General features: G+C 38.0%; 9 protein-coding genes and 2 non-coding genes across 25 annotated transcripts; 8 read left to right on the forward strand and 3 right to left on the reverse strand.

Annotated features, from left to right (window-relative positions):
• Positions 1-3,918: 3,918 nt before the first annotated feature.
• LOC144004547 (cytohesin-1-like) lies at positions 3,919-20,541 on the forward strand. 4 transcript variants are annotated; one of them, XM_077501789.1, is made up of 15 exons: positions 3,919-4,233; positions 11,064-11,146; positions 11,921-11,985; positions 12,575-12,641; positions 13,258-13,376; positions 13,612-13,805; positions 13,882-14,030; positions 14,908-15,020; positions 15,423-15,501; positions 15,573-15,644; positions 15,725-15,879; positions 16,218-17,526; positions 19,162-19,485; positions 19,722-19,984; positions 20,396-20,541. In XM_077501789.1, exons 1-12 carry the CDS (start codon positions 4,137-4,139, stop codon positions 16,294-16,296), a joined length of 1,272 nt encoding a protein of 423 aa, XP_077357915.1. In that variant the 5' UTR covers positions 3,919-4,136; the 3' UTR covers positions 16,297-17,526; positions 19,162-19,485; positions 19,722-19,984; positions 20,396-20,541. The 4 variants fall into 4 exon arrangements, with proteins under 4 accessions (XP_077357915.1, XP_077357916.1, XP_077357917.1 ...); XM_077501791.1 differs by lacking the exon at positions 3,919-4,233 and adding an exon at positions 7,486-7,648 and having other exon boundaries at positions 11,923-11,985; XM_077501790.1 differs by lacking the exons at positions 3,919-4,233; positions 19,162-19,485; positions 19,722-19,984; positions 20,396-20,541 and adding an exon at positions 7,475-7,648.
• On the reverse strand, positions 16,673-29,196 carry LOC144004546 (CDP-diacylglycerol--glycerol-3-phosphate 3-phosphatidyltransferase, mitochondrial-like). Of its 4 annotated transcripts, none has more exons than XM_077501785.1 (11): positions 29,042-29,196; positions 27,057-27,258; positions 26,232-26,309; positions 22,820-22,919; positions 22,542-22,731; positions 21,176-21,354; positions 19,749-19,942; positions 19,179-19,482; positions 18,399-18,547; positions 18,186-18,306; positions 16,673-17,099 (listed from the first exon to the last, which is right to left on the reverse strand). In XM_077501785.1, the coding sequence occupies exons 1-10, from the start codon at positions 29,173-29,175 to the stop codon at positions 18,187-18,189; spliced, it is 1,650 nt and encodes a 549-aa protein (XP_077357911.1). In that variant the 5' UTR covers positions 29,176-29,196; the 3' UTR covers positions 16,673-17,099; position 18,186. The 4 variants fall into 4 exon arrangements, with proteins under 4 accessions (XP_077357911.1, XP_077357914.1, XP_077357912.1 ...); XM_077501788.1 differs by having other exon boundaries at positions 16,676-17,099; positions 19,179-19,470; XM_077501786.1 differs by lacking the exon at positions 16,673-17,099 and adding an exon at positions 17,149-17,971.
• Positions 26,235-37,241, forward strand: LOC144004548 (suppressor of cytokine signaling 3-like). Of its 6 annotated transcripts, none has more exons than XM_077501797.1 (4): positions 26,235-26,332; positions 27,073-29,351; positions 31,530-31,827; positions 33,810-37,241. In XM_077501797.1, the coding sequence occupies exons 3-4, from the start codon at positions 31,699-31,701 to the stop codon at positions 34,311-34,313; spliced, it is 633 nt and encodes a 210-aa protein (XP_077357923.1). In that variant the 5' UTR covers positions 26,235-26,332; positions 27,073-29,351; positions 31,530-31,698; the 3' UTR covers positions 34,314-37,241. The 6 variants fall into 6 exon arrangements, with proteins under 6 accessions (XP_077357923.1, XP_077357922.1, XP_077357925.1 ...); XM_077501796.1 differs by having other exon boundaries at positions 27,073-29,262; XM_077501799.1 differs by lacking the exon at positions 27,073-29,351 and having other exon boundaries at positions 26,299-26,332.
• A 9,523-nt stretch (positions 37,242-46,764) lies between these two features.
• On the forward strand, positions 46,765-51,135 carry LOC144005429 (uncharacterized). Its single transcript, XM_077503589.1, has 7 exons — positions 46,765-47,147; positions 48,205-48,288; positions 48,377-48,465; positions 48,559-48,744; positions 48,820-48,957; positions 50,348-50,540; positions 50,617-51,135. The coding sequence occupies exons 1-7, from the start codon at positions 46,850-46,852 to the stop codon at positions 50,925-50,927; spliced, it is 1,299 nt and encodes a 432-aa protein (XP_077359715.1). The 5' UTR covers positions 46,765-46,849; the 3' UTR covers positions 50,928-51,135.
• Positions 51,136-51,751: 616 nt separating this feature from the next.
• Positions 51,752-51,833, reverse strand: trnal-uag (transfer RNA leucine (anticodon UAG)). The gene has a single exon. It is a non-coding gene; the product is annotated as a tRNA-Leu (tRNA).
• Positions 51,834-51,943: 110 nt separating this feature from the next.
• Positions 51,944-66,985, forward strand: LOC144005125 (eukaryotic elongation factor 2 kinase-like). 2 transcript variants are annotated; one of them, XM_077503071.1, is made up of 20 exons: positions 51,958-52,248; positions 52,390-52,707; positions 53,408-53,666; positions 54,394-54,450; positions 55,372-55,472; positions 59,394-59,454; positions 59,543-59,580; positions 59,676-59,847; positions 59,917-60,066; positions 61,035-61,167; positions 61,237-61,364; positions 61,438-61,636; positions 62,905-62,963; positions 63,039-63,116; positions 63,238-63,294; positions 65,049-65,180; positions 65,240-65,428; positions 65,503-65,627; positions 65,742-65,920; positions 66,519-66,985. In XM_077503071.1, exons 3-20 carry the CDS (start codon positions 53,424-53,426, stop codon positions 66,626-66,628), a joined length of 2,211 nt encoding a protein of 736 aa, XP_077359197.1. In that variant the 5' UTR covers positions 51,958-52,248; positions 52,390-52,707; positions 53,408-53,423; the 3' UTR covers positions 66,629-66,985. The 2 variants fall into 2 exon arrangements, with proteins under 2 accessions (XP_077359198.1, XP_077359197.1); XM_077503072.1 differs by lacking the exon at positions 63,238-63,294 and having other exon boundaries at positions 51,944-52,248.
• An 810-nt stretch (positions 66,986-67,795) lies between these two features.
• trnal-aag (transfer RNA leucine (anticodon AAG)) lies at positions 67,796-67,877 on the forward strand. The gene has a single exon. It is a non-coding gene; the product is annotated as a tRNA-Leu (tRNA).
• On the forward strand, positions 67,867-77,408 carry LOC144004563 (DNA-directed RNA polymerase III subunit RPC5-like). The gene is made up of 21 exons (XM_077501838.1): positions 67,867-68,174; positions 69,155-69,246; positions 69,335-69,385; positions 69,508-69,585; positions 69,677-69,792; positions 70,718-70,800; positions 70,917-71,024; positions 71,125-71,174; positions 71,322-71,441; positions 71,523-71,608; positions 71,704-71,748; positions 71,838-71,929; positions 72,533-72,653; positions 72,723-72,804; positions 72,981-73,040; positions 73,160-73,317; positions 73,401-73,462; positions 74,502-74,965; positions 76,508-76,585; positions 76,709-76,831; positions 76,900-77,408. The coding sequence occupies exons 2-21, from the start codon at positions 69,208-69,210 to the stop codon at positions 76,954-76,956; spliced, it is 2,073 nt and encodes a 690-aa protein (XP_077357964.1). The 5' UTR covers positions 67,867-68,174; positions 69,155-69,207; the 3' UTR covers positions 76,957-77,408.
• Positions 77,409-77,557: 149 nt separating this feature from the next.
• Positions 77,558-84,454, reverse strand: LOC144004564 (cerebellar degeneration-related protein 2-like). Its single transcript, XM_077501839.1, has 6 exons — positions 84,209-84,454; positions 83,639-83,751; positions 81,981-82,129; positions 81,717-81,866; positions 80,225-80,453; positions 77,558-79,488 (listed from the first exon to the last, which is right to left on the reverse strand). Exons 1-6 carry the CDS (start codon positions 84,288-84,290, stop codon positions 78,949-78,951), a joined length of 1,263 nt encoding a protein of 420 aa, XP_077357965.1. The 5' UTR covers positions 84,291-84,454; the 3' UTR covers positions 77,558-78,948.
• Positions 84,455-84,993: 539 nt separating this feature from the next.
• Positions 84,994-102,141, forward strand: LOC144004562 (neurotrypsin). 3 transcript variants are annotated; one of them, XM_077501836.1, is made up of 16 exons: positions 85,081-85,144; positions 85,403-85,486; positions 88,888-89,084; positions 92,214-92,256; positions 94,453-94,695; positions 95,631-95,769; positions 95,847-96,025; positions 96,294-96,441; positions 97,274-97,452; positions 97,649-97,790; positions 97,918-98,138; positions 98,303-98,444; positions 99,160-99,423; positions 99,617-99,739; positions 99,825-100,087; positions 100,918-102,141. In XM_077501836.1, the coding sequence occupies exons 3-16, from the start codon at positions 89,007-89,009 to the stop codon at positions 101,313-101,315; spliced, it is 2,562 nt and encodes an 853-aa protein (XP_077357962.1). In that variant the 5' UTR covers positions 85,081-85,144; positions 85,403-85,486; positions 88,888-89,006; the 3' UTR covers positions 101,316-102,141. The 3 variants fall into 3 exon arrangements, with proteins under 3 accessions (XP_077357961.1, XP_077357962.1, XP_077357963.1); XM_077501837.1 differs by having other exon boundaries at positions 85,082-85,144; positions 88,846-89,084; XM_077501835.1 differs by lacking the exon at positions 88,888-89,084 and having other exon boundaries at positions 84,994-85,144.
• Positions 102,142-102,590: 449 nt separating this feature from the next.
• Positions 102,591-105,406, forward strand: LOC144004565 (lymphocyte antigen 75-like). Its single transcript, XM_077501840.1, has 9 exons — positions 102,591-102,792; positions 102,940-103,101; positions 103,215-103,321; positions 104,160-104,289; positions 104,365-104,400; positions 104,472-104,639; positions 104,735-104,851; positions 104,937-105,044; positions 105,122-105,406. Exons 1-9 carry the CDS (start codon positions 102,732-102,734, stop codon positions 105,139-105,141), a joined length of 909 nt encoding a protein of 302 aa, XP_077357966.1. The 5' UTR covers positions 102,591-102,731; the 3' UTR covers positions 105,142-105,406.
• The last annotated feature ends 34,744 nt before the right edge of the window (positions 105,407-140,150 follow it).

Raw genomic sequence — 140,150 nt, forward strand, 5'->3', positions numbered from 1 at the left:
AACCTGACTTGTTTTTTCTTTTTTTTTAACAGATGCGCCTGCTTTTAATATCGTGACATGACGACGACGATATATCGTGGCAGTTTTAATATCACAATATTGCCATTATCGTTACATCCCTATTCGATACAGGCCTTAAAACAAAAATAAGATCTTAAACCTCTCGTTTCATGTTCTGTACTGAAATTCATGTTAAATGGGAACAAGAATTACCGTAGCAAGTGTTATATTTTTGGAGCGTATGAAATCAACTAATGTTCAAATCCGCAGCGCATACGTGTTTTTGTCCTGACTTGACCTATTAGTATTATTTTTATGAATTATTTACTGCATTAGTTAACTAGATTTGCACTTTTCTCGAGAAAGCGTTCACGTACAGAAAGGCCTGAACACTGATGTTACAATTACAAGTATTAGTATCCGTAGTATTATGTTTAATATTGCACGCTTCCCCAGAGCAGAGCCTTGAATTGAGTGACAAAAAAAAAAAAATTCACTGCTAATTTTAATGTCTAAGGTTTTTGATTGTATGTGCATTTTCACCGTTTGCCAAGTTACTCGCCAAAGCTTTCTTACAGCCTTTTTAGGACGCAGCGCTGCTTTATATGCAAAGATTTTTTTTTTTTTTTTTTTTTTTTTTTTTTTAACAATATTGCAAACAGGTACTTTCCATTTTAAAAGGTACTGCACGCTGAGATAAAAAAACAACAACAATGAAATGGATAAAAAAAATAAATTAAACACAATGTAGTTTAACACCCAATTTGAATATATACAGTGGATCTAAAAAGTCTGCACACCCCTGTTCTAACATCAGGTTTTAGTTCTAAAAATTCTCACCAAGATGAACCATTGCAAAAGCTTGTTTCACTAGTGTGACTAATAACTTGCACAACTCAATTGATATTTGAAGGGGGGGGGTTGCATAAGTGTGCACACCCTTTTATAGCTGTGGAATGCAGGGTTGATTACATTCAAACTTATGGAAAATTAGGAGTCATAACGCAGCTGCTACTATTTGCAGCGCCTCTGATGAAGTAAAGTTCATATGTTCTAGTAGGCTTTTCCTGACATTTTCCATCTTTCCTGACGGTTTTGTGTTGATTGGAGTTTGGAACTGATCATAATTTCCCGTTATAAATCCACTGTATCGCTATAAACGAGCATCAAAGAAAAAAAAAGTAATGCTAAGTTTTTTTGTTTTTTTTTCAAGGCGTACCTGATAAATTGGGAAGTGATTGTTTATATACAGTATATATGTAAAGGAGTATTAGAGGCATAATTTAAATTCAAATTTCCATTCTGTTACTGGTTTTTGTGTGTTTTTGGTAGATTTTTTTTTTTTTTTTACATTTTTTTTTTTTACATTTTTTTTTTATTTCCATTCGTTGTCTTAAATGTGTTTAGCCGTCGAGGCAAGGTCCTCTTGCGCTGGAGCACCGTGAGAGTGAAGAAAGAATATTCTTTTTTTTTTTTCTTTTTTTTTTTTTTTTTTTTTCCTTGTGTGAATAATAATAAAGATGATGATAATAATAATAGACCACCGTGCATGTGTCTGATGCTTTGTGTATGTCCAGTGAAAAAGGACAGAAATATTCCATATTATCAAATAAAAAGATGTATTTGAAAGGATCAATGTCGTTTTGCATATTCTCTCCAGTGTTGGTGAAATCTTAAAATACATGCAACAAAACTGAATAAAATCTCATATTTTGACAACTATTTGAGCAATGTGTTATGTAGCTTTATAAAAATGCATTTTTACCCCAAACATTTGTTTTAAATTGTTTTATTTTTCTAAGAAACAATATATATATTTTTTATTTATTTAAAAACTGACAACAAAAATGAAATGGCAGCTGACAGCAGGTGAATTTAACATCTGTCAACTAAAATATTTTTTCCAATTAAAAATACAATATTTTTTTTTAAATAAAAAAAGCTGCATCATTAATTTGAAAAATACGTGTATATATATATATATATAGTGAAAGTGAAGGCAGGTGAAGGTGTAATTCATTTAGAAATTAAAAATGTATAATCTATAGTGTATATACAACTAAATAAAATGTAATGACCGTATTGAAATGTATTTAGCTCTACCTAGCATACACATATGTCCATGCTTCTGTAGTTAATAGCATACTGTTAATACAATATTTCAAGACTCATAACAAAGGAAAAGCCAACACCGTATTCCTCATTTGACATTAAGTGCCGTTTCTAAATTTCTAAGCCTCAGTTGAGAGGTTGCTATAGCAAGAGTGAAAGACATAGCAGACACATCACTTGAGTTACTTGACTCCAGTTGGAAAATATTTGAAAAATGTGCAACCCAGCCCAGGGAGTAGCTTTGTATTTTTTGTCCATTCCTGTCTTTATAACATGATTTTTATTTATTTATTTTTTTTAACAGTAGTTTGTGATTGTGTTTATATGGATGTTAGTGGGTGGGTGCGAGTTTGTGTGGGAGTACCTGACTTTATGTACGTTTGTGCACGCTTGCATTTAATTTCTGTTTTTGACTTTGGCCTCGGATGTTTACTGTACTCTCTGGCTTCACAAACGTTGCAAAATGGGTCAAACCAAACGTCCTGCCCCCCCCCCCCCCCCCCATTTTTTTAAATTGATCTCTACGCTCAAAACGCTTGTTTATTTCAAAATTGTCATATTTTTTCCCCATACCAGAATGTAAATTTGACATAAACGCCAGTAAAGTTGTTGTTTTTTTTTTAATGTAAAACTTTCAATGGAAAATCTGTGGTCTGTCGCCCTCTAGTGGCTATCCTCAGTCACTTCATCACTGTCAACATTGTGCTAGGGAGGCCATTGAATGACGAACTGTTGTTGCGACACGTGTTTCACAAGCATAAAAAAAATAATACGTACCTTAAAATATTTATAGTAAAGTTGATGCATAAATAAGATGTCTTTTAAACCTTAAATGGTGCCGTTCTGTATATTTGTTTTTATTTAATTACGTCTACCAGTATGTGCTGCTTGCATTCATTTATTTGTATTATTAAAATCTTCAATTGGATCGATTTGCAGCCAAAATGGAAGATGAGGATTCTCTTTCACACTCTCTGTGCTTGTTTTTTGACCTTGTCTTTCAACTCTGAATTGCTCCAAGGAGACACTTTGTTAGGCTGATTTTGTTAGGCTGATGAAGAAGTGAAGAAAAATGCTCACTTAGTGTTCACTTCCCCCTCTATACTTTTCCCAATGAGTCACAAAGTTGTTTTGTTGTCTTCAGCTGCATGCAAATGACCAAGCCGAGGCTTGCTTGCATTTCGCCGCCTACACGCATTTTCTCATTTCCATACAGAAGTGGGAAGGGAAAGCGTGCGACTGTGCAAATAACTAGAAAAGAATAAAAAAGCAGAACTGTAAGGGGAAGAGGTGAAACGTCTGGTGGCAGAAAAGTTCAAGAGTGAGAGAAAGAGAGAGGTCAGGAGAACGAGGTCGGCACTAGAGGGAAAAAGGAGAGTTATTATTGGAACAAAATGGAGTGCAAGGGAAAGTGAACGTCAGGATGACACAGAAACTTAGTATATGTTTATTTTATTTTACTTGAGTTTTTTTTTAAGAGAGATACACTGTTAGTAGTTTTACTTTAGTACTCATTTTATTTAATGTCAATATTTTTTATTTTTTTTTACATTATATTGACCTTAAGTAAAAATAAATGCTCACATTGACCCAGAGACACAACACAAATTCTTACAAGTAAATTCCTCCACGTCTGAAATGAAAATAGCCGTGTCCATATGTGTGTGTAGGTTTGTGCGTAAGCGTGTATGTATGTTTGCGTGTGCATGGGAGAAACCGTTTGTGTGCATGTGTGCACGCCCATTTGTCACCATCACTTCCAATAATACTTGAGCAACTGTTCAAAGAGTCATATTGGGTGTCTCTGTGATCGTGTTTGTGCGTGGATGTTGAGAGTCAAGTCAAATGTGTGAGCGGTGGTGAGGGAGGAGAGAGAGATGAAGATGAAGATGAAGAAGAAGAAAATCATGCTTCTTTTGTAAGAGTCCATCACAAAGTGCCGGTGTCGGTGGATGGAGGACAAATCGTGATGGTGCTGTGAGCCTCGCACACTTTGGAGTCATCAACCAAGGGGCGACCGCGTTATGGGGAGTGTCAGCGAATTGTGCGCTTCCAGTTTTCAGGCGTTTTTGTGTCCGACGGTGCGAGCTCTGGAATCTCCTGCTGCTCCTGCTACTAAAGGTCAGTGATGATTTACTTTATAGGTAGCTACATAGGCTGACATTAAGATAAGTATTTGAGATGCATGTGGCATATTATGTGAGTCATTAAACCTGTGTGTGGCATAACAATCACAACTTGGTGGATCAAAACAATTTTCAGGAGTTAAAGCATTTTCAAATGTGTCTTGGTGTAGTCAAAACAATCATTCTAAGATGTTTATGGCATGTAAAATGCTGGTGGTGGCATAATAATCACCTTTTATAGTCAAAACGGTCTTTCGCTGGTGAATCAAAACAATCATTCTCAAATCTCTGGCATAACAATCACACACTGGTGAATCAAAATGCCCACTAGTCAAAAATGATTATTCTCAGTTAAAAAATAAAATAAAATCTTAAAGCAAAGCATGGCATAACAATCCCACGTTATTAAATCGAAACGATCATTCTTCATGTGGCATAGCAAACAAACACGAGTATATCATAACCATCATTCTCAAAGCTGCGTGAGGAAGCAATCACACTTGTAAATCTTTTTTTTTTTTTGGGCCTGTGCTCAAAATGATAATTTTCAACAGGTAAAAAAACAACAAAAAAACTTCAAACCCATGTGTAGCATAACAATCACACACTGGTGAATCAAAACTATCATTCTCATAGCTATATGTGGCATAGCAATCACACACTAGATTATCTAAAACATTCTCAAAGCTACGTATCACATAGTACACTGGTAAATCAATAATAATTTTCCATAGCCAAAGCCATCATTAACGCTAGTATGACATAACAATCATACATGTCGTATGAACACAAAGATTCTCAAACCTATGTGCAGCATGACCGTATGCTAGTGTAGTCAAAACATTGTGTGACATAACAATCCGACAACTGGTGAATCAAAACAATCATTCTCAAATCTATGTCTGGCATAACAATCACATCATGGTGGATCAAAATACCCACTAGTAAAAATGATTATTCTCATTAGTTAAAAATAATAATAATCTCAAAGCAAAGTGTGGCATAACAATCCTATGCTATTGAATCAAAACTATCATTCTCAAATGTGGCATAGCAAACACAAGTGAATCATAACCATCATTCTCAAAGCTGCGTGTGACATGGCAATTACACTTGTAATTTTTTTTGCCTATGCTCATAATAATTCTCAATAGTTAAAAAAAAAACCTCCTCAAACCCATGTGTGGCATAACAATGACACACTGGTGAATCAAAACTATCATTCTTAGAGCTGTATGTGGCTTAGAAATCACACACTAGAGTATAAAAATCATTCTCAAAGCTACGTATGACATAGCATACTGGTAAATCAAAAATAATATTCCATAGCCAAAGCCATCATTCCCAACCGTATGTATGGCATAACAATCATACTCGTCGTATGAACACAAACACTCTCAAACCCATGTGTAGCATGACCATATGCTAATGTAGTCAAAAAATTGTGTGACATAACAATCAGACAACTGGTGAATCAAAACAATCATTCTCAAATCTGTCTGGCATAACAATCACACACCGGTGAATCAAAGTAATCATGTTAACTAGTCAAAATGGCCATTCTCATTAGTTTAAAAAAATATTCTCAAAGCTTAGTGTGGCATAACAATCACATGATGGTGTAGTTAAAATGTCACAGTCACAATGACACATAATGTAATGTCCATTTGAAAGTTCTACATTACTGAAAAATATGAAAATGAAGGATTAGAAATGTCATGTAAACATTTGATAACGCTATCAGTGTTAATATAAGACTTCATCCCAATTCCTCATGTAAATATCGGTGCAACATGTTGCAGCCGTTGCCGTGGAGATTTCGGAGAGTGCGTGTGCGTGCCATGCTGTGTTTTATTTCATTTATTTATCTGGCATTTTGGTGTACACGCACGCATGAGTCAGGCAAAAAAGCTGCGTGCGCGAGATGGTGGGCTCGATTGGAGAGCGTGACGCACGCTCGTCGTCCTCTCGGGCCCAGATTGGATCCTCCTCTCAAGTGGGTGCCCGAGTGATATCATCTCCACGGCGGCCCACCGCTCTTGCCCTGATCGCCTGCGTGTCATTTTCGCCTCGTTCAAAGTCCATTTGGGACACGCGAGGACAAGAAGAGTTCGAGTGGACCTGGATTGTGTGCAGATTTGTCTTTTGGTCTTGTTTTATTTACTGCACTGTATAATCAACAAAAAGTTTGCTCCACTCAGGGGTTAGATTTGTATCTAATCTCAACTTTTTTTTTGGTCACCATGTTGATTATCTGATTCAGGAAAAGGGCCGTTAAAATAGTTCCTGAGCTCTTCCTTTTACCCATCCTCAGCATATCCTGTTGTTAGCGTGTCTAAAATGGCTGATTAAAGAGCACAGCTGCGATGATCTTTGGCTTCTTTGCTTCCCAGCACCATCCAATCACGTCCAATACGGCAGCTGCATCCGCCACAGAAAATGACTTTGAAATGATTTGGTTTTACACATTATTCATTGTTACAGAGGGGGACTTCTTTTACTTGAGTGATCTTGATTAGCTACAGTTCAGCAAATTCTACAATTACATTTAATTTCACATTTGAGGGGTGCACAGCACTTACTGACCCAACCATATGTATACAAAATTACAAAGTAAAATCTCCATGTCCACTAAAAGTATTTAATTCAAATATTGGTAATGTGTTTAATTGGGTCAATACTTAACTAAAAGTACGAAAGTAAAATCTTTTTATCTATTTAAGGTGGCGGCCATTTTGCCACTTGCTCTTGACTGAAAATGACAGACATCACGGTTGTTCAGAGTTCAGATAACGACCAATCACTGCTCAGCTTAAAAAAAAACGGGTGCGCTGTGATTGGTCGTTACCTGAGCCCTGGCAAAATGGCCGCCGCCTGAGATGGCTGGAATGATAATTTAGCAATATTAATCATGAATGTCGTGTTTAGGCTAGTGGGGGCACATTCAATTTATTATTATTATTGAACATTTTGGGGTTGACATCCACTTTAAATGAACAAATGAGTCATTCAATGAATGAAAATGCGATTAAACAAATCCCATGATAGATAGATAGATAGATAGATAGATAGATAGATAGATAGATAGATGGATAGTTTGTTTTTATTTGTTCAACGTTTTATGTAAGAATTCTCTCCTCCAGTCAGATATCGCGATTCGATACCAGCTGCTTTCTGATTGGCTGCTTCCGCTGAAGTCACGCCCACTCCCCCGAGTCCCAACACCGGCTGCTTTCCCTGATGAACACAGTTGTCATTTTTTTCACCCCATCCGAACGCAACCATAAATTCCAATTTTAACCTTTAAAGTTACTCAAAGTTGTATATTCTTGCTTCATTTGGGCCTCGTTTCATCTCCGGGCCATTGAACAGCGACGCGAACATGGTTTTAAAGTCGGAAGACGGCGTCGGTAAGTTGCCTTGGGGGTCCTTTTAATTTAAATGAAGCTAACAAAGTTAGCTCAGCGAGTTGGGCTAATTAGCAGCTAACGTGATGTAATTGAATACACCAGTAAGCGCATCATTCGCGTTTTATTTAAGTTAACAAGTAAGTATCTCGTCTCTTACTGTGTCAATAATAGCTCTTTATGGCCACACAAGCGAGCCATTATTAGTCAACTTGGACCGAAGCCACACTTGATGATGTTCCGTGCTCATTTATTAGTCCATTAAACCAGAGCATTCCCTTTTAAGACTTGTTTTTTTTTTTTGTCTGTTTTTTTTTTTTTTTTACGTCGTTAATGGATGTTTTAGACATCAGGACCTTGTGTGACGTTTAGTGAATGTTGATATTCTGTTGAGTTTATCGATATTGGTCCAGTTATTTACTCGAGACAGTAGCTAATATTTTATTTATATTATGCTTTCTGACCGCACCTAAGCAATGCATGTGTGATTTATGTCTTAAATTAAATATATTACCTATAGTGCAAAATCTAAATGAGCCTGAAGTTACGAATGAGTGAATTTCTGTTGTTTTCGAAATGTTAGTAAATGATTCAGCAGCAATAGTAAACATAATGTACATTATGCAATTAAAGAGTAATATTGTTTTTGTTGATGTGTCTTCATATTTGGATTGTCACTCCCATCAATTTATGTGTTAACCCATTAAAGATTTTTTTTTTTTTTTTAAATGATTGGTGCAAAATAAAAAGAAATAAGCCTAAAAACAACACACATGCTAGCAGAATTGGTGCAGCTCATTTGGTTTCAAACAGGAAATGTAAAAAAAAAAAAAGAAAAAAGTACCATTCGCAATAATGTTCATATTGTTCAGTATACAGGAAAGAATATTTGTTGCAGGTGTCTGCGATGTTGCGTCTTCCTGCAGTATAGTTTGTGGCATATGTCCTGCATCCAAAAACAGCTCCAGCTCATTCCTCATTCTTTCTCTCTGGCCACATGTCTGCTGTGCTGAGTTGAACACGTTGGACTTTGTGGTGATGAATGGCTCCCAGTCTCCGTGGGGAGTTCACCGTAACCGCTGGATTATATCACGCCGCGTCGAGCTGGTTAGCCTTGGGGCCAGCTGCCGTGGAGAGAGACAATCCTCGCTTTATGAGTGAAGCGAGACAACCAAACGCATCATTTTCTTTTCTTCCCAAATAAACCCGCTTGGCCTCGGGTCCCTGGTCAGCTGCCTCTGACGGTCCCAATGGGGTAAGGTTGGACGAGACTGGACCGAACTGAGAGGCATGTAATGACCACAACAACATTTTGTCTATCCAGAATCCTCATTCCACTCAAAAGAAATTTCTCGGAAAAAAAAAAGCCGGAATGGAAAGGCAGTGGGGCCTGAGGCTCAGCTAAATTTCAAAGGTCCATGCTGCCATGCAATCAAAATATTTGTTCCCGTTGTATTTTCCGTAACATGGTTTAAGTTCGATGTCTAATTGCGGTTTGTTGTTTGCATGCAATATCCTTTGATAGACAAACACTTGAAACTTGAATTTGAATTTGGCGATTGGCCGGCAACCAGTTCAGGGTGTACCCCGCCTACTGCCCGAAGCCAGCTGGGATAGGCTCCAGCAACCCCCTCGACCCTTGTGAGGAGTAAGCGATCAAGGAATTAAATGGATGGATGGACTGTGAGTGGCGAAAATGTACCTGCCTATTGTACAAAGCTAAAACTTTGCATCACCTGGAAACTTTGATGAGTTGAGGAATAAACTGTTTCAATTTGTCTTAACATTTCGGAACAATAATTCTGCTTTGTTTAGGCACATTTCGTGAAGGTTAGCTTTACCCGCGCTAAAAATAAATTTCCAGGTAAATTTTCCTGCTAAGTTTGTGGACTGTTTTAACAGTACCTGTGTTTGACGTGGATGGTTGTTTTAAAAATATTTAAATAATGTGTGTAAAGGTTGCGTTTTTATTACATAATATTTAATGGTAATTTTGGTAAAATAAATAAATACAAAAACTAACAAACAGGCTCTAATGACTAATTAAAACTAACTAAGTAAAAAAAAGAAGAAGCTGAAAATGAAATAAAAACAAACTACAATGAAAATTTACAAACAAATATATGTTAACCCACTAACTCACTAATCCGGGGAACCTCACCATTCCTCCCCATTCATTTTACACCATTTCATGTTGCAGGTCTAGCAATATTTACTTTTTTACTTGTCTCAAGGTCTTTCTGTACTTGAAACGTCACTCATTTGCATCATAGACTGCACTTCCTCTTTCGTTTGCAACCGGTTTCAGCGGCAAACTACCTCTGAACAGTGAAACCCATTATGCATCTGTTGCTACATAAGCAGCTATACGGATGTTAAATAAATCAAATTTCACTTTGCGCTCATGATGCCCAACTCTAAGGTCACACTGTGAGGGAGGAGATAGAAGAGGGAGGGGAGGTATTGGGGGAGGGTGATGTTAAAGGGTCTCACCATTCTCTAGCGCTTGCAGATCGGTCTCTTCTCCCATGCTGAATTGAGCGTCATGAGGCTGGACTGGAGTTCTAACTGGACACCATCTTAATAACTAACAAAGGACTGAAGGCCAAATATGTGGACTTATCAGCTTTAAAGTTTAGACGAGTGGATCAGATTGGATTATTGAGTTTTTATGTAAATATCACTGGTAAGAAGCAGCGGGACACATGTGATAGGTGGCAACTTAAGTGCTAACATTTGTCAAATTCATTTTGTGCATTGTGTGTGAAGTGCGCATATGTCACACATTCCGTGCAGCTGGCCGCTATGACGAGGAGTCTCGTTGCTTGCAAAAATACAGACACAAACTTAGTGGCCTCCACAGCCTCTTGTTGCTGCTGTCTGTATGTGTGTTATAACTTAGGATGTTATTTTAAACGTGCTGATGTCAATCAAGTGTTTGCACTGTTTTCTGCTCACAGTGGTGTGTTTGTTATTCTTGTGCTGGGTTATAATAAGAGCGACTGTAGTCTGGATAAATGCATCTGTCTGGGAGCTTTGCCCTTTTTAGAAGGGATGTAATGCTGCATTTATTTAGCCAACTGTGGACCTCTGGATCACAAGGCAAAACTGTTGTCATAATCATTCTAGTGACCGGATTGAACGCCAAGGCAGGATCAAAGTGACACATACACAATCAAGATGGAGCTAATTTGAGCTCAGTCATGTTGTGTCTTCGGGGGTTTGTCTTACCAGATGGTTAGATAACAACTGCAGTGTTTGTTTTCTATTGAATAAATTTGGAATATGTCGAAAATTTGGAACTTCAGGGGCGGGTGTGGGTGGGGGTCATAATGCATACAAAACTGTTGTTGCCATAGCGACACAGACCAATCTCCTTGTCAGTTTGTTGTATTTACACATTCTTGTTGGCCCTCAGTGCCCGATGACCTCAGTCCAGAGGAGAGACAGGAGCTGGAGTGCATCCGCCGCAGAAAACAGGAGCTGCTGCAGGACATCCAAGTAAACACAAACACAGATGCACAAACGCACAACTCGTGTCAACCTCGTGGCAAAACTACCGTCAAGTCTCAATTTTCTGCTAAACTTGATGTTACACACAGACCGGATAATTACAGGAATAGTATCGTTTGAACCTGTTACTTTTTCCCCCACAGGAAATAATGTAAAATGTTCATTATGAGGCATGACAGAAAAGGGAAACATAAAAGTAAATTCACCTGCAATTGACATGTTTCTTGGTGTTTTTCAAACCTCACTTGTCTGATTTAAGTGTCCCTTCCACGTGCCCTCAGGACAAGTGTGCAATGGGCCGTCAAATATTCCAGTTATGGAGACACGGGTCGGCGTTGCTTTATAAAGAGGAGGGAGGGGGGAGACGCATGTGGAGGAGTCCAGACTTGACTTATTTACTCGTGATGAGGATTGTGTCTGGGCAGTTTCTAATCAGAGACCCATTCCTTGTCCCATTTTTGTTATCATACTCCACCTTCGATCTTTTTATACTTTTTTTTTTTTTTCTTTTCTTTTCTTGCTGTTCATCGTCATTGCATTCATCCCTACTTGCACCAGTCTGGGCCAAGTGTGTGTGTGTTGGGGGGGATGGGGGGTATTTGGCCGAGCAGGCTAGTGAATGTGGGTCAGGGTGTGAGAGGGGAAGCAAGGTCGCCTGGCTGACCCAAGAACAGGTGCTCCGGCTCTCACAGCGATTTGTGGGGATAGAGTTGTAGGCTTTCACTCATCTATATTTTTAATTTTCTTGTTTTATGCTCTTAGAGGCTGAAGAATGAGATAGCAGAGGTCACCAGCGAGATTGATAACCTGGGACTGACTGAAGAAAGGTACGAAGTCTTTCGAGAAACATTTTTGTGTGCGAGTGCAGACTTCCAGCGAGACTATGAAAGATGATCCCAAAAAATTGAGGGCACCGTTATGTCTGCTTTATTTGTCAGCAGGCTAATTCCTGATTCACGGAAGAGGCTGGAATAGACTTTACCTCAACATATCCAGATCTATACTAAAATCAAATGGACTCCTCAGTTTACATCGGACTTTTCAAATGCATGCTCAGTTACTACTGTACTTACTATTTTTTTATGAGGTTGTTTACAGCGAAATGTTTCCGGTTCCATATTCAAATTCACCTATTCCTATTTTTTCCTGTAGAACTCATCCCCAGCTATTCACTGACAAACTCGCCTATTTACATATACTTGTGCTCTTGCTGTAATGATCTAAGATACCTCAAGATGGTGCCAAAACCCTGGCTGGTTATTTGAAAAGTATTTACAGTATTGACATTAATGAGGTATTATGGTGTTCTGAATTACTAATTTGAGTTCTCTGTAGGAACAGAACCGAACCGGGGACGCTGTGTACAGTATTACCTTATGAGGTTTATGTAGCTGATGGTATTTTCTGGTTCAATAGGAAAAGCATGCAGAGGAATAAACAGATGGCCATGGGTCGGAAGAAGTTCAATATGGACCCCAAGAAGGTGAGAGAAATACCCCCCCCCCCCCCCCCCCCAAAAAAAAAAAAAAAAAAAAAAAAACTTTTTTTTTTTTTGAAAGTTAAAGCTTATAACGCTTAATTTTTACAATGTTTTTTTTTACTGCTTGAAAAACTGCTATGCTTATTCATTCAAACCAAAAAACGCGTAAACATGTTGTTAATACGTTCTCCATAACTCCCAAAACTTTATTTTTACGTTGTTGTTTTTTTTTTTCTTGGCTTAAAGCAATGGTAGTTATTACAAAAAAATGACAGCAGGTGGCAGCAGAGTATAAGAGATCAGCCAAGGCCATGGTGAAACAAGCTCCTTTTGACAATGTTTTCCCCAGGAATGTGAATATCGGTGAAACTTAGCTGTATTCTAATGCTAATTGATACAAAACGGAAATGGATACAAATGTACATTTTTTCCTGATGAAAGAAGAGACTCTAATCTTTCTTTTGGTAGGCTCCAGGTTTTTATAGTAATGCAACACAATATTCTGTGGTCCTTGCAAAATCAGTCATAATCCAGTATAACAACCGGGTTGCTTCAGTGAAAATGGCTGGGAGTGAATGAGTTAATCATGAATGTATGCATTTGCGACATGTGTCTCAAGGGAATCCAATTCCTGATTGACTGCTCGTTGCTGAAAAACACCAGTGACGACATTGCACGCTTCCTCTACAAGGGCGAGGGCCTGAACAAGACGGCCATCGGCGATTACCTCGGAGAGAGGTCAGTGTTTTTGCAGGCACTCCCTCCAGAGAATTCTCCCGAAAATGTCATCTTAAGCACAAATTATACCCTTTTATACCCAGTGATGCCGCGGTAACGCATTCCTCAATAATGGCTGCTATTTTGAGTAATCTGATTAAAGTTAATATTCAAAGACGAACTGTGTTAATTTATAATATAACAAAGTTGGTCAAATGTTTGTGTGTGTGTGTGTGTGTGTGTGTGTGTTTTGCAGAGACGACTTCAATATCGAGGTGCTGCACGCCTTCCTACAGCTGCACGAGTTCTCGGACCTGAACCTGGTCCAGGCCCTGCGGCAGTTCCTGTGGAGCTTCCGTCTTCCCGGCGAGGCCCAGAAGATCGACCGCATGATGGAGGCCTTCGCCCAGCGGTACTGCCACTGCAATCCCGGCGTGTTTCAAAGCACAGGTTGAGTGGGCAATCTTCAGCCGCAGGATTCTGATGGCCGGACTCCTGCAATAATGACTGCTTTTTATTTCCACAGACACGTGTTATGTGTTGTCCTTCGCCGTCATCATGCTAAACACTAGTTTGCACAACCCCAACGTGAAGGACAAGCCCTCCGTTCAGAGATTTACTGCCATGAATCGAGGCATTAACGATGGTGGAGATCTGCCAGATGAGCTTCTCCGAGTGAGAGAATTTTCCTTTACCTAAACTTCCATAATTTGCTTATTTCTATATTGCAAGATGGCTGTTGTCGTGAAAAAAAACCATGACAGGGAAGTACTCACATGAATTATTTGGTTGCACATTAAATGTTCCGGTAAACTGACAAAAGTAGCAATCACATTGCATTGTTCTACACAGTACAGCTTGTACCGAGTTGATGACAGATGGACTTCACCACTGCTTAATGATGATTATAGCTTGATGTTAATCGCCAATCACGTGTTTTGGCATGAACAACACGGGTGCCACCCTCAAATCAAGAGGTGGTCGGGCAACGTGGCAAACTAGCACAGTCACTTGCAAAATATGCAAGTCTAACCTCTAATAAGACAAAAATACAAATGTTACAAACGGCCATCTAAAAATGGCAACCATCTGACGCTAGGCTTGAATTCTCACGTCAGCCGTTGACGAATTCAAACCAACGCTCTCCTGTAACAGTGAAACGACCGCTAATAACCTGTAGCGATGACTTTGACGAAATGAGGACAATCGATGGTCTTTCAATAACCTGTAGAATCTGAAAATGAGCGTTTGTGAGCAACGAACATTCTGCTCAAGCCTTCATCCCCCAGATTCGTTCATCCATTCATAAATTACACTCACGCAGAGTTAACAAAACTGCAGGTTTGCTTACTGCGTGGTCACTGCAACTGAAAAGTAAATGAGCGGAAGCACAAATAGTTGACAATTGTAAAAAGTACCAATGATGACATTTTTTCATCGACATAGACTTGACTTTTTTTGAATGTGTATTTCAACTAGTCTTTTTCTATCACGAATAACTGTCAAACATTGACGAGCCCATGCAGAATCCATCGTCTGACTCTGTGTGTAGAACCTGTTCGAAAGCATCAAGAACGAGCCCTTTAAAATCCCAGAGGATGACGGCAACGACCTCACGCACACTTTTTTCAATCCAGACCGAGAAGGCTGGCTGCTCAAACTAGGTACGTGTTTGCCAAGACCGCCTCCTAGTGGCTTCTCCTAAGGGAGAGCTCTCATTCGTTGATGTAATCGATGTTAACGTTAACAAAATGACTGTTTTCTTCTTTTTGTTTTCTGTTTTATGAAACCAGGAGGTAAGTATTCCGTCCAACTCCGCTTCAATGCACCGACCGCTTCGCCGCCTCTCACCGCTCTGTGCACATTACCTTTGAGCTCACGCGCTAGAACGCAAGCCATGTCACGCCTCTTCTCCTACGCTGTGCTTTTAATCTCATAAACGCTGGCTTCTGATCCCCTTACCCAATTTTTTTTTTTTTTTTTTTTACTGCCACAAATTTTTTTAACCTGCTTTAACAGAAAAAGTTGCCATCAAGGATCCTGGCCGCTAACCTGTTGTACGTCTACAGGTGGACGGGTAAAGACCTGGAAAAGGCGCTGGTTCATCCTCACAGATAACTGCCTTTATTATTTTGAGTTCACAACAGTAAGTAGAATCCCCAAGAATATTGTGAGCCTTTAAATACCGCAATTGTGAAATGTATTTTCTCTGCAAAGGACAAAGAACCCAGAGGGATCATTCCCCTGGAAAATCTGAGCATCCGCGAAGTCGATGACTCAAAGAAGCCGGTAAACTCTTTGAACTTTTCACGCCGGATGCGGTTTCCAAACGGCTCACTGACGCTCTTTATCCTCGTCTCGTTCCCAAGAACTGCTTCGAGCTCTTCATCCCGGACCACAGAGATCAGGTGATTAAAGCCTGCAAGACAGAGGCGGACGGCCGCGTCGTGGAGGGCAACCACACTTTTTACAGAATCTCCGCCCCCACCGCAGAGGAGAAAGACGAGTGGATCAACAGCATCAAGTCAGTCTTATCGGTTGTGTTTTTTTCAAATTGGGACTGGGGGCCATGGACCCCATTTTAAATAATAGCCATTTATATTGTGTATGGGAGGTAACTGGAGTTAACATTTACACATGTGATCCATGCGAATGAAGCCTAGGAAGATCCCATATTAAATTCTGGTAGCCATTTACATAGGGCAGCTGTTGCCAAAATGGATGGCACACACCTGACAGTAGAATGTGATTTATTTGATATAGAACCTAAAAAGATTACATGTTAAATTGGGTTACCCTTTTATACATAATCGCTTAGATTTTGTCCTCTGATATCAAATGTCCTCCATGTGTCTCTTGCAGAGCCGCCATTAGCAAGGACCCCTTCTACGAGATGTTGGCTGCTCGCAAAAAGAAAGTTTCCTCCTTGAAGGGCGTGTAGCGTGCGAAAACAAGCACAGGTTTGACCGATGCGTGCTGCTGGGAAAAAAAAAAAATGGAACTCAACTGCTCACGCCAATGAACCACTGTTGCACCTTCATTTCCCCAACTGCAAATTCAACTCATTTCTTTTTTTTTTATATATATATATATATATATATATATATAAATACATACAGTATAATTATGTTTTGAGAAGCACCCTCTATCTGTTTAGAGTTTACTTCTCCGACTGAACAATTGACATCTCATGAAAGACCATGCAGATATTCATTTAAATGAGGCACAAAAAGACAAACTGGATCTCTTCACATTTCATTTCCATATTCTCCCCTTCCCATGCTTTCAAAGCACATTTTCGTGGAAATGAAGGTGATTGAAGGCGTCGCTTGGTATTTATTTGTCCTTATTTATTGTTTTGTCTCATTAAAAGTTTACAACCAATCAAGGTTCTTCCGAAACCTGCATTGTTTCTCTTACACAAAACACTCACACTTTCATTTTTATAATACAAATATATTGGCTCACTTTTCACTGCAAGTACGGTAAGTAGATCTGTAATTGCACGATATGGCACACATTGTCCTTCACTGTTTGCAACATTCTCTCTCTTGAAGTCCCTTTCACTTCTCCAGAGCAGAAGATGCTTTTTGAAATGTAACATGTAAGTAAATCAGTCTGTGTTTCAATTTCTGGATCACACAATTGTAGTTTTGAGATAACCCGGCATGCCAGAGATACTCCAGTGCGTCTTTCACATATGTGCAGTGTCAGCAGAAACGACATCACCTTGATATTCACCACCTGTGCAACAACAACAACACAGACACAACGTCAAGGATAAAATGAGACCCGGCTGGTAGGTTTTCCTCAATAAATATTGAAGTTAAAACCTTGAAAAGATCTGATTGGGCTAACGTCTAAGACCATTCCTGTTTTCACCACTAGAAGGCACACTGCTCCAGCGTGTAGTCAGTTGAACTGTTCCACCCTTGTAGAATCTTAGACAAAGCCTGGAGCGGGTCCAAAAATTAATGTTCTAACAATAACACCGTCCCTCTTCTCAGCAGATGGTAATAATCTTTACAGTACAGTAGTTGTTTTCTGTAATTGTTACGTACAAAGCTATTGTTTGAGTGCTGCTTTTTGTTTTTTCCTGCCAGGAACAGCGAGATAGCGGATGCAAAAATAAAGCTTCTAAAAATGGCTCCTGTTTTGAGGTCAAACAAAGGTAGATTTTTTATTTTTTTGTTCAACTGAATTTTTAAAAATTGTAAATTTAGAAAAAAAGATGCACATTTTTTTTAGAGGTTTAATCATGATATATTTAGTGGAAAAAATAAAAAATATCAAAGCTGTATTTTAATGGATTTTTGGTTTTCACAGCTTTTGCCCATTGCCAGTGAGTGGTCACATTCTTATTTCTTAGTTGTCATGCACACCAAACAAAGAGTTATCCACACAACGGAGGTGAACCTCCAAAGATGGTGCTCATAAATAAATGTGAATGAGTCAAGAGCGAGGAGGGGTGAGTCAGTCGTGGCGCTTTTTGGGGGATGCTGCTGGGAAGACGAGGACGGGGGTTCGGGATGGACCACAACGGCTCTAGAAGTTGCTTTAGAAAATTGCCCGTGGTTGCTTCAGAGCTGGGTTCTGGTGACTGCGCCAGTCCAAGACTATTAATCACATCCATGTATGGATGATGTCACAAAAAAAATATAAAAATGTCAAAAACATTCTGGCAAGACAAACTTGACATGACTTTCCAGTGCATTAATCTTTTATGTAGAGGGCAGTGCTGTATATCCTGAAACTGTATACGCACATACAGTACATGTAATCGCCCTGCCAAGCAAAAAGGTAAACAGAGCTGCAAGTTGGTTGCATTACCTCAGAAGAAGTTCTTGATGAACGGCGTGACCAGTTTGACCCAGAGTTTAACATGGCGGTCCGGCTGCTCGAATGTCAACCGGGACACCTCCGAGGAGCGCTGGTATAACATCTCCTGCTCCTGTTTCATGGCAGAAGACAATTGCAGGCCTAAACAAACCGCCGTCGGCATTACATCTAACTAGGATGAAGGAAAAAAAACAAAAAGCAGACCTCCCGCAGTTGGTCCTGCAACTGCTCGTTCTCCGTGACAATAGCGATCTGGGCCTCCAGGTCACGGTGAACTGAGCGGTAGCCGAAATTGGGGGAGCCGATTAGTGTGAGGCAAGGCCGGTCCTGCCCATGGAGGTAGTACCACAGACCTGGAGGATGACAACACAAAATCGGGGGACAGACATCGTGAAAATATATTTTTTGACAGTCACAATTTAGTAATACAATAATCTGGGGGTTTTCCTGGATCAAATCGAGGCAGAGGCTGACTACCAATACCAGCCTTATTTTAAGGTATTAGTACTCGCGGAAACATACCATTATGGACCGTCCATAACGATCTCAAAAACGCTCTTTCCCCAACCGTTTTCAACAAATTTGTGAATAATGATGAAACTTAGCTATATTCTAATTCTAATTGCTGCAAAACGGGAACAGGTAGAAATTTCCTTTTTTTTTCCTGATAAAAGAAGAGACTTTACTCTTTCTTTTGGTAGGTTTTTATAGCAATAGAAGACAATATTCTGTGGGCCTTGCAAAATTAGTCAAAATCCAATAAAACATCCAGGAGCGAGTGGCTTGCTTCAGTGAAAATGACTTCTTGGAGTTAAAATGCGTTCCTCTCGAGCTCAATCAACACAGCTGGAGCGCTGTGTTGAGCGATATCAGTGACTCAGGCTGGAGGTGGCTACCTCTTAATTTTGTACACAGGAGAAAACCCTAATCATTTGTATTTCAAACCTGCAATTTCACACATCAACAGATCCAAAATGGAGTCACCTTTGGCGTGGAACGTCCACTTGGGCCTGTGGTACTCGTGCAGTTGGACGCGGCCCTGCTGGCCCAGCTGACGCACGCGCTCGTAGAACTGCCTGGCGATGTGCGTGTACGCGTCGGGGATGGCGCCGGCGACGCCCTTGGCCCCGAAGAAGCCGTTGACCTCCGGCGAAGCGGTGAGGATGCGGTAGCCGGCCCCCGCCCCCAGTACCAGACTCATGTACGCCCGCGTCAGGTTGAAGTAGCCCGACGTCAGGTAGACGGTGGAGTCCGGGCCCGCGTCTCGCAGCAAACGCTGGAGGAAAAACTTGTGAGTGATGATTTTTAGCATTTAGTTATTTTTTATAAGCATGTTTTTAACTGCAGTACAGGACCAATGTGTGAGTTCTAATACATTTTACAAATGAAGCTTGCAGTGTTGATGCACTCGTTTACATTCCATTGCACTGGCAATTGTTTTTTGAGTTAATGCCCAGAAAATGTGACTAACAACAGGCTCAAATATTCCGGCGTTAGTCATGTTTTTACTCCGTGAGTCACACGCAGGATGACAAACACGCCGCTCTCGCCCACCTGCGTGACCTGCTCGTCCACCTGGATGCCGAGGGGCTTCATCTGGACAAGGGGGAACACCCAAGTGTCCTCGTCCTCCTGTCCCTCCTCCTCCTCTCGGTGCTGGCTGAGAAGCAGCTGCTGGCGCACGCAGGCCATGTCCACCACCTCCATGATGCGCTTGCTCGCCGCGGCAGAGAAGTCCTGCCTGTCGCCTGGTTGTCGTGGAGATCCAAAGGAGGTCAAGACAGTTTAGTGTGGGTATTGTTAGTTTATGCACCATACCAGAATTACGCACTTTTTTTTTCTCTATGTTTTATGTTACGATCTTATTCTGAATTTTTAAAAACATTTGCAAAAAGGCTTTTTTAACAAAAAATTGTAGAATTCTGTTAAGGGTAAAAAGAATTCACACCATTTTGGAATAACAAAACGTTCAAAAAGTGAAAGGCTTTTAACTACTTTCCGGATGCTCTGAATAGTCACCATTTGTTTAAAACAACTAATTACAGAGTCATTAGCAGGTTAGTTTTGGCCTTTATAATAGACAGCTTGTTTACTCATTGACTACAATTGTGGCAGCTAATTTTACCCTCGAAAGTGTTTCTACTATGAGGAAATGTTAACGGCATTTTTATCAATTAACCACATGGGTGTGTGTGTGTCAGTATGAATGCGCGTGTTCTTCTAGGGCATATCGCCTTACAGCATCACTGTCACAGCACAACGCTATTCCCAGCGTTTGGTTTCCGCAGTCCGGCAGACATGATGTCATTCACCCCTCAGAACTGGCATCTTGGAATTCTGTACTCCAGTTATGTTACTCCACGCAATGTAAGTAAGTGCGCGTGTGTGTATACATGACGCCCAATGGTAGAAGTAAACGTAAAATTCAGGACCGATTTCGCTTTTTACTTTTGCCATATTTTGTTACAGCCTTATTCTCAAATAAAATAAATCTTACAAATTCTAAACACCCCATAATGACATGAAAAAGCTTTAGACATTTTTGCATATTTATTAAAAATCAGAAATCACAGGTACATAATTATTTACAGCCCTTGCGCAATACTTGTCTGGTTTGGCAGTAATTACAGACTCGAGCCTTTGTAAATATGATGCCACAAGCTTGGCACACCTATTTTCGGGCGGAGGAATCTCTTTGCAGCACCTCCCATCAGGTTAGACGTTTGTGTTTTGAGACATTAACCCTTGGGTGTTTATATCAACTAGATTTGAGTCAAGGTTTAGAAAGATCTTAAAGATGTTAAGTACAAACAGGACATGTACAATATGTACATGTGGATTCTTAAGTTTAAAAAATGTTTTTTCATATAAAAATGGGGTGTTGTGAATATAGTCTGGATGCGCTGTTTATCACTGTAGTTGTACATCCAAAATATTAGAAACATTGGCACAATTCCACACAAAAATTTCAAGTTATCAACCTTTGTACGGGTGCACCATGCCATCCCGCATGGCCACCGAGTCATCAGGTCCAAGCTGTAGCGAGACGTCCCCGACCGCCTCTACCAGCTCGGAGAAGAAGTCCGCGAGCTCGCCGCAGTCCTCCAGCAGGACGTAGCGGTCCTGCCGGTTAGTGAAGTAGGAGTCGCTCAGATTGGCCCTGAAAAAAATGACACCCAAGCGTGTTTATTTTTGTTTTAATGCCTGTTCACAAAGTGATAAAGGCAAACTTGAATAGATTTGCTGCGGCAGAAAGATCTAGAATGGCAGGTCAGCAAGCCACAAAATTTTGTGAAATGTTGCCAGAAGAGCTGTTTATAGCTGTATTGCCCTATTTTCAACCTTCTTGTGGGTGCTTCCTTACCATACTACATGCTCTCAATTGGAGGGCTAAAAACTGGGTCATAATTGACTTTTGAAAAGGCAGGAACATTTATTACTAACTTTTTGTGTAACATTTTTTTAAGTATTGTCATTTTTGCTCTATTGATTTTTTTTTACACAAATACAATTGGGTCATAATTGACTTGAAAAGGCAGGAAAAATTACAAACTTTTTGTATGACTTTTCTTTTTCTTTTTTACTTTATTGATTTTTCTTTTAACACAAATACAATTGGGTTATAGTTGACTTTTGAAAAGGCAGGAATAATTACTACTAACTTTTTGTGTAACTTTTATTTTTTTATTTTAAGTATTGTCATTTTTGCTTTATTGATATATATATATATTTTTTTTTACACAAATACAATTGGGTCATTGACTTTTGAAAAGGCAGGAAAAATTACCAACTTTTTGTGTACTTTAAAAAAAATTTTTTTTAGGTATTGTCATTTTTGTTTTATTGATTTTGTTTTTTACACAAATGCAATTACAGTTTATCAGTTGGGAAAAAAAGGTGACATGTAAAATTAAAACAATTACATTTAAAATAGTAATACAAAAATATGTATATGGGATAATACAAAATAGGATAGCACAGTGTGGGAGTGGTTAGCACATCTGCCTCGTAGTTCTAAGGTTTAGGGTTTGAATCCTGGCCCTCCTGTGTGGAGGCATTTTCTGTGCTTTCTAACTCAGTCGCAGGCCCTAATGAGATATCTAAAATAGTTATATCAAATAAAGTATAAATAAAATATTGCATGCGCTCCGGCAATTGAATACACGTTTCAAAGGATTTGCATTTGCACTTCCTACGTAATCTATTTGATTTTGCAGTTTGTTTGCATTTTTCATCAGTTTCCAGCAAAGTCTACAAACATAACCTGACAGAAAAAACACACATGACGCTGTTGTTCAAACATTTCCAAGAACTGATCCGAGAAGTCACTTATGAGTCGGCACCTACCCGCTGATGATGAAGCTGTCGTCAAATAGGTAGACCTTGATGTGCTGCACGCCGATGGTCTCGTTGAAGCGCTGCGGCACCAGCAGCCTCAGCAAGCCCCTCAGGTCAGGCGTGTGGTATAGGGAAATGCGCATTTGCGAGGTGAAGCGCTGTAGCAGAGGCAGCAGCATGGTCCTCGAGTTCACCTGCCCTGAGGAGAGGAGCAATCGGGGAGTGTTAGCGCACACCTTTTTGCCCCTCTGATAGACATGTTTTCTGTGACGGGGACCGACGCTGACCTCGAGAGCCTCGTGTGTAGTCCAGCAACACGGAGACTTTAAGGTCGGGGGCGTGGCTGTTTTCTTGCGAGCTTTCCAGTGCTTCCTGCAGGCAGTTCACCTGCAACACAACAACAAAAACTGTAGAAATTCATCATAAGCCACGTTTTATGACTGTAATGCATAGATACCTTGGGCTGCTCGATTATGAAGAAAAATATTAATCATTATTATATTGGTAATAATTGAAATTATGCTGAGTACGATCATTTGTTTTTTGGTACAAAACAAGAAATGTTTAATTGGCGGACCTCTACTTGAACTACGTTTTGCTGTCAAGCTAGCTTGCTATCAAACAGGTGGCTATCATTGATAACACTTTGTAGTGCCTTAAAAGGAACAAGATGTTACAGAAAGAGTACAAAAAGATGTGGATTGGAGAAAATGGGTGCATTTTTCTATAAATAGTTTTGCGAACGTTCTATAGACAGTTTCGTTTGGCAAATGGCGATTGATGAGGTGCCGGCAGGTGGTTACTGTGGAAACTGGCCAACTATGTGGCATTTTATAAGACCTTCTAATGGAGGATTTTTAGATTGAAACTTTTTTTTTTTAGTATTAAGTAAGGCCATCATTTTATTTCATGTTGTTGGCAAGCTAAGCCCTTTAGCACTGTGATGTTAGCATGTGCCCACTGAGATGGATAAAAACGGATGGATTTTGCAGCTTAATTCATACAACGCAAACGCAATATTAATCAGAATGCTGTTTAGACTAGTGAGGCTAACGCCAGCCCAGTTGAAACAGATTTTTGGCCGGTATAGCTAAATTATTCACTGCCAGCCTAGTAAAAAAAAAAAAAAAAATGAATCTTTGATGTCTCGAGCCATCAATGGTAGAGAATGAGTTAAGTTGCCTTTGCCCTCGTTGAGCTGACGGAATCTACGCGCACTATCCTGTTCACTCTACGCCCTCGGGAGTTTACCCAAACGCAACAATAAGCTTATTACTAACCGATAATTGCCAGCTGACACTAATGACAGGTTATTAGCGCCTGCTGCTCTTTTAATAGTGCGACAAGCTACATTGTGTGCAATGACGAATCGAGCCATGCCGGTACTCGACATGGCAAGAGCAGAGTTTAACGCTGATGACTCAACTATATGCATCTGGTGCCCAAATGCATGCTTCTTCTTTCTAGAAGTGACACGTAGGTACACTCCCCTGAATGTTAATGCTTTTCATCTTAGCCACATATTTTTGCATGCTTCCAACTTTGTGGGAACAGTTTGGGGAAGGCCGCAAAGGGGAAACGACTCCATATTTTCTCCCTTTCGCGCAAGTCATCTGAGCTGCCTTTTTTTTCCCCCGGTTTGCTGTCCTTCGTTTTAGGCTGTGATTCCTAACCACAAACTAATGTCCCGCGAGACATCATCAGTCTGTCAAACTGTTGTTGTGACTTTTGGCTTGTCCCATCAGGGGTCGTCAGAGGCAGTCACACACGTGATTTGTTTGGCACAGCCTAAATATTTAACCAGGCTTGTGCCATGGCAAACTATCCAATTCCACTTACGGGTAATTGAGCAGAAAATTAACTTATCCATCTTACCTATCTGCAGTGTATTCACAAAATCACCTACCTGTAATCATTTTTTTTTTTTTTTTTTAATGTGGGACCTTGATCAACTATGTGCAGATTTTGTACTCCTTTTGTAATACCCAAGTTGTGCGCCAAAACTGGCTAAAAGGAAAGTCGTAATCAGTATCAAATGAGTTTGTTGAAGTGATTTATCTCAACCAAGGTTATTTTAGTTAACTAAAACTAAGGATAAAACTTAAATTCAAAAAAACAATTTCGTTAAAGAAATAAAAACGAAAATGCTTTCTGAAAAACTAAAACTAACTGAAACTTCATTTTATGTTTACAAAACTAACTATAATTGGCAAAAATGTCCTTCGTTTTAGTTTTTGGGAATTGATTTAATGCATGAGCCTCTGGGGATGATTTTAAATGTGAATTAAAATAATTTATTTTGAGATTAACGGAAGTGATGTCATCTAGCAAAGCACCTTCAGATGACGTCGCTCCCACGGTGTTTTATTTTTTTAATATTGCGCACAAGTAATACACATTTCTTTTAAAAAGTAAAACTAATACTGAAACTAACAAACTAAACTAAAACTAAGCATTTATTAAATAACTTAAACTAACAGAACCACCCTGAAAACTAATTAAAAAAAACAACTAAATTAAAAACAAAACAAAACTCAAAACGAAGTAAAAACTAACTAAAATGAAAAATTCCAAAATTCTAATAACCTTGATCTCAACTCAGACTAGGATATTTCTAAGTGCATGGGACAAGTGCTCAACTTAGCCAGAAGTCATGGATTGTTTACACTCTGCTGAGTGGCTATTAAAATTCTCAAGCATCTGTAAACCATTTACTATATTTTGAAGGGTAGTGTTAGAAAGATGAGTTTGAAATTATGTACAAGTGTTTTGGAATCATAGTTTGTGGTATATTTGCTGTTTAAATTATTAATATATAGGAAATTGAGTGCGAATTAGCAGAATTTAGTTGTATCTTGTCATTCAGACAACAGAATCATAGCTTGTATTCAACTACAGAGGCATAGATTTCACACTCAGTAAGTAAACCAAGAGAAGGTCATCATTGTTTCTGTATTTTTTGGATGGTGCGCTGTAAGATTTTTCCCAATTAAAAGGTTGGGAAACACTGATGCAAGGTGCCAATGTGGAAATTAGGGGGTTTGAAATTGGCCCGATGTATTAGCGGCAGAACAGATGGAAACTCCCTGGCCACGCCCCTTTCTGTTAAACACACACCACAAATATATTAATTATTTGAATGGAGGTTATGTGGCACCATTCTTATCATGCTTGCGTCTCATCGCAATCAAACATATACACAAAAACAACGACGACGCTTGGGATTTCGACAGAGCCGAGTGACTCATCCTCAAAGACTTTTGGCAGCGACGCCAGCTCACTCGGATGCTTTTCACCGTGTGACTCAGCTTCTCTGTGTGGCGTACTTTTTTGTGTATGTGTTTTTCAAACAAAAACATCAGGCAAAAGAGCTGAATGTGAGCATGGGCCCAGACTGCGGTTTTCATGCTGTTATGCTGGGTTTCCAGGCATGGCGAACAGCACGCCAGCGCAGGCCAGCAATGCCGTCCTTAGACCCGTAAAACCTCAACACTTTGCAGTCATTGCTTTTAGTTGGCGTGGGCAACGTTTTCATTCTGGACCTTTTTTTTTTTTTTGCGCCAGAGTGGACCGTGACTCACTTTTTCTGGCATCGTCTTTGGCCGGAGTCCGTTTTTGGTATCGCTCTCACCTGCCCAAACTGAAGATGGCCGTTCTCTCCGAGAACACAAACACAGTAACACTGCATCTTTCCCTCACCAGGTCTTGTTCCAGCTGACCCGTTCCCAGGTACAAGGAGGCCAACACTACTCGTCTCTTTGCGGTCCTGACACGTGCCTGATGGGAAAGGAAAGCTGAAAGTGAGTATGAAGGCGCGGGATGTGAGCGTGATTCCCACAAATGACGACAGCTGTGTCACAGACGCTTGGCCAGCTGGGAACGTTACAAGTTATATTGGATACTTACTCCTTGAAAAAAAGACGCCGATGAGATTTATTCCTTTAAAAAAAAGGTGTCTACAAGATTTATTCAAGTTGCATTTGAAGAGGAAGTCAACCTTAAACATTTCTTGAAAATCATGTTATGTGACCTTACTAGTCTAAACATGAAATTCTGATTAATATTACATTTGTAGAATATGAGATATGAAGCACAATTCAGCCGTTTTTATCCATCTCAGGGGGTGGCCATTTTGCCACTTGCTGTCAACTGATGACATCACAGTTGCTCCGGCAAGACCAATCACAGCTCACCTGTTTTCTGAAGCTAAGCCCTGATTGGTTGTTACCTGAGCAACTTGTGATTTCATTTTCACTCGATAGTAGGGGTGTTAAAGGTGGGGTCTTCCGTTTTCACTCAGGAAAATGCAGGATGTATACCCATGAACACCTTCTCAATATACACCTCTGGGCTTCTGTTAACGTGTGGTGGACATTTTTAAAAAAGGTGTCTACGAGACTTATTCCTTCACAAATTTCCACTCAAAAGCTTCTGTTAATTGTAGAGCGATTAAGCCTACTGGGAATGTAGCACCTCCTGAATTAATTGAAAAAACATGAGGCCAGTATCTGTCTTTGAACTGACCTTTAGCGTCTGGTAGAACTGGTCCGGCGAGGCCAGCACGTGGACACGTGCGCCGTTGACCCGGAAGGCCGGCACGCGCTCCGCCATCCATCGGAAGTGAGCGTGGAGGCTGCGGGGCGCGCCTGGCGCCGTGGCAGCGGGGGCGCACTCTGGAGCAAGCTCGGTTTTGGCCAGCAGGGGCGCCAAAAGCAGAATGGAGGAGCTGCGCCGACGGAAATGTAAAAGTGGGTCAACTGCATTCAAAGAACGTTCAAAGGCCCATGCTGCTGTGCTCAATAACAAAGGCGGGGTTCTCTCAACAATGCAAACGTACATGCCAATAAGGAATGTCAAGACTATTGATTAATCTATTTTTTGTGCGGCATGTGGCCAAAGCAGTTTTTAGTCCTGCCACAAAGAGTTATGAAGCATATACAGTGTCCCATTTGGCTGATGATAAGTCATCCGCTGCTGCGGATTTCCCACAGACACCTGGCAAAATGCTTCCTTACAGCGCACATGCCATGCAAATTAGCAAAATAGCTCACGCCATTGGCTTTGTTAAATTATGCAAATGTGTGGGTGACATGCCAATGGCATTTCCCATCGCTGGTATGAATATCCTCCAGGCCAAGTTTAAAGTTGTGATTTTACAGAAGCAATATGCTTCAGGTTACCATTTGGTAACAGTGAATGCTTTACAGTCCACAAAATAATTTCCAGTAAATTTTTGGATCATGTTTAAAAAAGTGCACACTTGCATACCATTAAAACAAATTTAACCCGTGTCTTCTCCCAAGTTTAGCAATGTGACAATTAAAACACTTTGATGATTGTGATTTATCACATACAGTAAATGTGACATTCCTGCATGAAAAGAGAATAAGATGTATTATTTCAAAAATAATTGTTTCAGTTTACTTTTGAGAATGTAATCTCAAGATTACAATTAACTTTCTGTGTGTCTTTGTCCTTGTAAAAACTTTTTTTTTTTTTTTTTACTGAAAAAATAGGACTTGTTATCAGACCTTTAGAACGTTTTTTCTTGGGGAAATTTTTTTATTGTAACAATAACAGTCAACTTTTTAATTCCTTTGGCATGTAGGCATACACGTGGTACTAAATTAGTTATTAATTGTTGTAAGGATTAGGTGAGGGTTCTTTGAAAATGTCTTTTCTGTAGGGCATCCCTAGAACCAAAACGTTTGCGAACCTGTGGTATATTAAACCGTCAATGAAAGAAGTAAACATAACGTAAAAAAAAAAATTGTACTGAAGAAAATGAGCTAAGATTATGGTAATTATTTTACCTTTTTTTTTTTTTTAGATATATATATACACTTCTATTGAAACAATCAGAAAAACATTACATTTGGAAACATTTATTGCATAATGTTCCAACATTTTTGTTCATTTGAAAGACAATAAGTAGAAAAAAAAATAAACAAATTCACACCATTTTTTTTTTAAATTAATTTTATTTTATTTTATTCACACCACCAAAACAATTTTACCCAATTGGCTGCTATTTGTTTATGTCATAAAGTGGGCGGGACAAACGGCGAAAGCAGCCAATGCCCTCTCAGAACCACCATTCCGGTAGCAGAGCAGCGCAGCACTTGGAGAGCCGATGATTGTCGAGGACAGCCGAAAACTAACGAGCGCCATTGGAAGCATTTTTAAATGGCTCACGAGTTCTCCCGATTAAATCAACTAGCTGAAACGAGGACGATAAAGAGTTCATTTCGTGGCAAACGCCTGAAGTAGTGTTTATTATTACTATTTTTTTTAATAACTCGTGGGAATACTTCCTCGAACGTTGGAAGACTGTAAAGCAAGGGAGAAGGACGTTTCAAGCTCACAGCAGCATTTAAGCGGCACCGACCGTGTTACTACATTAGCATTCGCAGGCTACTACTGTTCCTGTCAACGGGATGCCTATCTTACGACACGAAACGTCGTATTTCACCGTAATTTCCGCGTGTTATTTTAACATCGTCTCTTACCCGCCTCGTCGGTCCCGCGCGCGGAAGAGCCGGTCAGATATTCGCGTGAAAACCCCGGCCAGGGCCGGCGAGTACACGGAGTACACCAGCCTCCTCCAAGACATGGGGGCCGCCATTGCTGCCGCAGCGCCCATTTGAAGGGGGAAAAAAAACAAAACAACCAAAAGCTTTATTGACACAAAGCGTTGGACACGTGACAAGACAACCTGCGGAGGCTTTCAGTGAGTAGAACAAGCTTGGCATCACTCAACGCACATTACGTTCCACAAGAATGATGCCAACCTCAACCTGAAATACACGAACAGATACGGTATTTGCATATCCATTGATAACACTATATATAACAAGCATTCCTCATTGTACCATTATGCACAACACGGAACATCACAGGCACGTTAACCGACAAGATTATCGTGTATTGTTCTTTTTATACACTTAATATGCAAATGAGGGGAAATACTTGCACACAACTTTTTTTTTTTGTTGCTATACACAACGTTGTATTATTATTATTATTATGTTAATATTATTATGTTATGTTTTTAATGCATGCACAATGAGTTCCTCCACATATTGACTTGCTTCACAGGCATGTCATCTGACAATTAGCGTAGATTTTCAGCATAGGAGGGCCAAAACATCCCTAATGAAAATTAATTTGGACTAAAAGACTGGCCACCAGAGGGTCCGAGAACTGCACAAATGGAAATCAACCTTTTTTTTTAACAGATGTGTTGCTTTTAAATATCATGAACATGACGACTATATTCTGGCAGTTTTAATATCACGATATCACGATATTGCACTTATCGTTACATCCCTATAATGCATACTAAGTGTACTGTGTGTGTATTTTTGTACTCCATATGCGCAAACATTTGATATTTGCTCGAAAATGTGAGGTCACATCTACTAAATATGTCCACATGGGCATGAAAATAAATCTTTAAAAACTGTCTACATGTACTATTTGTTTATATCTGTTTGTACTTCTTACTGAATCAACATCAAAATGTTGAACTAAATCATCGGATCAAATCCACTCACAAGCTAAAAAATTAAAATTGAATTGAATTGCACCCTAAATAATCAAAATTTTACACATTTTTTAGTTAATTAAATAGTTAATTAACTTTAAATGAAAATAACAATGTTATCATTCAAATATATCTTTTTTTTTTTTTTTTTTTTTTTCCCCAACCCTATCAACAAAGGTTGTCCATCCTCTGATGGCGTGTGTAATTAGTTCAAAGTTAATTGCAGGACTTTACCGTGTAACATGCGCATGACTGCGCACAAGTACGCCTGAATCAACCCCGCCCTTCCAAAAAAAAAGCATAAAAAGCATACAATGTGATAAATTATCACAATGAATATTTCATGCCGTGTAAAATGCGCGTGGAATGGCTCGAGCGGTACCAGGAAGCGGACCCTGCTGCAAAGGTCACCGCGATTATTTACTGGCAATCCGCCAGAGCGAGTGCAGCGCATGCGCGTGCGCGAACCCGTGCGTTTACTGGAAGAAGGGGGCGGGGCCTTACGATCGGCTTTACTCACTGGAAACAACCTCCGGTAACCTTCCGCCACACACATACACACACGCGCACACACAAACATAAACACACATACGGTCCGCTACCTCCTTCCCCGCAGACGGCAGCACCGCCGCCGCCGCCGCCGCCGACGAAGACGACCGTCCTCGGCATACTTTTTTGGCGGAATATTCCGGTGGGGGGATTTTAATGCCTGAGCTAATCCTCCTCCATCTAGCACTACTCTCGGGTAGTTTGCCGAGTGTGTCTTTTGGCGACGAGTTGCGGCGCGGGGTTGTATTAATCCGCAAGGTAAGTTCGCAAAGTAGACCGCGGTTAAATGTGTTGAAAATTCAGTACTGGGACTTTCTTAGTTACTTATTAGTCAAACACGGCTGCTAGTTAAACTTAAATGGCGGCGCCGAGCTGGTATAGGGGTCTATATGGGGAACTCCTCTTTTCCAGTACCCCAACGTCCACGCTCCAGCGCGGGCAACATACACGAGGCCCCCCTCACTGTGTGAAACTGGAGAAAGGGGCCAGTGAAGCAGTATTAAAAACTGGAGTGAATAGGAGAGAAAAAGGGGGCAGTGACCCCGTTATTTTTGAACCCCCCATGAACAATCGATAGCAGCTCCAGTTGCTGAATGGGATGCAAGGTGCATTGCAAATGTGTCATTTAACCCTTTGGGTCAAATTTGTTATTTTTCCAGGTGAAAAGTGATGACTTTTTTTTTTTCGAAAAGAGACCCCATTTCTGTGTGTTACATTAAGGATAATAGTGGGAATTTTACAACTGTGACATTGTTGTTTATATGTATGTGTTTATTTTTAAGGGAGAGGCAAATTGAATCAGTCACACGCAATGTGCACCTGTTGGTCTTTAAAGGGTCATGGGGGGAACTCAAAACAAACTGTGCATGCAAAATGAACATTATCATCCATCTACTGTGCAGGTGTGTCTCGGTGGTCTCTCCCAGCCCCTCTCTGGATGCATCCAGCTCCTCTGCCCCCGGGCCCTGGACCCGGTGCGTGACCCCGCCGTCCTCCCCTCTGTCCCCCTCGCCGACCGGCGCCTTCCCGCCGTCGCCCGCCCTCTGCCCGGAGGCGGATGGCCGCGGCGCCATGGTGGCCTCCCGCCGGCGCGAGCCCCTCGCCATGAGCGGCGGGACCCCATCAGAGGGGAGGGTTCCACGGTCCGAATGCAGCCCTCATCACTTCAAGCCCTTCCGCTCGCACGCACACTACCAGCAGGTCAGTCGAATTTCTTTTCTGTTTCTTAGAGACAGCTCCCGGCTGAAGTTTACTGTCAAACTAAACATAAAACTGAAAGAATTATGTTTGTCCAAATTCTGCTAGCTTCACGCTAACACATAATGTGAAACGCCTTAATGAGGTAATAAAACTAGCAAATTACTCCCGCTGCATTGAACAACTTGTATTTTAACCCAGACAGTCGCAATTACTTAGATTTATTCTTGATCCTCTGCAAAAAACGAGTCTTCATCTGTGTTATACTGATCCCTAGTGGCCAAGGCGCACACACCAGAACGAGCAGCACAATGTCAAAAAATACTTTAGCATGAAATCATGATGCACAAACATTTTGAACTGGAACGGATTATCGGCAATGCCAGTCATTTCAATAGGGAAAGATGATTTGAGATATGAATGTTTTGAGTATTGAGCATGGTTACAGAACAAATTTAAATTTATTTGGACTAATATTGATTTATTTTATTTATTTTATTTATTTATTTATTTATTTATTTTTAGGCTTATAACGTTTTCAATATTTGACAGACTAAAATTGCGATAACGGTTGATTAAAGAAATACATCACTTAAATTTCCCATAAATTTTGATCCCTTCGCACTTAGAAAAATAAAGTTATGAATTAGAGGAAGCACATTTAACTGCTTTTTTTGTTTATCCTCTAATATTTGTTTAATTTTACGACTAAGACAAATCTGACATTTTTTTTAAATGTAATGTTAATATGTAAATAAATAAAAAAAAAGGCAAAAAAAATTAAATGATTTTTCCCAATTTAAAGGGGATAAAATCGTCCAGCCAATTGAAATTGGTCAGGGCCTAATATGATCTCAACTATTTTGATTCTATTGTCACTTTTTTTCAGTGTCAAATTTTTTTTAATTTTTTTATTTTTTTTTAATGTTTTTAAATTGTTCAACTCATAATTATTAACGCCACGACAAATCTTTTCAATAAATATTTGTTTAGGGAATTCCCCTCAAACATCATGCATCAATGAGAATAGAGCACTCAGTTTTTTTCCTCATTCAAAATGATACATGTTTAAATAGTTTATATGGTACAAATGTGTTCAATTAAACAGTTCACCTGGTAGATTTCACATTGAGCACAATGTTTTGAGGACTTATAAAAAATATTAAAAAAAAAAAAAACCTTAAAAAAAAAAGCTTTAAAGCTTTGTAATGGTTCCATTTGATCCAAAGTTATCCACAAGTTTCCAAAACATAAACAAATGTCCCCCAAACATGATTTATATTTAATTATTAACTGTAAAACTAACCGATTCAGTCGATGTTTAATGAACTCACTCACAGATCAAAGTTCAACGACGATAATTCAAAAGATGCATGTTTGTTTGTTTTTATTTGCACAAATATTTGACAAGAAAAACGGGAAAATATATAAATATATATATATATATATAATTTATTTATTATGAATTCCTTTTTCTTTTTTTTCTTATTATTACCATTATTATTATCGTACAAATATACTTTCTTGAATTATATATATATATATATATATATATATATATATATATATATATATATATATATTTTTTTTTTTTTTTATTTAATTATTTAATTATTATTTATTTATTTATTGTTATTATATGTAATATTTTGCAATGGTCAATTTGAGATGGCACACCACAACTATTACTTTCATTTCAAACAATATTTTGTTTATTACCTATCACAGATTGTCTTTAGTGATCATAATTATTTATAAAAAAAAATTTATAAAAAAACTCTCTCTCTATATATATATATATATATGGTAATATAAACATAAATAAATAAATATATTTACTTGCAATTTTTTAATATAATTTTTCCCATTTAAAATGGCTTATTTTCAACCCACAACATATGAGTAGCATTGAAACTTGTATTTTGTTTCAACAACCAAATCCCCAAACCCAAAATAAAACCCCAACAACAATTCACCTGTTTCAGGTGATGCGTGCATTGGGTAAGCTCCAGGAGAGTGGCTTCTACTGGGGCGGGGTGGGGGGCCGCGAGGCCAGCTCCCTGCTCCGCTCGGAGCCCCCCGGCACCTTCCTGATCCGGGACTCGTCGGACAACCGCCACTTCTTCACGCTGTCGGTGCAGACGGCGCGCGGCACCAAGAACCTGCGCGTCCACAGCGAGTGCAGCGGCTTCTTCCTGCAGCCCGACGCGCAGTGCGCCCAGGAGCCGCCGCGCTTCGACTGCGTGCTCAAGCTCGTGGCGCACTACATGGGCAAGGGCCCCGCCGAAGCCGGCCCCGGCCGCACCGTCTATCTGATCCACACGGGCGGCGAGCGGATCCCGCTGGAGCTGCGGCGGCCCCTCCTCAACTCCCTGTCGTCCCTGCAGCACATGTGCAGGAGGACCCTCAACAACCAGGGCCTGGGCGGGGCCGAGCGGCTGCCGCACACGCTCAAAGACTTCCTGGAGGAGTACGACGCCCCCATATGACTGACGGGGTGCGCCGGGCTCAGACCAGTTCTCGGCGGCGGGGACGTGAGCGAGAGAAGAGGTAAAACTTTCTCCCGATTGACTGACTTAGACGCCGAGCAAAGCCTCGTAGAAGACTAAACGAGAAGAAGCGTCTTGTGTACGTGTGTTCACACGGGACCAAGCTCGACTTTTGTTTGTTGTTTAATCCAAAATCCGGCTTCAAAAATACACCATGATGATGGAAAAAGAAGAAAAGCAGAAAATGGGATTAAGAAGAAGTCGGGTGACAAAAAAGAGACGCCTCGCGCTTCGAGGAAATGACAGGCGGACGCCCCAGAGCCAAAATGGCGTCAAGTCTTAAATTTTTTTTTTTTTGTGTTTTTTTTGTAGTTCTCATCTCATAAAACACGTGAGTCTAGTCTCAAAAATACGGAGCTACAGAGGGTCCTCGTCTTACGTCGGAAGTCGGAATGCGTCAAATCACTAGTTTAGTAAAGCCATAATTACAGTATTTGTTTGAAAAACATACAACCCTAATGTATCGCGGTAACTGAGTGTGCCTTACAGCAAATTAGCTCCTTCATTGCGCGCCGTACCAACACTGAAAACTTTGTGCTACGTCGGGAACGTTGGAATGCAACGACTGGAAGAAAATCAGATATGGTGCAGTACCACCAGAAACCACATGGGGCAGTGTTGTGATAAGAATAATTTCTTGGTATGGCGGTAATTAAGTGCAAATTGGCCGACGATAATATCAAAATACAGCTGTAATATCCTGGATATCCTTGGTTTAAATTTTAACGCGGGTCTGAATGCACCGTAGCCGATCACTAACCTATGCTAGCGCAGGAGCAAAGTCATTCTTACAAATACGGTGATAACTGAGCGTGCCTTCCATGCATCATGTGACCACATAGTATAACGATTTTCTTGCGTGCCATTCCAAACGTCAAAACCTCGTAGAAGGGGGCATTTGTAAACCGAGGATCTCCCCGGCATGTGTTGGCTAGCTAACATTGTAGAAAACGGTGAAAAAAAAAAAAAGAAAAAAGTATGATTTAATAGCATGCTTTGAATGGGGTAAAAAGTAGCGCCACGAAAGCGGGTGTCCTCATTTTACAAGTTTCGTTCATACAGCCCAATTTGTCTGAACTAGATCATTAACCTATGCTAGCACAGTTATAATTACAGAAAATACTTTTGTGAAAAATCTCAGCCCCGAAATATAAAACAAACCAATAAAAAAAAAAAAAACAGGACCCTTGAGACCTTGTATTTCGGGAACCGTAAATCGAGGGACCCCTGTACATGTTTTCATATAACAATATATCAACATAACTTTATATATACACGCGCATAAATAGATGCATGAGTGCTGCCCCGTGAGGTCGGCGCACTCATTTAGCGTCCGTATCATTAATTCATCGCGCCGAGCCGAATGACTTCATCAAAGACGAGCATTGATTAGTTGATTTAATACGGCGTAGTTGTTAAAAGGCCGTATAAAATGTTAATAATGAGTCCTGACGCTTAGCTTTTCACACAAACTAGCCTTTTTTTTCCCCGAGGAGCAGGTCACTTTGTTTAGTATTACTCGGCACGTTTGAAAAGTTTAGTAAGCTAAAAGAGATTTTGACACGTAACGGTCACCAAATTAAAGATGCATTGTGTAATTTTTTCGCGCTCGGTGGCGCCCCCTGGAAGATTAGCAAAAATTGGTTGATTGGCAAGAAGTTCGGCAGACAAGTATAACATAATTCATGTCGTTATTGAAGTCGGCCATTTTGTTTGGCTAGGTTTCATTCTTTGACAAATTCCTACTAGGGAATTCATGTGGACAGATCGGCCATTTATGATTGCAGCTTTAGTTTTAAGTAACCCAAGAAAAAGTCTCAACAGGTCCAACAGGATGTCAGCCATTTTGTTTCAAAGCAGCCATTTTTAAAGGGACAGCAGGAGAGCGAGGCAACAGTGTGCTGTATTCTTATTTTTTCCCGCTTCCAGTCATGCCTCACGACAACACATCTTCCCCCTCCTCTCCAAAAAAGGGACTTTTTTTTTTTTTTTTTTTTTTTAAATTGCATTCACTTAAAAAAAAAATCCTGTTTTTCTGACAAATTTTTGGGGGGGAGCTTTTTTTTTTGAGTATTTTCTTCTGTTTTATTGAAAAAAAAATTTTCACTAGTTTTCTGAGTAATTTTTTTCTGTTTTTTAAAACAATATTTTTTCTGGTTTTTCTGATTTTATTTTCTGTATTTCTTAGTAATTTGTTTTCACTATTTTCCTGAGTATTTTTTTTCTGTTTTTTTTTTTAATTTTTCCCCGTTTTTCTGATTTATTTTATTTTTTTACTGTTTTATAAAATAATTAGTTTTCTTTTTTTCTGAATACCCCCAGAGTAATTTTTTTTCTCAGTTTTTCTGATTTTTTCTTTTATGACAGGAAAAACTATTCAGAAAAAAAATACTCAAAAAAAACAAGCTCCCCCCAAAAATGGTCAGAAAAAACAGGATATATATATATATATTTTTTTCAAGTGAATTGAATACGCTTCCGTACATATTTTCCCCCCCACAAAAAAAGAAAAAAAAAAAAAAAACAACTTTTGGAACGGCGCTAGCTAACCTGTGATCCACTCGGGAGCGGAGGCTTTTTCTGCTGCCGTCCAAAACACTACAAACAAAACAGGAAAACGCGTTTGTGCCGGTGGACCCATCAACGTCACGTCATGTGTATGTATGTGAAATCATTTTGTCTTTTATAAAGACTCTACTTAACCGCAGCAAGATGGCGGCCACTTAGTGTGGCACGACACAAGCTGTAATCTCTCAACAACAACAACAAAGCAAGAAGAATAAATGAGAAAAAAAATGAAACGTTGCACATATTTATATTTCTAAAATATTTCAATAATTTATATTAAAGAGCACTATTTTTACAAAAGCCAACTGCCTTTGTTTGCCTGTTCCTTTTCGTCCGAGCATTTTTTTTAGCTTTAGCCGAGTTAAAATTACGACTTGCTGCTTCCCCCCCCCCCCCCCCCCTCCCCTCCCTCTCAGCTTCTGCAAAGCATTGTGGGTAAATTCCATAAAGGCGGGCCTATAGGAAAGGAAAGCCGGGGGATGGAAATCGCGATTCGATTTTTGAATCGCGAATCGATTTTTGAATCGCGAATCGATTTTTGAATCGCGAATCGATTTTTGAATCGCGATTCGATTTGCGAATCGATTTTTGAATCGCGATTCGATTTGCGAATCGATTTTTGAATCGCGATTCGATTTCTGAATCGCGATTCGATTTTTAAATCGCGAATCGATTTTCGAATCGCGATTCGATTTTTGAATCGCGATTCGATTTTTGAATCGCGATTCGATTCGCGAATCGATTTTTGAACCGCGATTCGATTTTTTGAACCGCGATTCGAAAAATCGAATCGCGGTTCAAAAAATCGAATCGCGGTTCAAAAATCGAATCGCGATTCGAATCGCCAAAAAGTCAAATCGCGATTCAAAAATCGATTCGCGATTCGCGATTCAAAAATCGATTCGCGATTCAAAAGGGAGGGGGGGTAACAAAGGGATTACCAGAAGAGCCGTTCCACACTTGGACACAGGCCTTACTGTGCAAAACGCTCACTTTGGGCCGGACCTAACTGGAAAGGAATGCAGTCGGGCTTTTATACATCCTGCCCCAAGGGGTGCACAAGGATGCGTGTGTGGCTGGCTGGGTGGACGTATACACACTATATATACGTGTATGCGCGTGTAGATAGATGTATGCATAGCGCCCGTGAGTGAGGTCAAACACGAGAAAGCTTCCACGCGCGGGTGATTTACGACATTCGCCGCACATAAAAACGTCGGGCTCGAAGGTAAAGCGGTTTCCAAAAAAAAAAAAAAAGTGACATGCTCACGCACGCGCGGTTCCCATTCCCTGCATACCTTGTGTTCTGTGTGTGACTGGCTTCCAGGAAAGAGCCACTTTAATTGAGTTGACTTTTTACGGCTTGCCTGGTGTTAGTGTGTGTGCGCGCGTGCGTGTGTGGAGAGAGAGAGAGGGGGGGGGGGGTCGAAGTGGAGAAAGAATACATTTTTTTCAGTGACGCAAGAAAAGAAAAAAAGAAAAAAAAAAGGCCAAGGCTGCGGAGAAATGATGTAAAAGTAATTATGAGGAGCATTCCTGGCACGACCGCACACACAATCGCACACCCGGTGACATAATAAACACGACATGCTGTCACACAAAAGCACCAGTGTGACTTCCAAGCACGACCATTTAGTTGACTTGCAAATGTTGCGCAAGGTCAATCTGCAAAATGCCAATCGGAAAGCTTGAAGAAAAAGTCAATGTCTGGAAAACAAACATTTGACAGTTAGCAAAACAAAATGTTGCTAAAAAATATTACAGTTTAGCTATAGTTATTAAAAAGGCTTTAAATTTCCATTATTTTCTATCAAGGGCAAAAACAAGTAAAACAAAAAAAATATGTTCATACAAATAAAAAAAAACTGCATTAAATGTATTACAATCGAAATTGTAATTAAATGCATAAATACAATCCATTTAAAATATACAACAAAATTTAATGACAAGTGACAAAACAAAGAATTAAAAATTTAAAATATCAAAAAAGACAAATACGATATGAAAAAGTATTTTTTTTTTAAATTACAATTTTCTAAAACTAGAACAAAATTAAATACATTAAAAAAAGAGCCATAAAATTGGATATAAAAACAAAACACCAAATAAACATATACAAAAAAATACAAAATAAATATAACAAATAAAGCCAGCTCAAAATAATAAACTAGCTTAATTATATAATTAGAATAAAAACTAGGTACATAAAGTACAAATATTACAATTAAAAACAAAAATGATGCCTAACAAACTGTAAATAAGAAATGAATTAATCAAATCAGAAACATAAAATTAAAAGTACAAACAATCACATTTAGATAATACATATAAAGTTGTGGAAAAAATACAAACAAAATAGATGAAATAAAAAAAGAAATTTGAATAATAAAAAAAAAAAACATACAACAAAATTAAATGGCAGTATTAATAACAAATAAAATGAAAATCTAAAAATACAAATAAGATATGTAAAACTATTTTTTAAATTACACTTGTCTAAAAATAAATCAAAATTAAATACATAAAAAAATACAACCATAAAATTGAATATTAAAGAAAAACACTAAATAAACATGTAAAAAATACAAAATGAATATAACCAATAAAGCCAACTCAAAATAATAAACTAGCTTAATTACAAAATTAAAATAAAAACTGGGCTCATAAAATACAAATCTTAAAATAAATAGATTACAAATAGAAACAGAAATACGATGCCAAACAAACAAAAAACTTTAATTGAATCAATCAAACCAGAAACAAAATTAAAAATACAAACAATCAAATGTAGTTAATACACATAAAATTATGAAAAATACAAATATATGAAAAAAAATTAAACACTAAAAAGAAATTTTAAATCAAATAAATGGCATCAAAATGTATTTTTAACTCATTCACTGCCTTTGACAAGTATACTTGTCAATTGTATTTTTTAGAGCGGTGCTAAATGGGGGCGAATCTGAGCATGCTCCACTGTAAATATCAAACTTGGAAACAACTTTACTGATGCCCAACCACCGGTAGATGACATCATTGCCCCATTTTATAGGAAATAAACACAGTTTCAGAGTCCATGGGAGAAATGGCTGTATTTTGGCAAACCTACATTTTTCTGCTGTCAATTATAAAAGAACGGGACGGGACAAAAAGTAGGGAGTCTATTCTGTTATTTGGTAGATTCGGTTTATATATAATTATTGAATGTAATATCACGTGAGTATTGGAAATGTAAAAAATTTCTATAATGACTGGCAGTGAATGAGTTAAAAAAAATATTGAAGAAAACTAAAATAAAGCATAACAAATTTTTCAAATAAATAAAAACTGATGGCGCACAATTAAAAATTAAGATAAAAACACAACATAAACTCTGTGACATTTTGTGAATGACAAAATGACTGGCTGGATGGCTGGAAAAGTATTCGTAGTTTCCTTTCCTCTTTTTCCTCCCCAAAACTTCCAAAAAGCGGAAGCGCGCATGCAGTCGAATGCACAAAAGAGCTCGGCTGTGACTCAGGTTCCCCACAAACTGTAAATCTTGTGGAATATTTTGCCCTCCATCCTTTTCGGCCCATCTCACACGCCCTACCAGAGTCTTTCCAGCATGATTCATTTTTTTTTGGGAGGTGGGCGAGGGGCGGAACCAGCTCGACATTTGTCAACAAACGCGACGCGTCTGAGCTCCTCCTGTCGTGCATGACCTCAGCGCTGTAACTGGGGCATATTTGATTTTTTCTAAGCATGAATGTAAAATTTTTTGAGCATATACACAGGGCTGGACTGGCCCATCTGGCATACAGGGAAGCTGCCCGGTGGGCAGGAGTCTTTTGGGGATTTTGAATTATTAGTTACCCCAAGAGGCTGGTCACTAGCCCATTAATCCATTTCGAATATAGACAACAAACGAAACCAACATTAGTCAATATCAGTGCCAGAACTACATGTTAGGCGGGGTAGCCCGGTATATATTAGGGATGTAACGATATCACGATACGATATTATCACGATATGACACTCGTGATACGATAATTATCACGATATTGTGGGGAGGTTGGCGATATTTAAAAAAGGTCACGATATTGTAAAAAATTGAGCTCATACTAAAAAAAAGCACAATATTGTGCTTTTATACATATAAACGACCTACAATCTCTCATATCACTTCATATTGAGGCACTTACTCACCTAATGTAAGCCCACATTGAGTTCCTTCACATATTGACTCGCTACACAAGCATATTACGACGATCATCTAACGATTAGCATAGATTTTAAACATCGAAGGGCCAAAACATCCCTCATGAAAATTAAACTGTACTAAAAAACTAGCCACCAGAGGGTGCTAGAACTGCACACATGGAAATCAATCTGACTTTTTTTTAACAGATGTGTTGCATTTAAAGGGATACTTTACTTATTTAGCCATTTTTTTTTACATATTTTGCCTATAATAAAATTGATATTTTCATTGTTTTTCATGTACAATTAGTACCTTTAAAAACACATTTTGCAACTTGCTGTCGACTGAAAATGACATCACAAGGGCTCAGGTAGCCAATCACAGCTCGGCTTGTGAATGTCACATGACCAAACAAAACAGGTGAGCTGTGATTGGTTACCTGAGCCCTTGTGATGTCATTTTCAGTCGACAGCAAGTTGCAAAGTGTGTTTTTAGAAGTACTAATTGTACGTGATTAAATATCGTGAACATGACGACGACGATATTGTGGCAGTTTTAATATCGCGATATCACGATATTATCGTTACATCCCGAGCATATATACTTAATGGGCATATGAAAGAATGGAGAATGATTCAATTTACACAAGAATAACATTAAATGTATAAATTTGGGTAAAATATAGCCTGGACTCGTACCTCAAATTGGTAACGACAAAGGCGTTGATTCACTGCTTAGATGTGCTTTGTTGACAGATTGGGAAACAGATTAATATAATGCTACTTAGCTAATGCTAAACATTCCCATGCACGCACAAATACTTCCGTGAACTCCGAGCTGGTACAACATGCAAAAAGGGGGCTACTCGGAGCGCGCCCCTGCGACGAGCGCTCCGGCGGCGCTCTTCCAGGAAGAGGCTTTGCTGATTGTTTCTTCCAGGAAGGCTTTTTTGTTGGCCGATCAGCGCTTATAGGAAAGCCGTTCGGGGCCGGCCCATCAGCGCCAGTATTGTCACAGCCGCTTCTGATAAAGCCAGAGCGGCTTCCAGGAAAGCAGAGATTTACCCTCCAAGCATTCCATCATTCCTTCAGCGCCATCACTTGCGCGCAGAAAGTGAGGGAGGCGAGTGGGGGTATAATAGGGATGTGGATCAATAAAAACCATATGGTAAGCATGAGCATGCTGTATAGTTGAACGCGCGCGTTGTTGCGCGGCATTCAAAGTGTTGACCTGCAGCTTGCTGCGGTCACTGCGCGGCCGCGCTCGCTCAAACCGCATGATTCCGACTTTATTTGGACTGCGCGCATGCCTTGCTTTATTTTGATGACTCACAATGTTGTGTTATCACAATATTTTGCCGGATATCGCACAATAATTGCTACCAATGCCGATAATGGAACACATCAGTAAAACAAAATAGTGGTGTTTCCGAGATGAGCGGGGGAGGGGCAAGGACAGGTGGCGGTGCCAGTGGGACTTGACCCGTTGCACTTTTGACATGCTTCGACTTCCCCATTTATCGACCGATTTTTCACCATTCCAACTTCAACACGTTCCAAAAATTCACACTTTTCGGGCGATCATTTTTCTTAATCCAAATTTCCATAGTTTTACCGAAATGTAAAATTTTGACGGTAAAAATGTCCATTCATTCCCAATGAAACACTCAACAAGCAGGCTTCACATCATTCCAATTCAAAATATTCAGCTCCTTCAATTCACCTTTTCAATATTTCTCAACACTTCAAAATTTCACATGTCCAAAAAATGTCATACTTTTCACAATATTTCTAATATTTGACCAAAATTAGACATATTCAATATCATTTGTATCATTTCCCACATTCTTTTTTTATTCACACCATTCAAATGTCAACATTTTTCTTCAACATATACAAAAATTTTGAAATTTGAAAATTACAAAATTCATACATATCCATAATTTAAAAATTTTCACAAATAAAATTCTCACCAATCATTCCCAGTGACACATTCAACAAAACAGATTCACATCGTTCCCATTTGAAATTCAATTTAGTTCACAAAAAAAAATCAACAATTTCACCTCTAAAATTTCCATGAAAAAAATACCTATTCAATGCCAATTAGAATAAGAAGCTCACAAATTAAGTTTTTTTTCATCTAATTTCTAATTTTTTTTATTTTTTTATTTTTTTTTACTAATTCAAACGTTCCAATTTATCCCTACCACAAGTTGTTTTCAAAATGTTTTTCTACTCTAATTTCATTTATTTATTTATTTTTAACCGATTCAAACCATTCTAACTTCAACATGTTCAATTCATTTCTAGTCATTGTATATCATTCCACGTCTTTTCATGAAGCCTTTCAGCCTTCACATGCAATTTCTCCAGAAAATGCATTCTTTATTTTTAAACTGGAAGTGGCAAGAAACTACTTGAAGCAAGCATTTGGCTTTTTTTTTTTTTTTTTTTTTTCCTCACACAAACAAACGTGGTCTCCCAGGCAGGGAGCCAAACGGCACCGAATGCCGGTGACGGTTCCACTCCTCCACCCAGAGTCCCCCTCTTTTTCGAAGCATTGTTCAAACTGCTGCTTGTCGAGTTTGCTCTCACCATAGCTAGTAGTCGCAACTCAAGTTTCTATCGAATTACCACTTCGAAGGGTTTTTACGCTTGGCGGTGGTAATCGTCTTCACTGGCGGCGTTGGCGGAACAATCAAAGAACCACCGCACATCTCCTACGGACCTGGAATGTTTTGAATCAATTTGTGCGGCTTCGGGTTTGCGAAATATTCTTGTGTGTGAACTTTGGCCGCGACGGGGGTTTCGAGTGGATGAAAATGGGCCGGGATGCTGGGAACGCCGGGAACACTCCACTGAAAACAAACAGCGCTTCCCAGTCCCAGCAAGAATACTTTTATTTACCTCCTCCTCCCTTTCTTCTGCATTAATGCGAGGGGGCCACGCTTCTTGTTCCCGTTAGTCGAAAACAGGGGGTCCTCTGTGTGTGTGCGTAGCATATGAAGAGCCAATCACAGCACGGTACAGACACTGATCCCCCCCCCCACCCCACAAGTACTGTTGGTTTTATAGGGTTCAGCTTCAGAGAAGTCACGTGACTTCCCAGAGAGAAAGCGAGGGAGGGCGACGATGGGGTGGTAAGACTGATGAAGAAGAGGAGTGAAAAGGAGGTGACAGAAAGGGTGAAGCGAACGAACGACTGAATGAATGAAGCGCTCAAGGTGACAGATGGCTGAATGAGGGAGGACATTTTGAATGAGTGGCGGCAAACTGCAAGGTCAGGTTCACCTTGGTTCTGGCGGAGGCCACTTCCTGGAAATGGCGCCCTGCTCGTACGAAGATGATTCACGAAATTGCCGCGAAACGCTTTTTCCTCCTGGATTGATGGTTAAGTAGTTGCGAGGAAAACGCTCCGAGGGTTCTGTGGAAACACTTCTCATCCTTTTTCCCTGCTGCAAATGAGCAGCCATTCATCACCATTAAATTGAGGAAAAATGCAGTGTTGCCCAACATTTAGAGTTTGAGGCATTAGAAAAGCAAAGCTGTAACAAAAAAAAATACACACAGTACACTGAGCTAATTATTTTAATACTTTATTCAGAAATTTACGTTGTGTGAAATTTGGACCTCTTCAGTAGAATTAACCTGAAAATAGCCAGATGGATATGCACCTCTCCAACATTAATTTCGTCGGGAAAAGGCGGGACATTCTGTACAGCCTACACGTTTGTTTTTAACCAATCACGGCCACGGGTGAAAATTTCGTTTTCGTTCTTGTCCAAGAGGGGAAAATCACGAACATCTTACCAGCTAGAAATGCACGAAGCGCCACTCGCTGTTCAACATTCAACAAGGAAAAGGTGAGTAATTCTGCGAGAACAGAATTAATTGTAGTGTCCATTGGTCCATGTTGGGTTTGTTTGTTAGCGTCGGCGCTGACTTCCTGTTTTCGTCGAAGTTGCATATCCCGCCCCCCCAAACACAATGTCGCTCTGTGATTGGTCCGAACCACCAGTTCGAAAATGTGTCATCTAGTGGAATATTTTTGTACTAATTAAGTCAAGTCAAGTAGTCATAAAAGTATTTAAATACGTTGTAACGTTGTTTTGTTGCATGCCTCGAGATAGTTCTCGTAAAATGTGTACCTTTAGTCGCTTGCGCAATAAAGGTTGGGAAACACGGATGTCGACCGACCAATGAGATTGAGTCACATCATCGACCAATCACTGATGCTCTGTGGAATGATTTGAAGTGACGTAACCAACCAACCTCAGGTACCGCGAGTAATGATTGCCGAGGTTGCAAACTGCGGAAATTTTTGTCATGATGTCCCAATACTTTACTGGCCGTGACACATTCTAAAGGGTGGGACACGCTGATTTATGCCACTTTGGGAAGTACCCTGAAAAAATTGTGTGTGTGTGTGTGTGTGTGTGAGAGTGAGTGACGTGAATGAGGACGGTTGGTTGTATGGGGACTTAATATGAACCAGATTTCGCAAGCAGTGATGTCACCACCTTTTAAGCAAAGACCATCTTTGCCCCAATGTGTTTGTTTGTGTGCGAAGCCTTCCCATAAACACCTGCTTTTGTGGAACAAGTGATGGCGAAAGAGAAGCAATGAAGGGATAGGAGGGGGTCTATTTCGGGCCCCCGGCGGGCTTTATGGTTATTGGAAAGGCGTTGCCGTCTCCTCGCTGCTTCTTCCCAGAAAGGGCTCAATATTTCTCCTGCTTCATTTCTGCCTTATTCAATATTTCTCTCTCTCTCTCTCTCTCTCTCTCTCTCTCTCTCTCTCTCTCTCTCTCTCTCTCTCTCTCTCTCTCTCTCTCTCTCTCTCTCTCTGTGTGCCATGGAAGACGCTGGCCACAAAGACTCGAGTGTGTGAGCGTCACGCAGCTGGAAGGCCCCATTACATATTACAAGCAGACACGCTTTACTGGCACTGCACGCGCACGCGCGCTGGCGCGCACGCGCCCTTATCAAGTGATTACAATCACACAAGAGTGGGAAGTTGTGTGCGTGCGCGTGTGACTGGAATTCGATCCAGCAGATTCGCGAATCCGCACGCCAGCTGAAATTTTGACGCGTGCGGTGTCAATGGCAGATGGTCAATAGAGGGCGCTAGGGAGCCTCCCCGCCACGGACGGTGGTCAGCATTACGTTGCTTGAAGACAAAAAAAAAAAAAAAAAAAAAATATCATAAATGAAAAGTATTTTGTTACACATGGACTCCAAGCTTTATATATGTATTGACACTTATTTGCATATTTATTTATTTATTTATTTGTTGGACTGAATTATGGGCAATATTATGATCATAATGTATTGTTACATTTAATTATACTTATATTATTTTTATATTCATATATTATAGTTGTAACCCACAAAACCGTATGTTTATACTTATACAGTACTATACTTTATGCATACCGGTACTTGTAATATACAGTACAGTGTTAGGTTTTTGTTTGTTTTTTTGCATTATTAGTACTATTATCATTGGGTACTACAATATTTTCTTTTCAAAAATATATTAATTAGTTACAATATTAAGTATACTATACTGTATTACGAATTAAATTACAATACTGTGCTGTATAGCTTTATATGTTATATGTATGTGGCGCCATCCAGTGGACAATATTGACACGTGCAATGTTAACCAGCAGTTCGGTCATCCATTAACCGTCCTTCATGCGGTCAAGTCAATGATTATCGATGCAATCGATCCAAAGTTCAATCCCAAACCGATCCGCTACAACAATGTCCCTCAAAGCATTTTGTTCCAAGTTTTATTTTTGGGGTCGGGTCGTCGCTCGACGAGATGCCGGCGGGAAACGAAGTTACCACAAAAGCAGGAGCTCCGGAGTCCCCAAGCCCGGCCAGCTGGAGGCTCATGTTCGGGTTGTGGACCTCCGCAGCGACACGGTGACCAAACCCGGAGCGGCGATGCGCCGGGCCATGGCCGAGGCCGAAGTCGGAGACGATGTGATGGGCGAAGATCCCACAGTGAACGGTAGCGAGTTAGCACGTTAACATGCTAGCAGCTAGCAACAGCTACACTGCATCAATTCATTTTCGGAGCTTGTTGTTTATTTTATTATTTTTTATAAATTGTTTTAATTACATGAAATGATGGAAAAAGAAAAGCTCGAATTAATGTTATTAGTTATTTAAATGATTTTACTCTTAAATTATTGTACGTATTTTAATGAAATAGTTTTTGAAAAGCTAGATAAAAAAATATTTTGCATTTTAGAAACCTGACATTATAAATTTTTATTAAAATCACTACATTTCTTGGATAAAATAAAAACATTTTTTACGGTCAGTTATTAAGTTGTATTATTTACTCCATTTTGAAAATAAATTTCAAAATCGCTCATTTTAAATTTGAATAGTATTTATATTAAATACCATTACTCTCGCAAAAGTGTAATTAAATAAATAGATGGAAAACAGCACTTTAGAAACTTTAAATGGTTTGTTAATTTTATTAAGTACAATAATTGTAGCCTGATTGTGTTTTGAAATGAAATCTAAAAAAGTAAAATAATGAAAAACTGTACTATTTTTTCAAACAAATACAATCATTAAGTCAAGTCCTTTTTTATTTATTTATGTAAAAATACATTTTAATTTTCAAATTTAATTGACAAAAATTACAAAATAGAAACCTATTTAGTGAAATTATCAAAAAAATATGCAATTTAAAAATTACGCAAAAAAGCTAAACTTAAATCCTGAATTAATTGTTTTTGTAATAAATTATAGATTTATTACATTAAAATATATAGAAAAAATAATTATAAGCCTAATAAGTAACACTATTATTTTTTTAATTACTGTAATACAAATTAAATATTAAATAATGATTAATGAAAAAGTTTGATTCAAAACAATTGTTACACAATTTAAACAAATTTTTTTTCAAGTGGGAAAAAAAATAAAGTCCATGATCATGATGTAATGGACAAGATCATAAGCTTGAAATAGTGTTTTAGATTTTTGTTCTTAAACCTTTGACCATGTGGTTATTATTGCACATTTGCATTTTCGCCTCTTGGCTGCAGAGTTGCAGAAGATTGCAGCCGACATGTTTGGGATGGAGGCAGCGCTGTTTGTCCCCTCGGGAACTATGAGTAACCTCATCGCAGGTAACTTGAAACACTTTTATCTGAAATATATGTTTTTTTCCGGGGGTGGGGTGAGGTTTAAATGACCGTCGTGCATTGGTCACAATAGTGATGGTGCACTGTAGGGAGCGCGGCGATGAGATCATTGTGGGCGACTTATCTCATTTGCATATCTACGAGCAGGGAGGCAGCGCGCAGGTAAACATATATACAGTATATATATGTAATATATATAAATATATTTTTTTTTTTTGTTTACTGCATGGCTGTTTCATGTTGTTGTTTACATAGCTGGCGGGCGTCCACGCCACCACAGCCAACACCCTTGCCGACGGCACCTTGGACCTGGACCAGCTGGAGTCCAAGATCCGCCACGACTACCCGGACCCGCACTACCCCCGCTCGCGCCTCATCTGCGTGGAGAACACGCACAACATACAGGGAGGGCGAGTCATGCCACTGCACTTCCTGCAGGAGGTGAGCCCAAATCGTGGCTGAGCTGCTGTTTTGGTTAGCAGTTAACCTCCTTGACGTCCGCATGTGCGTCCACAGGTGCGAGCTCTCGCCGACAAACACGGCCTGTTGGTGCACATGGACGGCGCGCGCCTGATGAACGCCGCCGTGGCGCTGGGGGTCCCGGCGGCCGACATACTGCAGCACACACACACTGTCAGTGTGTGTCTCTCCAAGGTGACGCCTTCACAACATGTTTTTGTTGACATTTTTTTTGTTAGTCAACCAGAACTACTTTGTGATAGGGATCGCATCCTTGAATTTTGAGAAAAGAAAGTCTTTGAATCCTATTATCCTTAAAATATCAACTTTAGAATATAATTTGAAAGGACAATGACTAAATTAAACTAAGTGAAATAAGAAGAGAATAAACAAATAATAATAACAACTGAAAAAAACAGTAAGAACAAATTCTGTTACTTTGCGTTTTGGCCGCTTGTTGGCAGTGTGGTGCCGTGCATCTCACATACACACACATTGAAAGTGAATACAGAAGAAAGTTGCGATTCAATTTATTGAAATAACTCATTTTTGACACATTGGAAAGAATTTGTGCCTTTACGTAGTGTTATCTCATCTGTTCCCACTAGTGATAGACCGATATGGCTTTTTCAAGGCCGATACTGATACCGATTATTAGTAGTCAAGGAGAACGATAACCGATATTTCAAGCCGATATTTATTTGCTGTAGAAGAGAAAATATTAGTGTAAAAATTAAAAAGTACTTTTTCTTTTCTTTTTTAAACGATATTGGCAGCTTTGTTTAAAAATTATATTTAAAAAAAATTGCAGGGAGTTTCAACATTTCTTTTTTTTTTTTTTTTTTTTTTTTTACTTTTTTTTTTTTATTCTTAAAAATAAAACATGTAGGGAATTCCCAGTGTCAGCATCCTTATTTATAAAGTGGAAATTGAAATAGATCCATAAATGAAAAGTTCCTGTATTTCACTGTGCAAAAAAATGAACGCAAACGTAGCAAATTTGGGGTTTTCATCAGGATTCATAAAAAGTTTCAAAAGATTTTTGCAGAAGGTGAACAAATTGTCAGAATGTGTTCAAAATACCCGCTTTATTGGCTTTCAGATTGGTCAAAAGGCCGATACCGATATTTGTCAAACTGCCAAATATCGGCACCGATAATCGGCCCGGCCGATAATCGGTCTATCCCTTCCCACAAGATTTGTGTGTGGATATTCGTTATCTGAAGGAAAAACACTCCCAAAGTAGATGCTAACTTTCTGTTAGCATTAGGCTAGCGATGTTTTAAAATGCATGTTTTGCATTTAAATATACAGTAGATGTAATTCTTAATGTTGTGTATTTATATTTACAGTTAACTTCAACTGCGGTATGATTAAACAACTTAAAGGACGTTTAGGGACAACAGAATAACATACGCTACACATTTGCTAGTTGCTAATGCTACGCGAGCAAAATGGTGCATTCAAGGTACGTTCACAGCGTCGGAAGCTTCGCTTTTCTTCGATAAGGGGGGTAAACAATCAGCCACATTGTTATTAGGATTCCAAGAACTGTTGTCCAAATAGTGGCGCGTGTGTTTAACAGGGATTGGGTGCGCCGGTGGGGACCATGCTGGCTGGGCCTAAAGATTTCATTTCCCGGGCGGTGAGGTGCCGTAAAGCTCTGGGCGGCGGGATGCGGCAGGCCGGCATATTAGCGGCGGCGGGGAAACTGTCTTTGCAGGACATGGTCCAGAGACTACAGGAAGACCACAACAACGCCAGAACCTTCGCTCAAGGTGTCTTTTGAGTTCTCGCGCACGATCTTGCCGTTCGTCGGCGTCGTAACAACTTGTCGGTTTCTCCCCGTACCAGCCTTGCAAACGTGCGAGCCGCCTCTGTTTGCCGTGGACATGGCGGCAGTGGAGACAAACATCCTGCGCTTCCAAATCCGAGAACCCGACTTGACTCCAGCGGAATTCTGCGACCGCATGGCCCGAGTGGGTGACGGGGAGGAGGACGCGCTGGGCCAGGCGGTACAAGTCCTCATGTACCCTCATTTTGGGAATTGTGTGCGAGCCGTGTGGCATCTGGGGATATCGGCCGAAGACACGCAGCTGGCCATCGGGAAATTGCAGTTTGTTGCCCGTCAGTGCTTGGAGAATAAACAGCAAAGGGGATTGTAACATGTTTGCCAAGTGTGAATCTCTTGAAAGACAAGCACAACTGGAGAAAATGGGGATATTTGACAGTGTTATTTTTGATTAATTTATCTCATTCTGTAATTTTCTGATTGATTCTTTGTAAATGATGAAATGTGAATTTAATATTTCAAATTATTTTGTAAAGATTTTACAAAATGTTTTTTAAAAAATGACTAATGAACACAATAAATGAATATGATTACATTTTCTTTGTAGATTTTTATTTTATAAAGTAACTGCATTACAAATTCTCATAAATAATACAATTAAAAAAAAAAGAGCTTGTTAATTTGATGCATAACTGAGAAACATTGGTTAGCTAAAACATTTATTCGTAGATTTCCATACATCTCATTTAATAATTTGTTCATTTATGGTTTTGTAAATAGTAAACAGTAGTAGCACAATAAACGATTTACATATACATTTATGATTAAATTATTAATACAATGCCATTAAATCTTGCATGAGCTGTTATTACCTAAAGGTGGCTAATCAAAATGTATTTATCTAATTAAATTAGACTTTTTTAAAAAAAAAAAAGAAGCAACTTACAGATAATTATTTTTTTAATTTATTATAGCTAATAAACTGACTGAATTATTTTATCATTAAAACAGACCTGTTTTACTGTAGAAGGAAACAGTTGAGTTTTTTGGCAGGCTAAAAACGTTTGAACCATTTTTTTCAAAGCACTACAGAAGTGATGTCATATGTTTGCGATTGCCGTGTTCGTTTGCCGAGACTTGTCCCTTTACATATTCATTTATTTTTAATAAGGGATGAATAAAATGAGGAAAACTTACTGGCAGCGGTGGGATTCGAACCCACGCCATCGAAATGACTGGAGCCTAAATCCAGCGCCTTAGACCACTCGGCCACGCTACCGTGAATTACTCTTGGTTGAAAGATTTATAATTATAGGTATAACCATAAATGTAATTAATATCATAAATGAACATATAACACGCATAAATCCTAATCCGAATTGTGACTTTAATACGATACGACATAACGTGTTTTTATGTGTCGAATCAGCGGATCCGAAATGTAATGAAGCAGCAACAAGCAAGGAGAGAGCAGCAGAAGCAGAGAGAGGCGAATGCAGTTCGTTTGAAAAAAATGACGAGGTCGAGGAGGACCTGTCGTTTGAAGGGGTTTTCTTTAATTTAAAAAAAAAGAAAAAAAAAGGCTTTGAAAAGACGTTTAACATTAAAAGGTTGAGTCTGCGGCTTTCAAGTGTTCAAGCGCTAGCATAATCGCTGCAACTTCCGGGTTGTAATTTATACACTTCTCCTTGATGGTGGGTTCTTAAAAGTGTCAGTGTAGCACTAAAATATGTCAATTATGTTTATTTAAGTTTATGTAATTTTACAATGAGTCTATTAACTTTATTTATTTATGTATTTATCTCTGTTTACGTCTCTGTCCTCGGGCCTCCCAGTGGGGCATTTTGTTTTGACATTTCCGACAGCCCGAAAAGGCTGCAGACCACGTGGGGCGGGGCTGCCACGGAAGGCTGTTGTTTGTTACGTGCCGACGGTCCACATCGGTGTGGCGACTGGTGGAACCGTCGCGAGGAACCCTCCCATCGAACCGCTTGCCTCGGGACCCGCAGGGCTCGCTGGAGAGGCGGGGAGTGACCTATCCGGGATAAGCCGTCAAACTGCGTGACATCTCGCCGCCGAGAGAATCGTGTTTTGTTGGACCCAAGAGGAGAGCGCTTGCTCACACGCCTACAAAGTGTCAAGCTACAGGTTTGGTGGGTTCGCTTAGCGCATGCACGAATCTTGAATGAATCTTGATGCTCGTTTTGAGGGGCGGAAGGGGGAGATTCCTTTGCAGTGTGGTGCTGCAATGCAATCGAATGACAAGAATGGGCCACTTTTGTCCCAGCTGCAGCACACCATTGAAAACATGCAGAATCAGTTTGTACCTGACATGCAGAATGGCACAACATGTTGGACTAGTGGTTAGCACGCCTGCGTTACATTTTCAGATGTTCATGTTCGAATCTGGGCTATGTGATCAAACACCGAGTGTCAAACGTGCTCCCAAACTAAGGGCCAAAAAAATCCTCCAAAATTGCTTTAAATATATCCACTTTACTACCCGTATCAAATATGAATTCAATTTTTTAACCCTTAGGTAGGAGAGACTGAGAAAATACTTCTGAAGTTGGACAAAATGGAAACAAATAGAAACTTATTGCTGCATGCTTTGAATGGAGAAAAAGTAGCACACTTTAACTCATTCACTGCCATTGACGGATATACACGTCAATGGGAACGGAATTGACTTAATTCATTCACTGCCATTGACGGATATACACATCAATGGCAGTGAATGGGTTAAATGATAAATCATTTGTACATGATTAAAATATCATTTCAGTGGCAAGCTGTCCGCTGTTCCGACACTTCCACTCACTCCGTCTTCTGTCATTTTTTTTTTTCTTTTAGCACACCAGTGGACACAATGGAGGACGAGCTGATGTTTAGCATGGAGGAGGACGGCAGCGCCAGCAGGTCCTCGGACAAAAGGAGCGCGCCCAAGCAGCGGGTGTGCTCGCTCACCGACGACGATGACGGCGAAGAGGACGACGGCTTCATCTGCTCCATCTTGGACGACCCCGCCCGAGAGATCTGCCAGTACATGCAGAACCTGGTCAACAACCGGCAGCTTTCGACCTCGCTGCCCAAGACGGAATTTTTGTACAAGGTGAGGAGGCGTCGTCGTCCCCGTCGTTTGTCCCTAATGACAAAAAACTAGGGGTGTCAGGCGATTTAAATTTTCCATCCATCCATCCATTTTTTTGACCACTTAATCCTCACAAGGGTAAAATATAACTTGAACCCAGTATTGTATGTATTTTTGGAGACATATACATGTATATTATTTTAAAAAAAAATTCTAGATTTTGACGTGGACCTGTCTGCTATGTTGCATTTGGAATTCCCCCGGTACAGGCTTTCCATATAAGTACGTTAAAATTAATCGCGCATTTAAAAAAAAAATAGTGGCATTAAAAGAACTTTAAATTAACGCACTAATTTTGACACCCCTACAAAAAAACAAAACATAAAACTATTGGTAATTTTTTTTATTGATTGTAATCACTATAATTTACACAATAAGGCAGTAGAAAGTGTGACATATTTGCTTCATGCTTTGAATATGGTAAAAGTAGCACCATCTGGTGGACAAATCTAAAAACAAAATTGAAATTCACGAATACAAATTGAATTTTGAACGAAAACAGTTTATTTTAAGATAAATCTGTGTTTAAAAATTACATGTGATTTTTTTTTTGTCACTAGGAACAAAATTCGCCTTTTTTTTTTGTGTGTGTGCGTGTTGCTTTGCCGAAACATCAAAGTTTGTCTTGTTGCATCATGTGCTGCGCTGATGAAAAGTGGTGCGTTTTCTTCACCTTTCCCCCACATAGAATCAAACAGAGCATTTGGCGGAAGGTTCGTACCAGGTTTTGTCTGAGAGTGCACGGGTATGTTCAACCATTTAAATTATTATCCTGTACCGTCTCTTCACTACTGATCGTCTACCCCACCTTCCTTCACTGCCTTTTTTTTCTTTATCTGTAACCCTTTTCAAAGTTTTCTATTTTCTGTGCTATCCATCTGCATGATTTATGTTTTGGAACATTCGATACACCTGCAGAAGATATTATCCTCACAAGTGAATGTGAACAGCAGCAAGAATAGTCCACAGAATTATTCTATATTTTAGTTTCTTCAGAATTTGAATGTGCACATTCAGCTTTTTTTGCGCTTCCACATGCATCATATTTGGCGAACTCGAGTCCCGACATTTTCACGACAATCCCAAAGAGTTCTGAATTGGTATGAGATGTTTACTAGCTATACGAGGGAGACGCGCGACTGCTCCGGGCAATAAAGGGTTAAGTTACTTGACATGATAGACTACCAAACCCCGCCCGCTGAGGAAGTTATTTTCGGGCACGGCCGCAGATGACTGGCGACGTGACTGCTCGACGTGTCATCCAACTTGCTTCCTCCTTCAATGCAAACAAGTTCACACCAGTGCGAGTTTACATTGGTGTGTCCCTGAGATAAAAAACAAATTAAAAAAAGACACAAAACAGGAGGAGCAATTTGGTGTTTTAATGTGCAGATTTTTTTTATATTACAAAATCAATTAAAAAAAAAAAGATAAAAAAAAATCAGTTGGTTGCAGAAAATTAATGTTGTTGTTTTTTTTTTTTTGCTGCATGCTTTGAATGAGGGAAAAAATTTGCACCATCTGGTGAAAATGTTTACAAATTAACAATTGAAATCGATTACTCCTTTTTTTTTCTGAGCACAAGCCCGTTTTCCATTAAAAAAATCCCCCCCAAAAAAAAGGTTGTTTAATTTTATAAATGTATTCAATGTACTTGTTGCAATAGGAGACTTGGAAAAACGCCATCATGAAAGCAAAAGCCATGCCGGACCCCTGGGCCGAGTTTCACTTGGAGGACAAAAAGACCGAACCTTGCTTGCGTTACAGGTGAGAATAACCTCAGGATGCGTTTACATGTGTTTGTGCTTCCAATCAGGTCTAGACATTGGCTTTTATTATCTTGTTTACATGTGCTTATCACCTCTATTGACCTCAAAACGGGAGGATCTGAGGTGTTCTGACCCCTCTCAAGTGAACCAAACTGAGCTTTCACACTAGCAACCATCAGTTTTCTAATCCAAATTAATAGTATGGCTCCACATGATTGTAAACTGATCCTGTTTGAGGTCACTTCAGGTGAAATTCAGTGCTAACTTGGCGAGCTTGAGCATATCATCTGATAGCTGCAGTTTCTTCCCACCTTCTTCCTGTTTACATTCTTGTGAGAAAAAGAAGAGAACAAGTCTTTTAGGTGGTTTTGTTGCGTGTCATGTGTGTCTTTACCATGTGAACAGGAAATGAACGGATCAAGTTTACGACTGTGAACACAAAAATAGACTTGATCCACTGACCTACTTCCTTTTTACATTCATACAACTACTATATGATTAGATTTTCATATGCTTGGACCTTCTTGAGCAGGAAATTAATGGACCACATTTACCAATTTAACAAAAAATGACATAACACTATAATTTTTTAGTGGAGTTTTGTGGAACCCATGCAATATAAACAAAGTGGCACAGAAGTGGAAGTATTTTGATAACTTTTTTTTTAACTTTTTTTTCTTTTTTTTTAAAGTTTTTCCTTGCCCTTTTGTGGTTTGATCAGGGGATGTCGTTGCTATTTGTCAACTGTGGGCATGTGAAGCCCTTTGAGACTTTTGTGTGATTAAGGGCTATATAAATAAACTTGACTTGACTTGACTTGACTTGACTTTTGTGAATGGAACAGTCGTGTTGATCCACTTTAATTGGATCTGAATCGGCCTAACTCAGGGGTCTTGAACCTGTGGCTCTTTAGTCCCTCTCCTGTGGATCTCTCTATTTATTTATTTTTATTTTTTGGTAGAAATTATTATTATCATTTTTTCGTACATATTTATTTTTATTATTTATTATTATCATGTATTTTATTTTTTAGAAAACGTATTATTTAAATGAATTAATGGTTTAGATAAAAAAATGAATAATTAAATCTGAAAAAAAAAAAAGTTAGAATCCAAATTTTCAAGTTGTCAAAAAGAGAGGTGAAAGGTAGATGAAACGTTTATGAAGAATTACCTAAAATGCTTCAAAAAGTGACCATAAATGACGAAAAGGCAGAAAAGAAAACATTCAAAAAGTAACCATAAAATATCCCAAAACAAAAAGGAAGTCAGAAAATTACCATAAGATGTACAGAAAATTCCCCCCAAAAAGTTAGGAACTTTATTTTTAAAAAGGCAGGAAATCAAATGTTCAAAAAGACGATAATGTCAGAAAATTGATAGAAGAAAAAATGTACAAAAAAATAGAGGAAAAAAAAGCGAGAGATAGAAAATTACTATAATATGTCCATAAAATTGCTCAAAATGTCAGAAATTTGACAGAAAAGCACAAAAGTCTAAAAATATAGAAGAACATGAATCTCAACATATTGGATATTTTTCTGTTCTCTGTGCTCTTGGGCCGTCAGTACACTAGACGACTAACACTAACACACAGTTTCCTTCATCACAATGTTCAAATGTTTTGTGGCTCCAGACAGATTTTTAAAAAAATTTATTTGGCCTAACTGGGCTCTTTTAACAGGAACGGTTGCTGACCCCTGGCCTAATTATACCCGACAGCGATGATAATCCCTGCTAATAACTGTAACCCCGATGTAACCTCATGTTCTCATTAGCATTTAGCTCCACTGAGTCCAACAACCTTTTCCACTTGAACCCAGTGTTGAACCCGCGGTCCGGTTTTCGGTCAAAAAAAAACATCAGCTCAACGGGGGCCTGTGTGCGCCTGCTGACTGCCGCGTTTCGTTTGGACACAGAAACCCAGCGAGCTTAAGCGCTCGCTCACATCTGGCTCGGACACGTTAGCGCCACGGAACGCGCCGTTGGCCCACGCACAATGCGGGAGGGGTTTATTTCGCTGAGTGCACTGTTCGCATTCAATCTCTTATATAAGCCACACACGGAGCGAGAAACGGAGGGAGTGGCGGCTATTCATGTGCTCATTTTAATCTCCTCCTCCTCCTCCTCCTTCTTTATACCCACTTTAGTGTCATGGAGCCAAAAAGTACATTGTGTTCCCAGCCTGAAGTGGTTTGTAAAACCAAAACGAGACTTTCCTGAAAATATGTGTCGACTTGAGCGGCGCTTCTGCATTCTGAACACTGTTGACTATTTCCACGAGTAGGGCCAAGACAAACAGGCACACTAACCCGGTGGTATGCGTACACGGAGGGGGGGGGCAAAGATTAACTTGGGGATAATGCAGTGCTTTTGTGTTTTATGGGGAGCATAACAAATGATGACTGATTTGTGATGGGTTGAGGATAAAAAACAAACTGAACTCAGTTGTGTGTCAAAGGTTACGTCAGTGCGATCGCGTGATTTTCAGGAAAAGACGTTTGACATGTTTATGACTGGAGAGCTTTACGTTCGGGATTTGTTGTCGTCTTGCGCAGCTGTTGTGCATTCGAGGCACTGGCAGCCATTTTCTGCATTTTTTGGAAATGATATTGAACGTCTAATTTTCTCTATTATAGTCATTGAAAGCATCTGCTGAACAAAAAGCGTTACATTTTTCCATTGTAGTCATCTTTTTTCATTATATGTATGCTTAAAAAGATGCATATGGATTGAAAGTTTTTTTTTTTTCCATTAGTCATCCATTTTCAGTATCCGCTTTATTTTTTTATTTTTTAATAGACTGCAGCTGTTTTGCCTTCCGGGAATTTTCTGCATTTAAAAAGAATACATTGGATGCATCATTTTCTTTTATAGTCAGGCATTTACCGCAACTGCTTAACTCACTCAAGTCCAAAAACGTGTAAAACGTTTTCAATACTTTGTTTTTCACTCCCAAAAACGTGTTTCAGCGTTTTTTTTTTGTTGTTGTTTTTTTTTATTTTATTTTATTTTTTACAAGTAAATACATTATACATCAGTGAACAACGCAATATTCTGTGGGCCTTGCAAAATCTGTCAAAAGAGGGTTTCTTCAATGAAAATGGCTGGGAGTCAATGAGTTAAAAATATTGAATTCACACCTTCTGCATATACTTTTGATAGCATGTTTTTTTTTTTTTTAATCTGCATTAAAAAAAATGCATTTCACTATTAGTTTTACGTTGGGTTCATAAACTGTAATTTATCAAGCACACCAAACTCAGTCAACTAAACAATTGGGGAAAAAAACTTGCAAGCTGATCAACTTTCTACAAGGAAAAATTGTTTTGAACAGCAGTCAAATCTCTACATTCATAAACTTAACAGGAGCAATCTGCATTTCTAATTGGAAGTCATTCATGTCATATTTTCACAATGTGTACCTTGACACAGAGCAAAAGGAGGAGGAATTCATTTTTGTAATTTATTCAACATAGTGTTATGAAAAGAAACGGTGTTACTTGTTTAATTGTAAATGCAGTGGTTAATTTGCATCTTTACATATTGAGAAAAGCTCTACAGTATATAAGTTAAATTCGTAGAGGGTGTTATTTAAAAAAAATAAATTAATATATGCTACAGTTTGAAAATAAGTGTTATTTTTCCAATGTAGTCAACTATTTTCAGCATCAACTATTTTTAAATATTGAAAGCAGTTTTCCCCATTTAAAACATTTTTTAAAAATAATTTTTAGATTTTTTATTTTTTTTGCAAAATAAGTGCAGTGTAATGAGAAACAAGAAAAAGGACAATAAAGAAATAATAATAAAAATGTGTCAATAAATAATCCAATATTTTTCACACAAGTTTCATGACATCATATTTATATTCACAAACATTTGCATATACTAAAATGGGCAATCTAAATGCATTGCAGGTATAGCGCGATCACGGGCGAGTGGGCCCAAGACCGGGTCCACATCAAAATGGCTGCACAGGTATCATCACGTAATAAAAAAAAAAAAAAAAAAAAAACACATGTATATTCTATTTACCACTGACTGACTATCTTTATGTCTATCACAGCCGTTTGGGAGAGGGGCCATGAGGGAGTGCTTCAGAACGTAAGTAGAACTATTTCCACAGAGTGTTCCAATGTAATGCATAAAATGGTGGCAAAAAATAGATTATGATGGACGGGCCCCCGTCTTGTTCACAGAAAGAAGCTGTCCAGCTTCTCGCACAGCCACAACTGGAAGTCGGCCTCCAACTACGTGGCCAAGCGCTACATGGAGACGGTGGAGCGGAGCGTCTACTTTGAGGACGTGCGTCTGCAGATGGAGGCCAAGCTTTGGGGCGAGGAGTTCAATCGCCACAGGCCCCCCAAGCAGGTAGACCACGTCGCATGAATCTGCTTTGAGACAGAGTAAAAAGGATGTTTTGAAACGCTCTGCGGCCAGGTGGACATCGTGCAGATGTGCGTGGTGGAGATGACCGACAGGCCGGGCAAGCCGCTCTTCCATCTGGAGCATTACATCGAGGGCAAGTACATCAAGTACAACTCCAACTCGGGCTTCGTGCGGGACGACAACATCAGGCTGACGCCGCAGGTGAGTTGTACGGAGGACACAAAATGCCAAAATAAAAACAAAATCAATAATTTATGTTTTATCTTACTGTATTGTTAGTTTTTTTTTTCACTATGTTGTATGGCGACCTTGAGTGTCGCCTATAAAGTAAATGTATTATCCATCCATCCATCCATCCATTTTCTTGACCGCTTATTCCTCACAAGGGTCGCGGGGGCTGCTGGCGCCTATCTCAGCTGGCTCTGGGCAGTAGGCGGGGGACACCCTGGACTGGTTGCCAACCAATCGCAGGGCTAAATGTATTATTATTATTATTATTATTATTTAAAATTGAAAATAAAAACTGATTTAAAATTTAATTCAAAAATAAAATGCAAAAACAATTCATATAAATGGAACTAAAAACAACCAAGAAAAAAAAATCATAGATATATTTAGTAAAAATAAAAATGGATATAAAAATATAATTCAAAAATTAAATACAAAAAAATGACGTCAAATATCCATTTTAAAATATCCATTTTTTTACTGGGCTTGCAGTGAATGAGTTAATGAATAACATTTCATAATACATAAATAATTATGAGAGCAAGGTGTTTTTATGTATTGATTGACATTTAATTCTATTTATATATTTTTACATTTATTTCATTTTTTTATCTCATTTTTGTATTTATTTCTTTTATTTTTTTTTATTTCCATTTAGATTTATTTTATGTATTTAACTTTTTAATTCTATTTTTATATCCTTTTTTTGTATTTTTTTTATTTTATATATCTGTTTTTATTTCCATTTATATGAATTTTTTTTATTTAATTTTTTAATTACCTTTTTTATATCGTTTTTTAATTTTCTTTTTTTTTTTATTTAGTTTTTTATTAAGGCATTTTTCATCCTCCATAAAGTTGATGATTAATTTGTTGTTCATCTAAATATGACTCCTAACATTTCATCAATTCTTAGATCTGTTGTCTTTTGTCCCTATCAGGCCTTCAGTCACTTCAGCTTTGAGCGTTCTGGCCACCAGCTGATCGTGGTGGACATCCAAGGCGTTGGCGATCTCTACACCGACCCTCAAATTCACACGGAAAAGGGAACGGACTTTGGCGACGGGAATTTGGGTGCGCGTCTCCCACTTCTCGTGTTGACGACATCATGCACGGTGAATTCAGGAGTCTTTGTGTGCTCAGGCGTGCGAGGTATGGCGCTCTTCTTCCACTCCCACATGTGCAACAAGATCTGCAAGAGCATGGGGCTGACGCCGTTCGACCTGTCCCCGGCCGAGAGGCAGCAGCTGGACTGCACCAACAAACTCCTGGTCGGCTACCACCCCCGTCACATCCGCCTTCCATCACATCAGCGCTCCTTATGTTTCCCTTCTCTCCTGTTAGAAATCGGCAAATACGGTGCTGAGAGGCTGCGAGGAGCAGTGCGGTTCCCCCCGCGTCCGAACCATATCCGGGAGCCGGGCACCGCCGCTGCTGTCACGCCTGTCCGAGACGTCGTCGGCGGACGAGAGCATGAGCGACGTGGACTCGGTGCCTTGCTCCCCCCTGGTGGTGCCTGCGTGCATTGCAAGGTCTCCTGCCGGTGTGTATGCTTAGCTAATCAGTGACGACGGTAACGCGTTATAAAGTAACTTGTAATCTAACTTACTTTTGAAATCAAGTAATCAGGAAAGTAACTAAGTAACTTAAACTCAAGTAATCCGGAAAGTAATTAGGTTACTTTTTAAAGGTAACTGTGACATCACTGTTGCTAACTAGAGATATTGAAGTCCAAAAATTGGGGGTAAAATTTTTATGGATGTTCACTATAACTATTTTTAGACCGATACCAGTACGTTTGAGTAGTCCGCTAGTACTGTTGACACATAAAATTTACAAAAAAAAACAACAAAACAGATAATTTTAAAGAAGCCCTATACAACCCAATATAGTTTTTTTTCCTTAAAATTGTATTAAATTGATGTAATTTTTCTATTCTAATCATTTCTAATTCCGTCGCAAGTACTGATACATAATATAATCAAGATCTCTTTAAAAAAAAAAAAAGACGCAAAATAAAAAAAAAAAGACCTGTATATCTCAATATCGCATTTTTCCTAAACTCATTTGATTCCAAAAATTGTCTAAATATGTTCTTTAAATATTACTAGTGTCCCGAAGACGCATTTATACGTTTTTTTTACTTTTTTTTTTTTTTTATCCTGGAGCATACAGAAGGCTTTGTTGCAGCCTCTGAACTGAATATAACGGTTGAAGCATTGGTTGTTATTACAAAAATGGCCATCAGGTGGCAGCAGAGTATAAGAGATCAACCAGGGCCTTGTTCCAACAAGATGTTTTAAACAGATTTGTGAATAATGATGAAACTTAGCTATATTCTAATGCTAATTGCTGAATAATGGAAAGAGATAGAAATATTTTTTTTTTCCTGATGAAAGAAGAGACTCTAATCTTTCTTTTGGTAGGTTCCATGTTTTTATAGCAATAGAACACAAAATGTTATGGGCCTTGCAAAATCAGTCCAGTAAAGCAGCCGGGAGCGAAGGGGGTTGCTTCAGTGAAAATGGCGGCGAGTGAATGAGTTAAAATTGCATGAAATTTATGAAAATTTTCTATTATTTTTATTTCTAATTTTTGATTGTAAAATGGCCACTAGAGGGTGGCCATTACTGGTATTGGTTGTCCTCATGAGTACCAATACTTTCAAACAAGGCCGAGTATCAACCTGATCCTCGCCCTAAAAATTTTTAATTTTATTTTAATAAATATCCTCTAGCAAATTCGACATTATCATTCAACAACAATGTCCCAAAATGTCCCCAGAGACCATTTAGTGTTCAATTTTTACAGGCTTATCCTTCACGGGGATGTACGAACAAGAACGACTGGACAACGCAGGGGAGCACAGGGTACGAAATACAACTTTTGAACTTGTGGAGTCCAGTAGAGCTGAAGTGTCACATTTTGGACTTTTGCGTGTGTAGGAGTCGGACAGCGGAGGGGACAGCGGCTGCCCCAGCGAGAGGAGGAGTGAGGGAGACGCCAACGACCACCCGGACGGGGTAAACAATCCGATGTTGACGTTTTTTTTGCTATGCTGAAGCCTGTTAGCTTCTCCTGCTGCTGTTTTGTATTTGACTGCTTTTGTTTTTATGATGCATGTCTTATCTGGAAACGCTGTAGGCCCGCCACCACTACCAAAGACATTATTCCGAGTCGGACGAGGACAGTGTCAGACGGGTAAAGCAACATACGAGACGCCGGTGTGCCACATTTAATCTATTAATCATCACTATTAGGGGGTCAAACTACCTCCACCGTTGCATCTCTTTCCCACTCATTCCTTTGTCTTCCCTCACGTTTCACCCATATGTGCACTAGAGGGCGCTGGTTGCTATTCCAAAATTATATTATATAACATTTTTCTTGCAAATATGCCACTTTATGTCACAAATTTGTGATGTTATTTCTGGTAAATTTGCGTGTTTTTTTTCTCGCAAATCTGCCACTAATAATGTTGCAAATATGCAAGTTTTTTCTTGTAAATTTCTGAGTTTTTTTGCTTGCAAATTTACCACTTTATGTCGCAAATTTGTGAGATTATTTCTAGTAAAGATGTGATTTTTTTTTCTCTCAAATTTGTCACTTTATACTGTAGCAAATATATGAGTTGTTTTCTTGTAAATTTGTGAGTTTTATTTTCTTGCAAATTTGCCACTTTATGTCACAGTTTTTTGAGTTCCACCTATCCATCCATTTTCTTGACCGCCTATTCCTCACAAGGGTCGCCGTTTGTGAGTTCCTTTCTGGTAAATTTGTGAGGTTTTTTTTCTTGCAAATTTTCCACTTTATATCACAAATTTGTGAGGTTATTTCTAGTAAAAAATTTTTTTTTTTTCTCGCACTTTAATAATGTTGCAAATATACAAGTTCTTTCTTGCAACTTTGTCACTTTTTTCTGGTAAATTTGTGAGATTTTTTTCTCGCAAATTTGCCACTTTATGTCATAAATTTGTGAGGTTATTTCTGGTAAATTTGTGAGTTTTTTTCTCGCAAATTTAGCACTTTGTCACAAATTTGAGAGGTTATTACTGGTATATATGAGTTCTTTTCCTCTCAAATTTGTCACTTTATAATGTTGCAAATATATGAGTTGTTTTCTTGTAAATTTTCGAGTTTTTTTTCTTGCAAATTTGCCACTTCATGCCAGAAATTTGTGAGGTTATTTCTGGTAAATTCGTGAGTTTTATTCTCACAAATTTGCCACTTTAATAATGTTGCAAATATACAAGTTGTTTTCTTGTAAATATGAGGGTTTTTTTTCTTGCAAATTTGCACTTTATGTCACAAATTTGTGAGTTTATTTTTGGTAAATTTGTGAGGGGTTTTTTTCTCACAAATTTGCCACTTTACAATGTTGAAAATATACGAGTTGTTTTTTTTTTCTCTGAAATTTGTGTTTTTTTCTCAGAATATCACCCATCACTAAAAATAAAAAAAATATTTGTGGCCTTAATAGGCCGTCGTAATTTTATCGGTGCATAAAGGCTCAAAAAGCAGGACATCTCACTTGAGGCTGAATACACAATACGGACAAAAGTTTTGGGTCAGCGTTACTTACAACATCTACTGAGGTCGTGTTTGAGATCAGGATGCTCAGGCTCGTCTGCAGCACACAAATACACATGTAAGAAGTTTGAGGAGGGGGGGTCCAACATGTCTAATTAATAAAAACCTGTCCCAAGACTTTTGATCCAATATGAGAGATTTGCTTCCAATTGCAACATGCAGAAAAATCAACCATCTGCCTCTTCTGTTTATGGAATTGAGTGTGCTTCCGAACCCGCCTCTTATGTGATTTTTTATTTATTCACGCCCCCCCATTCCTCCAAACAGGGATGTACTCCTCAAGTTAATCAAGTTGAGGGGTACAACCCAGCACAATGAGTCTTCAAGTCGCCGATAAAGTGTTTGCGCGTGTATTTTCCACACAGCTGACAGAAGAGAAGTGGAGCTTCTTCCACTCGACCCGCGCTCACGTGCACAGATCCTCCTGCGTGGCCACCGAAGTGGAGCGACTCAGTTCGCTGATGCAGAAGCGCATCGGGCAGTCCATCCTGGGGAAGGTAAAAAGACAGCAGAATCTCGAGTTGAGTGTTGTGATTTGAACATTTCTGTTTTCCAGGTTCACCTGGCCATGGTGCGCTACCACGAGGCGGGCCGCTTCTGCGAGAAGGACGAGCAGTGGGACGAGGAGTCGGCCATGTTTCACCTGGAGCGAGCCGCCCAGTGCGGCGAGCTGGAGGCCATCGTGGCCATCGGGCAGTGCTGCCTGCAGTTGCCCCACCACATCCTGCCTAACATGGAGATGGAGGTGCCGCGTCCTTCTTCCCGTGCCTTCTTTCTGGCCTCGCTTGACTGTTGACGTCATTGCGTCTTTTTTTCCAGGAAAACGCGGGAAACAAATTGAAAGGCTTCAAGTATCTCATGCAGGCTGCCGAAGCCGGCGACAGATCTTCGATGATCACCGTGGCCCGAGCTTTTGACACGGGAGTTAATCTGTCAGCAGACAAGTGAGGCCTTTGCGTCTATGTATGATGGGCTAATACTGCCCCCTGGAGGAAATTCTCTGCCATTCTCAGTTCGATGCCATTTTTATATCACTTTTCATTTTCTTAACATAACAGACAGCAGGACTGGGAGGAGGCGATCCGCTGGTACGACAGCGCGTTGAACATGGACGAACACGACGAGGGCGGCGAGTTTGACGGCATACAGGACGAGCCTCGTTACCTCCTGCTGGCCAGAGAGGCCGAGATGTTCATGGTGGGCGGCTACAAGCTCGCGGCGGACCCACAGAAAGCAGGTAGAGCCACATTACAAATCTGACATAATAGTGGCGGTATTAACTCATTTGCTCCCAATAACGTATAAATACGTTTTTTTTTAAATGTTCTAAGTGTCCCAAAGACATATTTATACGTTTTTTTTGTTTTTGTTTTTTTTATGCTATACAGAAGGCTTTGATGCCGCCTCCCAACTGCAAAGAACGGTTGCAGAAATGGTAGTTATTACACAAACGGCCAGCAGGTGGCAGCAGAGCAAAGGAGATCAACCAGGACCATGTAGAAAAAAAGCTCAATTACTTACAATTTTAAATGGATTTGTGAAAACTGATGAAACTTAGCTCTCTTCTAATGCTAATTGCTGCAAAACGGAAACAGATAGAAACATACTTTTTTTCCCTGATGAAAGAAGAGACTTTTATCTTTCTTTTGATAGGTTCCATGCTTTTATAGCAAAAGAACACAATATTCTGTGGGCCTTGCAATATCAGTCAAAATCCAGTAAAACAGCCGGGAGCGAACGGGACTGCTCTGTGAAAATGGCTGGGAGTGAATGAGTTAAGAGTTGGATTAAAATCTCCGAATATCAAATGCATCTTCATCCATGTCTCCTTACAGGCGACCTATTTACAGAAGCCGCCGAAGCGGCCATGGAGGCCATGAAAGGGCGCTCAGCAAACCAGTACTACATGAAAGCCGAGGAGGCGTGGGCACTGATGGAGGAGTAACTTCGCTTGTGCACACCAAAAAAAAAAAAAAAAAAAAAGGGCTTCAAGTGTCCCCGCCAGACCCTAAACGAGTTGCGTTTACATTATTTTTTTTATATAACAGGTTTTTAGCTAAAGGTGCTTTGCATTTTTGCATGTTTGCCTTCCAGCATTTAAGCTTCATCGAGTTTTCTGCGCAAGATTCTCTTTTATCGGAAAGTTGCTATTTCACTGTTAAGTTTGTCTATTGTGAATGTGGTCCGTGGAGCCAAAACCAATACAATTGTTTACTTAACAGATTTCTATTGGAAGAGTGTGTATTAAAAAATGATTACATTAGGTGACTGTAAAAAAATAAAAAAATAAGTTTGCATTGAATTTCATGAGGAAACAATTATTCCAGTTTTTGGAAAAATTGTTGTTTGTGTGGCTGTAGTCTGTTCCACTCATCTCGATCAGGCATGTGGGTGAAGACGACACCTGTGGCAGGTAAACCTTATATTGATTAAATATTAATTAAAATCTAACTTCATTACTTTAAATAGGTTAAAGAGGTTTTAGGGTTATCATTTAAACTGGAGTGCTCGCTTTGATTTAAAACAAAACAAAACACGTATGCACTCAACAGCCTTCAGGCTCATAGTAAAAGAAAGATAAAAGAACAAAGGAAGATAAAAGAAAACAAAACATTACACATCACTGAGTACATATCTCTCAACAATGTTGTCTTAAAAATTAACGGCCAGTTTATTTTACAGTTGACTAATAGGCCATGATGATAATCTTTGATTATCGTAAAATATTTGGAAAAATACCGCTCACATAAGGTACCGGTACATACAGTTTAGAAACTGTTACATAAACATTTTAGAAACTTGTTACATAACTTTGCATAGTGACAATGTCAAAATGGCTAACGATATGGTTCTCTCTCCTTTTTTCCTAACATTTAAACAAAAATTGAATAACTCACCATAACGCAATAATGAAAGAAAACCAAAATTAGAAATTTTGTAAACATTGTAATACATCTGGGAAAATATATAATTATATAAAAGACATGAGACAAAGAGCAAATAAGACAATACAATGCAGTAAAGTACAACGTCACTCAGCCTATTTTAAAAAAAAAATAAATAAATAAAATTAAACATTCATTTAAATATATTGTTCTACACTTTATATATCGGTAGCGTGGCCGAGCGGTCTAAGGCGCTGGATTAAGGCTCCAGTCTCTTCGGAGGCGTGGGTTCGAATCCCACCGCTGCCAGTACTTTTGGACAATATGTGCAGCAAACATACATTTCACTTTCAAGCTTTGATAATTCCCCGACTTCACAGCAAACAAAAACGACGATGAGCAAAACTAAGAAAGTACATTGTCTATTTTATAACCCGCCTTGCATTGTGGGCTCGGCCTCGCTTCCCACGTGTCCGATGTGGATCGGACTGGAGTCAACATGGTGTCTACTTCATGTGTGTTCGTGCTCCTTCTTCCACTTCGCCGTCGGCTTCGGTGGACAAATGTCACGCTGCTGAGATAGCTCGCACACTCGGCTAATTGCAGGTAAAGTATATAATATAGCTGTAATTTTCTGTAGGGCTAATTTTGCGCTTAATAGCAGGCCCCGTTCGCTCGCCCAGTTATTTCTACCGGCATGTGTGAATCAAAGCTAGGTAGCTATGCTAAAGTTGCTAACCTGCCGCTACTTCAACGTTAGCCCACTTCGTCACCTTTACGTTTGTAATAGAACATATTGTCCTTTGCATGGGCTTCGTGGAGCTCGTTTTATAATGCAGGCTGTGTGTACGGTTTTTTTGTATAGTTTGGCGGAGTTTAACACAGGCCTGCCTGACAATTTGCTGTGTGTTTTGCTAATGTGCTAACACACCTCGAAAATGCTTATTTTTGAGAGTAATGATTCGAAAATGCATTAGAATCAATACTAATCACTGCCTAGTGGCGTGAGTTAGTTTGTGTCACTGTGTTCAAACCTTGGAAAGCAATTTGAATTCGATTTCGCGTTCTTGCATCACCTGCTTGACCTCATCATAATCAGTGTTTACCTGCTTCTATCAGCATTATGAGCACATGAATGTTGTGCGACATGAAAATGAAATTTTCCAACATATAACAATTGTATTTCTTGCAGTTGACACATTGTTTGGGTTGCCACTGTTCACAGAATTATTATTGTAATTATTTTTGGTAAATTCAGTTTTTAATCACTATGTAAATAAACCGTTCTCTGTAGTACCTGTCCACCTTTTAAGGGTAAAATTAAACAGCCAAGTAAAACTTTTATCTCCCTATTTCCGAATAAATGTCTGTGCTAACAGTCTTGCGCCTCAGGCCCAATAATGAACATAACCATCACACAAAGTTTTTCAACAATGATGTGGCATCTAGGCTGGACAAATTTTCAAGTTTGGTTTTAGTGTCTCTTAAATGACACCCAATTGCCCCAGTTGTCGTGGGGCAAGACATTTTAGATAACTGATATAAATTGTTGGAAAATAAGTACACAATATGTCTCCTTTTGAAAGGTTGGTTTCACTCTCTACACCATCTTCCCCCTCCTCACTCCGCTTCCTAAAATATGGCCAGCGGGGATGACGACGACCCCATTATAGAGGAGGTATGCGCTCGCGGGAAGATCAAAGATACTTGTCGTCGAATTAATCAGCACTGATTATTATTATTATTATTATTTTTTGCACCCGTAGATTGACGTCTATCTCGCCAAAAGCCTTGCAGAGAAGCTTTATCTACTCCAGGTGGGTGGTTTGTGTTGCTTTCAATGCAAATTAGTTGCCAGTATGTTTGTTAACCAAATTAATAACATTTTCGTGTCTGAGTAAGGCAGTCCCTAGCATCCGCTAATTTTCTCCTGTTGCAGTACCCCGTGCGACCATCCACCATGACCTACGACAACATCAATCTTTTGGCTGCTAAGATCAAACCCAAACAGCAGCGGGTAAAAAGAAAACCTTTTAATATGTTCTTACTTTATCCTAAAACTATTTGAGAAAGTTGTGATTGTGGTGCCCGTCCGTCCTTGTGACCAGGTGGAGCTGCAGATGGCCATGGACACCACCAGCCCCAACTACTGTCGGAGCAAGGGCGAGCAGATAGCGCTGAATGTGGACGGGACCGGCTACGAGGAGAACAACACCTATTCAGTGTATGTTTTGCGGCGAAACGAGCTTGCGATACATTTTGACCGTACGTGTGTTATGCTGGGATAGCTTCACTAGATGTCGCTGTGTCTTCATAGTGCACGATTTATTGGCCCTTCCAAGCATGAATAGTCGGAAGCAAAAAACAACGCATTTTTTCACTATTCTTGAAGAAAATCTCTAGCAATCTTATGTTTTTAATGCTATATCAGCTCTCAATCAACGACAATTATTTTTCCTATTGTTTTCAGTAAACAAAATACAGAAAGTAAATAAACATGTAAAGAATATTAGAAATAAATATATAAATATTGTATTTTAATGTTAAGGGTGTGCAGGTGTGTTCCATACAAATGAAGATTAAGATAGTAAAAAAAAAAAAAAATAGTCATATTTAATATTTTTGGCAACATTTCTATAGGGAAAAACAAAACTTGTAAGAACCTTTTTTTTAAAAAAAATAAAAATAATAATAATTTAGTATTTAAAATGTATTATTATGTAAGTATAATCATGTATTGTCTTTTTTTTCAATATATGGTTTTACTTTTGTTTTTTTTTTTTTTTTTTTTAATATTTAAACTAGTAAAATTATTTTTGTTAACTAGTTTTAAAATGTATCATTCGTCTATCTTGGAAATAAATTTCACTTTTATAATATACATTTAAAAAAAAAATCAGTGTGATCCTTTTTTATTATTATTTTTTACATTTTATTATATTATTGTTATTATTATTTAAAGTGACATCGCAACCGTTTTGTCTTTTTTTTTTTGTGTGTGTTGTGCGTTTTTTGTTGATTGATTTATTTTTTACCTCAGTGACATCGCAACTGTTTTATTAAGTGGCTCGTTTTAAAAAGTAGATGGACATGAAGGTTGTTAACTGTAGCATGTTAAAGTGACACAGGATCCGATGACTTTTGTACAGGAAAATGATGGACAATCAGAGCTTCTCGTCTATCCAGGCCACCACCAACACCGCCCGATACGCCGCTGCCATCTTTCGAAAAGGTCCCAAGTTGTATTTCTTTTTCTTGAAAAAAAATTGTAAACAGTGACGTGTGATCAAAATGTTGAAGTATACATTATGGAAATGATCCATTTTTTTTGGCTGATGTTGTCCACAGGTGAGCTTCACGTGACGCCGCTGACGGGAATCCTGCAGATGAGGCCCAGTTTTACGTACCTGGACAAGGCCGACAACAAAACGAGGGAGCGAGAGGCGGCCAACGAAGGTCCCAGTTTGCTTCTTTTTTTTTTTTTTTTTTTCTCACATATTTATATTTTCTTCTGTTTGTTGTATTGCATGCATCTGATTGCTTCCCTTCTACACAGGTGGAGACTCGTCCCAAGATGAAGGTGAGGAAGAAGCCAAGGCCATTTCGGTAAGTAATCGCTTTCCTCACACATTGCATGTTATTTGTTTTTATTATATCATATGAAAATATGAAATAATAATAGAGGAATCATCTTCAGCATCAAATAGAATATAAAGCTGTGGACGCTCACATCGACCCTGTTTTGTTTTGCAGGTGAGGTTCGCTCGGCCCGAGTCGGAGCAAGCGCGCCAGAGGAGGATCCAGTCGTACGAGTTCCTCCAGAAGAAGCAGGCCGAAGAGCCCTGGATCCACTTGCAGCACCACAACGTCAAGGTAACGCGTCACGACGAGTGCCCCGCTCACCATTGTAATGGATGGTGCTCGTGTAAGACCGCCATTTTGTTTTGGCCTCAGGACGGGCGCTCGGAACACGAAAGGCAGTATTTGTTCTGTCAGAATGTGGACGTGTCCGACAACTCCGAGCTTGTTAAAACGCCCAAGTGAGTTCTTGAACGCATCTCCAAGTTGGAGGCAGGATTTCCTCAAATTGGGGACGTTTATTTAATTATGATGGCTTGTTCTTTGTCCTGACAAGGGAGTACCTGACGATGCTGATGCCGCCGCTGGCGGAGGAAAAATTGTAAGTGTTCATCTTTTTTTCTTTTTTTTTTCTTTCTCACCATAGTTTTGACGTATTTTAATAAACGAGGTTCCAACCGTCTGTCGTAGCGTGAAGCCCATCGGCCCGAGCAACGTGCTCTCCATGGCCCAGCTGCGCACGTTGCCGCTTGGCGAGCAGATCAAGACGCTGATGAGGAACGGTAAGTGAACGTTATAGCTTACATTATTAAAAGAAGAATAAGGCCTTTTTTTTTTCTTTTTTTTTGATAGCTGTTTATTTTTGTCAGAAAATTGCTTCCCTAAATTGTATTTATTCGTTTTTCATTTGTTTTGTACACATTTATCTCATTTAAAAGTTGCTTGATTTACTATAAAAAAAAATAGGAAAAATCTTTTTATTTTACTTATAGTGCCGCCCATAGCCAGATGGGATAGGCTCCAGCACCCCTCCACGACCCTTGAGAGGAGCAAGCGGTTCAGAAAATGGATGGATGGATATATATGAAAATTAAAACAGATATAAAAATATAATTCAAAAAATTAATAAAAAATAAATATAAATAAAAACAGCAAAGAATATATAAATAAATAAACAAAAGTAAAAATCATACAAAAATAAAAAATGAGACTTAAAAAAAAAATATATATATATATATATATATATATATGTATGTGACAATAAATAAAAAACTGACTATATATTTACTTTAATTTCTAAATATATCTAAATTCTCCATACACAATATTTTTTGTTCATCTGCATGTTTTGTGCGTTAAAATAGCATGTTTGTCCCTCCCTGCAGTCAAAGTGATCCAGTTCGCCAGCCTGATGGGTCTGCTGGCCTCAGGCACAGACTCCACCGCCGTGCTGCGTTGTATCCAGCAGGTGGCGCTACTAGTCCAGGGCAACTGGGTGGTGAAGAGGTATGACGCCCTCTCAGCGCCAGTTGGACCCAGCCAGCTGAGTTTAATGGTCGCTTTTTGTCGTTTCAGTGACGTTCTGTATCCCAAAAACACGTGCAGTCCTCACAGCGGCGTTCCGGCTGATGTGCTGTGTCGGGGGAGGGATTTTGTGGTGAGCACAAATGAGGGAAATTGATGCATTTTGATATTGTTGACATGTTTCTTTTGGTTTTTGTAAGAACTGGATTTCTTCTTAATTTGGTCATAAAATGTGATCTGATCCTTATCCAAGTCACAACAATTTTTTTACTTTGACTGTTTTCTTTTTTCATATTTGCCACTGTGCAGATGTGGAGGTTTACGCTGGAACGCTCCCTGATGAGGAAGGAAGTGGCGGCCGTGATCAAAGTGAGCCTCTGTTGTTTAATGAGCCTCATGTTGACACCTTTAAAAGCCCCCAAGCAACAAAACAAAAAAGATGCTCAACTTAATAATTCAGGCGAGCGACTTGTTCCTCTTCTTTTCAGCTTCCTCCTGAGGATGTGAAGGATTTCCTGGAGCAGGTGGCGGTGCCGCGGGTCAACCGCGGCTGGGAATTCCTGCTTCCCGCCGACGCCGACTTTGTCAAGAAGCACGCCGACGTGGCCCACCGGCAGCACATGCTGTGGATGGGCATCCAGAACAAGTGGGTGGGGCCGCAAGTTTCACCAAAGAAACAACTACTGACAATTTACATTTTTTTTGTTTTTGTTTTTTTGCATTTGGAAGGTTGGAAAAAGTCTTTAATTTCTCAAAGGACGACTTCATGCCAAAGAATTCTCCGCAGCCTGGTATGTAATGAGCGGCTTAAGTCAGTAGGGGATAGTAATACATCATCATTGGGAAGTAGTAAAAATTAAACGCTGCCCCAAAAAAAAATGCTTCCTCCATGCTGGACCTTCAGAGTAAAAATGATTATAATAGAATATTATATGTTTTTTAAGTAAGGTATAATAATTAAGGCTCTCACGAAGAAGATTTAATTGCCGGAATTAAAGCAATTTCAACACCATCTTTGGCTTCGGCCCTAGTCATGACAATAATAATAAGTTAGCAGAATGCTCATAATAAATATCATAATAAGAATGCTTTTCACAGTAATAATAATGCAATTTAGTTCCTTAAGTCGAAGAAGACCACTTTTAGGCCTCAAAATAATAATGTTCATAACTATTATAATGACTGCTTGTAATAATGCTAATGCTAATAACAACAACAGAAATAATTAATGCCTCCAAAAATAGTAATTTAGGTACACTAATTGAAGCAGTTTCAATCCCACCTCTGTGCACAGACACTAATAATGATAAAAGCCTTTAAAATAATAATAATTAAAGCCCCCAATTTTTTTTATTTTGATTTATTTGCTGTAATTGAAGTGATTTCAATACTACCTCAATACTTGGTCCCTATAATAATAATAATAATAATAATAATAATAACAACGCTCACATTAAAAATGAATTCAAATTAAGTACTTTGTTAAAAAAAATAATAATAATTTATCGAACTATAAAGAAAGATTTCCAAACTATAACCCTGGTAGGAACCTCACAAAGATGCAATTGTTTTTTCCAAAAATTTAATGTAAGAGCGTTTAGTTTACCATCTATTTAGAATACATTTCTGGCAGCGTTGCCAGGTAAAAACGAATTAATCATCATGTATATAAAATGTAGATTTTGTCATAGTGGCTTGTTTACTGTAATACTGGAAGTGGCTCAAACTACCGGTGATGAATTCCTTGTATGTTTAACATATTGTACTTGGCCAGTAGAGCTGATGTTGATTCTGATGTCATTTGAAAAATCAATGTTTGTGGCCCTGCAGATCCGGTGCACATCAGTGGCGAGCAGCGTCTGAAGTTGGCGCAGGATCGAGCTCAGGCGAAGCAGGCCTCTCTCCAAAAAGATCTGGACGGCAAGCGAGCAGGAAGCGGCGGCGGCGGCGCCCGCGTCAAACAGGAGCCCGTTAGCGACGGCGAGGCCGAACCCATGGACACGTCCTCTCCTTCGCCGTCCTTGTCGGGCATCCCCAACGGCTCCGTCAACGGCTACGCCGGCGCCGAGCACGCCAACGGCGGCGGCCCCGCCGGCGCGCCCTCGCCGCAGCTGCTGGACTTTGTGACAAAGACCTTCGGGAAGAATCCCGTGTTGACGCTCAACGAGCTCAAGAGGCTCGTCAGCCTCCACCTGGCCACCATGCCGGCGGGGCACATCCCCTTCGGACCCGTGTCGGACCACATGCTGCAGGACGCTGTGCTGCTCAGCCGCTGCAAGCAGATCATGGTGCCTGTGAGTAGTCGCGCGTGTCACTTCCTGGTATAGAACAGGGATGGAACCTTATTTGGTAACCCGAGTGCAACTGTTATAATGTAAGTGGAATCATATTTGGTATTTATGTGGAAGATTTGTGATTTTTGTCAGACGGTGACGCAATCTCGGCTCTGTGTGCTCCAAATGTGATTGACAGGTGTCAATCAATGTGTGCTTTGACTGCGCTGCAGCTTATTTTGAATTTTGCCGGATTTACCGCCATCTCCGGGTGTCGCAGTTTTGTGTTCCAGGTTGTGAGTTAAGTCTTATCCCAACTGCAGCCTTGAGAGGATTGGTGGGGGCCACGGAGGCACGCCACATTTATTAGGCAACCGACGATTAGCTTCAGCGCTAAGCTCATTATGTCTGCGAGAGCCGCTAGACCGGCAGGGTGGCGGACCTGGAAGGAGCCGAGCTGCCTCCTGTCAGGAAGCCAGGAACCACAATGTCTGCAATTTTGCTGTCTGGTGGCTTTTTTTTTTTTTTTTTTTTTGGCTCATTTTTTGACTTCCTGTGGATTCCTTTAAAGACAAACTTTGTCTGACTACTAATATACTAGGCTAGAATATATTCTTGTGTTAATTTTATCAGACATTTTCAAATTTAGTCTGTTTTAGTCCAGTTTCCATCACGTTCGTTAAATTTAGTCAGTCTTATCCTATTTTTATTAGTCAGCTTTGTCTGATATAAATTAACATTTTAGTCTTTATCTTAGTCCAAGAAAACAATTTGTCTAGTCAACTGTCAACATTTTTGTCTACTTTTAGTCAGGAGAATCATTTTACCCCCGTATATTTTTTTTGTCAGCAGATAATGTTGAGCATTTCGGATCTAAAACTATTTCACATAAAATTTTCTCTCATCTTTTTGATGAAAAGCAACTTGACACACAATTACAGTATATCAACAAGTGGCTACGATGGTCCCATGCTACAAGCTAGTAATTAGTTAGCGGTCAGATGAATGTTACGGTATAACTCTAATATATATTTTTGTTTTCTTTTCTTTTTTATAAACTTCTCACCGTGAATCCATCTCCTGTTTGTGCATGTTGCACTCTGTAGATTTGTGTCACAGTGACAGATTAGTAGAGACAGGATTTTACAAAATCATATAATTTTCGTCTCGTGTTCATGAAATAAAATGTCCACAGATATTAGTCCAGTTTTTATTACGTCAAGTACGTTTGTCTCGTCTTCATTAGTCGACGAAAATGCATACTGATTTGGTCCCAGTTATTGTTTATTAATGAGGGTTTTAGTCTAGTTAAGTTTTCGTCCAGTGAAAAACGTGTGTTAGCGTAAATATTTTTGTATAGTTGGAACCATATTTGGTCACATTTGGAAACCTGAGCAGAACTGTACCATTTGGTCACCAAAGCCCCAAAAATTTGTACAATATTTGGTAATCTTAGAAATGGAACCAAATATGTTTCCACTTTGCGTATTTGTTTGGCATGTTTTTTTTTTTTTTTTTGTATGTCCACACAATCAAGACCAAAACTTTCTCCTCTAAATGTAGTTCCCCGCCCTGACCACGGCTTCTGCCGACGTGCAAAAGGTGTTCGGCCTGTGGGAGACCGGAGAGGACTGTGACAAGGTGAACCAGGAGGAAAAAAAAATAGCGCAGTAAAATGGAGAGTTCTGCTCCATTGTAAAAAGAAAAACAGTCACTCATATTTATGCTAAGCTAATTTTAATATTTCTCCTGGGGGGGGCACAGCAGCGGCACCTGCTCTACGATATGTTCACCAAAACTTATCGCCTGAAACGGACCGCGGTGCAAGCCCGGCTCAACGAAGAGTTCGGCGACGTCCCCAAGGCCGACGTGGACCGCTTGCTCAAGGTGAGCACTCGACGGGGAATCAAATCAAAAATGATAACAGACCATTTATTTCAATTTCCCCCCTATAGGAATGCTGCACCAGCCATGCCGGCATGTGGTACCTAAAAGGAACCACCCAGTCCTGACCCAAGCAGCCCGCCCCCGGGGGCACCCTTAGCCAATCACAGTGTCCCAAGGGAGCGCGGCCGAGGTGAGAGCCGGTCGCGGCCGGTCACGACGACCACGTTGTCGTCTGCCGCTGGGAACGTTGAGAAATGGGTCTTTGAAGGAGAATCGTTCAAAACAAATGCCTCATTATTATTATTTTTTTTCTGATGGACCTTTTTGGAAGGCGAGACGGCCGCCATTTTATGTTCATCCATTAACATTAAGACACAAGTAGCCTCAATCATCATATCACCTGATGGCACTTTTCTTTAAACAGTAACCAAAAAACACGCAAGACCTAAAAACTGAAAGTTCATTTCAGATTTCATCTCGTGTTGGGAACGACAAACTTCTGACTGCTGCATTTTGTTTGCTTTTTACTCGAATGTACAAAAACGGTTGTGGATGATCAATAAAAACAAAACATTTAGATGAACGTTCGTCATGTTTGATCACCGTTTAGCCTGAGTCTCAATCAGAATATGTTTGAGGGATGTCATGCGTCACACCTCGAGATTAATTGACAAGTGTACTTCCGTGTCGTTATGCAATAGAATCTCAACACTTTCCCCAAGTGGATTTTATTTTTATTTTTTTTATTGTGACACTGATTCAATAAATATGCATAATTGGATATTCTGACATACTAAGCAATGTAAACAATAATTCTGGCTCAAAACAGCAACATTAGCATCTTTAACACGATTTACCCGTTCGCACACTCCTGTTAGAACAAAATAAGGACACAAGACAACTGACCTTGATAGTGATCAAAACGTTCACTCAGTCATCCGACAAAGCGAAGTAATCAAGTATCGGTCCAGGGATTTTTTTTTTTTTTGCATAAAATTCAGCACCATCCCTTTTTCCTCTTATTTCACTAAGACACATTCAGAGTTGCTACATATCATATAGAAGTGAGATATGGTAAGAATTACAGGTTTCACATTGGAATAAATAGCCATACAGCCATAAATAGACTCGCAATTGCAGTGAATTAGAGGAAAAAGTGCGAGAAATAATAAATGGGGCTGGGCGATTAAACAGGTTTATTTATTTACATATTTTTTTTTAGAAGCTTCTGAAGTAGTTCAAAGTCCGCGCTGACATGCACCACTGCCACTAAAAAACTAGATGCAAATAGTCACTAGTCGACAAAAGCAGTTTGTTGCCAACTTAACGAAAAGTTTTATGTTAAGGCCATATCGCCCAGCCTGATAGAAATAGTAATAAATAAATGTTCCCAATGAAATGAATTGGAGAGAAGTGCTGGACATAATTTACTAATTAGAAAACATCACTGCCGGCCTCTCCTTCAATATACAGTGTTCCCTTGTTTATCGTGGGTGTTATGTTCCAAAAACTACCCACGATAATTGGCAATCAGTTTTAAAAAAAATTAAATTCCCATTAATTATATATATATATTTGTTTGTGTTTTCGTTTTGGTATCATTTTTACTTTATTATAAAAAAAAAAATTCATTCGTCATGTTCTTTTTTTAGTTACATTAATTTTTCCATTAAAAGTATATTTGTGTTTTTAATTTACTTATACAGCACAGTACATATTTTTCATTTATTATGTTTTTTCATTTTGGTATGCTTTTTTTTTTTTTTTTTTATTTTGAGTACTTTTTCATTCTTTTTTTTTTTTTCAATTTACAGTCATTTTTTCCCGTTAAAATTATATTTTTTTTAATTTACTTATTATACAGAATAGTATATATTTTCTAACTCCAGAATGCAATGTCGTGGAGCGACGGGACAGACACCTTTGGTATTGTCTCATCGAGATGAATTTGCGGGCGCCTGTATGTCCCCGGTCGGATGTCGGGTTCGAGAGATACGGCCGCGCAAAGCCCAAAAAAATAAACAAACCAAAAAGCACGCCCTGTAAAAAAAATCCGCGAAATGGCGAGGGCGCGAAAGACGAACCCGCGATAAATGAGGGAACACTGCATTGCATCATCAGATGCAGGATGGCCTGGCCCTGTTCTGCAGGTCCGTTTTGGTTTTGTGAATGCGAGTGAAAATCTCTCGGAACAGCTCCTTGTACTCAGGCTGCTGCAAGCCGCCGCCGTCGTAGTCGACGGTCTGAACGGCCTTGTGGCTCAGCGTCTCCTCTTCCTGCTCTCGTTGACGCTGCTGTAAGCCAACGTGCCTGAGCAGCTGCTCGTATTTGACCTGCAAGGCGCTGTACTGCGCGTCCACCTCGTTGAGCAGCGAGACGCCGCCGCGCTCCGCCTTCCCGGCCCGCCGGCCGCACCAGCACTCGTGCTCGCCGGCGGGGTCGGCGCCGCCGCGCTTGCTTTTCAGGAGACGTTCGCTGGCCCAGCGCTTGAGGGGCCGCCGGCTTCGGGGGGACGACCCGCTGGGCTCGGCTTCCGCGTCATGCTCTTCGTCTTCCTCCTCGGGGAGAGCGTACGCCACGCTGAGCCGGGAGAAGGATTCGGACTTCCAGAGGTGGCGAAGCTCCTCGACCTCTCGCTCCAACTCAGACACTCGCATCTGCAAACACAAAACAAGTAAGTGTATACATCTATGTCCATATATACAGTGTTCCTTCGTTTATTGCGGGTGTTGTTTAAAAAACTACCTGTGATAATGGAAATCCTCGTTAATTAAAAAAAATATAAAATAAATCTGTTATGTTGATTTTTTTCGTTTTGGTATGACTTTTACTTTATTATAAATCCTTTTCCATTCATGTTTTTTTTCACATTCATTTTTTCCAATTTTTTTTTTTTTTTTTTTTTTTATTATACAGCACAGTATATATTTTTTTTCATTTTGTTTTGGTCGGATTTTTAGTTTATAGATGCGTTTTCACTCATATGTTCTTTTTTTCATTTACATTCATTTTTTTCCCATTAAAAGTATGTTGTTTTTTTAATTTACTTATACAGTCAAGTCAACTATTTATACAACATATATTTTCATCTATTATGTTTTTTTTTCATTTTGGTATGATTTTTAGTTTATTCTGAATGCTTTTTCATTCATTTTTTTCATCTACATTCAATTTCTTCTATTAAGTTTATTATTTTTTTTATTTGCTTATTATACAGCACAGGATATTTTTTCCTCGTATGTTCCAGGTCGGACGTAAGGGTTCGAGTGATACGGCCACGCAAAGACACCAAAAAAATAAATAAATAAAAAAGCATGCTATAAATAATCTGCGAAACAGCGATAAACGAGGGAACACTGTAACTGTAAAAGCATAAATTCCCAATCTTCCTACCCTGCACGTCTCCATGCCAGCCAGCTGCTGCTCGAGCGCCACGTTCTCCCTGCTCAGTAGCCCCGCCTCCCGCTCGGCCTCCTCCCGCCGCGCGCGTTCTCCCGCGTACTGAGCCTGGAGGCTGCGGAGCGAGCGGCGCAGGAACGTCTGCTGCTCCTCGTGCCACCGCTGCACGCCGTCGGGCTGCTCAACGCCGAGACGAGTTTCTTCGGGATCGCCGTCATGCCGCCTGCACGGTCACAGTGTAGAACAAATCAAAAGAACACACGCAGGTACATAAATATGTTATTAAAGAGGAAGTCAACAATATTTTCTTTCCAATATGTTCTAAGCAGCCCCTGCATTTGTGGAATGTGAATAAAGCAAAATCCACCTGTTTTTATCCATCTCGGCGGCCATTTTGCTACTTTGACTGGTGAAAATGACATCACAGTTGCTCAGGTAATGACCAATCACGGTGCATCTGGTCAACGGCACATGACGAAACTCGGAAACTGATCAAAGCAAGTGACAAAATGGCCGCCTATTAGATGGATAAAATTGGGTGGCTTTTGCTGCTTAATTCAGATTCCATAAACTCAATATCCATCAGAATACTGTATTGAGAAGGGACGCATACAACATATTAATATAAAGAAAATTTGTGGTTTGACATCCCTTTTAAAGCAATATGTAATATATTTATAAAATACTGAAATTTGCAAATTACTAACTTTGTGCTAATACTTTCGTGACCTTATTCAAATTGATTTGAATGTCAAAATAAAAACGTAAAATAACTACACAAAAACAAAATAAATTTTTTTGTTAATTATGCCATTTCTTTTTTCGACATTCAGCTAAAATAAAAAAAAATAAAAAAATAAACAGCATTTTTTTTTTAAGGTAGAATTAGTGATTCATTTTTGTTGCAATATTCATCTTCATGAAAATCTGAAATGTGTAATATAGTAACTGATTGTTAAAAAAAAAAGTTAATTTATCTAAATTTGTAACCTCAATTACACCTCAAATTTGATTAAAAAAAAAAAACTGATACAGGAATATTAAAAATTATATTTGTAAAACACTTTTAGCTTTGCAAATTTGCTCAGCTAAAAATATCAATGATTATTACAAAAAAGGTCACATCACGTTCAAAATTTCAAACATAACAAAATTAATAAAAATCTAACTTACAAAAATATGAATATTTTGATTTTATAGCTGAAAAGTCCAGTGTGGCGATGAATGATGCACTTTGCACTCTTGAGGTAACAACATTCTCACTTATGTCACCCTTATTATACGGCATATTAGTCATCATATTTACGTTTTATCTTCAGGCACAGCATGTTCTAACAAGCAGGAGGTGATAAGCTGATGTAACATTTACAGCGCACCTGTCTGCTTTTAGTCGGTGATTACTCTCACAGCTGATTAGCGAGACGCGCCCATAGACTCTGCTGGCGCGCTTAAAACAGGGCAGCCAGAAGCCGAGTTGGGCTCAAACCTGAGTTTTTGCAGCTCCTCCAGACTCTGCGCGCCGCGCGACCTCCGCCGGCCCCCCTGGCCGAGCTGCGAGGGTCCCAGCTTCATGTCGTCCACCTGCCGCTGCAGCTCGTCCACGCGCGTCTGCAGCACATCCACCGTTTCCGTCAGCCTGCGCCGACAAAAAAAAACAAAAAACAAAAAAAACGCACACTCTCGGAAGTCAGATTTGAGTGATTTAATTTCTCATGATGATGATGATGATGATGTTGTGTTGTGTTCGAACCCGCGGATCTTGTGCTGGGCTGTGCGATTGTTCTGAGTCAGCTTGTGGTTGCTCTGCTCCAGCTCGCGGGACGCCACGTCCAGCTGCTCGTACACTTTGGCGTGCTGGTCGTTCACCTGCCGCAGGAGCTCCACTTGCTTGCCCAGGTACTGGACCACAAAAAATAAAAATAAATAAATACAATCACTATCTGCAAATTTAGTGTTCAAATAGTGTTTAATTGGTAAAATGAAAAAAGGAACGTATTTCTTGTTTTTTTTTAAATTTACTTTTAAATAAAATAATAAAAAATAAATAAAATGCTCAATTTTAGTTTAATATTAGTTTCAGTATTATTATTATTTTTATTTTTTTTATTACTTGGTAAAATGCATTTCGGTTCAACGAAAAAGCAGGCGAGCCAAAAGTCAAGCACACAAAATTGTCGCCGAGGAGCGACATCATCTGAAGGTGCTTTTCTATTGGCTGCTGCTCGATGATGTCGCTTCTGTGCGACGGACACCCTTTCAAACGTCCTTATTCCGCTTAATATCGAAATAAATATACTTAAATCACATTTAAAATCAATCCCAAAGGCTCATGTATTAAATTCATTACTGAACTAAATTTATCTTGGTCTCGTCAGACCACATGGCATGGTTCTGCATCTGGTATCTGCAGAAATGTGAGGTGTGTAATACTGTGTATTTTTTTGTCTTGAGATGGTCTTTAAAGAGTAACTATGTAAATTTCAACTGCATTCGCCCGTCTTTACCACTTTTTAACAACTGCACCGTTACTACAGAAGCAATAGCATCATGTTAGGACACATGATTAGGTACATAAGTATATCTAATATTAGAAATAGCTCTGTGTATTATCTCCAGAGCGACCCAAGTGAGAATAGATGGATGAACTTTTTATCTTATCAGAGCAGCAATTCGAACCTGTTGTCAATGAACATTGCCTTCACTCTGACAACAACACAACCTCAATGCGTGTTTGTGTGCCATGACGTCAACATTGAGAACTTGTGGATTAAGTCAACATGTCAGCGCCGAGAAGGCCTCGCCGGTCAGACAAAGCAGATTTAAGGACATTAAAGTAATCCAGAACAGTCCACTTCCGCCTTTACACAAGGGGGGTCCCTCTGCTCTTGTTGTTTTTCACTGGAAAGTTGCTTCAGTGATGATGATGCAAACTTCAAGTAAATGTGAGAAAGCCAACATAGTTTGATTGGGGTTAAATTCGGCAAATTTTAAGGCCATTTTCAAGGTTTTACAGTTGCGGGCTTGACCCTTTTTAATGGGTGGGGCGGAGTGATGGATTTTTCAAGTCCGATGTCAATTCTAATATTTAGTAATAAAATTCCAGTAACTGATATTTTTACTGATTTTTAGAGTTAATATCATCCGATTAATCACTTGGTCCCATCAGGCTAATCAATTTTTGTTAAATATAAACTGCATTTGTTTTATAGTGTATAATCTGAATCAATGTAATTATTCTGTATGGTTTTAAAAATTGCTTAATAAAGTGACATCTTTTTTTTTTTTTTTTTTTTCAATGTCTTGTTTTTCCCAAAGCTTAAAATATGTTGAAGTCAAGAGACATCCCAAAGACCTTGACTGATGAGCGTAACCACGGCAACCTGGTTGTCAAGGTCCCGGGGGTCTTACCTCGATTTCTTGCACTTGCTCCTGATTGGTGGAATACATCTGCTGCAGGCCCTGTTCAAGCTCGTGGTTCCTTTCCAGCAACGACTTTCCCAGCTCAGCGGCCAGCTGAAGGTCTGCAGGAGAGGAGACGCATGCGGTTCAGATACGGGCAATGATAGAACCGAGGACGGCATTATTTTGGTGATTGATTGTCGTTTTGAGGCATTACGCTTTTTTTTTTAAGACTGTCCACATGGTTTGGAATCTGTATGACCCAAGTACAGTTTAGAAATTGAACACAATTTGCAAACCGTGTGTTGTGATCCATTGACCCACTTGTGTTGATATGCAGGGCCTAATTGGGCTCATTGACAGCTTTCCTCCAATTAAGTTCCAGGTAAATCAATAATGTAAAACAAATTAAAAAAAACAAACAAACGTTTTGACGTCTTCTGGCATCCTTTTCGAATTAAAACACCATAACATCCCCATTGAATAATAAAACTGAATTTTATTTTAAATTGAAAATGCGACTAATTAAATAAGACTCACTTGTATATGAATTGGTTCAAGAAAGGTTGCAAAGGTTACCGTGTTCGAGGTCTTGCTTGTCGTACCAGGGCTCGTCCTCCTTCAGCTCGAACTCCTCTTCTACGCTCATGTCCGTCAACATCTCCGCGGCTGGGTCGAAAAGAATACTCCAGTTCGTTTAGCGTCAAATGCTTTGCTTATTTAACATGACGAAGCAGGCTTCCGGGTTATTATTGTTATTATTAAAGACTGGCCATTTAATAGGAGCGCTTGTTATACTGGCAAGCAGCCGGTATACCGGCGGCATCACAGGATAACGCTAATAGGAAATTCTTATGTGACAAGTGACTTCTTGTTCGGCGGCTTCAAAATAAAAGTTTATGATAATACACAGCGCTTAAAACGGTGTGGTAAATCACTTAAATCAATTTTAAAGCGCAATCTTTACGATTAAACATATAAAACAGAACAACATATTAATGAACTAACGTTTTTAAGTGCGCAGTTCATATGGTTATTTAAGAAGATGATTTCACGTTGAAGGTTTCGTGTTTCCGGCGCGGTCGTGCTTGTACATCAACTTAACGGTTGGCGCTCTGGCACCTGCAGTTTTGTAGGTACATAACTGTGCGCTGACTGTCCACAAGAGGACGCTGTTGCAAAACCAAACGAAATTCAGCAGGAATCGCAAGTCGACGACAACCTGGCTGCAACGTCCAACCACGGTGAAAATGGGAAGCGGCCGCGAATATGGTGAGCAGTTCATTATGAAGCATAAAATAGCAGAGAAACACAATGAAAAGTGCAATCTAAGCCCCTTTGTTCATGTGATTCACTTTGAATAGCAACATGACAGGCCACCGGGTGGCGCAAGTGGGCAAAACAAAAGCGCCGTTCAACAAGCAGAAGAAGCCAGGTTGCCTTTGAGTGGTGTTTGACTTGAAGCTCATTTGGAGACAGGTGTGCGCGAGGAGATTCATGAAATGCCGTACACAGGTGAGGCAAGATGTCGCCTGTCAGCTCAACGTTTGTAGTTTGTTTTTTAAACATTTTGCTTGTTGTAGGATTTGAGCACTTGAACACAACACCATTTGAACTTTGAGCCACGTCTAATTTGCTTGATTTGTTTGCTTTATTTAACACGTTGTGTCGCCCCGAGTATTTGAAGTGTTTTTGGTTTGTTTGTTGTTAATGGCAACAAAACACATGGTAATTAATAAACGAGTGGCACGACTACAATTTTTGTTGTTGCAGGGCTCAGATGGAGCGGAATGGATGAGGAAAAGGAGGAATTACCCAAATCAAATCAAGTATCTAGCGGCCTGTCTGCAGAGTGAGGTAAATGTGAACAGAAAGTTTTCTAACTAATCATTTGTAGTGTTTTAGTTGAATATTGTGTGGTGCCTTTTTTTCTTGAATTAAAAAAAAAAAAAATCCCAAAATATGTAAATATTAAAACAGGCAAATACTATAATAATTAGTACTAAGAATAAAATACAGTAAAAAACAAACAAACAAAAATAAACAAACCACAAAAATAAAGTCAATTTGAAAGATTTCAGTAAATATAACTGAAGCCAAATTGGTTGCAAACAAGTCAGGCCAATGAACGCTACACAATCAGTGACCTTTACTTTTCATTATAAATAATAGTTAACCGAGTCCAAACCTTTAAACTACCCTTTGAATGGAACATGAGGCTAATAATAAACAGCACAGCACGGCACTGAACCAAATCAAACTACTCGCAGCGGTGGGACGCCAGCTCCCATTTGCGCGTCCTCATCCATCTTCTGTCCTCCTCCATGTGTGCTTTGAGACACATGAGAGGGGACGGCAGAGAGGAGAGTGAGGCGAGGCACATCTCTGATCTGCAAACGCTTCCTTGTTTCAAGGCAAATCGACAAAGTCACCGACAACAAGCCTTCTTTATTTGATTTGTGTATATGAGAGAGAGAGCAAGAGAATGGTATCTGAAGGTTCTTCAAGGGAGAGGAAGTCAGATAAACGCCAGGGAAGGAAATTGAAACATTACAAGAGCACAGGGGGTGACATCGTGTGTGTGTGTGTGTCACAATGTGTACCCCTCACGCATTGTTCCGCTCACCGACATGAACGGTTATGGCCGAATTTGCTGCGTCGCCGTGCCGGTTGCCGTGGCAACGAACATCAGGGACGAGGAGCGTGTAACGAGATTGGCGATAAAAAGGCTCCTGGCGACAACTTTAGCACAAATGCATCTGCGTGCGCGCACGCGCGTTTGTAATAATGTAATTTATATATATTTTTTGAAGATATACACTACAGCTTCATTGTGAGGGGAGGCTGGCGTGTTGTCATGGCAACCAGCCATTTTTGGGGGGTATGACATGAAAGAAAGAGACAAAGGCAGAGGGAAACACAATAGTGTGTTTTATTAAAAAAATATAGATTTATATGTATGTGTATGATACAGTAAATATATACAAATATACATTCATACACAGTATAAACATAATATGCTATTAAAATACATACAAACACAAACTGAAAAAGTGTACATTATGTGTTTGTAATGGCCCTGCATTAGGTACACCTGCTATTTTGCAATATGTTAGCATTTCATTAGATGCACCTGCTATTTTCCAATATGTTAGCATATTTTACAGTTAGCATGCTGACATTCCATTCATTATCATTAGAAATAAAACCAGACTACCGGGCAGAATGTCAAATCCTTATCAAGTTGCTAGTCAGGTTGCTATCTTGTTGCCTTGTACTGTTAGCAGTTTGTCATTAGCATATTAGCGTTTTAGCAATCCTTGTTAGAATTAATACCTGATGACAGTGGAAACAAGGTTGCTATCTTGCTGTATGTTAGCATAGTAACTACTAGCATGTTAGTGTTTTATTCATTTGGATAAGAAATTGTTTATTGTATCCCTCTTCCTCAGCAGTTTCTGTACTTAAATGGCTATCATGTTAGCATGCCGCTATTAGCAGTTCTTGTTTGAAATGGCACCCAAATAAGTATTTGTTCTTTTTTTCTTTCTTAGCCAGAAGAAATGGTAAAAATATTAGAAATAGCACTAAAATCACCCAGCCGAGCTAATCAAAGTAAGGAAGATGACACAAACAATTTGGGCGAAAAGATAGCAGGCCGCGCTTGATTGCGCTGGCAGGGGAAAAAGCATGAAACTTAAAAGGGAAATCCAAAAATGTTAATCTCCCAGCCTGCAGCGAGAGGGTACAAGTAAAGTGTGTGTGAAACGCAGGAGTTGAGTTAAGCTCATATCTCCAAGGCATCGCGGCATGCAGAAAGAGAGATAAGAAAAATAGAACAACAAAGATGTCGCTTCTGAATATGGATGAGTTCAACTGTTTTTGACCTACTAACCACCTGAAGGAAGCGGCGGGAGGAGGTTGATAGTTTGACGGCACACATTTCACCTGAAAAAGACACAACAGAACACAAATATGAAAACTCTTGCTCCTTTCATGACAGTCTTGTTAAAAAATAAAAATAAAAATAAAAAATCAGATTTTTGCAAATGCTAGACCACAAATGTCGGATAATGCAACATTGCATGGAAAATGTTCGACTCTTAGAACTTTAATTTTTTCTTTCTTTGCTTCCAAATGTCTGTAACGCTTTTAAATGTTGTACTTTTGATTATGTGAAGCACATTGAGTTATCCCGTGTCCATGAAATGCATTATAAAACTAAAGCGACCTTGCCATGCGCACAGTGTTATGCATCCAGCTAGTCAAAAGCTGTGCAAAAATAATATTTTGTAGCACAGGCAAAATGAAACAAGAACCAGAAATCTATATTTAAAAATTAGAATTCAGTCAGACTTTAGTATTCGTTGAGGGGCAGGCACTGGGCTAGGCCACGAATAACAAAAATTCATAATTGTCAACCATTGAAATGCATTGGGGGGGATAGTTTTTAAAAATCCTCCAAAAAACACTGATAAAAATTCAATATATATTTTTCCACAGAAATTTGGGAGAAAATAAATGAATAGAAATATTAAAAAAAAAAAAAAAAAAAAAAAAGAACTGAGTATGTGCAGAGGTCCCGACTGCTTGTTAAAACACAGAAAATAATACAATAAATAAAAAAGTTAAAATAATAAAACAGAAGGTGGAAAAATAATTTAGAAAAAAATATAATTATAAAAAGCACAGCACATTTCCTGCCATTGAAATAGACTGACTGATTGTTTACAAGTTTGAAGACGCCTGTGTTGCTAATTAGAGGACACACCTTGGTTTAAAGTTTTCTTTTTTTCTTTTTAATAATTCTGTTGAATCCATAAGCACTGTCGGATTTCCATTGTTTAATTTTCCTAGTGTTTTTTTTTTTTGTCAGATTGCTTTGACCACTGACAATTCGAGTCGCCTCATTTTTTTGTTACACGTATTTGATGTAAAATGTGCCATATAGTACTCATGAATGAGTGTCCATTAAGTGGCTATTTACAGTACCAAAGCTCAGCCCCTTCAACTCAGCCATTTTGGTTTAATGAATGCAAATATATTCAGGGTCATAAATTACATGTTTTATATAGTGAAGTGACAAGTCCTCGTCTCCCACTAAAAGCACACGTACACACAAGAGGGGGGGAGAGAGAGAGAAAGACGTAGGGGGGAGAGGGTGTTTTCTGCAGAGCTCAACACAATTCCCATCCAGATTGGATGTGTGTGCGCAGTCTTGCATCCCCTTCTGGTGCCGCACCCTCTGCTCGCTTTAGACTTCTCCCCAAGCAGCCCCACCACCAGCACCACCAGCATCCTCATCCTCCTCCTCCTCCTCATCGTCACTCGCCGCGCGTTGTTGTGTGCCTGCCGCGGACACGCCAGGCGGGAAAAGATGTCACCGATCAGCCGCTGGTTCTTGTGCCTGATCGGCGCCGCCTGCCTCGGGCTGCCCTTGCCGATGCGTGCGCAGGTACGATCGCCACCCTTTGATCACATTTACATGCACTTGTGTTCATTATGTGTATATATGTCAATTGAGGATGATGATGATGATGATGATGCTTGTTCTGCCAAATGAATGGAGAGAATGAGGAACAGAGGATTATTATCTTCTGTATTGATATACTGTATGACTCTACTTTCTATGTATTTTGTTACATTATTGATCTTTTTTCCTGTTTGTATGGAGATAGTGGATTTTTTTTTTTGTCTGGACAAAATGGCTATTTTCTTCCATATTTCCATGCACACTATAGTTTTTTTTTTTTTATTTTATTTTTTTTATGCATGTTTTATTTTTGTTGACATAATTTTTAGCCAGGTCTCTAAGCAGTCCCATTATGTGTATATAGACAATATTTATTTTCTTTAGTTTCTTTATTTTTTTTTCTCAGATGTCTATTTTTTATTTTATTTAAAAATTTTTTTTTTTTTTTTGCATATAGCCTATTACCTTATTTTGTTATTTTCTTCTGTTTCTCAAAGCATGCTGTTCATTTTCTGGTATATTTTTTTTTAGGCAGACTGACAATTTTTCTGATACTGAAGCTGGCGTATTAAAAAAGAAAACATACTTTGCGCCGTTGTGGGTGTGAACAGCAACGCAGTTTCTCTCATTGCCTTTAAATGTGGCGCAATGTGTCTAACAAATTCACCAACATTCGCGTTAAACTACCTGCGCCAACAGTTAGACGTGTTTCCAGCAGGCGTGCTAGTCGACTTTCAGCCACCAAATTGTCTTTCCTCCTGACGTATATTCACAGAATGCCCAGCGTGGTGCAGAGCAATCTGCCAAATTGTGAAACGAGCCTTGTGACCGAATTTGTCAATGAAAACAGAACTCTTCCTTTTTTTTTTCCTTTGATTTTCCGTTCTTATTTTCTTCATTTTTTTGTTTTTTGTTTTGTTTTTTTATTTTTAAGTACGTGCTACAGTAGTTTCTCACCTTGTCCTCATGTATTCTGCACGTGGGCCAATTAAGGTGACATTTACGCTTTTGAACGCTCTCGGTTGGAGATCCTCCTCCTCCTCCTCCTCCTCCTCCTCACGGTTGACCCCATTGTTGTGATGCGAGCGGTAGCAAATGACACAAGTCAGTCACAGTCTGTCACCCTCTGCTCCAAAATGTTTGACTTTGCTTTTGAGACGACATGAAAAAATGATCAAGGAATCAATTAATCAGGAGATAACATTCATTTGCGCTTTGCTGCTCGTGTTGTACAAGTGTGTATGTGTGTGCGTTGAATCATTAGCGGAGAACAGGGTGCGGGGAATTAATGATACTCGCCAAATAGAAGCCGGCAGACGAGCAGATTTCCACATCGAAGTTAATGAAGACAACAGCAGCACAACACAGCCGAGATGTTTCGACAAATGAACGCACATTAGTTTGACTTTCAACATGCTTTGCCTCCTCATATTTCATTTCAAGAGACTTTATTGAGCCATTTTGATTTATTGAGTCTTTATTTGACCAAGTAAATCGAACAATTTATTTACAATACCGACCTGGAGCACTTTTGGGTTTAGTGTCTTGCCCAAGGACACTTCAAAAGTCAAAGGCAGTCAAACCACCAACTTATCAGTCAGTGGGCGAGCCACTCAACCAACTGAGACACATATCACGACTACTTAAAATGTAATTATTTTCTTTAAATTATGTATTTTAAGGGTGGTATGGAAATTCATTATTATGAATTATATATAAATAGTCATAATTGTCTTTTAAAGGGATACTTATTTACTGGTAGCCATTTTTGGCAGTCAAACATTGTTTTGCCTGTAATAAATTTGATATTTTCATTATTTTTCATGTACAATTAGTACCTTTGAAAGCACATTTTGCAACTTGCTGTCGACTGAAAATGACATCACAAGGGCTCAGATAATCAATCACAGCTCACCTGTTTTCTAGGTTTGGTCATGTGACATTCACAAGCTGAGCTGTGATTGGTTACCTGAGCCCTTGTGATATCATTTTCAGTCGACAGCAAGTTGCAAAATGGGTTTTTAAAGGTACTAATTGTACATGAAAAATAATGAAAATGTCAAACTTATTATAGGCAAAATATTAATGTTTGACTGCCAAAAATGGCTAAGTAAGTAATCTATCCCTTTTAAGTGTATTTTTTCTATTTAATAAATATATGCAACACTTTTTTGGGTAATGTGGAAATATCTTACTTAATTTGAATATTTTTATTGTAAATTCATATGATTAAAATAGTTAAAGTACGTAATTGACACTTAAATATAGCTTTGGGAGGAATGTCTTTTTTTTTTTTTTTTTTTCCTTTTTTTTTTAAATAAAAATGTAAATCATGATTTAAAAATCAAATGTTATCAAAATATTTTTAAGGTCTCAATTTCGTTTTACTTTTTTTTTATTTTTTATTATTAATTCAGTCATTTTAAATGTAAAATAATTCAATTCACTTGAGTCAGTAAAAATAGTTTTGGTGATTAAGTTTACTTTATTTTTAATTTGCTTTTAAATGTCATGTCAATTTATTTTTTGTTCTTGTTTAGATGCAAGTGCACAAAATATTTTTAACTTATATTTAAATGATCATAATACATGAATGCAATATTCATAGTAATTAATCTAAATTAAATCAATTTAATTTTAATTATGTTCTCTTTTTATTTTATGTTAAATTCAGTCTAGCTCCCCTGTGGGACCTTGTTGAAGTTGAACTTGAATCAGGTGCTTTCGCGTGCGTGTGCGCGCGTGCGTGGAGGTAGCAGGTGCAAGCGCATCACAGCGCATTAGGTTGGTAACGGAGGCGTGCGGTTGACATGATTGGCGAAATTGCCGCCTGTGTTCGCACCAGCACGGGTCACATGTTCCTGCCCCCGTGCTATTAGAGCTGCGCTGGTATGCGTGTGCAGGTGTGCATTGTATTGGAATGATACGCCAATGTACTTTGTGGTTTGAGTACTTTTGAGAAATTACAACATAAAAATGAAAAAATAAAATACAAATTAAAAGATTAAAAACGACAAAAAAATAAATGTGGACTCGTCAGACCACAGCACATTTTTCCACTTATATACAAATGGTGTATTTTTCACTCTAATTTCTTGTCTGTGTGTTCAGGTGGTGGCTGACGACACGTACTTAAACGAGGTGCAAAACTCAGGTACGTGAGCGGACGCATCCCATGATGCTCTCTGTAACCCCCCCAATTCACCTCGCCGCCATTTCCTATTCTTGCTTTGTTTGGGCACGAGGAAGCTCTTCTTTCTCCTTCCCCTGCAGCTGGAAGCCTGCCACCATTTTTTAATTTATCTCTTCCCTTTGAGAGGGGGTGTGTTAGGGAAGGGGGGGCATGACGTACGTTGAAAAGGGGGAGGGGGGTGTGACGGGAGTAGGGCAAAGAGCTCGTGAAGGCTTTCACACGCAGTTTGCTGTACACCTGCAGGTATTTGCCACTGCAGCTGTTAATACACATTTTGGTTATTGGTGTGTGGTGGATAAACACCCTCAAATACAACGCATCCCCCAAACTAAATACCCCCCCTTAATAGAGCAAGTGTGGAGCGTGTCAAATGTGCTTTGTGGCGGGGAAATGGATTATACGAGCAGGGAGGCTGAGTGTTCCCATGGCGATGGAGGAGAGGGCTGTTGTCGTGGCGATGATGGAGAGCGAGACTGTTTGGTAGAATGGGGGAGGTGGAAGATTTTTTTTTTTTTTTTTTGTCTGTTAATCAAGAAAAAAATATGGGCTTTAATCTAAAAATTCATTACTCACAGTTGCGTAAATGAATGCACAAAAATGAAAGCATAATAAAACATGTTAATGCATTTATATTTTAATGTATTTTGTTTATAATTTAGTAGGATTTCAAATACCTTAGACTGTAGTATTAGAAAAAAATATTTTAATATTTTTTTGTTTAAATTAAGGTTATAGTAGTAAATGCATTTTTTTATGTATTTTTTTTAATTCACTGTAATTTGATTTTAAATGCAAATTTCATGTACAAGAAAAATGTTTTTTTTCCCCGTAGGATTTTTTTAATACAAATTTTCAACTACAATTATTACATAATAATAATAATAATAATAATAACAATAATAATAATAATAATTTGAATAATTTGAATAATTTGAATTTCATGAAAAAAAAGGACCTTAAGCAAAAAAATTTGACCCGGATTTGAAAAGGGCTTCTTTTTGTCGTCGTCGTTGTTGTTGTTGTTATTATTATTACTAATATATTACATTTTGTTTAATTTGTTTTACAAAAAATACGCTTTAATTAGTATAAAATGTCATTTAAATTGCACTTTCAAATGAATAGATGGTTAGATGATCACACGTTTTGTTTTTTTGTTTTTTAATTGAATGGGATAATTTCATGAACAAGTTTGCCATAGTTAGTAGAAAAATGATTCTTTATTTTTTGGTCATTAGTTGTATTAACAGTAAAGGGACATGTAAAATTATATAACTATTTAAAAATAATTGATAAACAATTATGCTATACATTTTTTTAAAAAAAAAAAATTTCTGAGCTAAATTACTAATTCCTATCCCCCGACACCCCCCACCCCCACAGCTGATTGTGTCATTGGGTGTGAAAGTCAGCGTGGCGTTGGTCGTTATGCTAATGCACTGCATTGTTACATCACAGTGGGTCGGATGTGCAAGACTTGGATTCCTTTCACACTCTTTTGGTTAGCCAGGCATTCCACACACACAATTATTTGTCCCCTTTAAAGTCAGAGTGAAGCACAGCTTGAAATCTAAAACAAAATAGTTTCTTTTTTTTTTACCACTTAAAAGTTGCGCTCACACTGTACTTTGTTATTGGAGCAGCCTGACATGAATTAATGATGAAGTACAAGAAGATAGCCGAGTGATACGCAAACGGTCGTATTCTAACGGGACACAAGCTGCTGCCAAAATCAGAACAGTGTTACGTGTCTGCGCTACAACAACAAATGGTCGCAAAACCTTTTGTGGAGTTCTTCACTAAATCCTCGTTAACTTTGCACCCCAAAACGATTCTTTCTATTGATGTTCGCTTTTGGTTCTTCTTTGCTTGTTTCGCTCCGATTCGCTTCCGTCCCCCTTCTGTGCTTCGTCTTATCTTGTGTGTGCGTGAATATGATAAGACTGCTGCTGGTTAGCGAAGCGCGTCCGCCATTAATCACAGTTTCGCTGCAGTCTGGCCTCAGAACAAAAAAACAAAAACAAAACACTGCAAGAAACACCAAAGAGCAAGGTCACATGAAGAAGATTGCCAAAAAGGTTTTCACGTGTATTCATATTGGAGCTCATTCAAAAATATTAGAGCTCACTTTTCATGTCTTCATCCACCCCTCCCCAGTCCCTCTGTCCTGCTCCGAGGGTTTCACCGAGCTGGGCTACTACAACGGCACCGTGTCCCAGACGGACTCGGGCGCCCCGTGCCTCAAGTGGACCGAGTTCCCCGACTATGTGGTGCAGTACCCGGGCCGCGGCCTCGGCGAGCACAGCTACTGCCGGAACCCGGACCGCGAGTCCAACCCCTGGTGCTTTTTCCGCCAGAACTCTGGCGCCATCGGATGGGCCTACTGCGACTGTCACCAGGGTACGGCAACCGCAACGCTTCTGTTTTGAGTTAGCGTCAACGGAGACTAGAAATTGTCCTTGAAAAATATATCATCACTGGACGCAAAGAATTGTCTTTGATGCTTACAAAAAACATTATGTAGTTTTTCCACAAAGGTTTGAATAAGTGATGCTTTTTGTAAACATCAAAGACACCAAAACTCGTTGATGTTCACAAATATGTCACTTTCAGTTGTCTTTGATTTTTACAAAAAAGTGTTATTGATTCAGATTACAAAAATTTATTTGTTAGATTTTGATGGTCTTTGATACGAGAAGATGGTCTTTTAAGTTTGAAGACTTAATTCATCATTTATTTAAAAAAAATTTTTTTATAAAACATACTTATTCCATTAGTCTGATCTTTTCAAAAGACTTTACCATTTCCTCAAAGACTGAACATCAAAGACAATTTACAGTCCAAAGAATTTCAAACAGATGTTACGTTTGAGCTCTAAATTGTCTTTGATGTTTACAAAAAGTCCTTTATGTTTTAAAAAGCTGTCAGATTAAACATTAAATTGTCTTTGATTTCAAAAACACCGGTTATTTGGTTGTAAACTCCTTAAAAAAAAAAAAAAAAAAAAAAAAAAAGACTAATGTTTACGATGTTGGTTCCATCGAAGGATTTAAATTCTTTGATGTTTACAAAAAAAGAGTCTTTGTAGTATTAAAAAGCCTGCCAGTTTAAGCTTTAAACAGTCTTATTGTTCCCAAAACGACCGGTTGTTTGAAGGCTCTAAACGCCTAAAAAAAATAATATAATAAAATATGAAGGCAGTATATTGTCAATGTTTGGGAAAAGATGTTAGTTCCATCAAAGGATTTAAGTTGCCTTTGATGTTTTACCAAAAAACATTGAAGTTTGTAATTGTCTTTGACGTTTACATACCTTCACACCTCCCTGTCGGTTAGGTGCCGCCAGGCTGGTCGGCGGCTCATCGTCCAACAGCGGGCGCGTTGAAGTGTACCTGAACGGCCAGTGGGGGGCGGTGTGCGACTCTCACTGGACCGATCGGGACGCCGGCGTGGTCTGCCGGCAGGTGGGCTTAAGGTAGGATCCGCCGGTCTCGTAACATCCACACCCGGGACGCCGTTCTCACCGTGTGGGGTTTTTCGTCGGGGGTGCAGCGACATCGGCACGGCGTTGCGGCACTCCCAGCTCGCCTCGGGTTCCGGCCTCTTCCACTTTGAGCGTCTGGGTTGCCGTGGCGACGAGAATAGCGTGAGCGCCTGCAGGAGCAGGACGTTCGTCACCGGGGACTGTAACCATGGAAACGAGGCGGCCGTCCTGTGTGCGCCTCCTGAAGGTCAGACAGATTTACACACACAAATACATTATCGAATAATTAAATCGTGTTTGATGTTTCATACGCAAGTTTCATTGGAGACTTTAAATTGACATTGATGTTTGCAAACTTTCACTGACATTTTTTTTTTTTTTTAAATATGATTTCCATTTCCAAATGTACACCAATGCAAATTTGATTTTCAAAATAATAGACACCAAAATAAAAAAGTATGTTATACTTGCAGAAGACTGTTAGGTGTGATATGTCTTAACATGTCATTTACTAGGCAGCGGATCTCCGCTACGCCTGGTCGGAGGCGAGGAAGACTTTGAAGGACGCGTGGAGGTCTTCCATGGCGGGAGGTGGGGCTCCGTGTGCGACGACCAATGGGACGACAGAGACGCGGAGGTGGTGTGCCGGCAGTTGGGCTTCAGGTACATTAAGAATCTTGCAATATTTGCTACTTTCATTTAACGATTCAAATACATTTATTTATTTATTTTAAATAAAACGGCTGGGTTTCAAAGCAACCCAAATCGTAACCGAGCATTGGGGTCCAAAAGGAACTGAACCAATGCTGGGTTATTTATTTTAAAAAAAAATAAAATAATCTATGGACCAAAACTGACAAAATTAAAAATAAATAAATAAAAATAGATTTATAAATAAATAAATAAATATATACTGTATATAAATCAAACATTAATATAAAAATAAAAATAAATCTGATTTACAAAAAATAAATGTAGAAATAAATACAAAAATAAATAAAGTGAAATAACAGACAATAAATAACAATGCTCTGCGCTCACATTTATTTGATTGGATTTGTTGTCGAGCAACTCTAGTCGCAAGTTGTGGTGACGTGGCAGTGGACAAGATAGTTGTCCATTGCTGGAGCTCTCCATGCAAGCCGGCGAGACTTCCTTGTTCGCCGACCAGCTCAATTGAACGTTTAGAACCGCCCCCTCATTTGAATAATATTTCATCTTGACAGAGCTTCTGCAGCATGTAATAAATGTGAGAGCAGAGCGTTTTTATTTGATTAATTCTATGTATATATTTTTGTATTTTATTTCCATATTTATTTTTACTTTTTGAATCTTTTTTTTTTTGTATTTTTACTTGTATTTTTTTTACGGATATGAGTTTTTATTATTATTATTTTTATTTTTATTTATTTATTTATTTATTTTTTTATTTTTTTTTATTTAAAACAACCCAACAATATTTAGTGTGTGTTGATTGTGATTGTGTGCATGCAAGCGGCGTGGCCAAGGCGTGGTCATGGGCTCACTTCGGTCAGGGTTCGGGTCCCATCCTGCTGGACGCCGTCAAGTGCACGGGAAACGAACTGTTCCTGGATCAGTGTCCGCACGGACACTGGGAGCAGCACAACTGCGACCACATGGAGGACGCCGGAGTTTCCTGCAGCCCTTACACAGGCATGACGCACACACACACTCAGCCTTAAAAGTTTCTATTTATATCCTGCGCACATCAATAAATCATTACTCAGCGAAAAACAGCTGTGGTGATGGACTGGTACAGTTAACAGACAATGTACGCTTATGAAATCGCAACAAAAACATGGTCATTAATGTTGAAAGTGGGCTAAATGTGGTGGTTTGACACTTTCAGATGGGGTGGTGCGTCTGGTGGGGGGCGACAGTCCCTGGGAGGGCCGCGTGGAGGTGCTCCACAACGGCGACTGGGGGACGGTGTGTGACGACCACTGGACGCAACAGCACGCCCAGGTGGTGTGTGGACAACTCGGATACAGGTAGACTACAAATTAAAACTTAAAAAGGAAGAGAGATAGAAAAAAAAACTCAGCAAACAGCCACATAAATAATAATGGCAGGAGTTAACTTTAATACAGTATACTAAGTTTTTTTCTCTCTACTAAGGGGTCACGCCGAGGTGGTGTCGGACGGTTTGTTCGGCGAGGGCGCTGGTCTCATCCTGCTGGACGACGTCCACTGCGACGGCTCCGAGACGTCCCTGCTGGACTGCCGCCACGGCATCTGGGGCCGCACTGACTGCTCCCACGCCGAGGACGTCGGCGTGCGCTGCAGAGGAAAGCCTGAAGACGAGTCCAACGACGTGCCCGTCGTCGCACCGTCCACAGGTGAGGAGGGTCGGTTGTGTACGGGACACTTCAATAGGTACACTCAATTGAAAACTAAAGCCACCAAACAAAAGAGAAGTAATGAAAAATACAAACAAAATAGGTTTAATGCTTCTTTGCCCTTCTACAAACAAAGCTAATGATATTTTTCTGAATATTGTCAGGTCCACTGCTGCGTCTCGCCGGGGGCGTCAACAGGAAGGAGGGGCGCGTGGAGGTCTATCTCCATGGCGACTGGGGGACGATCTGTGACTCGGGGTGGAACGACCTCAACGCCGTCGTAGTGTGCAGGCAGCTGGGCCACAGGTGACAAGCAATATAGCAGATGAAGTTTCAAATGCTAGCTTTCAGCTTTAGCTTTCAATGTTAGCTTGCAAAACTAACTTCATAATCTAACATACAAAGCTAACAATGAAGTCAATATAGAGGCTAACTAAAGAAAAAGCTCATGTTGAACTTGATACTAGTGTTGAAGCTAACGGTTCCCCTCAAGCTTACAAGCTAACAGTTAAAGCTAACGTGAGAGGTAACAGAAGCTAACTTTAGACTCATGTTGGCAGCTAATGTTGAAGCTATCTTTGTTATTCTTAACGCTAACAACGTTGGAAGCTAACATTACCAGTAAAGTTGGAAGCTGAAATATCTAAAATAAAAATGTTTAAAAAGGGAAACTATCATTTGAATGTAAAGTTGGAAGCTACTCTGCAACAATTTGGCCAAAAATCTTTACAGTAGCCTTTTTTATTTGACCATTTATGATTGAAAGATATTCAAATTGGTAGATTAGCGGTTCACAGTGGGCACTCCTGCAAGCCTCTAGCCAATAGTTTTCAGACTGGATTCAGGTTTGAATTTTTCGCCCTCTGTGTGCGGACTTGAGGTCATGTGCACATTCAGAATTTAATTTTCTGCATTCAATAGCTTGAAGAATCTTATTTTTTGAAGTCTTGGACGTTCAGTCTTGCTTAGCTCTCTGGCTAGGTCACATTGGAAGCTAACGTTGATCTTCCTTCTTCACCAGTGGCGGAGCTCTGGCGGCTGGTGGCTTCGGGCAGGGCAAAGGGCCGGTCCACCTGGACCAAGTGAGGTGCACTGGCAAGGAGGAGTTCCTTGGCGAGTGTCCCTCTCTGGGCCTTAACATCCTGGGCTGCAAGCGCGGGCAAGCAGCCGGGGTCAAGTGTGACGCCTCGACGCACGAGCTGACAGTTCGAGTCCACCGCCTGGAGGCCAGCTGCGGGGTCAGGAAAGTTCAAGAGGAGGGTGGGGAGACCAGCAACATGCTTAGGTGAGTGGAATAACCACTAGTTTGCAGTTTGGCTCCATCTGGTGGATCCTAACTGCAACTGTAACCAATACAGGATATAAAATGAAATGTTTCTTTATGACCTTACTTTGCTGCATTTGACAGTTTAAAAAGAACAAAAAAATCAGGATGAAAAAAATAAATAAAAAATAATCTACTCTATATAATGTTGCAGGTCGTCGTGGCCTTGGCAGGCGTCTGTGTGGCTTCAGTCCCAAAGTCAAGATGGCGGCCCTCTCTGCAGCGCCACTCTAATTGGCTCCTGCTGGGCGCTCACATCCGCCACCTGTTTCGCCAGGTAACACACACACACCCGCACCAAAAAGTATCAGCAAAAATACTTGTGATAAACATCATCTTCCTGCTTTTGTAACGTACATCAGATTTGGAACGGAGCCATCCAAGTACGTGTTGCGGTTAGGGGCTTCTGAGCGGGCCCTGACCCCGGAGCGCGTGGTGGTCCACAAGAAGTTCAAAGGTCAAAGCGGAGGTCACGACTTGGCCTTGCTCAAGCTGCCCGGCGCCCAGAAGGGTCACTGCTTCACCTTTGACCCCCACGTCAACGCTGCTTGCCTGCCTGATGACGACCACATCAGCACACCTGCTGCCTGCGTTGTCATGGTGACCACACGGTGGAGCACACCGGGTGGGTTTCACAGGGGATCAGGTGGGATGGTGATGATTTTAATGCTAATGTCGGAAGCTAATGTTCGCCGCCTGGCCCCCAATGATAGCGTCAAAATTAGCTTCCAGCGTTAGCTTTTGATGTTGGCTATCAAAGTTAGTGCAAATGATGGCTTCAAATATTAGCTTTAATATTAGCTCCTGAAGTGTAATGTAGTGGTAATGGTGAGACTAACTTCAGAAACACAAATGGAAAGCTAATGTTGGTAGCTCACGTCAGGTTGACGTTAACTTAAGACGATAATGTTGACAGCTAATGCTATAGCTAACTTTGAAAGCCAAGCTAATATTGGTCTTCCTTAATTATGTGAGTGAATCTTGAAAGCTAACATTGGAATCTAACATTTATGCCAACTTTGGAAACTACTGTTGGTCTTCTTTTGAGCTAACATTGCTAATCCCGAAAGCTAATGTTGGAAGCTAATAGTGGAAACTTACTTAACTAACTCAAATCAAAAGCTAGTGTGAGAAGCTAATGTTAGATGTAATGCTGACGCTATCCTCAAAAGCTAACATAGACAGCTAACAGTGAGAGCTAATTTTAAAGATAACCTTGTACGCTAATATTGCTCATCCTCAATTTCATTAGTGGTAACCTTTGAATTGAATCTTGAAATCTAACGGAAAATGTTGCTAATTTTGAAAGCTAAAGTTGGTCTTTCTTAGCTCTAATGTTGGAAGCTAATCTCAAAAGCTAATGTTTGAAGCTAACGTTGGGTAACTTTGGAAGGTCTTTTTTTTTTTTTTTTTTAATGATATTTCTATAATTGTATTGATGTTTCTCTGTCCTAGACTCTGTCCTGGCGTCGTGGGTTCCCGTCATGTCGTCATGGCAATGCAAGAAGCGTCACGGTGACAGCTTCTCCAGCCACGGCACCGTTTGCGCCGGCAGCCCCCCGGACACCAGCCTGCTCCACGGCAGCGGCGACGGTTGCCGTGGCAACTCCGGGGGCGGCCTGCTGTGTCAGGGCGAGGCCGGGCGGTGGGCGCTGGCGGGAGTTGTCGCCGGGAGCTACGGCTGCGCGGACCCGTCCTCACCTGCCCTTTACACGCGCGTCAGCCGCTTCCGTAGCTGGATCGACAATGTCACCCGGGTCGATTCGCAAAACGTCCGACGAGGGGAGGAAAGCAACGACATCGGACATCACACACAAGCAAAACACACACACCATTCGCAGGTAACGGTTTGATTGAGGCCTCGTTGGCTTACCACCTGTGCCATGGGACCACCGGAGAAAATGTGAACTCTGATTGGTGGATGCCTTGCTTCCCAACAAAAGGCCAAATTAAAGATGGCCGATCAGCATGTCCAAAATTTTGGTAAATTATGTGGCAGGGTGCTCATTTAAGACAACAATTTAGTATCGGCGCTAACTGCTAATTAATGTACAGCTGATAAACATGCAACAATGTCAACCATAAAAGGGCTTTTCTTGGTAGGCTCATAACAGATGACTGAGCTATAGTTTCAAACTGGACCGTACTAGTGTTTCAATCTGTCTGTTAAAGCTGACACAATTGGAATATTTGTGGTTAATAAACAAAACAAAAAAAGTCATTAGAGCATATCATGGTGACCTGGCTGTTATTTCATGTTTATATTAACTAATAAAATTAACTGCACCCTATAAGATTTATGAATGACAATCATTTGGCTTTGCCTCACCTTTAAGTTGGTGATCCACCAAGCAGGAAGGTGTGAATGTTGTAATTATCAATGAAAACACTGGTACGGTCCTTAAATGTAAAGAATCTGACAAAAAGCCATTGAAAGTCTTGATTTTGATGGTGCCGATAGAGGTAGTGTGTGAACATTTCAGTGACAATATTGCTTCTAACCACTAGATGGCGCGATCGCGCAGTTCTCCTTTTTATTTATTTATTTTATTTTCAGTGTACTGTAATTGTTTGGACAGTGTCTTGTGTTGTGGCTCATGATGTCGTTCAACATCTTGTCACCGGATATCACCGGTGCTGTTTGTGTAGACATAATCAACATTAAAGCTTCCAACAGCGGGTCAAGTGACATTCTGTAGTGTACATGATAAAAGTTACAACAGCAGGCCGGAAAAGCGCTTCCTGGTTCTGTCCTGTAACATAATCAACATTTCACTTCTTCTGAACATAACATTAAATCTTCCTTCAGCAGTTCAACACAGACTGATGGCATTTGATTCTGTCCAATCATTACATCCAATAGTTAATATAAGCAGGACTGATGGAGAGTTTTTATTTTTTTATTTTTTTTTAACCTATCCATTTACGTAAATATTGCGATAAGGCATCACATGCTGGCCAAAAGTTATGACGTTACAGTTTAAACTTTCATGACGTCATTGGTCCGTTAATGCGTCATGTCTATTACATTTTATTTATTTATTTATTTTTTAAAAGGGCAACGTTATGGGCCGTCATTCCTTTATTTGCCCTCATAGGTGGGCTTCTACAACTTTGACATAAATGCCACGAGAGCGCAACGACGTTGACGTAAGCGAACACGCCGTTCTCGCTGAAACTCGCCTTCCTGTTCGGTGAACCGCAAACGAATCACCTCTCTCGTCATATGCCGAACTGGTCCCATTAGCCGCCACCAGGGGACGCTGAAGATGGACGCATTACGATGGCTTGTGCAGGCGCTGCTCGCCCTTTACGCATGCGCGACTTCTGGTGAGTCAACGTTCATTTGTGATGGGCTATTTTATTTTCATAACAGTTGAATTCCGACTTATTTTTTTAAAGTTGAAGTCCTTGAGTCAACCTGCACTGATGCTCTACTTTTCTGTCCCGCCGTGCTTTTCTCATTACGACCGTTAGATTCCGGCTGCGACCCTGATGAAGTGTCATACCGTGGTTTTTGCTATTACTTTGACAATAAAACCGAGAAAAAAGTGTGGCAGGATGCCGAGGATTTTTGCATCAGAAGGAAAAGTCACCTGATCAGCATCCACTCGTGGGGCGAGTACAAATTCTTGACAGGTAAGCGCCAAGACTAAAATGTCGCTTTGACTTTCCCGCACAAGCTGCACAACATCCACAAATTCGGTTGCTGTTCTTGTACTAATTAAAGCTCATGTTCTCCTTGCGTGAAGATCACGTGGTCTCAGTGCGTGAAGGAGGTCACAGACACAAATGGTATTGGATTGGATTGACGGGTTCTAATGGACAGAAGAATACATTTAGTGATGGAACAGCTCTAGTAAGTGAAACATTTACAGCAGGATCAATCAAGTTGTCATTTGATTCGGAGTCTTTGTTTTTTTTTTTTTGTTTTTTTTTCATTCCATTCCGCCTTGGCTGTTTGACGTTACTGGTGCTAATGTTAAAACTTTATTTTTCCAATGTTAAAAAGGAAATGTAGCATGTTTCAACTATTTTGTCATAGGAATGTTTTCTTGCCAACGTTAAATGTCAATGTTCTTTCTTCCCACCATTTAACTCATTCACTCGCCGCCATTTTCACAGAAGCAATCCCGTTCGCTCCCGGCTGTTTTACTGGATTTTGACTGATTTTGCAAGGCCCACAGAATATTGTGTTGAATTGCTATAAAAGCAAAAGAAAGATTAAAGTCTTTTCTTTCATCAGGAAAAAAAGTATGTTTCTATCTGTTTCCATGTTGCAGCAATTAGCATTAGAAGAGAGCTTAAGTTTCATCAGTTTTCACAAATCTATTTAAAATTGTAAGTAATTGAGCTTTTTTTTTCTACATGGCCCTGGTTGATCTCCTTTGCTCTGCTGCCACCTGCTGGCCGTTTGTGTAATAACTACCATTTCTGCAACCGTTCTTTGCAGTTGAAAGGCTGCATCAAAGCCTTCTGTATGAGTTAGCCAAAGGGGAAAAAAACGTATAAATACGTCTTTGGGAGACTTAAAACATTTAAAATAGAACGTATTTATACGTGTTTGGGAGCAAATGAGTTAAGTGGTCATTTTACAGTGCAGAAATTATAGTATTAAAAAAAAAAAATAGTAATATAATTTTACCATACTCTAATGTGAAAAGTCACCTTTTCAAGTGTATGTTAATGATGAACAGGACGAAAACCCTCGACGCCCTTTCGGCTTGTCGGCCTTGAACATCTCCCAGTGTTTGAAGATGCATGACATCAATGGAGGCATGTGTATCGCCAACTGCAATGCGGCAAGCAACTTCATCTGTAAAAAAGGTCTGGAAGTTATTATCGCTTATATTATTCTCCCAATGTGCTCATATTTGATGTGCATTGTGTCCGTTTTTACAGCCAGGGGCTCGGCGCCCGTTCCTCCACGAAAACCAGGTGATGTTACGGCACGACGGCAGACACACGCGTACAGTATATGACTTTGTCAAATAGCGTTTTGATTGCAGTTTGGACTGACGACTGCGGCTGGTGGGCGGGCAACCCCTCCGACGACTTCTGTTACCTTTTCAACAACAATTACTGGATAACTTGGGACGACGCGCGACGGGTATGCACGGCCAAGGGCGGGGACCTGCTCAGAATCGCCGACTTCAAGGAGCAGACCTTCCTGCAAGGTAACGCGACCTGTCGCTTAGCTTCACTTTGCCTTTTGGGAGCAAAACCGAAGTTAAGTTGGCACGGCGGGGACAAAATTGACTTTCGTCCGTAGACTCCCTTCAGGGGTGCTGGAACGAGACCTCCCTGTGGATGGACGGCAACTCCTGGACCCCCAACTCCTGGCAGTGGAGCGACGGATCCCGGATGGCGTACATGCGCTGGAGCGCAGGTTCTTGCTAGCTAACGCATGTCTGAAGGCGACAACGTGGAGAAATGGGGCGCTTAAGATTCCGATTTCTTCCTGTCTTCTTCAGACGGTCTTCATTACGACGGCGTCGAACGCTGTCTTTCCTTCCTCGCCGTCAACGGCCAATGGGAGGAGGACGACTGTGAAGTGAAGAAAGGCTTCATCTGCAAGAAAAGTAAGATGCGATGTTTGCACTTTGTTCTCGTTGCATTAGTGACTCACCCACGTCCATCTTTGAATTTCCTCTGGCAGGAAAGCGAGCAAAGAATTGATTGGCTCGTCACCATAAGTCACCTTGAATGAGATGAACGAGAAAAAAAAAAAATGTTCTGAATGAAACTTTGTGTTGTGACCTGCCTGGTACGGGGACGAAGTGTTCATCACAAACACTTTAATTCTTCTTCAATAAGATACTTTTGATTCTGGAATAATACACTTTTTCTTTCCCTTTTGAACAAAATGTATATCAACTCATATTTCCTTAGTTATGTATAATTCTTCATTTTCAACAACTGTTCAATAAAATAACAAAGACAACTGGTGTGAAGTTTCCATGGCAACGTAGTGGTGCAATTTTATTGCCATTTACACACATATGGATGAAGAAATTGGAAGCAAATACATCTACAGGGCACACATGTAGGTTATAGTACCAAATATTTACAATAAAATAATGCAACAAGCAAAATAAGGAAAGTGCTGTCTTGGTAACAATACTGCAGCGTTCCAAGAATATTGCACAGTAGTGTATGTACATGTCTTGTATATGTGGAAGGATACTAACAAATACAAAACCATGAAATAATTTGACTTTTAGAGACAAATTGTACTCTTTCTAGTGGCGGTGGAGAGTTGAGAGGGCACACGCTACCTGTGTCGTCATGGTGACCGCGTGGGAATTGACCATTGTGATGATTTTGAAAACAATGTCGGGAGCTAATGTTCACCATGTGGCCCCAATGATAGCTTCAAAATTAGCTTCCAATGTTAGCTTTTGATGTTGGCTTGTAAAGTGAGCTATCAAACTTACTGCTAATGATGGCTTCAAATGTTAGCTTCAATATTAGCTCCTGAAGTGTATTGTGGTAATGGTGAGGCTAACTAATGGAAAGCTAATGTTGGAAGCTATTGTAATCATTAACTTCAGAAGATAACGTTGATAGCTAATGCTATAGCTAACTTTCAAAGCCAGGATAATATTGGTCTTCCTTATTTATAATATTGGAGTGAATCTTGAAAGTGCAATTGCCAAGTTTTCTCTATGTATTTTATTTTATTTTCAGTGTACTGTAATTGTTTGGACTTTGTCTTGTGTAGTGGCTCATTATGTCGTCCATTTTGTCGAAGAAATTGGAAGCAAATGAATCTCCAGCGCAGACATGTAGGCTACACATGATCATAATTTTTTATGTGCCAGATCAACGCTAACTGTTCCAACAGTCAGTTGCATCCAGCCTCCGTCCTGCCTTTGTTTCGACTCGTGTTCTGATCACGACTTGCTGCCGAGATATCCCGCACCTGCAAAAGCCACATACTCGCCTGTATACCGGAGCCCACCGGCCTGGATCATCCACTTCCCGCTTGGACTCTCCTCGCCTTGCCTTGCTCTGCTTACTTCTACGTTGCTTGATTAAAGACTCTCAAAGTGACTCTGCCTGCCTCACGTATTTGCACTCGGGTCCACAGGCTCCCACGTCCCGGATCGTAACCGTCATGGTCGTTTAGAAGGGAAAAAAAAAAAACCTTACTATACATGGTCGTTTTTGTTAAGAAAAACGGCTTACTATACATGGTAGTTAAAAAAAAAAAAAAACGCCTAACAATACATGGTCATGTTTTTAAAAAAAAAACGCCTTACTATACATGGTCGTTTTTTGTTTTTTTTTAAATGCCTTGCTATACATGGTCGTTTTTTTGTCTGAAAAAAAAGCCTTACTATACATGGTCGTTTTTTTGTCAGAAAAAAAAGCCTTACTATACATGGTCGTTTTTTTGTCGGAAAAAAAAGCCTTACTATACATGGTCGTTTTTTTGTCGGGAAAAAAAAGCCTTACTATACATGGTCGTTCTTTTGTCGGAAAAAAAAAGCCTTACTATACATGGTCGTTTTTTTGTCGGAAAAAAAAGCCTTACTATACATGGTCGTTTTTTTGTCGAAAAAAAAAGCCTTACTATACATGGTCGTTTTTTTGTCGAGAAAAAAAAGCCTTACTATACATGGTCGTTTTTTTGTCGAGAAAAAAAAGCCTTACTATACATGGTCGTTTTTTTGTCGGGAAAAAAAAGCCTTACTATACATGGTCGTTTTTTTGTCGGGAAAAAAAAGCCTTACTATACATGGTCGTTCTTTTGTCGGAAAAAAAAAGCCTTACTATACATGGTCGTTTTTTTGTCGGAAAAAAAAAGCCTTACTATACATGGTCGTTTTTTTGTCGAAAAAAAAAAGCCTTACTATACATGGTCGTTTTTTTGTCGAGAAAAAAAAGCCTTACTATACATGGTCGTTTTTTTGTCGAGAAAAAAAAGCCTTACTATACATGGTCGTTTTTTTGTCGGAAAAAAAAGCCTTACTATACATGGTCGTTTTTTTGTCGGAAAAAAAAGCCTTACTATACATGGTCGTTTTTTTGTCGGAAAAAAAAGCCTTACTATACATGGTCGTTTTTTTGTCAGAAAAAAAAGCCTTACTATACATGGTCGTTTTTTTGTCAGAAAAAAAAGCCTTACTATACATGGTCGTTTTTTTGTCGGAAAAAAACGCCTTTCTATACATGGTCGTTTTTTTGTCGAGAAAAAAAGCCTTACTATACATGGTCGTTTTTTTGTCGGGAAAAAAAAGCCTTACTATACATGGTCGTTTTTTTGTCGGAACAAAAAGCCTTACTATACATGGTCGTTTTTTTGTCGGAACAAAAAGCCTTACTATACATGGTCGTTTTTTTGTCGAGAAAAAAAAGCCTTACTATACATGGTCGTTTTTTTGTCAGAAAAAAAAGCCTTACTATACATGGTCGTTTTTTTTGCCGGAAAAAAAAGCCTTACTATACATGGTCGTTTTTTGTCGGAAAAAAAAGCCTTACTATACATGGTCGTTTTTTCGTCGGAAAAAAAAGCCTTACTATACATGGTCGTTTTTTTGTCGGAAAAAAAAGCCTTACTATACATGGTCGTTTTTTTGTCGAGAAAAAAAAGCCTTACTATACATGGTCGTTTTTTTGTCGAGAAAAAAAAGCCTTACTATACATGGTCGTTTTTTTGTCGGGAAAAAAAAGCCTTACTATACATGGTCGTTTTTTTGTCGGGAAAAAAAAGCCTTACTATACATGGTCGTTCTTTTGTCGGAAAAAAAAAGCCTTACTATACATGGTCGTTTTTTTGTCGGAAAAAAAAAGCCTTACTATACATGGTCGTTTTTTTGTCGAAAAAAAAAAGCCTTACTATACATGGTCGTTTTTTTGTCGAGAAAAAAAAGCCTTACTATACATGGTCGTTTTTTTGTCGAGAAAAAAAAGCCTTACTATACATGGTCGTTTTTTTGTCGGAAAAAAAAGCCTTACTATACATGGTCGTTTTTTTGTCGGAAAAAAAAGCCTTACTATACATGGTCGTTTTTTTGTCGGAAAAAAAAGCCTTACTATACATGGTCGTTTTTTTGTCAGAAAAAAAAGCCTTACTATACATGGTCGTTTTTTTGTCAGAAAAAAAAGCCTTACTATACATGGTCGTTTTTTTGTCGGAAAAAAACGCCTTTCTATACATGGTCGTTTTTTTGTCGAGAAAAAAAGCCTTACTATACATGGTCGTTTTTTTGTCGGGAAAAAAAAGCCTTACTATACATGGTCGTTTTTTTGTCGGAACAAAAAGCCTTACTATACATGGTCGTTTTTTTGTCGGAACAAAAAGCCTTACTATACATGGTCGTTTTTTTGTCGAGAAAAAAAAGCCTTACTATACATGGTCGTTTTTTTGTCAGAAAAAAAAGCCTTACTATACATGGTCGTTTTTTTTGCCGGAAAAAAAAGCCTTACTATACATGGTCGTTTTTTGTCGGAAAAAAAAGCCTTACTATACATGGTCGTTTTTTCGTCGGAAAAAAAAGCCTTACTATACATGGTCGTTTTTTTGTCGGAAAAAAAAGCCTTACTATACATGGTCGTTTTTTTGTCGAGAAAAAAAGGCCTTACTATACATGGTCGTTTTTTTGTCAGAAAAAAAAGCCTTACTATACATGGTCGTTTTTTTGTCAGAAAAAAAAGCCTTACTATACATGGTCGTTTTTTTGTCGGAAAAAAAAAGCCTTACTATACATGGTCGTTTTTTTGTCGGAAAAAAAAGCCTTACTATACATGGTCGTTTTTTTGTCGGAAAAAAAAGCCTTACTATACATGGTCGTTTTTTTGTCGGAAAAAAAAGCCTTACTATACATGGTCGTTTTTTTGTCAGAAAAAAAAGCCTTACTATACATGGTCGTTTTTTTGTCGAAAAAAAAAAGCCTTACTATACATGGTCGTTTTTTTGTCGAGAAAAAAAAGCCTTACTATACATGGTCGTTTTTTTGTCGAGAAAAAAAAGCCTTACTATACATGGTCGTTTTTTTGTCGGAAAAAAAGCCTTACTATACATGGTCGTTTTTTTGTCGGAAAAAAAAAGCCTTACTATACATGGTCGTTTTTTTGTCGGAAAAAAAGCCTTAGTCGTTTTTTTTGTCGGAAAAAAAAGCCTTACTATACATGGTCGTTTTTTTGTCGGAAAAAAAAGCCTTACTATACATGGTCGTTTTTTTGTCGGAAAAAAAGGCCTTACTATACATGGTCGTTTTTTTGTCAGAAAAAAAAGCCTTACTATACATGGTCGTTTTTTTGTCAGAAAAAAAAGCCTTACTATACATGGTCGTTTTTTTGTCGAAAAAAAAAAGCCTTACTATACATGGTCGTTTTTTTGTCGGAAAAAAAAGCCTTACTATACATGGTCGTTTTTTTGTCGGAAAAAAAAGCCTTACTATACATGGTCGTTTTTTTGTCGGAAAAAAAGCCTTACTATACATGGTCGTTTTTTTGTCGGAAAAAAAAGCCTTATTATACATGGTCGTTTTTTTGTCGGAAAAAAAAGCCTTACTATACATGGTCGTTTTTTTGTCAGAAAAAAAAGCCTTACTATACATGGTCGTTTTTTTTGTCGAAAAAAAAAAGCCTTACTATACATGGTCGTTTTTTTGTCGAGAAAAAAAAGCCTTACTATACATGGTCGTTTTTTTGTCGAGAAAAAAAAGCCTTACTATACATGGTCGTTTTTTTGTCGGAAAAAAAAAGCCTTACTATACATGGTCGTTTTTTTGTCGGAAAAAAAAGCCTTACTATACATGGTCGTTTTTTTGTCGGAAAAAAAGCCTTACTATACATGGTCGTTTTTTTGTCGGAAAAAAAAAGCCTTACTATACATGGTCGTTATTTTGTCGGAAAAAAAGCCTTACTATACATGGTCGTTTTTTTGTCGGAAAAAAAAAGCCTTACTATACATGGTCGTTATTTTGTCGGAAAAAAAAAGCCTTAGTCGTTTTTTTGTCGGAAAAAAAAAGCCTTACTATACATGGTCGTTTTTTGTCGGAAAAAAAAAGCCTTACTATACATGGTCGTTTTTTTGTCGGAAAAAATAGCCTTAGTCGTTTTTTTTGTCGGAAAAAAAAGCCTTACTATACATGGTCGTTTTTTTGTCGGAAAAAAAAGCCTTACTATACATGGTCGTTTTTTTGTCGAGAAAAAAAGGCCTTACTATACATGGTCGTTTTTTTGTCAGAAAAAAAAGCCTTACTATACATGGTCGTTTTTTTGTCAGAAAAAAAAGCCTTACTATACATGGTCGTTTTTTTGTCGGAAAAAAAAGCCTTACTATACATGGTCGTTTTTTTGTCGGAAAAAAAAAGCCTTACTATACATGGTCGTCTTTTTGTCGGAAAAAAAAAGCCTTACTATACATGGTCGTCTTTTTGTCGGAAAAAAAAGCCTTACTATACATGGTCGTTTTTTTGTCGGAAAAAAAGCCTTACTATACATGGTCGTTTTTTTGTCGGAAAAAAAGCCTTACTATACATGGTCGTTTTTTTGTCGGAAAAAAAAGCCTTACTATACATGGTCGTTTTTTTGTCAAAAAAAAAAGCCTTACTATACATGGTCGTTTTTTTGTCAGAAAAAAAAGCCTTACTATACATGGTCGTTTTTTTGTCGAAAAAAAAAAGCCTTACTATACATGGTCGTTTTTTTGTCGAGAAAAAAAAGCCTTACTATACATGGTCGTTTTTTTGTCGAGAAAAAAAAGCCTTACTATACATGGTCGTTTTTTTGTCGAAAAAAAAAAAGCCTTACTATACATGGTCGTTTTTTTGTCGGAAAAAAAAGCCTTACTATACATGGTCGTTTTTTTGTCGGAAAAAAAGCCTTACTATACATGGTCGTTTTTTTGTCGGAAAAAAAAAAGCCTTACTATACATGGTTGTTTTTTTGTCGGAAAAAAAAGCCTTAGTCGTTTTTTTTGTCGGAAAAAAAAGCCTTACTATACATGGTCGTTTTTTTGTCGGAAAAAAAAGCCTTACTATACATGGTCGTTTTTTTGTCGGAAAAAAAAGCCTTACTATACATGGTCGTTTTTTTGTCGGAAAAAAAAGCCTTACTATACATGGTCGTTTTTTTGTCGGGAAAAAAAAGCCTTAGTATACATGGTCGTTTTTTGTCGGAAAAAAAAAGCCTTACTATACATGGTCGTTTTTTTGTCGGAAAAAATAGCCTTAGTTGTTTTTTTTGTCGGAAAAAAAAGCCTTACTATACATGGTCGTTTTTTTGTCGGAAAAAAAAGCCTTACTATACATGGTCGTTTTTTTGTCGGAAAAAAAAGCCTTACTATACATGGTCGTTTTTTTGTCGGAAAAAAAAGCCTTACTATACATGGTCGTTTTTTTGTCGGGAAAAAAAAGACTTAGTATACATGGTCGTTTTTTGTCGGAAAAAAAAAGCCTTACTATACATGGTCGTTTTTTGTCGGAAAAAAAAGCCTTACTATACATGGTCGTTTTTTTGTCGGGAAAAAAAGCCTTACTATATACATGGTCGTATTTTTTGTCGGAAAAAAAGCCTTACTATACATGGTCGTTTTTTTGTCGGAAAAAAAAGCCTTATACATGGTCGTTTTTTTTGCCGGAAAAAAAAGCCTTACTATACATGGTCGTTTTTTGTCGGAAAAAAAAGCCTTACTATACATGGTCGTTTTTTTGTCGGAAAAAAAAGCCTTACTATACATGGTCGTTTTTTTGTCGGAAAAAAAAGCCTTACTATACATGGTCGTTTTTTTTGCCGGAAAAAAAAGCCTTACTATACATGGTCGTTTTTTGTCGGAAAAAAAAGCCTTACTATACATGGTCGTTTTTTGTCGGAAAAAAAAGCCTTATTATACATGGTAATTTTTTTGTCGGGAAAAAAAGCCTTAGTATACATGGTCGTTTTTTCGTCGGAAAAAAAAAGCCTTACTATACATGGTCATTTTTTTGTCGGAAAAAAAAGCCTTACTATACATGGTCGTTTTTTGTCGGAAAAAAAAGCCTTACTATACATGATCGTTTTTTGTCGGAAAAAAAAGCCTTACTATACATGGTCGTTTTTTTGTCGGAAAAAAAAGCCTTACTATACATGGTCGTTTTTTTTGTCAGAAAAAAAAGCCTTACTATACATGGTCGTTTTTTTGTCGGAAAAAAAAGCCTTACTATACATGGTCGTTTTTTTGTCGGAAAAAAAAGCCTTACTATACATGGTCGTTTTTTTGTCAGAAAAAAAAGCCTTACTATACATGGTCGTTTTTTTGACGAAAAAAAAAGCCTTGCTATACATGGTAGTTTTTTTGACGGAAAAAAAAGCCTTACTATACATGGTCGTTTTTATGTCGGAAAAAAAAGCCTTACTATACATGGTCGTTTTTTTGTCAGAAAAAAAAGCCTTACTATACATGGTCGTTTTTTTGTCGAGAAAAAAAGCCTTACTATACATGGTCGTTTTTATGTCGGGAAAAAAAAGCCTTACTATACATGGTCGTTTTTTTGTCGGGAAAAAAAAGCCTTACTATACATGGTCGTTTTTTTGTCAGAAAAAAAAGCCTTACTATACATGGTCGTTTTTTTGTCAGAAAAAAAAGCCTTACTATACATGGTCGTTTTTTTGTCAGAAAAAAAAGCCTTACTATACATGGTCGTTTTTTTGTCGAGAAAAAAAGCCTTACTATACATGGTCGTTTTTATGTCGGGGAAAAAAAGCCTTACTATACATGGTCGTTTTTTTGTCGGAAAAAAAAAGCCTTACTATACATGGTCGTTTTTTTGTCGGAAAAAAAAAGCCTTACTATACATGGTCGTTTTTATGTCGAAAAAAAAAAGCCTTACTATACATGGTCGTTTTTTTGTCAGAAAAAAAAGCCTTACTATACATGGTCGTTTTTTTGTCGGAAAAAAAAGCCTTACTATACATTGTCGTTTTTTTGTCGGAAAAAAAAGCCTTACTATACATGGTCGTTTTTTTGTCGGAAAAAAAAGCCTTACTATACATGGTAGTTTTTTTGACGGAAAAAAAAGCCTTACTATACATGGTCGTTTTTTTGTCGGAAAAAAAAGCCTTACTATACATGGTCGTTTTTATGTCGGAAAAAAAAGCCTTACTATACATGGTCGTTTTTTTGTCGGAAAAAAAAGCCTTACTATATATGGTCGTTTTTTTGTCGTAAAAAAAAAGCCTTACTATACATGGTCGTTTTTATGTCGGGAAAAAAAAGCCTTACTATACATGGTCGTTTTTATGTCGAAAAAAAAAGCCTTACTATACATGGTCGTTTTTTTGTCGGAAAAAAAAGCCTTACTATACATTGTCGTTTTTATGTCGGAAAAAAAAGCCTTACTATACATGGTCGTTTTTTTGTCGGAAAAAAAAGCCTTACTATACATGGTCGTTTTTTTTGTCAGAAAAAAAAGCCTTACTATACATGGTTGTTTTTTTGTCGGAAAAAAAAGCCTTACTATACATGGTCGTTTTTTTGTCGGAAAAAAAAGCCTTACTATACATGGTCGTTTTTTTGTCAGAAAAAAAAGCCTTACTATACATGGTCGTTTTTTTGACGGAAAAAAAAGCCTTACTATACATGGTAGTTTTTTTGACGGAAAAAAAAGCCTTACTATACATGGTCGTTTTTATGTCGGAAAAAAAAGCCTTACTATACATGGTCGTTTTTTTGTCGGAAAAAAAAGCCTTACTATACATGGTCGTTTTTATGTCGGAAAAAAAAGCCTTACTATACATGGTCGTTTTTTTGTCGGAAAAAAAAGCCTTACTATACATGGTCGTTTTTTTGTCGTAAAAAAAAAGCCTTACTATACATGGTCGTTTTTATGTCGGGAAAAAAAAGCCTTACTATACATGGTCGTTTTTTTGTCGGAAAAAAAAGCCTTACTATACATGGTCGTTTTTTTGTCGGAAAAAAAAGCCTTACTATACATGGTCGTTTTTATGTCGAAAAAAAAAGCCTTACTATACATGGTCGTTTTTTTGTCGGAAAAAAAAGCCTTACTATACATGGTCGTTTTTATGTCGGAAAAAAAAGCCTTACTATACATGGTCGTTTTTTTGTCGGAAAAAAAAGCCTTACTATACATGGTCGTTTTTTTGTCGGAAAAAAAAGCCTTACTATACATGGTCGTTTTTTTTGTCAGAAAAAAAAGCCTTACTATACATGGTCGTTTTTTTGTCGGAAAAAAAAGCCTTACTATACATGGTCGTTTTTTTGTCGGAAAAAAAAGCCTTACTATACATGGTCGTTTTTTTGTCAGAAAAAAAAGCCTTACTATACATGGTCGTTTTTTTGACGGAAAAAAAAGCCTTACTATACATGGTAGTTTTTTTGACGGAAAAAAAAGCCTTACTATACATGGTCGTTTTTATGTCGGAAAAAAAAGCCTTACTATACATGGTCGTTTTTTTGTCGGAAAAAAAAGCCTTACTATACATGGTCGTTTTTTTGTCGGAAAAAAAAGCCTTACTATACATGGTCGTTTTTTTGTCAGAAAAAAAAGCCTTACTATACATGGTCGTTTTTTTGTCGGAAAAAAAAGCCTTACTATACATGGTCGTTTTTATGTCGGAAAAAAAAGCCTTACTATACATGGTCGTTTTTTTGTCGGAAAAACAAGCCTTACTATACATGGTCGTTTTTACGTCGGAAAAAAAAGCCTTACTATACATGGTCTTTTTTTTGTCGGAAAAAAAGCCTTACTATACATGGTCGTTTTTTTGTCGGAAAAAAAAGCCTTACTATACATGGTCGTTTTTTTGTCGGAAAAAAAAGCCTTACTATACATGGTCGTTTTTTTGTCGGGAAAAAAAGCCTTACTATACATGGTCGTTTTTTTTGTCAGAAAAAAAAGCCTTACTATACATGGTCGTTTTTTTGTCGGAAAAAAAAGCCTTACTATACATGGTCGTTTTTTTTGTCAGAAAAAAAAGCCTTACTATACATGGTCCTTTTTTTGACGGAAAAAAAAGCCTTACTATACATGGTCGTTTTTTTTGTCAGAAAAAAAAGCCTTACTATATACATGGTCGTTTTTTTGTCGGAAAAAAAAGCCTTACTATACATGGTCGTTTTTTTGTCAGAAAAAAAAGCCTTACTATACATGGTCGTTTTTTTGTCGGAAAAAAAAGCCTTACTATACATGGTCGTTTTTTTGTCGGAAAAAAAAGCCTTACTATACATGGTCGTTTTTTTTGTCAGAAAAAAAAGCCTTACTATACATGGTCGTTTTTTTGTCGGAAAAAAAAGCCTTACTATACATGGTCGTTTTTTTGTCGGAAAAAAAAGCCTTACTATACATGGTCGTTTTTTTGTCAGAAAAAAAAGCCTTACTATACATGGTCGTTTTTTTGATGGAAAAAAAAGCCTTACTATACATGGTAGTTTTTTTGACGGAAAAAAAAGCCTTACTATACATGGTCGTTTTTATGTCGGAAAAAAAAGCCTTACTATACATGGTCGTTTTTTTGTCGGAAAAAAAAGCCTTACTATACATGGTCGTTTTTTTGTCGGAAAAAAAAGCCTTACTATACATGGTCGTTTTTTTGTCAGAAAAAAAAGCCTTACTATACATGGTCGTTTTTTTGTCGGAAAAAAAAGCCTTACTATACATGGTCGTTTTTATGTCGGAAAAAAAAGCCTTACTATACATGGTCGTTTTTTTGTCGGAAAAACAAGCCTTACTATACATGGTCGTTTTTACGTCGGAAAAAAAAGCCTTACTATACATGGTCTTTTTTTTGTCGGAAAAAAAAGCCTTACTATACATGGTCGTTTTTTTGTCGGAAAAAAAAGCCTTACTATACATGGTCGTTTTTTTGTCGGAAAAAAAGCCTTACTATACATGGTCGTTTTTTTGTCGGGAAAAAAAGCCTTACTATACATGGTCGTTTTTTTTGTCAGAAAAAAAAGCCTTACTATACATGGTCGTTTTTTTGTCGGAAAAAAAAGCCTTACTATACATGGTCGTTTTTTTTGTCAGAAAAAAAAGCCTTACTATACATGGTCCTTTTTTTGACGGAAAAAAAAGCCTTACTATACATGGTCGTTTTTTTTGTCAGAAAAAAAAGCCTTACTATACATGGTCGTTTTTTTGTCGGAAAAAAAAGCCTTACTATACATGGTCGTTTTTTTGTCAGAAAAAAAAGCCTTACTATACATGGTCGTTTTTTTGTCAGAAAAAAAAGCCTTACTATACATGGTCGTTTTTTTGTCGAGAAAAAAAGCCTTACTATACATGGTCGTTTTTATGTCGGGAAAAAAAAACCTTACTATACATGGTCGTTTTTTTGTCGGAAAAAAAAGCCTTACTATACATGGTCGTTTTTTTGTCGGAAAAAAAAAGCCTTACTATACATGGTCGTTATTTTGTCGGGGAAAAAAAGCCTTACTATACATGGTCGTTTTTTTGTCGGAAAAAAAAGCCTTACTATACATGGTCGTTTTTATGTCGGAAAAAAAAGCCTTACTATACATGGTCGTTTTTTTGTCGGAAAAAAAAGCCTTACTATACATGGTCGTTTTTTTGTCGTAAAAAAAAAGCCTTACTATACATGGTCGTTTTTATGTCGGGAAAAAAAAGCCTTACTATACATGGTCGTTTTTTTGTCGGAAAAAAAAGCCTTACTATACATGGTCGTTTTTTTGTCGGAAAAAAAAGCCTTACTATACATGGTCGTTTTTATGTCGAAAAAAAAAGCCTTACTATACATGGTCTTTTTTTTGTCTGAAAAAAAAGCCTTACTATACATGGTCGTTTTTTTGTCGGAAAAAAAAGCCTTACTATACATGGTCGTTTTTTTGTCGGAAAAAAAAGCCTTACTATACATGGTCGTTTTTTTGTCGGGAAAAAAAGCCTTACTATACATGGTCGTTTTTACGTTGGAAAAAAAAGCCTTACTATACATGGTCGTTTTTTTGTCGGAAAAAAAAGCCTTACTATACATGGTCGTTTTTTTGTCGGAAAAAAAAGCCTTACTATACATGGTCGTTTTTTTGTCGGAAAAAAAAGCCTTACTATACATGGTCGTTTTTTTGTCAGAAAAAAAAGCCTTACTATACATGGTAGTTTTTTTGACGGAAAAAAAAGCCTTACTATACATGGTAGTTTTTTTGACGGAAAAAAAAGCCTTACTATACATGGTCGTTTTTATGTCGGAAAAAAAAGCCTTACTATACATGGTCGTTTTTTTGTCGGAAAAAAAAGCCTTACTATACATGGTCGTTTTTTTGTCGGAAAAAAAAGCCTTACTATACATGGTCGTTTTTTTGTCAGAAAAAAAAGCCTTACTATACATGGTCGTTTTTTTGTCGGAAAAAAAAGCCTTACTATACATGGTCGTTTTTATGTCGGAAAAAAAAGCCTTACTATACATGGTCGTTTTTTTGTCGGAAAAACAAGCCTTACTATACATGGTCGTTTTTACGTCGGAAAAAAAAGCCTTACTATACATGGTCTTTTTTTTGTCGGAAAAAAAAGCCTTACTATACATGGTCGTTTTTTTGTCGGAAAAAAAAGCCTTACTATACATGGTCGTTTTTTTGTCGGAAAAAAAAGCCTTACTATACATGGTCGTTTTTTTGTCGGGAAAAAAAGCCTTACTATACATGGTCGGTTTTTTTGTCAGAAAAAAAAGCCTTACTATACATGGTCGTTTTTTTGTCAGAAAAAAAAGCCTTACTATACATGGTCGTTTTTTTGTCGAGAAAAAAAGCCTTACTATACATGGTCGTTTTTATGTCGGGAAAAAAAAACCTTACTATACATGGTCGTTTTTTTGTCGGAAAAAAAAGCCTTACTATACATGGTCGTTTTTTTGTCGGAAAAAAAAAGCCTTACTATACATGGTCGTTTTTTTGTCGGAAAAAAAAGCCTTACTATACATGGTCGTTTTTATGTCGGAAAAAAAAGCCTTACTATACATGGTCGTTTTTTTGTCGGAAAAAAAAGCCTTACTATACATGGTCGTTTTTATGTCGAAAAAAAAAGCCTTACTATACATGGTCGTTTTTTTGTCGGAAAAAAAAGCCTTACTATACATGGTCGTTTTTATGTCGGAAAAAAAAGCCTTACTATACATGGTCGTTTTTTTGTCGGAAAAAAAAGCCTTACTATACATGGTCGTTTTTTTTGTCAGAAAAAAAAGCCTTACTATACATGGTCGTTTTTTTGTCGGAAAAAAAAGCCTTACTATACATGGTCGTTTTTTTGTCGGAAAAAAAAGCCTTACTATACATGGTCGTTTTTTTGACGGAAAAAAAAGCCTTACTATACATGGTCGTTTTTTTGACGGAAAAAAAAGCCTTACTATACATGGTCGTTTTTTTGACGGAAAAAAAAGCCTTACTATACATGGTCGTTTTTTTGTCGGAAAAAAAAGCCTTACTATACATGGTCGTTTTTATGTCGGAAAAAAAAGCCTTACTATACATGGTCGTTTTTTTGTCGGAAAAAAAAGCCTTACTATATATGGTCGTTTTTTTGTCGTAAAAAAAAAGCCTTACTATACATGGTCGTTTTTATGTCGGGAAAAAAAAGCCTTACTATACATGGTCGTTTTTTTGTCGGAAAAAAAAGCCTTACTATACATGGTCGTTTTTTTGTCGGAAAAAAAAGCCTTACTATACATGGTCGTTTTTATGTCGAAAAAAAAAGCCTTACTATACATGGTCGTTTTTTTGTCTGAAAAAAAAGCCTTACTATACATTGTCGTTTTTATGTCGGAAAAAAAAGCCTTACTATACATGGTCGTTTTTTTGTCGGAAAAAAAAGCCTTACTATACATGGTCGTTTTTTGGTCGGAAAAAAAAGCCTTACTATACATGGTCGTTTTTTTGTCGTAAAAAAAAAGCCTTACTATACATGGTCGTTTTTATGTCGGGAAAAAAAAGCCTTACTATACATGGTCGTTTTTTTGTCGGAAAAAAAAGCCTTACTATACATGGTCGTTTTTTTGTCGGAAAAAAAAGCCTTACTATACATGGTCGTTTTTATGTCGAAAAAAAAAGCCTTACTATACATGGTCGTTTTTTTGTCGGAAAAAAAAGCCTTACTATACATGGTCGTTTTTATGTCGGAAAAAAAAGCCTTACTATACATGGTCGTTTTTTTGTCGGAAAAAAAAGCCTTACTATACATGGTCGTTTTTTTTGTCAGAAAAAAAAGCCTTACTATACATGGTCGTTTTTTTGTCGGAAAAAAAAGCCTTACTATACATGGTCTTTTTTTTGTCGGAAAAAAAAGCCTTACTATACATGGTCGTTTTTTTGTCGGAAAAAAAAGCCTTACTATACATGGTCGTTTTTTTGTCGGAAAAAAAAGCCTTACTATACATGGTCGTTTTTTTGTCGGAAAAAAAAGCCTTACTATACATGGTCGTTTTTATGTCGGAAAAAAAAGCCTTACTATACATGGTTGTTTTTTTGTCGGAAAAAAAAGCCTTACTATACATGGTCGTTTTTACGTTGGAAAAAAAAGCCTTACTATACATGGTCGTTTTTTTGTCGGAAAAAAAAGCCTTACTATACATGGTCGTTTTTTTGTCGGAAAAAAAAGCCTTACTATACATGGTCGTTTTTTTGTCAGAAAAAAAAGCCTTACTATACATGGTCGTTTTTATGTCGGGAAAAAAAAGCCTTACTATACATGGTCGTTTTTTTGTCGGAAAAAAAAGCCTTACTATACATGGTCGTTTTTATGTCGGGAAAAAAAAGCCTTACTATACATGGTCGTTTTTTTGTCGGAAAAAAAAGCCTTACTATACATGGTCGTTTTTTTGTCGGAAAAAAAAGCCTTACTATACATGGTCGTTTTTATGTCGAAAAAAAAAGCCTTACTATACATGGTCGTTTTTTTGTCGGAAAAAAAAGCCTTACTATACATTGTCGTTTTTATGTCGGAAAAAAAAGCCTTACTATACATGGTCGTTTTTTTGTCGGAAAAAAAAGCCTTACTATACATGGTCGTTTTTTTTGTCAGAAAAAAAAGCCTTACTATACATGGTTGTTTTTTTGTCGGAAAAAAAAGCCTTACTATACATGGTCGTTTTTTTGTCGGAAAAAAAAGCCTTACTATACATGGTCGTTTTTTTGTCAGAAAAAAAAGCCTTACTATACATGGTCGTTCTTTTGACGGAAAAAAAAGCCTTACTATACATGGTCGTTTTTATGTCGGAAAAAAAAGCCTTACTATACATGGTCGTTTTTTTGACGGAAAAAAAAGCCTTACTATACATGGTCGTTTTTTTGACGGAAAAAAAAGCCTTACTATACATGGTCGTTTTTTTGTCGGAAAAAAAAGCCTTACTATACATGGTCGTTTTTATGTCGGAAAAAAAAGCCTTACTATACATGGTCGTTTTTTTGTCGGAAAAAAAAGCCTTACTATATATGGTCGTTTTTTTGTCGTAAAAAAAAAGCCTTACTATACATGGTCGTTTTTATGTCGGGAAAAAAAAGCCTTACTATACATGGTCGTTTTTTTGTCGGAAAAAAAAGCCTTACTATACATGGTCGTTTTTTTGTCGGAAAAAAAAGCCTTACTATACATGGTCGTTTTTATGTCGAAAAAAAAAGCCTTACTATACATGGTCGTTTTTTTGTCAGAAAAAAAAGCCTTACTATACATGGTCGTTTTTTTGACGGAAAAAAAAGCCTTACTATACATGGTCGTTTTTTTGTCGGAAAAAAAAGCCTTACTATACATGGTCGTTTTTTTGTCAGAAAAAAAAGCCTTACTATACATGGTCGTTTTTATGTCGGGAAAAAAAAGCCTTACTATACATGGTCGTTTTTTTGTCGGAAAAAAAAGCCTTACTATACATGGTCGTTTTTATGTCGGGAAAAAAAAGCCTTACTATACATGGTCGTTTTTTTGTCGGAAAAAAAAGCCTTACTATACATGGTCGTTTTTTTGTCGGAAAAAAAAGCCTTACTATACATGGTCGTTTTTATGTCGAAAAAAAAAGCCTTACTATACATGGTCGTTTTTTTGTCGGAAAAAAAAGCCTTACTATACATTGTCGTTTTTATGTCGGAAAAAAAAGCCTTACTATACATGGTCGTTTTTTTGTCGGAAAAAAAAGCCTTACTATACATGGTCGTTTTTTTTGTCAGAAAAAAAAGCCTTACTATACATGGTTGTTTTTTTGTCGGAAAAAAAAGCCTTACTATACATGGTCGTTTTTTTGTCGGAAAAAAAAGCCTTACTATACATGGTCGTTTTTTTGTCAGAAAAAAAAGCCTTACTATACATGGTCGTTTTTTTGACGGAAAAAAAAGCCTTACTATACATGGTCGTTTTTATGTCGGAAAAAAAAGCCTTACTATACATGGTCGTTTTTTTGACGGAAAAAAAAGCCTTACTATACATGGTCGTTTTTTTGACGGAAAAAAAAGCCTTACTATACATGGTCGTTTTTTTGTCGGAAAAAAAAGCCTTACTATACATGGTCGTTTTTATGTCGGAAAAAAAAGCCTTACTATACATGGTCGTTTTTTTGTCGGAAAAAAAAGCCTTACTATATATGGTCGTTTTTTTGTCGTAAAAAAAAAGCCTTACTATACATGGTCGTTTTTATGTCGGGAAAAAAAAGCCTTACTATACATGGTCGTTTTTTTGTCGGAAAAAAAAGCCTTACTATACATGGTCGTTTTTTTGTCGGAAAAAAAAGCCTTACTATACATGGTCGTTTTTATGTCGAAAAAAAAAGCCTTACTATACATGGTCGTTTTTTTGTCGGAAAAAAAAGCCTTACTATACATTGTCGTTTTTATGTCGGAAAAAAAAGCCTTACTATACATGGTCGTTTTTTTGTCGGAAAAAAAAGCCTTACTATACATGGTCGTTTTTTTTGTCAGAAAAAAAAGCCTTACTATACATGGTTGTTTTTTTGTCGGAAAAAAAAGCCTTACTATACATGGTCGTTTTTTTGTCGGAAAAAAAAGCCTTACTATACATGGTCGTTTTTTTGTCGGAAAAAAAAGCCTTACTATACATGGTCGTTTTTTTGTCAGAAAAAAAAGCCTTACTATACATGGTCGTTTTTTTGACGGAAAAAAAAGCCTTACTATACATGGTAGTTTTTTTGACGGAAAAAAAAGCCTTACTATACATGGTCGTTTTTATGTCGGAAAAAAAAGCCTTACTATACATGGTCGTTTTTTTGTCGGAAAAAAAAGCCTTACTATACATGGTCGTTTTTATGTCGGAAAAAAAAGCCTTACTATACATGGTCGTTTTTTTGTCGGAAAAAAAAGCCTTACTATACATGGTCGTTTTTTTGTCGTAAAAAAAAAGCCTTACTATACATGGTCGTTTTTATGTCGGGAAAAAAAAGCCTTACTATACATGGTCGTTTTTTTGTCGGAAAAAAAAGCCTTACTATACATGGTCGTTTTTTTGTCGGAAAAAAAAGCCTTACTATACATGGTCGTTTTTATGTCGAAAAAAAAAGCCTTACTATACATGGTCGTTTTTTTGTCGGAAAAAAAAGCCTTACTATACATGGTCGTTTTTATGTCGGAAAAAAAAGCCTTACTATACATGGTCGTTTTTTTGTCGGAAAAAAAAGCCTTACTATACATGGTCGTTTTTTTGTCGGAAAAAAAAGCCTTACTATACATGGTCGTTTTTTTTGTCAGAAAAAAAAGCCTTACTATACATGGTCGTTTTTTTGTCGGAAAAAAAAGCCTTACTATACATGGTCGTTTTTTTGTCGGAAAAAAAAGCCTTACTATACATGGTCGTTTTTTTGTCGGAAAAAAAAGCCTTACTATACATGGTCGTTTTTTTGACGGAAAAAAAAGCCTTACTATACATGGTAGTTTTTTTGACGGAAAAAAAAGCCTTACTATACATGGTCGTTTTTATGTCGGAAAAAAAAGCCTTACTATACATGGTCGTTTTTTTGTCGGAAAAAAAAGCCTTACTATACATGGTCGTTTTTTTGTCGGAAAAAAAAGCCTTACTATACATGGTTGTTTTTTTGTCAGAAAAAAAAGCCTTACTATACATGGTCGTTTTTTTGTCGGAAAAAAAAGCCTTACTATACATGGTCGTTTTTATGTCGGAAAAAAAAGCCTTACTATACATGGTCGTTTTTTTGTCGGAAAAACAAGCCTTACTATACATGGTCGTTTTTACGTCGGAAAAAAAAGCCTTACTATACATGGTCTTTTTTTTGTCGGAAAAAAAGCCTTACTATACATGGTCGTTTTTTTGTCGGAAAAAAAAGCCTTACTATACATGGTCGTTTTTTTGTCGGAAAAAAAAGCCTTACTATACATGGTCGTTTTTTTGTCGGGAAAAAAAGCCTTACTATACATGGTCGTTTTTTTTGTCAGAAAAAAAAGCCTTACTATACATGGTCGTTTTTTTGTCGGAAAAAAAAGCCTTACTATACATGGTCGTTTTTTTTGTCAGAAAAAAAAGCCTTACTATACATGGTCCTTTTTTTGACGGAAAAAAAAGCCTTACTATACATGGTCGTTTTTTTTGTCAGAAAAAAAAGCCTTACTATACATGGTCGTTTTTTTGTCGGAAAAAAAAGCCTTACTATACATGGTCGTTTTTTTGTCGGAAAAAAAAGCCTTACTATACATGGTCGTTTTTTTGTCGGAAAAAAAAGCCTTACTATACATGGTCGTTTTTTTGTCGGAAAAAAAAGCCTTACTATACATGGTCGTTTTTTTGTCGGAAAAAAAAAGCCTTACTATACATGGTCGTTATTTTGTCGGGGAAAAAAAGCCTTACTATACATGGTCGTTTTTTTGTCGGAAAAAAAAGCCTTACTATACATGGTCGTTTTTATGTCGGAAAAAAAAGCCTTACTATACATGGTCGTTTTTTTGTCGGAAAAAAAAGCCTTACTATACATGGTCGTTTTTTTGTCGTAAAAAAAAAGCCTTACTATACATGGTCGTTTTTATGTCGGGAAAAAAAAGCCTTACTATACATGGTCGTTTTTTTGTCGGAAAAAAAAGCCTTACTATACATGGTCGTTTTTTTGTCGGAAAAAAAAGCCTTACTATACATGGTCGTTTTTATGTCGAAAAAAAAGCCTTACTATACATGGTCGTTTTTTTGTCGGAAAAAAAAGCCTTACTATACATGGTCGTTTTTATGTCGGAAAAAAAAGCCTTACTATACATGGTCGTTTTTTTGTCGGAAAAAAAAGCCTTACTATACATGGTCGTTTTTTTGTCGGAAAAAAAAGCCTTACTATACATGGTCGTTTTTTTGTCGGAAAAAAAAGCCTTACTATACATGGTCGTTTTTTTGTCAGAAAAAAAAGCCTTACTATACATGGTCGTTTTTTTGTCGGAAAAAAAAGCCTTACTATACATGGTCGTTTTTATGTCGGAAAAAAAAGCCTTACTATACATGGTCGTTTTTTTGTCGGAAAAACAAGCCTTACTATACATGGTCGTTTTTACGTCGGAAAAAAAAGCCTTACTATACATGGTCTTTTTTTTGTCGGAAAAAAAAGCCTTACTATACATGGTCGTTTTTTTGTCGGAAAAAAAAGCCTTACTATACATGGTCGTTTTTTTGTCGGAAAAAAAAGCCTTACTATACATGGTCGTTTTTTTGTCGGGAAAAAAAGCCTTACTATACATGGTCGTTTTTTTTGTCAGAAAAAAAAGCCTTACTATACATGGTCGTTTTTTTGTCGGAAAAAAAAGCCTTACTATACATGGTCGTTTTTTTTGTCAGAAAAAAAAGCCTTACTATACATGGTCCTTTTTTTGACGGAAAAAAAAGCCTTACTATACATGGTCGTTTTTTTTGTCAGAAAAAAAAGCCTTACTATACATGGTCGTTTTTTTGTCGGAAAAAAAAGCCTTACTATACATGGTCGTTTTTTTGTCAGAAAAAAAAGCCTTACTATACATGGTCGTTTTTTTGTCAGAAAAAAAAGCCTTACTATACATGGTCGTTTTTTTGTCGAGAAAAAAAGCCTTACTATACATGGTCGTTTTTATGTCGGGAAAAAAAAACCTTACTATACATGGTCGTTTTTTTGTCGGAAAAAAAAGCCTTACTATACATGGTCGTTTTTTTGTCGGAAAAAAAAGCCTTACTATACATGGTCGTTTTTTTGTCGGAAAAAAAAAGCCTTACTATACATGGTCGTTATTTTGTCGGGGAAAAAAAGCCTTACTATACATGGTCGTTTTTTTGTCGGAAAAAAAAGCCTTACTATACATGGTCGTTTTTATGTCGGAAAAAAAAGCCTTACTATACATGGTCGTTTTTTTGTCGGAAAAAAAAGCCTTACTATACATGGTCGTTTTTTTGTCGTAAAAAAAAAGCCTTACTATACATGGTCGTTTTTATGTCGGGAAAAAAAAGCCTTACTATACATGGTCGTTTTTTTGTCGGAAAAAAAAGCCTTACTATACATGGTCGTTTTTTTGTCGGAAAAAAAAAGCCTTACTATACATGGTCGTTTTTATGTCGAAAAAAAAAGCCTTACTATACATGGTCGTTTTTTTGTCGGAAAAAAAAGCCTTACTATACATGGTCGTTTTTATGTCGGAAAAAAAAGCCTTACTATACATGGTCGTTTTTTTGTCGGAAAAAAAAGCCTTACTATACATGGTCGTTTTTTTTGTCAGAAAAAAAAGCCTTACTATACATGGTCGTTTTTTTGTCGGAAAAAAAAGCCTTACTATACATGGTCTTTTTTTTGTCGGAAAAAAAAGCCTTACTATACATGGTCGTTTTTTTGTCAGAAAAAAAAGCCTTACTATACATGGTCGTTTTTTTGACGGAAAAAAAAGCCTTACTATACATGGTCGTTTTTTTGTCGGAAAAAAAAGCCTTACTATACATGGTCGTTTTTTTGTCGGAAAAAAAAGCCTTACTATACATGGTCGTTTTTTTGTCGGAAAAAAAAGCCTTACTATACATGGTCGTTTTTATGTCGGAAAAAAAAGCCTTACTATACATGGTTGTTTTTTTGTCGGAAAAAAAAGCCTTACTATACATGGTCGTTTTTACGTTGGAAAAAAAAGCCTTACTATACATGGTCGTTTTTTTGTCGGAAAAAAAAGCCTTACTATACATGGTCGTTTTTTTGTCGGAAAAAAAAGCCTTACTATACATGGTCGTTTTTTTGTCAGAAAAAAAAGCCTTACTATACATGGCCGTTTTTATGTCGAAAAAAAAAGCCTTACTATACATGGTCGTTTTTTTGTCGGAAAAAAAAAGCCTTACTATACATGGTCGTTTTTTTGTCGGAAAAAAAAGCCTTACTATACATGGTCGTTTTTTTGTCGGAAAAAAAAGCCTTACTATACATGTTCGTTTTTTTGTCAGAAAAAAAAGCCTTACTATACATGGTCGTTTTTTTGACGAAAAAAAAAGCCTTGCTATACATGGTAGTTTTTTTGACGGAAAAAAAAGCCTTACTATACATGGTCGTTTTTATGTCGGAAAAAAAAGCCTTACTATACATGGTCGTTTTTTTGTCGGAAAAAAAAGCCTTACTATACATGGTCGTTTTTTTGTCAGAAAAAAAAGCCTTACTATACATGGTCGTTTTTTTGTCGAGAAAAAAAGCCTTACTATACATGGTCGTTTTTATGTCGGGAAAAAAAAGCCTTACTATACATGGTCGTTTTTTTGTCGGAAAAACAAGCCTTACTATACATGGTCGTTTTTACGTCGGAAAAAAAAGCCTTACTATACATGGTCTTTTTTTTGTCGGAAAAAAAAGCCTTACTATACATGGTCGTTTTTTTGTCGGAAAAAAAAGCCTTACTATACATGGTCGTTTTTTTGTCGGAAAAAAAAGCCTTACTATACATGGTCGTTTTTTTGTCGGGAAAAAAAGCCTTACTATACATGGTCGTTTTTTTTGTCAGAAAAAAAAGCCTTACTATACATGGTCGTTTTTTTGTCGGAAAAAAAAGCCTTACTATACATGGTCGTTTTTTTTGTCAGAAAAAAAAGCCTTACTATACATGGTCCTTTTTTTGACGGAAAAAAAAGCCTTACTATACATGGTCGTTTTTTTTGTCAGAAAAAAAAGCCTTACTATACATGGTCGTTTTTTTGTCGGAAAAAAAAGCCTTACTATACATGGTCGTTTTTTTGTCAGAAAAAAAAGCCTTACTATACATGGTCGTTTTTTTGTCAGAAAAAAAAGCCTTACTATACATGGTCGTTTTTTTGTCGAGAAAAAAAGCCTTACTATACATGGTCGTTTTTATGTCGGGAAAAAAAAACCTTACTATACATGGTCGTTTTTTTGTCGGAAAAAAAAGCCTTACTATACATGGTCGTTTTTTTGTCGGAAAAAAAAGCCTTACTATACATGGTCGTTTTTTTGTCGGAAAAAAAAAGCCTTACTATACATGGTCGTTATTTTGTCGGGGAAAAAAAGCCTTACTATACATGGTCGTTTTTTTGTCGGAAAAAAAAGCCTTACTATACATGGTCGTTTTTATGTCGGAAAAAAAAGCCTTACTATACATGGTCGTTTTTTTGTCGGAAAAAAAAGCCTTACTATACATGGTCGTTTTTTTGTCGTAAAAAAAAAGCCTTACTATACATGGTCGTTTTTATGTCGGGAAAAAAAAGCCTTACTATACATGGTCGTTTTTTTGTCGGAAAAAAAAGCCTTACTATACATGGTCGTTTTTTTGTCGGAAAAAAAAAGCCTTACTATACATGGTCGTTTTTATGTCGAAAAAAAAAGCCTTACTATACATGGTCGTTTTTTTGTCGGAAAAAAAAGCCTTACTATACATGGTCGTTTTTATGTCGGAAAAAAAAGCCTTACTATACATGGTCGTTTTTTTGTCGGAAAAAAAAGCCTTACTATACATGGTCGTTTTTTTTGTCAGAAAAAAAAGCCTTACTATACATGGTCGTTTTTTTGTCGGAAAAAAAAGCCTTACTATACATGGTCTTTTTTTTGTCGGAAAAAAAAGCCTTACTATACATGGTCGTTTTTTTGTCAGAAAAAAAAGCCTTACTATACATGGTCGTTTTTTTGACGGAAAAAAAAGCCTTACTATACATGGTCGTTTTTTTGTCGGAAAAAAAAGCCTTACTATACATGGTCGTTTTTTTGTCGGAAAAAAAAGCCTTACTATACATGGTCGTTTTTTTGTCGGAAAAAAAAGCCTTACTATACATGGTCGTTTTTATGTCGGAAAAAAAAGCCTTACTATACATGGTTGTTTTTTTGTCGGAAAAAAAAGCCTTACTATACATGGTCGTTTTTACGTTGGAAAAAAAAGCCTTACTATACATGGTCGTTTTTTTGTCGGAAAAAAAAGCCTTACTATACATGGTCGTTTTTTTGTCGGAAAAAAAAGCCTTACTATACATGGTCGTTTTTTTGTCAGAAAAAAAAGCCTTACTATACATGGCCGTTTTTATGTCGAAAAAAAAAGCCTTACTATACATGGTCGTTTTTTTGTCGGAAAAAAAAAGCCTTACTATACATGGTCGTTTTTTTGTCGGAAAAAAAAGCCTTACTATACATGGTCGTTTTTTTGTCGGAAAAAAAAGCCTTACTATACATGTTCGTTTTTTTGTCAGAAAAAAAAGCCTTACTATACATGGTCGTTTTTTTGACGAAAAAAAAAGCCTTGCTATACATGGTAGTTTTTTTGACGGAAAAAAAAGCCTTACTATACATGGTCGTTTTTATGTCGGAAAAAAAAGCCTTACTATACATGGTCGTTTTTTTGTCGGAAAAAAAAGCCTTACTATACATGGTCGTTTTTTTGTCAGAAAAAAAAGCCTTACTATACATGGTCGTTTTTTTGTCGAGAAAAAAAGCCTTACTATACATGGTCGTTTTTATGTCGGGAAAAAAAAGCCTTACTATACATGGTCGTTTTTTTGTCGGGAAAAAAAAGCCTTACTATACATGGTCGTTTTTTTGTCAGAAAAAAAAGCCTTACTATACATGGTCGTTTTTTTGTCAGAAAAAAAAGCCTTACTATACATGGTCGTTTTTTTGTCAGAAAAAAAAGCCTTACTATACATGGTCGTTTTTTTGTTGAGAAAAAAAGCCTTACTATACATGGTCGTTTTTATGTCGGGAAAAAAAAGCCTTACTATACATGGTCGTTTTTTTGTCGGAAAAAAAAAGCCTTACTATACATGGTCGTTTTTATGTCGAAAAAAAAAGCCTTATTATACATGGTCGTTTTTTTGTCAGAAAAAAAAGCCTTACTATACATGGTCGTTTTTTTGTCGGAAAAAAAAGCCTTACTATACATGGTCGTTTTTTTGTCGGAAAAAAAAGCCTTATACATGGTCGTTTTTTTGTCGGAAAAAAAAGCCTTACTATACATGGTCGTTTTTTTGTCGGAAAAAAAAGCCTTACTATACATGGTCGTTTTTATGTCGGAAAAAAAAGCCTTACTATACATGGTTGTTTTTTTGTCGGAAAAAAAAGCCTTACTATACATGGTCGTTTTTACGTTGGAAAAAAAAGCCTTACTATACATGGTCGTTTTTTTGTCGGAAAAAAAAGCCTTACTATACATGGTCGTTTTTTTGTCGGAAAAAAAAGCCTTACTATACATGGTCGTTTTTTTGTCAGAAAAAAAAGCCTTACTATACATGGCCGTTTTTATGTCGAAAAAAAAAGCCTTACTATACATGGTCGTTTTTTTGTCGGAAAAAAAAAGCCTTACTATACATGGTCGTTTTTTTGTCGGAAAAAAAAGCCTTACTATACATGGTCGTTTTTTTGTCGGAAAAAAAAGCCTTACTATACATGTTCGTTTTTTTGTCAGAAAAAAAAGCCTTACTATACATGGTCGTTTTTTTGACGAAAAAAAAAGCCTTGCTATACATGGTAGTTTTTTTGACGGAAAAAAAAGCCTTACTATACATGGTCGTTTTTATGTCGGAAAAAAAAGCCTTACTATACATGGTCGTTTTTTTGTCGGAAAAAAAAGCCTTACTATACATGGTCGTTTTTTTGTCAGAAAAAAAAGCCTTACTATACATGGTCGTTTTTTTGTCGAGAAAAAAAGCCTTACTATACATGGTCGTTTTTATGTCGGGAAAAAAAAGCCTTACTATACATGGTCGTTTTTTTGTCGGGAAAAAAAAGCCTTACTATACATGGTCGTTTTTTTGTCAGAAAAAAAAGCCTTACTATACATGGTCGTTTTTTTGTCAGAAAAAAAAGCCTTACTATACATGGTCGTTTTTTTGTCAGAAAAAAAAGCCTTACTATACATGGTCGTTTTTTTGTTGAGAAAAAAAGCCTTACTATACATGGTCGTTTTTATGTCGGGAAAAAAAAGCCTTACTATACATGGTCGTTTTTTTGTCGGAAAAAAAAAGCCTTACTATACATGGTCGTTTTTTTGTCGGAAAAAAAAAGCCTTACTATACATGGTCGTTTTTATGTCGAAAAAAAAAGCCTTATTATACATGGTCGTTTTTTTGTCAGAAAAAAAAGCCTTACTATACATGGTCGTTTTTTTGTCGGAAAAAAAAGCCTTACTATACATGGTCGTTTTTTTGTCGGAAAAAAAAGCCTTACTATACATGGTCGTTTTTTTGTCGGAAAAAAAAGCCTTACTATACATGGTAGTTTTTTTGACGGAAAAAAAAGCCTTACTATACATGGTCGTTTTTATGTCGGAAAAAAAAGCCTTACTATACATGGTCGTTTTTTTATCGGAAAAAAAAGCCTTACTATACATGGTCGTTTTTATGTCGGAAAAAAAAGCCTTACTATACATGGTCGTTTTTTTGTCGGGAAAAAAAGCCTTACTATACATGGTCGTTTTTTTGTCAGAAAAAAAAGCCTTACTATACATGGTCGTTTTTTTGTCGAGAAAAAAAGCCTTACTATACATGGTCGTTTTTATTTCGGGAAAAAAAAGCCTTACTATACATGGTTGTTTTTTTGTCGGAAAAAAAAAGCCTTACTATACATGGTCGTTTTTTTGTCGGAAAAAAAAAGCCTTACTATACATGGTCGTTTTTATGTCGAAAAAAAAAGCCTTACTATACATGGTCGTTTTTTTGTCAGAAAAAAAAGCCTTACTATACATGGTCGTTTTTTTGTCGGAAAAAAAAGCCTTACTATACATGGTCGTTTTTTTGTCGGAAAAAAAAGCCTTACTATACATGGTCGTTTTTACGTCGGAAAAAAAAGCCTTACTATACATGGTCGTTTTTTTGTCGGAAAAAAAAGCCTTACTATACATGGTCGTTTTTTTGTCGGAAAAAAAAGCCTCACTATACATGGTCGTTTTTTTGTCGGAAAAAAAAGCCTTACTATACATGGTCGTTTTTTTGTCGGAAAAAAAAGCCTTACTATACATGGTCGTTTTTTTGTCGGAAAAAAAAGCCTTACTATACATGGTCGTTTTTATGTCGGAAAAAAAAGCCTTACTTTACATGGTCGTTTTTTTGTCGGAAAAAAAAGCCTTACTATACATGGTCGTTTTTATGTCGGAAAAAAAAGCCTTACTATACATGGTCGTTTTTTTGTCGGAAAAAAAAGCCTTACTATACATGGTCGTTTTTTTGTCGGAAAAAAAAAGCCTTACTATACATGGTCGTTTTTTTTGTCAGAAAAAAAAGCCTTACTATACATGGTCGTTTTTTTGTCGGAAAAAAAGCCTTACTATACATGGTCGTTTTTTTGTCGGAAAAAAAAGCCTTACTATACATGGTCGTTTTTTTGTCGGAAAAAAAAGCCTTACTATACATGGTCGTTTTTTTGTCGGAAAAAAAAGCCTTACTATACATGGTCGTTTTTTTGTCGGAAAAAAAAGCCTTACTATACATGGTCGTTTTTTTGTCGGAAAAAAAAGCCTTACTATACATGGTCGTTTTTATGTCGGAAAAAAAAGCCTTACTTTACATGGTCGTTTTTTTGTCGGAAAAAAAAGCCTTACTATACATGGTCGTTTTTATGTCGGAAAAAAAAGCCTTACTATACATGGTCGTTTTTTTGTCGGAAAAAAAAGCCTTACTATACATGGTCGTTTTTTTGTCGGAAAAAAAAGCCTTACTATACATGGTCGTTTTTTTGTCGGAAAAAAAAGCCTTACTATACATGGTCGTTTTTTTGTCGGAAAAAAAAGCCTTACTATACATGGTCGTTTTTTTGTCGGAAAAAAAAGCCTTACTATACATGGTCGTTTTTTTTGTCAGAAAAAAAAGCCTTACTATACATGGTCGTTTTTTTGTCTGAAAAAAAAGCCTTACTATACATGGTCGTTTTTTTGTCTGAAAAAAAAGCCTTACTATACATGGTCGTTTTTTTGTCGGAAAAAAAAGCCTTACTATACATGGTCGGTTTTTTTGTCAGAAAAAAAAGCCTTACTATACATGGTCGTTTTTTTGTCGGAAAAAAATGCCTTACTATACATGGTCGTTTTTTTGTCTGAAAAAAAAGCCTTACTATACATGGTCGTTTTTTGTCGGAAAAAAAAGCCTTTCTATACATGGTCGTTTTTTGTCGGAAAAAAAAGCCTTATTATACATGGTTGTTTTTTCGTTGGAAAAAAAAGCCTTACTATACATGGTCATTTTTTTGTCGGAAAAAAAAGCCTTACTATACATGGTCGTTTTTTTGTCGGAAAAAAAAGCCTTACTATTCATGGTCGTTTTTTTGTCGGAAAAAAAAAGCCTTACTATACATGGTCGTTTTTTGTCGGAAAAAAAAAGCCTTACTATACATGGTCGTATTTTTTGTCGGAAAAAAAGCCTTACTATACATGGTCGTTTTTTTGTCGGAAAAAAAAGCCTTACTATACATGGTCGTTTTTTTGTCGGAAAAAAAAGCCTTACTATACATGGTCGTTTTTTTTGCCGGAAAAAAAAGCCTTACTATACATGGTCGTTTTTTGTCGGAAAAAAAAGCCTTACTATACATGGTCATTTTTTTGTCGGAAAAAAAAGCCTTACTATACATGGTCGTTTTTTTGTCGGAAAAAAAAGCCTTACTATACATGGTCGTTTTTTTTGCCAGAAAAAAAAGCCTTACTATACATGGTCGTTTTTTGTCGGAAAAAAAAGCCTTACTATACATGGTCGTTTTTTGTCTGAAAAAAAAGCCTTATTATACATGGTCATTTTTTTGTCGGGAAAAAAAGCCTTAGTATACATGGTCGTTTTTTTGTCGGAAAAAAAAGCCTTACTATACATGGTCGTTTTTTTGTCGGAAAAAAAGCCTTACTATACATGGTCGTTTTTTTGTCGGAAAAAAAAGCCTTACTATACATGGTCGTTTTTTTGTCGAAAAAAAAAAGCCTTACTATACATGGTCGTTTTTTTGTCGGAAAAAAAAGCCTTACTATACATGGTCGTTTTTTTGTCGGAAAAAAAAGCCTTACTATACATGGTCGTTTTTTTGTCGAGAAAAAAAGCCTTACTATACATGGTCGTTTTTATGTCGGGAAAAAAAAGCCTTACTATACATGGTCGTTTTTTTTTCGGAAAAAAAAGCCTTACTATATATGGTCGTTTTTTTGTCGTAAAAAAAAAGCCTTACTATACATGGTCGTTTTTATGTCGGGAAAAAAAAGCCTTACTATACATGGTCGTTTTTTTGTCGGAAAAAAAAGCCTTACTATACATGGTCGTTTTTATGTCGGAAAAAAAAGCCTTACTATACATGGTTGTTTTTTTGTCGGAAAAAAAAGCCTTACTATACATGGTCGTTTTTACGTTGGAAAAAAAAGCCTTACTATACATGGTCGTTTTTTTGTCGGAAAAAAAAGCCTTACTATACATGGTCGTTTTTTTGTCGGAAAAAAAAGCCTTACTATACATGGTCGTTTTTTTGTCAGAAAAAAAAGCCTTACTATACATGGCCGTTTTTATGTCGAAAAAAAAAGCCTTACTATACATGGTCGTTTTTTTGTCGGAAAAAAAAAGCCTTACTATACATGGTCGTTTTTTTGTCGGAAAAAAAAGCCTTACTATACATGGTCGTTTTTTTGTCGGAAAAAAAAGCCTTACTATACATGTTCGTTTTTTTGTCAGAAAAAAAAGCCTTACTATACATGGTCGTTTTTTTGACGAAAAAAAAAGCCTTGCTATACATGGTAGTTTTTTTGACGGAAAAAAAAGCCTTACTATACATGGTCGTTTTTATGTCGGAAAAAAAAGCCTTACTATACATGGTCGTTTTTTTGTCGGAAAAAAAAGCCTTACTATACATGGTCGTTTTTTTGTCAGAAAAAAAAGCCTTACTATACATGGTCGTTTTTTTGTCGAGAAAAAAAGCCTTACTATACATGGTCGTTTTTATGTCGGGAAAAAAAAGCCTTACTATACATGGTCGTTTTTTTGTCGGGAAAAAAAAGCCTTACTATACATGGTCGTTTTTTTGTCAGAAAAAAAAGCCTTACTATACATGGTCGTTTTTTTGTCAGAAAAAAAAGCCTTACTATACATGGTCGTTTTTTTGTCAGAAAAAAAAGCCTTACTATACATGGTCGTTTTTTTGTTGAGAAAAAAAGCCTTACTATACATGGTCGTTTTTATGTCGGGAAAAAAAAGCCTTACTATACATGGTCGTTTTTTTGTCGGAAAAAAAAAGCCTTACTATACATGGTCGTTTTTTTGTCGGAAAAAAAAAGCCTTACTATACATGGTCGTTTTTATGTCGAAAAAAAAAGCCTTATTATACATGGTCGTTTTTTTGTCAGAAAAAAAAGCCTTACTATGCATGGTCGTTTTTTTGTCGGAAAAAAAAGCCTTACTATACATGGTCGTTTTTTTGTCGGAAAAAAAAGCCTTACTATACATGGTCGTTTTTTTGTCGGAAAAAAAAGCCTTACTATACATGGTAGTTTTTTTGACGGAAAAAAAAGCCTTACTATACATGGTCGTTTTTATGTCGGAAAAAAAAGCCTTACTATACATGGTCGTTTTTTTATCGGAAAAAAAAGCCTTACTATACATGGTCGTTTTTATGTCGGAAAAAAAAGCCTTACTATACATGGTCGTTTTTTTTTCGGAAAAAAAAGCCTTACTATATATGGTCGTTTTTTTGTCGTAAAAAAAAGCCTTACTATACATGGTCGTTTTTATGTCGGGAAAAAAAAGCCTTACTATACATGGTCGTTTTTTTTGTCGAAAAAAAAAGCCTTACTATACATGGTCGTTTTTTTGTCAGAAAAAAAAGCCTTACTATACATGGCCGTTTTTTTGTCGGAAAAAAAAGCCTTACTATACATGTTCGTTTTTTTGTCAGAAAAAAAAGCCTTACTATACATGGTCGTTTTTTTGACGAAAAAAAAAGCCTTGCTATACATGGTAGTTTTTTTGACGGAAAAAAAAGCCTTACTATACATGGTCGTTTTTATGTCGGAAAAAAAAGCCTTACTATACATGGTCGTTTTTTTGTCGGAAAAAAAAGCCTTACTATACATGGTCGTTTTTTTGTCAGAAAAAAAAGCCTTACTATACATGGTCGTTTTTTTGTCGAGAAAAAAAGCCTTACTATACATGGTCGTTTTTTTGTCGGAAAAAAAAGCCTTACTATACATGGTCGTTTTTTTGACGAAAAAAAAAGCCTTATTATACATGGTCGTTTTTTTGTCAGAAAAAAAAGCCTTACTATGCATGGTCGTTTTTTTGTCGGAAAAAAAAGCCTTACTATACATGGTCGTTTTTTTGTCGGAAAAAAAAGCCTTACTATACATGGTCGTTTTTTTGTCGGAAAAAAAAGCCTTACTATACATGGTAGTTTTTTTGACGGAAAAAAAAGCCTTACTATACATGGTCGTTTTTATGTCGGAAAAAAAAGCCTTACTATACATGGTCGTTTTTTTATCGGAAAAAAAAGCCTTACTATACATGGTCGTTTTTATGTCGGAAAAAAAAGCCTTACTATACATGGTCGTTTTTTTTTCGGAAAAAAAAGCCTTACTATATATGGTCGTTTTTTTGTCGTAAAAAAAAAGCCTTACTATACATGGTCGTTTTTATGTCGGGAAAAAAAAGCCTTACTATACATGGTCGTTTTTTTTGTCGAAAAAAAAAGCCTTACTATACATGGTCGTTTTTTTGTCAGAAAAAAAAGCCTTACTATACATGGCCGTTTTTTTGTCGGAAAAAAAAGCCTTACTATACATGTTCGTTTTTTTGTCAGAAAAAAAAGCCTTACTATACATGGTCGTTTTTTTGACGAAAAAAAAAGCCTTGCTATACATGGTAGTTTTTTTGACGGAAAAAAAAGCCTTACTATACATGGTCGTTTTTATGTCGGAAAAAAAAGCCTTACTATACATGGTCGTTTTTTTGTCGGAAAAAAAAGCCTTACTATACATGGTCGTTTTTTTGTCAGAAAAAAAAGCCTTACTATACATGGTCGTTTTTTTGTCGAGAAAAAAAGCCTTACTATACATGGTCGTTTTTTTGTCGGAAAAAAAAGCCTTACTATACATGGTCGTTTTTTTGACGAAAAAAAAAGCCTTGCTATACATGGTAGTTTTTTTGACGGAAAAAAAAGCCTTACTATACATGGTCGTTTTTATGTCGGAAAAAAAAGCCTTACTATACATGGTCGTTTTTTTGTCGGAAAAAAAAGCCTTACTATACATGGTCGTTTTTTTGTCAGAAAAAAAAGCCTTACTATACATGGTCGTTTTTTTGTCGAGAAAAAAAGCCTTACTATACATGGTCGTTTTTATGTCGGGAAAAAAAAGCCTTACTATACATGGTCGTTTTTTTGTCGGGAAAAAAAAGCCTTACTATACATGGTCGTTTTTTTGTCAGAAAAAAAAGCCTTACTATACATGGTCGTTTTTTTGTCAGAAAAAAAAGCCTTACTATACATGGTCGTTTTTTTGTCAGAAAAAAAAGCCTTACTATACATGGTCGTTTTTTTGTTGAGAAAAAAAGCCTTACTATACATGGTCGTTTTTATGTCGGGAAAAAAAAGCCTTACTATACATGGTCGTTTTTTTGTCGGAAAAAAAAAGCCTTACTATACATGGTCGTTTTTTTGTCGGAAAAAAAAAGCCTTACTATACATGGTCGTTTTTATGTCGAAAAAAAAAGCCTTATTATACATGGTCGTTTTTTTGTCAGAAAAAAAAGCCTTACTATACATGGTCGTTTTTTTGTCGGAAAAAAAAGCCTTACTATACATGGTCGTTTTTTTGTCGGAAAAAAAAGCCTTACTATACATGGTCGTTTTTTTGTCGGAAAAAAAAGCCTTACTATACATGGTAGTTTTTTTGACGGAAAAAAAAGCCTTACTATACATGGTCGTTTTTATGTCGGAAAAAAAAGCCTTACTATACATGGTCGTTTTTTTATCGGAAAAAAAAGCCTTACTATACATGGTCGTTTTTATGTCGGAAAAAAAAGCCTTACTATACATGGTCGTTTTTTTTTCGGAAAAAAAAGCCTTACTATATATGGTCGTTTTTTTGTCGTAAAAAAAAAGCCTTACTATACATGGTCGTTTTTATGTCGGGAAAAAAAAGCCTTACTATACATGGTCGTTTTTTTTGTCGAAAAAAAAAGCCTTACTATACATGGTCGTTTTTTTGTCGGGAAAAAAAGCCTTACTATACATGGTCGTTTTTATGTCGAAAAAAAAAGCCTTACTATACATGGTCGTTTTTTTGTCGGAAAAAAAAGCCTTACTATACATTGTCGTTTTTATGTCGGAAAAAAAAGCCTTACTATACATGGTCGTTTTTTTGTCGGAAAAAAAAGCCTTACTATACATGGTCGTTTTTTTTGTCAGAAAAAAAAGCCTTACTATACATGGTCGTTTTTTTGTCGGAAAAAAAAGCCTTACTATACATGGTCGTTTTTTTGTCGGAAAAAAAAGCCTTACTATACATGGTCGTTTTTTTGTCAGAAAAAAAAGCCTTACTATACATGGTCGTTTTTTTGACGGAAAAAAAAGCCTTACTATACATGGTAGTTTTTTTGACGGAAAAAAAAACCTTACTATACATGGTCGTTTTTATGTCGGAAAAAAAAGCCTTACTATACATGGTCGTTTTTTTGTCGGAAAAAAAAGCCTTACTATACATGGTCGTTTTTATGTCGGAAAAAAAAGCCTTACTATACATGGTCGTTTTTTTGTCGGAAAAAAAAGCCTTACTATACATGGTCGTTTTTTTGTCGTAAAAAAAAAGCCTTACTATACATGGTCGTTTTTATGTCGGGAAAAAAAAGCCTTACTATACATGGTCGTTTTTTTGTCGGAAAAAAAAGCCTTACTATACATGGTCGTTTTTTTGTCGGAAAAAAAGCCTTACTATACATGGTCGTTTTTATGTCGAAAAAAAAAGCCTTACTATACATGGTCGTTTTTTTGTCGGAAAAAAAAGCCTTACTATACATGGTCGTTTTTATGTCGGAAAAAAAAGCCTTACTATACATGGTCGTTTTTTTGTCGGAAAAAAAAGCCTTACTATACATGGTCGTTTTTATGTCGAAAAAAAAGCCTTACCATACATGGTCGTTTTTACGTTGGAAAAAAAAGCCTTACTATACATGGTCGTTTTTTTGTCGGAAAAAAAAGCCTTACTATACATGGTCGTTTTTTTGTCGGAAAAAAAAGCCTTACTATACATGGTCGTTTTTTTGTCGGAAAAAAAAGCCTTACTATACATGGTCGTTTTTTTGTCAGAAAAAAAAGCCTTACTATACATGGTAGTTTTTTTGACGGAAAAAAAAGCCTTACTATACATGGTAGTTTTTTTGACGGAAAAAAAAGCCTTACTATACATGGTCGTTTTTATGTCGGAAAAAAAAGCCTTACTATACATGGTCGTTTTTTTGTCGGAAAAAAAAGCCTTACTATACATGGTCGTTTTTTTGTCGGAAAAAAAAGCCTTACTATACATGGTCGTTTTTTTGTCAGAAAAAAAAGCCTTACTATACATGGTCGTTTTTTTTGTCGGAAAAAAAAGCCTTACTATACATGGTCGTTTTTATGTCGGAAAAAAAAGCCTTACTATACATGGTCGTTTTTTTGTCGGAAAAACAAGCCTTACTATACATGGTCGTTTTTACGTCGGAAAAAAAAGCCTTACTATACATGGTCTTTTTTTTGTCGGAAAAAAAGCCTTACTATACATGGTCGTTTTTTTGTCGGAAAAAAAAGCCTTACTATACATGGTCGTTTTTTTTGTCAGAAAAAAAAGCCTTACTATACATGGTCGTTTTTTTGTCGGAAAAAAAAGCCTTACTATACATGGTCGTTTTTTTGTCGGAAAAAAAAGCCTTACTATACATGGTCGTTTTTTTGTCAGAAAAAAAAGCCTTACTATACATGGTCGTTTTTTTGTCGGAAAAAAAAGCCTTACTATACATGGTAGTTTTTTTGACGGAAAAAAAAGCCTTACTATACATGGTCGTTTTTATGTCGGAAAAAAAAGCCTTACTATACATGGTCGTTTTTTTGTCGGAAAAAAAAGCCTTACTATACATGGTCGTTTTTATGTCGGAAAAAAAAGCCTTACTATACATGGTCGTTTTTTTGTCGGAAAAAAAAGCCTTACTATACATGGTCGTTTTTTTGTCGGAAAAAAAAAGCCTTACTATACATGGTCGTTTTTATGTCGGGAAAAAAAAGCCTTACTATACATGGTCGTTTTTTTGTCGGAAAAAAAAGCCTTACTATACATGGTCGTTTTTTTGTCGGAAAAAAAAGCCTTACTATACATGGTCGTTTTTATGTCGAAAAAAAAAGCCTTACTATAC

The sequence above is a fragment of the Festucalex cinctus genome, chromosome 17, assembly GCF_051991245.1.
Source record: "Festucalex cinctus isolate MCC-2025b chromosome 17, RoL_Fcin_1.0, whole genome shotgun sequence".
Taxonomy (NCBI): domain Eukaryota; kingdom Metazoa; phylum Chordata; class Actinopteri; order Syngnathiformes; family Syngnathidae; genus Festucalex; species Festucalex cinctus.

Bases quoted from the DNA above. Each gene is read 5' to 3' on its own strand.
- LOC144004547 (XM_077501789.1), top strand. From the start codon at position 4,137: ATGGGGAGTGTCAGCGAATTGTGCGCTTCCAGTTTTCAGGCGTTTTTG. The intron at 13,806-13,881 runs GTTGAGTGGGCA...TTATTTCCACAG, and splicing joins CGGCGTGTTTCAAAGCACAG to ACACGTGTTATGTGTTGTCC. The intron at 15,502-15,572 runs GTAAGTAGAATC...TTCTCTGCAAAG, and splicing joins ATTATTTTGAGTTCACAACA to GACAAAGAACCCAGAGGGAT.
- LOC144004546 (XM_077501785.1), bottom strand. From the start codon at position 29,175: ATGGGCGCTGCGGCAGCAATGGCGGCCCCCATGTCTTGGAGGAGGCTG. The intron at 27,259-29,041 runs GTAAGAGACGAT...CCGTCGGCGCAG, and splicing joins GCGCGGGACCGACGAGGCGG to CTCCTCCATTCTGCTTTTGG. The intron at 18,307-18,398 runs GTCTGCTTTTTG...GCCATGAAACAG, and splicing joins TGCAGGACCAACTGCGGGAG to GAGCAGGAGATGTTATACCA.
- LOC144004548 (XM_077501794.1), top strand. From the start codon at position 30,411: ATGAATATTTCATGCCGTGTAAAATGCGCGTGGAATGGCTCGAGCGGT. The intron at 30,614-31,529 runs GTAACCTTCCGC...TCTACTGTGCAG, and splicing joins CTCACTGGAAACAACCTCCG to GTGTGTCTCGGTGGTCTCTC. The intron at 31,828-33,809 runs GTCAGTCGAATT...CACCTGTTTCAG, and splicing joins CGCACGCACACTACCAGCAG to GTGATGCGTGCATTGGGTAA.
- LOC144005429 (XM_077503589.1), top strand. From the start codon at position 46,850: ATGCAATCGATCCAAAGTTCAATCCCAAACCGATCCGCTACAACAATG. The intron at 47,148-48,204 runs GTAGCGAGTTAG...TCTTGGCTGCAG, and splicing joins CGAAGATCCCACAGTGAACG to AGTTGCAGAAGATTGCAGCC. The intron at 48,289-48,376 runs GTAACTTGAAAC...TGGTCACAATAG, and splicing joins TATGAGTAACCTCATCGCAG to TGATGGTGCACTGTAGGGAG.
- LOC144005125 (XM_077503071.1), top strand. From the start codon at position 53,424: ATGGAGGACGAGCTGATGTTTAGCATGGAGGAGGACGGCAGCGCCAGC. The intron at 54,451-55,371 runs GTATGTTCAACC...TTGTTGCAATAG, and splicing joins TTTTGTCTGAGAGTGCACGG to GAGACTTGGAAAAACGCCAT. The intron at 65,181-65,239 runs GTAAAAAGACAG...TCTGTTTTCCAG, and splicing joins GGCAGTCCATCCTGGGGAAG to GTTCACCTGGCCATGGTGCG.
- LOC144004563 (XM_077501838.1), top strand. From the start codon at position 69,208: ATGGCCAGCGGGGATGACGACGACCCCATTATAGAGGAG. The intron at 71,175-71,321 runs GTAAGTAATCGC...TTTGTTTTGCAG, and splicing joins AAGAAGCCAAGGCCATTTCG to GTGAGGTTCGCTCGGCCCGA. The intron at 73,463-74,501 runs GTATGTAATGAG...GTGGCCCTGCAG, and splicing joins AAAGAATTCTCCGCAGCCTG to ATCCGGTGCACATCAGTGGC.
- LOC144004564 (XM_077501839.1), bottom strand. From the start codon at position 84,290: ATGTTGACGGACATGAGCGTAGAAGAGGAGTTCGAGCTGAAGGAGGAC. The intron at 83,752-84,208 runs GTAACCTTTGCA...CCTCTCCTGCAG, and splicing joins CAAGCAAGACCTCGAACACG to ACCTTCAGCTGGCCGCTGAG. The intron at 79,489-80,224 runs GTAGGAAGATTG...TTGTGTTTGCAG, and splicing joins CTGGCATGGAGACGTGCAGG to ATGCGAGTGTCTGAGTTGGA.
- LOC144004562 (XM_077501835.1), top strand. The intron at 92,257-94,452 runs GTACGTGAGCGG...ACCCCTCCCCAG, and splicing joins AAACGAGGTGCAAAACTCAG to TCCCTCTGTCCTGCTCCGAG. The intron at 96,026-96,293 runs GTCAGACAGATT...GTCATTTACTAG, and splicing joins CCTGTGTGCGCCTCCTGAAG to GCAGCGGATCTCCGCTACGC.
- LOC144004565 (XM_077501840.1), top strand. From the start codon at position 102,732: ATGGACGCATTACGATGGCTTGTGCAGGCGCTGCTCGCCCTTTACGCA. The intron at 102,793-102,939 runs GTGAGTCAACGT...TACGACCGTTAG, and splicing joins TTACGCATGCGCGACTTCTG to ATTCCGGCTGCGACCCTGAT. The intron at 104,852-104,936 runs GTTCTTGCTAGC...TGTCTTCTTCAG, and splicing joins GTACATGCGCTGGAGCGCAG to ACGGTCTTCATTACGACGGC.